Source organism: Corythoichthys intestinalis, chromosome 2 (assembly GCF_030265065.1).
Source record: "Corythoichthys intestinalis isolate RoL2023-P3 chromosome 2, ASM3026506v1, whole genome shotgun sequence".
Classification (NCBI taxonomy): domain Eukaryota; kingdom Metazoa; phylum Chordata; class Actinopteri; order Syngnathiformes; family Syngnathidae; genus Corythoichthys; species Corythoichthys intestinalis.
In genome coordinates, this window is record NC_080396.1 from 24,215,210 (window position 1) to 24,337,068 (window position 121,859).

The 121,859-nt window shown below is 39.0% G+C and overlaps 1 protein-coding gene across 2 annotated transcripts; it reads right to left on the reverse strand.

The window, feature by feature from the left end:
* Window positions 1–742: 742 nt before the first annotated feature.
* LOC130908816 (prickle-like protein 2) lies at window positions 743–92,684 on the reverse strand. 2 transcript variants are annotated; one of them, XM_057824668.1, is made up of 10 exons: window positions 92,323–92,684; window positions 46,549–46,591; window positions 20,788–20,970; window positions 16,380–16,493; window positions 16,117–16,254; window positions 12,349–12,552; window positions 10,936–11,122; window positions 9,404–9,558; window positions 7,936–8,749; window positions 743–6,550 (listed from the first exon to the last, which is right to left on the reverse strand). In XM_057824668.1, exons 2-10 carry the CDS (start codon window positions 46,573–46,575, stop codon window positions 5,607–5,609), a joined length of 2,766 nt encoding a protein of 921 aa, XP_057680651.1. In that variant the 5' UTR covers window positions 46,576–46,591; window positions 92,323–92,684; the 3' UTR covers window positions 743–5,606. The 2 variants fall into 2 exon arrangements, with proteins under 2 accessions (XP_057680651.1, XP_057680659.1); XM_057824676.1 differs by lacking the exon at window positions 46,549–46,591.
* Between the last annotated feature and the right edge of the window lie 29,175 nt (window positions 92,685–121,859).

The window sequence follows — 121,859 nt, forward strand, 5'->3', positions numbered from 1 at the left end:
CTTGCTGGTGCCAGAGGTCAGAGGAGAATGGCCAGACTGGTTCGAGCTGATAGAAAGGCAACAGTAACTCAAATAACCACCTGTTACAACCAAGGTAGGCAGAAGAGCTTCTCTGAACGCACAGTACGTCGAACTTTGATGCAGATGGGCTACAGCAGCAGAAGACCACGCCGGGTGCCACTCCTTTCAGCTAAGAACAGGAAACTGAGGCTACAATTTGCACAAGCTCATCGAAATTGGACAATAGAAGATTGGAAAAACGTTGCCTGGTCTGATGAGTCTCGATTTCTGCTGCGACATTCGGATGGTAGGGTCAGAATTTGGCGTCAACAACATGAAAGCATGGATCCATTCTGCCTTGTATCAACGGTTCAGGCTGGTGGTGGTGGTGTAATGGTGTGGGGAATATTTTCTTGGCACTCTTTGGGCCCCTTGGTACCAATTGAGCATCGTTGGAACGCCACAGCCTACCTGAGTATTGTTGCTGACCATGTCCATCCCTTTATTACCACAATGTACCCAACTTCTGATGGCTACCTTCAGCAGGATAATGCGCCATGTCATATAGCTGGAATCATCTCAGAGTGGTTTCTTGAACATGACAATGAGTTCACTGTACTCAAATGGCCTCCACAGTCACCAGATCTCAATCCAATAGAGCATCTTTGGGATGTGCTGGAGCAGGAGATTCGCATCATGGATGTGCAGCCGACAAATCTGCACCAACTGTGTGGTGCCATCATGTCAATATGGACCAAACTCTCTGAGGAATGCTTCCAGCACCTTGTTGAATCTATGCCACGAAGAATTGAGGCAGTTCTGAAGGCAAAAGGGGTTCCAACCCATTACTAGCATGGTGTACCTAATAAAGTGGCCGGTGAGTGTTTATCCATCTTGTGTCTTATCTTTCCATTCCAACAATAATTTACAGAAAAATATGGCACATTTTATAGATGGTTTGAATTGCGATTAATTAATTTTTAAGCTGTGATTAACTCGATTAAAAATTTAAATCGTTTGACAGCCCTAATTTAAACCTTTATCTGCTGTACTTTTATATCATTGGTTGCCATCAATGGCACTGGTAGTCCAATCCACTTTGACTGAAACGACGTCTAGCACCATCTACGGCACTGAAAGATGAGGATTCAAGTCTGTTGTTGTCAATGACAGGCATTGAGTTTATAGACAGGATAGTAAACATTATGAACATATTAAAAACAATAGTATCGTAATGGTTGTAATATTTTTTATTTGAGGGAATAGCGGCTGAATACCTCTCACGTCGAGTCGACATTTAAGCCTCATGATAGCCATGTGTCTTATTTTCTTTTGACGTGTTTTGAACAAAATGTGCCATCAAACAATCTCAGAATTCACTGGAGCGTTGTTTCAAGTCGACATGTGGTGCCTCACTTCCATCATCTTTGAGTCATTACCAGCTCATCATTATCCCTCTCCAGCCAACTGTCTCATTGAAACGGTCCAACTGTTTTGTACCATTTTCTTTTGCAGGTTCCTCAAAGCAGCCGCAAACCAAAGCCGGGAAGGCGAGATCACAGCGAGAGCGGCAAAACAAAGGCGCCGAATACAGCAGGAGAAACCAAAGACCCCTTCAAATGCAAGCACGAAAGGCGAAGAGAGATGGGTGAGGTTGTGTATAATCTCCAGACACCCTTTTGGGGAACGTTACAGTTATGAACAGATCAACACAAACAGTAAGATTGACAGGCAAGAAATTAGAAAATGCTCTGAGACATAAATCACTTTTTTGGTCACCTTCATCATGTGGATATTTTTATTATTATTATTTTTAATCCTGAGGGGGTTCCCTCTTATTTGGACAAGTAACTTCTTTGACATTGGAAGAAAATCAAGGTTGTATCAAGATAGCCATGCAATGGTAGAAATAAAAACATTTAGAAATGGTTTTCTAGTTTGTAGAGGCACACAGGAAAGCAAGATGAACATATGAGCACAGCCATTAATCCGTTACAGCCTTTCCTAAATCAAAACCTCAGTAATGACAATTAAAAGAAATGTAAAATGTAAAAAATTTAGGACAATTCTGTACAAGCCAGTAGTATTGGTAGTTTATTTATATTACAGAAGATAAAGAATATATGTCTGTGAGTACTGTTTGTATTATCCGTCCCCACGTGTTGCCTCACCTTTGGATTCAACTATCAGTGGCTTAAGGGTTTTAGTTCTGTAAATTTAGTTCATCGCTTCTCACCCTTTTAAACTCATAAGGCACCACAGTGTAGACAACAGTATATTTTTCTACACTAAAATCAGCACAATATGGTTCCTATCTGGTTCTATTCCCCATGCACCATTGTAGACTTGTGTGCAATAATCATATGCAAATTCAGAATCATGCACTCACAACACTGCATTGAGAAGAGTAGAATTCTACTTCACACCATATGGTCATTTGCTCTTGCTTGGTATCCTTTGAAAGACTTTTATTTGGTAACACTTTATAATACCTATCCGTTTTACTAGTTAATAGATCATTTGTAAACTGTTGATAAATGATTTATTGTTGATTTGTGAAATATTTGTTAACAGTTTGTTAAGCATTTACAGAGTGTTCTTAACATGAAACACAGTTTGTGTAGAAACGTTTCAAGTTTTTGTGTGTAACGTTTGGCATCTCTATCTTTTTAGGTTAAGAAATGCCGTTCACTTCAAAAGAAAAGGCATTTTGATAAAGCATTTTGCAGGCAGCGCTCATGTTGCACATTTATGAAAATCTGCCGTACAACCAACAAACATTTGTACTTTTCTTTGTATATTTAACCAGTAAAACTTATGACCTTCAACATAAAGTGTATATAGTTTTATTTAGATCCATCAACTAGCATGGGCATTTAGAATGGGGTCAACCATATTGGAACACCCTGTAAATGCTTAACAAACTGTTAACAAATACTTCACAAATCAACAATAAATCATTTATCAACAGTTTACTAATGATCTATTAACTAGTAAAACGGATAGTTATTATAAAGTGTTACCCTTTATTTTTTGCTGGTGCATTTTGTTAAGATCACACACACATGCTTTAAAACCAACACCATTGCAAGGGATAACATTTCTTGGGCTTGTTATTGTTCGTCTGTGTATATCCACCCACTCAGTACGCAAGATGGCCTCCTTTTCACTTCTTCACAGTTGCAGGGCAACCGAGCCCAAATGGTAACATGCGGAGTAGATAGATCACAACCTGTCCGCAAACAACACCAGCTCAAGCTCGCAATTTAGTTGCCGCTGTAAGTGAATATGCACTCGCTGCATGGATGCCATGGAAACATCTAGAGAGGTAGGCAATGATTCTCACTCTCTGGGAAAAAGATGCTGTCTGTCTTCTTGGATTCCTCTGGGTTCAAGCAAAAAGAATCTTTTTCCAGGTGATCAAGTATGCCGCCTGTCATTTTTGCTGCCTTCATCCATGCATTAAAGCGATGATAATGTTTGCATGTCATATGATTAACAGTACCCAAACACTACCCCGATAGTGCACCCATCCGGATGCCGATTGTGTCAAAAGCCATTAAGCAACCTGACACACCTAAACAGTTGCAAAAAAAAAAAACATTGTTACAAAAATTAAGATGCTCAATTTTGTGTAACACCAGTCTAATAGATATTCTAATCCAGTGGTTCTTAACCTGGGTTCGATCGAACCCCAGGGGTTCGGCGAAGGTAAAGAAACGCAGAGCCCTATTTTCATACGCTGATTAAATCTAGGCAAAGTGGCTTTATAGACCAGATTTTGGACTGTTTTGCTGCCAATTTACAGGCTTAATCCATTTCTTTTAACTGCTAGTTTTCGACCTGATGAGATGAGGAACTGGTTTTCTCAGTGGAAGGTCAACTCGCACTTGGTATGATGTGATACAACAGACCAATGAGCAGCGTAGTCTCAAATTTTGACTTGTTTATAAAACATGCTGTCAAAATGAGAAGAATTTTGATCGGGAATTTGCTAAATTATTAGCTTGCTAGCTTAGATAATTGGTTTTGAATTTGAAAAAAAGAATGCTTTATTAGCTAGTTCCGAAGGGTTTGGTGAATCCACATGTGAAACTTGTGGGGTTCGGTAACTTTAGCAAGGTTAAGAACCACTGTTATAATCATTTTTATTGTTGTGGTTGTAATTTGTTCCCCCTTCTTATATAAAGTACTTAGATCTGAACAAAGTAAACAACACCTGAAAACTTCCTGACAACAACCAATTTCTAAAATGTGTGGCTTCATGGTTGAGTACAGCACTGAGTTTGAGAAGAAAATCTTGAACTCCAGACCTTTAAAACAAAGACCCCTTTTGATTTTGATTGACGACAAGCAATTTGTTACTGGAATTTGTCTTCAACCTTTCAGTAAATATTGTTAAAACGTTGACCGTATTTCAAAATTTGTCGCTGTGGGTCTGAGGGTAGTCACACACACACGCACACAACTTCAGTATGAAAACTGCGTTATTGGTTGTTCATAGAAGCACACTTTATTTTAAATATGCGACAACAACAAAACAACATGCAAGTATCCCTATCAGTACACGATATTGTACAAATAATGATTCTTTAGTTACAAAATATAGAGATATTTAAGACCATATGTACATGACATTTACATTACTATATATCCATTGCGTTAATATTTGTATTACTATATAAACATTTAATAGGTATCCTTCTTAATTTCCATAAGATTATTATTTGCGTTATTTGTTATTATTCCTCTATTGTTAGGGTTATTATCTTTATTCATACTTGTCTATGATTACTCCCCCCAAAAAAAAAAAACAAAAAAAAAAACAAAGCATGTTGCAGAAGAGAAAACAGGACCATACCTGACGTTACTGTGCCTGAATGGTCAAGGAGCAGAGGCCCCCTAGCGCTCTGTCCTTGGAAAGCGTGGAAAGTTGGCTATGTAGAGCACATGGTTCAACAGACTATTTGTACAAGGTGCTAACATGGCTAGCTAGCTAATACTCCATTCCAGCAGTATCTGGATCCCGCTGAGGTAAAACAAAAACACCACTTGGAATCAAGCACGTTGCTTTCACTAGCCCGAGACAACATCTGCGTTGTCCACATTGATACGCTAACGTCAAAGAGAGACTGATCTGCGGTATCATTCTAGTTCCTTTTTGACCTGTGACGGGATTGTCCGATCATCCTAAAACATGGACACACGCACAAACACGCACATTAGTCTTACTTACCGTGACCATTTTCATATTTAGAACTCAAACTGAGCAGTGTTTCTTCTCAGTACAATCAGAAGGTTCGCATCCAAAGGTGTAAACATTCCTTTTGTTTTGTGTTGTGTAAGACAACTGAACTTCCTCTTGTAGTTAGATCATTCTGTGTAGGTGTACACAAACACTACCCGAGTTGTGTAACTTCATAGCATGAAAAATAGGCCTCATGTCTCTTTATGTCCACCCCTACACACACACACTATTATCTGTCACTATCTCACACTTAGCTACCCACTCTTTGTTGCTTTTCTCGTCTCCTCACCTGTCTCTCTCATCTCGTTCACCTCCCTATTTCCCATGCCGATAATGTTTTTTTTTTAAATTTCAGAATTTATGATATAATACAGTTTTTGCTCTTCCTCCTCTGACGGGCATGCAGCTGGGCAGGAATAGGGCCGTGCAGAGGTGCGTGGTGGCCAGCCATTCCAGAGGGGCTGTAGCGATGTCGTAGCTCCTCGTTGTTGATGTAGCACAGCTGAACGGGCCGAGGAATTGGTTCGCCCATGAAATAGCCCTCGTTCTCCACAGATTCAGAGGAAGAGGAGCAGCTGGAGCACCACGGGTCGGCAGCTTCCATGTATGCATCTCCCCAGCATGGTCCGCCCAACCCGGTGGGTTGCCAGCCAGCATTTTGGAGTGTGAGATCAGAAGTGGTGCGGGGACATGGACGGTGGGCTTGCTGTCGGCATCCACCTGGCTCCAGCCCAAACAACTCCCGGGAGGCGTGGCCAGAGGGGAAGCGATCGTAATCCTCCTGGACGCGATGGTACGGCAGCTCCACCATTTGAGTAGGTCGGTCCGCCACCAGGTGCAGGGCGTTGTCAGAGCGAGATCGACGGGAGCGTTTGTGGTGGCGGCCGCTGCGGTGTTGCCCGGTTCCCCGATGGTGTTTGCGACGTCTTGGTTGGGGCTGTTGTTTCTGGGATGCAACTTCCTGCCCGTTAATAAGTCGACGGGGCATTCTGTCACTCATGGGTGCCATCCGTAAGTTACCGCTGCTGCCCATTACACCGACACGACCTTTGCTATCAAAACCAAGTGGCTGCGGTCCATCCCAGTACTGCAGTGGGTATCCCACTCTGTGTGGAGTGTACAAGTTGTTGTTAAAGAGACGAGAGGAGGACAAAGACTCTGTGCTGTGGAACTGGACTGAGGAGCTCAGTGTTCCCATATTACTCTTTTCAGATACATTTACACCTGAATCCTTGCTCAAGTCAGGCATGGAGAACCTGGACAAATTCTCCTGACGCTTGCTGACCCCATCGAGAGAGTTGCCTGTGAAATTGTAAAGAACATTTCTCATTAACATTCCCTTTGGATCATATACAGTGGGGCAAATAGGTATTTAGTCAACCACTAATAGTGCAAGTTCTCCCACTTGAAAAGATTAGAGAGGCCTGTAATTGTCAACATGGGTAAATCTCAACCATGAGAGACAGAATGTGGAAAAAAAGCAGAAAATCACATTGTTTGATTTTTAAAGAATTTATTTCCAAATTAGAGTGGAAAATAAGTATTTGGTCACCTACAAACAAGAAAGATTTCTGGCAGTCAAAGAGGTCTAACTTCTACTAACGAGGTCTAACGAGGCTCCACTCATTACCTGTATTAATGGCACCTGTTTTAACTTATTATCGGTATAAAAGACACCTGTCCACAATCTCAGTCAGTCACACTCCAAACTCCACTATGGCCAAGACCAAAGAGCTGCCGAAGGACATCAGAGACAAAATTGTAGACCTGCACCAGGCTGGGAAGACTGAATCTGCAATAGGTAAAACACTTGGTCTAAAGAAATTAACTGTGGGAGCAATTATTAGAAAATGGAAGACATACAAGACCACTGATAATCTCCCTCGATCTGGGGCTACATGCAAGATCTCACCACGTGGCATCAAAATGAGAACAGGAACGGTGAGCAAAAATCCCAGAACCACACGGGGGAACTAGTGAATGACCTACAGAGAGCTGGGACCACAGTAACAAAGGCTGCTATCAGTAACACAATGCGCCACCACGGGACTCAAATCCTGCACTGCCAGACGTGACCCCTGCTGAAGCCAGTGCACGTCCAGGCCCGTCTGCGGTTCGCTAGAGAGTATTTGGATAATCCAGAAGAGGACTGGGAGAATGTGTTATGGTCAGATGGAACCAAAATAAAACTTTTTGGTAGAAACACAGGTTCTCGTGTTTGGAGGAGAAAGAATACTGAATTGCATCCGAAGAACACTATACCCACTGTGAAGCATGGGGGTAGAAACATAATGCTTTGGGGCTGTTTTTCTGCAAAGGGACCAGGATGAATGATCTGTGTAAAGGAAAGAATGAATGGGGTCATGTATAGAGAGATTTTGTGTGAAAATCTCCTTCCATCAGCAAGGGCATTGGAGATGAGACATGGCTGGGTCTTTCAGCATGACAATGATCCCAAACACACATCCAGGGCAACAAAGGAGTGGCTTCGTAAGAAGCATTTCAAGGTCTTGGAGTCTCCAGATCTCAACCCCATAGAAAATCTGTGGAGGGAGTTGAAAGTCCGTGTTGCCCAACGACAGCCCCAAAACATCACTGCTATTTGTGCTACTTGCACAATTAGTGGTTGACTAAATACTTATTTGCCTCACTGTATGTTGATCACTCTGCATGTGCAAAGTATTTACCTGTAGCATTTGACACAGTCAGGGAGTCCGTGGAGCCACGAGGTGTCTGTTCAAGTGGAGTCAGCGGCTCATTGAAGCTCATGGCGTTGATGGGGTTCCTTCGGGTGAGTGGGGGCCTGCCGTCTCGCTGGAATCCATGCAGGCTAATGCTCCTCTTGTCAGAAAATCCTTGGTTCTGGCTTGACATCTCATTGAAACTCATTTGTGTGCGTAACTTATTGGGCCTAAACTCATCTTGGCCGTGGTGGATCCAGTTATCATTGAAAGAGTGTCCCCTTAGGGCAGCCATGGGCGTCCTCTTTGCATTGCCTTGTTCTTTACCCCAGGAATCAGGCCTTTTTCCTGGGTTTACAGGGCTCTGGGCTGGAGCATGAACATTTGAATTGGGATTGTAGACTTGTCTGGCGTTACAGGGACCCAGAAGATGAAGAGATGGCTGTGTAGGAGAAGATTCTCGCTGGGTGGCATCAAAGGAACCAGGGACATAAGGGTCATCTCGGCTCATCCACACCTGGTTAAGGCTTGGAGCACGACTTGGAGTGCGGCTAGGAGTACGGCTGGGAGTGCGGTTAGGTGTCCTGCTTGGAGTCTGGCTAGCTGATACACTTAAACGGTCCATCTGAACAGTCAGTGGATCAATTTCAGATGACAGTCGGTCAGGCATCGGGGGTGGAGCTGATTGGCGGGCATCTAAGCTCCTCCGCTCCTGCTCAGCATTTCTGCGCTCCTTTTTACCGATCTTGGTGCTGTGTCGAGACTCACGAGATCGGGCGCTCTGGAAAGCAGAGTCTGACGAATCGGACTCATCTGGGTCCTGATTCAGACAATAAAAACAATCAGCACATGCTTATGCATCGGACTCACCAGGGTAGCAAAATTTATTTGCTGTTAAAAGATAATCAGATGTGCTATGAGAAGTTATCCAATTTTACTTTTCAGAGGTGTTTCTTTGGCCATCTTTCTTTACTTGTGATATATAGGGTTCTTTTTTCATGTCTAGCTTTTAAGTAAGCGGGTCTTGGGAAGATTTTAGATTTGTGCTGTGAAGTGGGCACGTGAGACCTCCCACTGAAGTACGCTGTGACACTCTGAAAATTAGTGTTGTTGGAATGTAATGGGACATGTGCACTTTCAGTTGAATTAACTTGTACAGGAAGATATAAGAAGGAGGGTGATGACGGGGGTGCGTATGATACCCGAGTGCAAACTAAACACAGGAAATTATGCTAAATGCCGTTCCCCTTGATTTCACAGGTACAATTAACCTGTGTATCTACTTTTTTCAACTGAATGATAGCTTTGTGTTCAACTAAACAAGCCCAGATTTCACATCTGTTAATATTTCAGTGAACCGTAGAAAACAATTGGGACATAATTGTTTGTTTGTATGCTTTGCTCCATAAAAGTTTAGGAATACTGAAATAGTTATTATAAGTATGAATATTTTAATTGGTTGTACAGTGATTACCTGTCCAGCGCTGCAGGACCGTGAGCAAAAGATCTGTCCCTGCTTTGGCAGAAAGGGACGGCCAAGCAGAGAATGCTTGCAATGAGCACAACAAAAACATTCTTCAGTGGCGTGCCAGTGCTGTCCATCGTAGGTCATCTGGCCTTGGTCAATGCCTGTAGTAACAACACACAATGGTTAGCAGAAGTTTCAAAGACATACTATGGAGGAATGGTAACACTGATGGCTGATTGAATTTGATAATTTTTTGTCTCAACAAGGAAAATTTTGTGATCTCTCAGTTTATGGCGGAAAACACTTGAAGTTCCGCTCTGAGACCCCCAATTTGGCCAAATTTCAAAACTGTCCGATATGCATGTGTAATACATCATTGGAAAGCTTAAAATCTCAATTTTCTGGGGGAAGAAACATTTTGAACAGGAGGAAAAAAAAAAAAAAAAAAAAAAAAATTAAACAGCAAAACCCTATCTGGAGGTGAGATCACGCGAGAGCAGAATTACAGACGACATGACTTTAACGAGATATTATCGCATACTTACCTTTTTTCGATCCAAAAACTCCATGTAGCATGTATCACCGAGTGTCAAGACACAGCTGTGAATGGCCACAGCTGGATTTTGAGGGGATTTTATGGGTGAAACATGGTAATAAAACAAGGGTCGCGATGCAGAAATCGCAGACATCCAGGAGTGTTCGAGATTTTCTTTTTCATATATTTACCCTTTTAAACGTTTTTTTTTTTCCAATTTTTCTTTGTTTGGTTCGATTATTTATTATCTAACATATCGGAGAAAATGCGACATTATGAGGTAGATATCCATGACTTTTTTACAGACACCATTTTTTTTTCATTGTGACGTACTTTGTTTAAAAGTTGAAAATATGTGAGTGAATAATTTTTTAAAGTCGTTTTTTTTTTTTAACGAAATATTAGACATCAATTAATGATTCAAAGCTAAAAAAGACAGACATTTTGAATGGTAAATATAATTAATTACCTTCGTTTTATGGCTGGGTTTAAACAATAGTGGTTGCGCGACGTCTGTAAACAGGGGTTTCAAGGGTAAAACGGACAAATTAAAAATAGTTTGGGGGCTTAATGCGCCATAAATCTGCTATGGCAGCATATAGACATATTGTTCTATCAAACACAACAATTGTTTTGGCTTAAAATGCAGCAGTTTCTTTTAAAGAGGAGTGCAAGAGCAGAAAATTGCTTTTTCAGTCTTGTCTGTGTTTTCCGCCATATATGAAAGGACAAATACTGTATATGTGTCCAGCCTTGTCGTTGATATCGAGAGTATATAATCATCTTTCGCGGAAGCCATTCGAATACAAGATGGTTTCCCACTATGTAACATCTATTACATCGCATTGCATTAACGGCGCCTCACCACACTTGTGGTACACTAGGCCAAAGCAGATGAAATCCATTCTTGAAATTAATGTCTTTTTGTGTGTGTTAAGAAGTTAATGATCATGTCATGTTGCCAGATATATAAATGAAATGAAATGAAATCAACATTGCTTACCTATATGTTCTCCACATGCATCACAGTACTCTGCATAAAGAGATTCGAAGCAGTTGCAGCAGTGTGGCCGTCCATCCTTCATTATGTAGCGTTGGCCACCGAGGGTGGTCTCACATTCGAAGCAGCAGAAGTGCTTCATGTGCCAGTGTCGGCCCTCTGCCTCAGTGCACTCATCAGCAAAGATGATCTGCATGTACAATACATCAATTTAGTTCAAAGATCATTTTGAACCCAGGAAAACATGACTGTTTGCCCTACCTGTCCACATTTTTTCATTAATTTTACCAGTCAACCAAAAACTCATTAAAACCAAAACAAGATAAAGTTTTTTTTTCAGAACTGAGTGTAGAACATGATAATTGGGTGAAATAGTCTGAGAGAGGATGTTGTTAAATTGATTGCTGATGGTGGTCGCAGTCAAGTGGGTTGACAAAATAACAAAAAAGATCATCGAAAGCAGATGTTGGTAAATGTCTCAATCTATTTAAACCTAAAAATCTGCTTTTCTTAAGTCCACAAAAATCTTACAATATATAACGTTAAGGATTTGAATTATTTCTAGTAAACTTTGCCTTTAACTGATCAAAATACATGTCGATAAACCAATTAAATCTTCTGTGTTTACACTTCTAGTTTGAGCTGATCAGACCAGAGGTGCTCAATACGTGTCTTGTGATCGACTGGTATATCGTCAGAAGATGGGTAATGTCAGCTGATCACGTTCTGATTTAGGGGAAAAAAAGACAAACAATCAGCCTTTACTTCCCACTGATTTGTCTTTTGACGGACACAAAGGTAAATCAGTCAAATTTTAGCAGAGGAACCAATGTCAGAGCCCTGTTAGCCTATCACCCACTCTCCCTGGTTTTCTGGCCTTTGATTGAAATAGATAACAGCAAGTAAGATCAGTCAAAACACACATTTAACCCTGCCCATCAGTGCGTAACACCGGCATCTTCCAATTTTGGCTTCGGTAAGAGTAAAATACAAAAGCGGGTGCTGTATTTAGTAAAGCACAACATACATTGTCATATTGGAAGAAAATGGGACAAGATGTCATAGCAAGATAATGACCAAAATTATTCTGCTCATTGTGTGCCATAAGGGTTCAGTATGCCAATATACAGTATATTTTTTGTGTATAAGGAAAACTTTATGTTGTACCTTATTTTCAAATAAGGCCAATGATCATTTCAAGACTTTAGAGAAAAAGTAAAATGGACAATTTGTTGTCGTGACTTGCCTGCTTGCCTTACATACGGCACAGAAAAACACAAGCAGATTTTTTGAACAGAACACGAACACTGAGCCATCTTTTCACACCAGACCAGTTCCAACCATTTCCAAGTATATGTGCTTGCAGGCATTCTGCGGTTCCCAACAATTAAGGGCACCCGGCCCGGAGAGGCGCACCTCATCGCAGGCGCAGCAGCGTGGCTTCAGTCGCTCGGCGTGGTGCCGGCCACAGTAGAGCTTGCCATCCTGGTAGAAGTAGATGAGATCCACCAACATTTCCTCACACATACAGCATACAAAGCAATTTGGGTGCCACCACTTTCCGTGTGTCGCCCTGGCGGCAAACACCACAATGTCGCCTCCTTTTATCTGACCACCGCACTGTTAGAAAGGAAAGAAGAGAAGCAGATGGTAACACAAAAAATGAGTTGTAAAGCTTCCTTAGAAATGGGCCATCGATACCGGTACTCAGATACTACTAATTTCTGATTTCAGGTGAACGGATATTTAGTTTGGGATAACTAAAGCAGATGACTTGGGGCCACGTGGATCACTTTCAAACAATTTAGATGGCTTGGGTGGCAACAATTTTACACAGTGGGAAAATAAGAAATGTTTCAACGAGATTCTACGATAATAGCGCAATAAATAAAGCTGCTACAAAATTTCAGGATATCTTGTGCTGATTATTTAAGATGCATTCTTTTAAGTAATACTGAACTGTTTTTTTTACAAGGCTGGCCATTTGATCTAGTCAAAAATAAGATTCCTAATTCAAATACCCATCTGGAAAAAGAGTCGCTGGTGTAGTGGTACATTTGCCTGACTTCGGCACAGGCAGTGTGGTATCAATTCCCACTCAGGGGGAATGTGATTACTTGATTAGATTTGTGAAGAAAAATGCCATTCTTACTCCGCTACTTTGGCCATACAAAAGTTGTTACATTTTCCTCTTTATTCTAAATATTAGATTTATTATTTTTTTCTACCAGCGATGCCATGAGTAGCTCTACCAATTTCACCAATGAGACGTCACAACAATAATCACACGACTCCATTACACCAATCTGACGGAAGCTTGCCTTCGTATGATCACGCAGGCTTGTTCAATCACGTGGCGTCTTTAAAGCGCCGTAAAAAAGTTTTTGACATAGAGCACCGCCCTCATCAAGATTCGAAAGCGCGGATTTTGACCTCTCTCCCAGTTTTTATTTGGCGCCGACTGCGCACGGAATAGCGCAGATATGATCCTTTAAATTTCTTAATAGTAACTATGAAGGATCTATTCTTTATTCAAACTCGGAGCTATTTTCTCCACTAGAGGGCAATTATGCTCTTTGGACGAATACCGTATTGGCCCGAATATAAGACGGTGTTTTTTGCATTGAAATAACACTGAAAAAGAGGGCTTAGTCTTTTATTCGCGGTCTGGACATTATACCGATTCACGACGCTAGATGGCCCCGGATATCATTGAAGCGATGTTCTGTAATGACAGATCTCAGCTACTCTCCCCATTCACGACACTAGATGGCGCCAGATATCATTGAAGCGATGTCCTGTCATGACAGATCTCAGCTACTCTTTTTAGTTTAACCAGTTTGCATTATTTTATTGCAATGTTTTTCCTTATTCAGATTTGTTTCAAGACTACAGTTACAGTTAGACTTCACTTTGATGGTTAATGCAGTTATTGCAATTTTGTTGCTTTAGCACAATATTTATTTACATTTTAAATTTTATTTTATATTTTAATTTTATTATTTTATATACCCACAAGGTTTATTTACATTTCAAAAACCAGAAGCCATTCATTTACAAAAGTGATTGCACTTTAATTTACATTTTTAAATGTTCAGATATTAAGATTTGAATGAGGCAAAATGACATGCTTTTTCTCTCAAATATATGGTTATAATCATTTGTTTCAGATGTACTGTAATTATTTTCTGGATAAAAATTAATTTGGTGTTCAAAAAGTCTTTTTTCAAACTTGAGTCTTGAAAAAGAGGGGATCGTCTTGTAATCAGGGCCGTCTTATATACGGGCCAATACGGAAATACTGCCTGAATATTTTTCTTAAGTGATGAAGAAAATATTACTTTTTTTTTTTACAAGACTCTCCATTTGATCTAGTCAAAAATAAGATTCCTAATTCAAAGATACATATGGAAAAAGAGTCGCTGGTGTAGTGGTACGTTTGCCTGACTTCGGCACAGGCAGTAGTCTACCTTTCACCCAAAGTTGACTGAGATAGGCTCCTGCACCCCACGACCCTGACATATATGAGGTGTTGAATACAGAGGTAGGTAGTAACGTGTTACATTTACTTAAGTAAGTTTTTGAGAAAAATGTGCTTCTAATAGTAGTTTTACCAAGCCATACTTTTTACTTTTATTGGAGTGGATTTGTGAAGAAAAAAAAACACTACTCTTACTCTGCTACTTTGGGCTGTACAAAAGTCGTTACATTTTTCCTCTTTACTCTGCATATTAGATTTATCATCTTTTTGTCAGTGATGCCAAGAGTAGCTCTACCAATTTCACAAATGAGACGTCGCAACAGTAATCACATGACTCCATTACACCAATCTGACGCATGCCCTCAACATGACTCGAAAGCACGGATTTAAACCTCTCTCCCAGTTTTTATTTGGCACCGACTGCCCACGGAATACTGGAGATATGATCCTTTACATTTCATAATAGTAACTATGAAGGATCTATTCTTTATTCAAACTCGGAGCTATTTTCTCCACTAGACGGCAATCATGCTATTTAGACGAATAATGCTTCATTTCTGTCTTTTCTTCTTTGTCTCGCCAGAATTCAATTTTTTTGAATGACTACTTTTCCTTTTACTTGAATAATATTATTTTGAAGTAACGCTACTCTTACTTGAGTAAAAGTTTTGGCTACTCTACCCACCTCTGGCTGAATATGGATGGATGGTTCTTTGGAAAAAGAGAGACTTTATTTTTATGTATTAAATTGTGTATTGCAATTTGAATATTGTGGGTAAATTTCAAAAAAATTATATGTGATTAGAAAAAAAATAAATGACAATAAAAATATCAACATCGATTTAATTACAAATGGTATTTTAGCAATTCCCAAAAGTGTGGTACAGTGATGCCTCATTTTTCGTGGTTAATAGGGACCAGAACCTGCCGCCATAAGTGCAAAACTGCGAAGTAGCACCCCCCATCCCAATTTCTTTTTCCTTCTTTTTTTTTTTTTTTTTTTTTTTGTGTTCAATATATCTATTCAGATTTACCAATGGAAAGATACAGAGAGACGTGTTTTTAAGACATATATATATATCCCCCCCCCAAAGTATAATTAGAATAAAACATTTATGTATACAGTATATATATTTTTTTAACAAATTGTTTTTAAGCACTTCAAATGTAATAATTTTGATAAGTGTTAAACATGTTACTGTCCCACCAAATCCTTTTAAAACAAGAATAAAGTAGAAAAATACTTGCCTTTATTACATGCTTTATTGAGTGAGTCCACTCAATCCGCTCAAGCTGCTCACTTAGACACAGTGCGTTGCCACAGCAACCGTTTAATAAGTTAAACGATGATTGACACATACGGCGCTTTGAAGTTTTGGCTCTTCCAAGCGTCTCTGGCTAGAGCAAACCTTAATGTTTGTCAATCATTGTTAACTTTAATGAGCTAGTGCACTGCCTGACCAAGAAATGAGATAAAATACTGCATTTATTTATTTATTTATTTTTTAAATTGGGGGGAAAAAAAAAAAAAAAAAATCAACGATGGACTAAGGGCGCGAAGTTTGAGGCACCATGTAGCGAGGGACCACTGTATCACCAATTCATCCTTTTAAAGGATCATAAAGCAGGCCAAAATATAGATTTGAACACACTTATAGAATTTAAACTCCATTTCTTGTCAATGACATTTTGATTCTTCCTACCTTTTCACAAATGGCCCCATTAATGGTCAGTGGGAAAGGACGGACAGTGCCTCTGCCCAGGTTGTCCTTCTTGCGTTGGTTGCTGAACAGTTTAAGTTCTCTTTTTTCTTCCTCATCCAGGGAGTTACAATAGCGCACCTAAACAACAGAGTGTATGAGCAATTCAAAAATATTTTGCTGGCCCAAAAAAAAACTTAACGACATGATATCAACCAGAATAAACAGCTTATGTACAGTTTAGGTTACGTTCGCAAATGCTTTACCTCATTGTCGTGCGGTGGCAATTGATGAAGCAGTTGTTTGATACGGTATTTCTCACCAGGGCTGTTAATGTATGGCACCTTCTCTTCAGGTAAGGAATTGTAATACTGATGCACCTGAGAGACAAGACAGAACAGTAGACATTTTTTGGTATTTTTTCCATTAACAAAGTTGTTATGATAGTATAGCTTAAATGACTCTTATAGCCATACGCCGAGTTTAAGGGGGAACCAGGGGTGGGGGATGCCCTCCCGGTGGCCTAAAAATGTCTTTCCATGTAATTGACTTTCCTATATATCATTTTAAAATTAAGAGTTTTCCGGTAAAATTTTGTCTATAAAAGTTGTAAAGCAATACAACATGAAAAATGAATGAAATGAACCAACAAAAATATATTTATAATGAGTCAAAATTATTTTTCAAACAGATCATGTGACTACCATCTTATGGGGTCATTTGCTTTGCTTAGCCAAAACCACCTGAGGACCTGTTCTGCCAAATTTTGCACGCTTATAATATTTTGCTCCCAAAGCTGTTGGGACAGTGAATAAGCCCTGTTTTACATTCAGTTGGACTCTCCATGTTATCCACAGGTGCTAAATACACAAGTAACATCGTAAAAATACATGTTCAACACCAATATGGCGTACATTAATGCTTAACTACACGGCGAAGACGTAAACAGTGAGAGAGCGGCGTGCATTTGTGTTGTGCGGCTAACATGGCAGGATGTGTCTGAAGAGAACTTTGTTACCTGTCAGTCCATGATCAAACGTAAGTAAATATTCCTTTATTTAAAGAAAGTTTGTAGTGTTTACTTTGTAACAGCTGTATTCGCTGTCACATCTGGGTGAGGTTTGTCATGTCCTGGTGTATTGTCTCTTCCTGCTTTATTTTGAAGCCTCACCCTCCTGTTTCCACCACTCACCCTTCCTGCAGTCTCACCTGTCTCTGATTATGATTACCTATTGTTCCCACCTGTGCCACATTCCTCATGTGGTTAAATTGTTTGTCTCTCCCTAGTCTCGTGCCAAAGTGTCTTCGTCGTCACTACAGCCCGTATTCATAGTCCAAGATATTCTTGTTAGGTTTTGTGTTGGTTTTCTCTTAGTGTGACTTGTCCCTGTGATTGCCCATTGATTTCACCTGCTGTGCCTCCTAGTGTATCCTCCAACATGCATCCTCCTGTGCTCACTAGTGATGGGTCCAGTGACACAAATGCGCCGGCGCGCGCGCCGAGCTCTTGGAGCAAACCCTGCGTCGGTGCGCGAATCGCTACAAGAAAATCACGTGACTGATGCATGAACTCATTGAACTGTGTCGACACAGTCATGACGCGGCAAACTGGTTCAAAAGGAAGCGCGTCTGTCAATGCGATGGAGCTGCTGAAACAATCCACATCTCACGGTTACTTCCTCGTTGTCTACATGCTGTGGAAATGGACGTAACACAGGGAAAACTCATTCCATTCAAAATACAATTAATTTTAAGGTAACTCTTTTAGTTTATTAGTGTGACGGGTAGACGCGGGTCCTTTGTCTGCAGTGCGTGGAAATATCCCGTTTAATGCCTATAAGATATTACATGAGCATTTCACTAGCTGGCTTAGTGGTAAATGCGCTCGCCTTTAACCCGCGGCGTGTCATGCGCATGGGTACGAGTCCTAGTTTGAAGTAAATTGATTGTATTATTAATGTTATTTTTTTTCTCAGGTGAAATGTCTTATTTGTACTTTCAACCTGTCATATACAAACAGTAGCCACTTCCTCAATGTTGAAGCATTATTGGGCCAAGCATGAGAATGAAGTTTTTGATAATCCCAAGATAAACACAGGTATATAGAGCCATTCCTTTACTTAGCCACAGTAGCTTTTTTGGTAATTTATTAGAAATAGGTAATTAAGCTATAATTTATTCATTGTCCACTTCATTTTTTTTTCTGATGGGCTATGGTAGCACTTAGATGACGAAGTGGGGAGTCAAGGAGGCAATGCAACTGTAGATGAAATTGCAAAAGTGCATCGATGCACGGCTGAGCCGAACATGGCACGCAGTGCAGATTTTCTTAAATACTGGAGGAGTCAATGGACACCTTATCCAAACTTCTTTCAACTGGCTGAGGAATTCTTGTGCATGCTGGCATCGTTGGTTCCATGCGAGTGTGTGTTATCAACAACAGGTGAATTGCTTGTTTAAAATAAATAAATAAATAAATAGGTACCAACTAAATTTTAAACATAAAAAAAAACCATGTTTTTGATTGTTGTTTTTTAATCAGAATAAAAAGTCCACAAGCATCCTCATTCACCCATTCATTATTACTTACATTTTTAAATTATTATATATGTTCACATGATTTAAAGATGTGGAATAATGCAATATGAATGCAAAGACAATTGATTTTTTACATGCTATGTCATCAATTCAGTGTCAGTCTGTCAAGTGGGTTGCTTGTAGGGATCTTTTATGTCCAGCAGGTGTCAGTATTCAATGACACGGTATCCACACTGTGTCAACACAGTGTGTCACTGTGTCGACACGCTTCATGAGGTCTCACGGACCCATCACTAGTGCTCACCTGTTCCTCGTTGTGTCGTTACCCCTTGTCTGTGTGTGTGTATATAAGCTCCCAGTTTCTTGTCACTCCTTGTTGCGTCATTGTCTATCTTTGTGTCAAAGTCAAGATCCTGTCCAAGCCCTCGTGTTCTAAACCCTCTGGTAAAGTAAGTTTTGTTTGAACCTTGCCTTTTTTATCCCCAGTACTTTTGGTTGTACTTTGTGTTTTGTTAGTTATTATCAAAACGTTTTTGAGATCACCACCACCTCCCTGGCTGCCTTTTGTTTCCCTGCAATTGGGTCCACACCACCTGCCTGCCCCGCATCCCTGACAATTCTACGTTGTGAGTTTATTCATAGTATTCTACAGTTTGTTCTTTTATGCCTAGTGCCAAGTCCTTTGTTATAGAATTCTACTCCATTGCGTTTTGCCTGGCTCTCCTGTTTCCCATTTGTACTATTTTATTTCATAGCTTATTTCCTCCTTCTGGAGCGCCCTCAGTTTGGTATTGCTTCTGATTATTTATATAGTATAGCTGTCCTAAGCAGCCTGATTTAGAATTCCCCTCAAAAATGATGGGAAACAAAAAAAAATGCTCATTTTCAACTTGTTATTATAAATATTCTTGTAAATTAATTTTATTGCTGACACTGTGTTTTGGGGTCATCAACATGTGTGCACGTCAAACTCTGCCTGCTTGTTCTCCCAACTAAAGAATACGTTTCATGGCCCCCAAGAATACATTTGCAGACAAGAGAAAATAAACAAGAGATAACGTTTCATGTAAACTAAGTAGAGAAGACAGGCAAATGTTGAGAAGACAAAAGCATGACAAGATAAGAAACTACATCTAAATCAATAGAAATGTAAAATATTCATTTTTACATTCCAACCAATTTCATCGCTGAATATGAAAGACTGTCAATTTTCTTTCCCGCTCTCTGCTAACTCATTGGCTTCACTACCGATGGCAGCCAATAATTCAAGGTGGTTGACAGGGAATGTGAGTGAAATGCACAACATGTGATTTTATTTTTTATGGTGTCCCCTACTGTTGAAACAAAACAACATTCACTGAATCTTCTTCTTTTGCTATCAATTAAATGAATCTGGTCATGCATACAATTAAAAGGAATTCAAACTGCAAATGAAGCCGAAACGGATAAACCATTTAACACACCTTTACAATTAAATGTATCCGCACCTTCATTGACTTAAATGACTTTTACTCGTTTTGGATTACTTTTGCAAGGCTGCTTAAAAAGACACCGTCACACTGAGGGTAAGAATCATCAATCCATTTCTCTCTTGGTGTTTCTCTGTCAGTTTCGATACAAATAGTGCAGTTCTTTCTCGGTGGAATTGCTTTTTTCGGCAGAGTGATCCGGGCGGCATTTGTTCACTGCATCACATCCTCTGTTCAAACACTGTAATCAGTCAATCAGTATGGGGTTGCTTTTTAACATTCGGCCACGCTTGTCACTCTGCCTGTATGTGAACTCTGTTCCTACACATTGTCTGTTGAAAAAAAAGTCTTCACAATTATTCCGCGAATAGCCTGGCAGCATAGTTGCAGTGATTTGTCTGACCTCTCCAACCCCAATCACTCCCATCAAATGCAAGCCAAAGACTCTTAAAGCACCGTGAAGGGAATCAGAAAATTAACCATCTTAGTGTTATAGGGAAAATGCCACTGATCGCCCAAATAATTAAATTCCTCTCCCTGATTTAGTTCAATTGGTTACAGTCTGGCTCCAGCACAGAAACACATTAGCTAATGGAGCATGTAGGAGTGTCAAATGTTAAATCTGATCTGAGTTGAAAATGAATAAGGAGAAAATGAGGTTGCTTACTTGTTCCGGACTGAGGCCGGGGGGGACCCATGCGTATTCCTCCAAAGCGCAACCAGAGTCGTCATCAGAGGTCGAGTTCCTCTGGAAGTCGTACAGCAGCTTGGTGATGGTCTTTTCCATCTCCAGAGACATGGCTGTCACAACATGCTCTGTTGCACTCCTTGATTTAGACAATGGGGGCACCTGTTAAAGAGGAAAAAAGAGAAAAAAAAGGCAACCAAAAGTGAGAATAAGAAAAGGGAGCGTATACGGCCAGCGTTATTAATCTTACTTTAAAAAAGTATTTAATTACAGTTACAAATTACTTCTCCCAAAAAGTAATTGCATTATTAACTCACTTACCTGAATGTAAGAGTAATTAGTTACTTGGCAAAGTAACTGGTGATAATTTTCACCCCACCCCTCCAAAAAAAAAAAAAAACAACAGGTCACGCAATGTGAAGTTTAAAGGGTTTTTGGGACAATTGGCCCTAGCCCAATTCTTTATCCTAAACTTAACTAGACACAGAGGTATTGCGGATATCGCGATAACTAGATAGTAACCTCTGCTATGTGTGGAAGTCATTTAATGTTGTGAATCAACTGTTAAAGCTGTTAAAATTGCTCCCGTTATTGCATTAGTTCCCTTCCGTCTATTTTCGACATGTGTAAGTTTTAAAACTGTTTCATCATTTAAAGATAGAGTTAAGTTTTGCCGATTTAGGAATATTTTTTATAAAAAGTTACTTAGGTTCGCTAGGAAGGTTCTCTACAACAGAGCCTTCTTGAGAAGTCTACTGCTTTAAGATGGCGGCTGTTTACTAACGCATCTAGTTCTTTATAATCTGGGCCGGCCCAGCCTATACGCAGACTAAGCAGCTGCTTAGGGCCCCTGACCACTAGGGGGCCCCCAATCTTGCAATTGTTTAATTTATATTCTCTTTTGTTTACTACAGTTTGCTTTATTTGACTTTTGTGAGTTTTGATACTTGATTACAAGCTTAAAAAAATAAAAGTTCTTCCTTAACTTCTTTCTTTCCTCTTTTAGAAAAAGGTCTGGCGCTATATACTGTAAGTACTGACAATCATTTGGGGTGAGAAGTTTGAAGTATGCAGTACAACAAAATCTGATTCATATACAAAATATGGACGTACATGTATGGGTTGGATTGCATGTATGGGTTTCACAGTACACTGTGACGAAATGGTGGGCCAAAAATATTGGCCCCTTTGCATTATTTTCCTTAGGGCCCCCAAATGGCCTGGGCCGGCCCTGTTTATAATACATGTTGCTAATGCCGCTGTGTCTGTCATTTACATCTAGTTCTGTTTATATGTGATATCTACCGAAGCATCATGTGGGCTTAGTTTGTAGGCTATCGGCTACAGTCAGGTATTACTGGAGCCACCTAGCATAGTAGCATCGCATTTGCAACGACGTCACACTCCCTTGCCTCCTCCCCACTCCTGCGCTGCTCTCTCGTCTCCGTGAGTCCGTCTTTTTCAGACTTTTTCGCGTCAGTCAACCAACATCGCAACGCATAGTAACGCACGCCTTTCCCGCCTCAGTAACGCTAACGGCGTTGCCAAGATGAGAAAAGTAATTAATTAGATTAATTTAATTTGGTGGCGAGCACAAACGGGAACCCTGGCATATACTGTAGTTAAAGAGAATGACAGAAGCCACTTTGATTGGCTGTGAAGCACTTGCTTTTAAACGAAGTGCCTTGCTCACAGGCCTACAAATTTACCAACAGCCCAACTACCATGCGTCCTCGCACAATTGATCTTGGCATGAAAATAGAGCCCTAGTGTTTATCTTTTCTATTTATGAGGCAACACGTGGATCATAGAGATTTAGTGGCAAATATTAAATGCACCAAAAATGTTTGGGATCCAGCCAAGTTGCAGTGCCAATTCTACAGATGCCGACTAAGGAGCGTTTTACATTTCTGCATTCAACGGGCAGATTGAGATGAGATGAGCTGGCACCGATGCAGTGGTTGGTCAACAAAGAACTGGCATGGAATTTTATATTAGGAGATATTTAAATTAGGGGGAAAACATGATGTAATTGATACAGAAAAGGGTGTAGGTTTGCATAGGGACTCTCGGGACATAACACTACCAACTTTTCAGGATGCTTAAATTGGCCCCACCAACTTTTAAGCAACATTATTTGCATTATATAATGTGTTCATTTATATCGTTAATTTAAATTATGTTCCTATATGTTGTAAGGATAGAATTGACCCTACCATTATTAAGTGAATTATTTTCATTATGTTCACTGACCCCTTTTCACTTGCTAAATGTGCCGGTCCATTTTTTTCGCTCAAACGCACGTTTGATTGGCTGATGACTTGACCTCCTTAATCCCCCTCCCAACACAAACGCACACACACACGCTGCCATGACAGAAATACATGTCAACATGTCGCCTCCTTGAAGGATATTAATTTTTTCCCCCGCCAGCAGCAGTCATTAGTGCAGTGCTTCTAATTATTGTCTGTTATGCCCCCCCCAGGAAGACGTAGCGCCTCCGCGCCCCTCCAACTCTGCCGCCACTGTAAATATACTGTAGTATCATTTGTATATTAAATTCCTATTATTTAAAGTACACCTCTGCATAACACTGTGTTCTTTTTAAAATTAAAGAAAAAAGTAATTTAGATGAAAAAAAAAACACATCCATACTGTAAAAATACACCCAAGATACATTTTTTGATCTTTCGATACTGAAAAATAAGATTTAATAAAATCAATAAATAATAATTTCAGATTGATTAGCAGCAGTAACTCACGAGGACAATATGCCAAACAATTTGACCGAAAAAACAAAAATTAATAGAACAAAAACGACTATGTCATTGGACAGAGGGACAGTTTTTATTTTTTGCTGCAGGCAGTATCAGCTCCTTTGCAATGGTGTGGGGTTATTTTACACTGAGCAACTTGGTATGCAACCTTATATGACGCTGACAGTGCTTGCTGGAAGCGGGAAGATTGTTGGCAATATTTGGCACGTTTCGCTCAACAAAAAAATAATCCCTGCTGTCCGCTGCAAACATTTTTAGACAAAGTAAACACACTGGCCTTTCCTCGTCTCCCACTGTACTAAACGTCAAAGCCAAATGCGACATACGCTTCGTCATATTTCCTTGTCTTAGCTTTTCATATCTCCAGTGCTCTTTGCTGTGTGCTCTTGTTTGGTTCAAAAATATTGCGCACACGCTAAAAATGAAAGCAGCACTGCCACCCACTGAGTGGATGTGCAATTACACTTTATTCTAGTACGATAAAAAAGTATGTTCCCCAAGGTCACAGGCGCCACCCTCAGCATCGCCCTGCACCCCCATGGGGGGCCCCGCCCCGGTATTTGAGAAGTGCTGCATTAGTGTAAGTAATATAAAAATATATCAATGTAAAAAGACAATGTTATGGAGGTGTGGAACATACCACTAATTTTGCTACTGAAAGTCTGACCTGCATAGAGTTAGCATAACATTAAACTGTGTGAACTTGCTAACCTGCTGGAAGCTGCTTAGACAGAAGTGTACTCCTGTATGTGTTTTGTACTGTTAACGTTAAATAAACTTTGAGAAGTGTAGTGAACTCTGCTGGAAACTATAGAACCGGCAAAATGTGAGCAAGAAGCTGCTTAGAGAGAAAGGTCCTTCTTCATTTTTCACAGGAAAGTGTTGACAGTCAAAAAAAAAAAAACACATGCTACTGCTTTACTTCTTGTAAATGGCCTCGTTTAGAGGGAAAAAAGGGAAAAGCATGTTGTGACTACACTTTTGAAACCAAATACCTCTTAGTGCATTTATTCATTAATTAAGATGTATTTATTTATTTTCTACATAATTATTTCTTTAACCCTTTGATGCACAACATGGGTCAAAATTGACCCAACCAAGTTTTTATGATCTGTATCTTTGTAATAACTTAATGTTATCTTTCAGCATTCCAGGTATTCCTCAATTCACTTGTTTTTGATCAATAAATATTGTTATTCAATTATTTATCTTCATACTTTTTGAATAAAACCATTTTTTTTATCGCTACCCTTCCAATGCACAACATGGGTCAAAAATGACCCACATCTATTTTCTATGGTATCTCATGGAAGCCTGAGTGTTGCTTAGCTATACATTTGAAATAAATGTATTTTATTGTTTACTATCACGTATATTCAGTAAATATCATGTTTTTGTTCAGCACTAACCATCATTTTTATGTTTCCTTTCTTACTCTATGAACAAACACAATTTTTGTATTCGCACATCAACTTCACACACATGGGTCAGAAATGACCCACCTGCCTTCACTGTGGTACTTGGTCGGAACCTTTTGAATTTTAGCATGTTTGTAATTAGGGATGTATTTGGTAAATGTTAAATGGACAGTACATATATAGCGCATTTATCTACATGGTTACCATACCCTTGCTTTACATTAGCACACATTTACCCTTTCATACACACATTCACACACCAATGGTGCTGCTACCAACTTCGAGAGTGGAAAGTTGTAGCTGGGAATCAAACCACTGACCCTTCGGTCCAAGGACAACTCCAGCTACCAACTGCGCCACGGCCGCCCTTTTGAATCCTCCCACTTCCAGCAGAACAAGAAGTTATAACATTCTTAGAAGTTGCTCTGGACCTACAACTGGATCAAGAACAGTTTTACCAAAAGATACATGGGATATGTTCATCACTGAAAACATCATTGAGGAGGTTCTAAAATGCACCAACTTAGAGGGACGCAGAGCAGCGGCAGCTAAAGGGAAAGTGTGGAGAAATATAGAGAAAGAGGAATTCATGGCCTTTATTGGTTTGACCCTCCTTTCAGGGGGGGAGAAGAACTGGGATGTGGCCTTGCGAGAGCTGTTTCTAGATCAGCTGCAAAATCCAATGTATAAGGCCATCACGGGGCTCAGGAGATATGAGGATATCCGCCTCTTCATACGGTTTGACAACAGGAGGACCATGGCGTTGCGCTTGGAAACAGAATACATGGCAGCTTTTAAAAACGTGTGGAACTGTTTCCTTGACAATTGCAGAAGACAGTTCATCCCCAGTGATTGTGTAACTATAGATGAACAGCTGGTGCCATTCCGTGGCAGTTGCAGGTTTTGCAGTACATGCCTAGCAAGCCTGCAAAGTATGGAATAAAAATCTTCTGGAAGTGTGATGCAAGGGTTCCCTATGCAATAGATGGAATTGTATACACAGGGAGACAGCCAGGAGAGGAGGTGCAGAGAAACCTTGGGGAGAACATCTTCCTAAAATTGAGCAGTGGAATCATACAGACAGGCGAATATAGAATATAGAAAAATATATACACTGTTAGAATTGATATAATTTTGAATTCTATGTCGAACATTTTGTTCATTTCCTCTCATAGGTCGAAACATCACAATTGACAACTTCTTCACCAGTGTCCCTCTGGCTGAGAAGAACCTGACTATTCTAGGGACTCTTAGCCTGAACAAGCCAGACATACCACCAATCACAAAGCCATCCAACTCACTGCTGATTCATAGCTCAGAATTCGGGTTCAATGGTAACATGACCATGGTGAGTTATGTGCAGAAGAAAGGAAGGGCTGTTGTCCTTCTGAGCACAATGCACGATGACAAAGCAGTGGATGACACTCCAAAGAAGAAACCCGATGTGATTCACTACTACAATAGAACAAAAGGAGGACTGGACACAACAGATCAGATGGTTGGCACCAACACATGCAAGCGGAGAACACGAAGATGGCCCATGGTTCTGTGGTACAATATGCTGGATATTGCCACTCTCAATGCTTACACCAGCTTCAATGCAGAACAGCCTGGTTACATGGCTGGTGTCACTAATGCACGCCGACTGTTCATCAAGGAGCTGGGCAAAGAGCTGGTCATGCCACATATGAAGAGCCGCTTGGAGGGCACACCCACACTCCAAAAGCATATAATAGAAGCAATGGGAAGATGCGGGATCGAAAAACAAAGCAGCACCGGACCACAAGAGGACAAGGGCACAGCAAAGAGGAAGAGGTGTGCGATCTGCCCATCTGCCAAAGACCAAAAAGCCCGCAGCTGCTGTTCCCGGTGCAAGAAGCCTGTGTGCAAGGAGCACAAATGTACAGTGGTCATTTTTGATACTTGTGAGGAATTGTAAGAACTGTATTTACAGTTTGTGCTTTGATGATGTGATCAGTTGTGTTCGATTTTACGCTGATCAAATTCACGTTTAGTTATATGTCAGATGTTTGGCAAAATGACAAATAAACAAGTTTCTTATAACAAATGTACAGATTGTTTGGCCTGGATAACATCTAAAATAACTATTTGAAGAAAAATATTATAAAATATGCCTTCAATTGTTTTTAAATTGCACTTGGATAAATGGGTCATTTTTGACCCATGTGTGTAAACCTAATGTAGTGTCACAAAAATAACTTTTGTTCATAAAATATGGCAGAAAAAATATAAATAATGATTTGTGGGAATGAAAAACAAGATTTTTAAAGAATACTTGGACTAATAAATTATGAAATACATAGATTTCAAAAGATGCAGCAAAGAAAAACTCAGGCGGCAGGAAATAACATGAGAACTATATGGGGGTCATTTTTGACCCATGTTGTGCATTAACAGGGGTGCGAATATGTTGTGCATCAGAGGGTTAAAAATATTTTTATTTGCAGCCTATGTAGACGTTTTTTTTTTCTTTTTCAGATGATCATATAGTAATTGTAATCGAGGTAAAAAGTTAAATTAATTTTTTCCCATAATTGCTCAACCCACTGATGCACTTTAGAGATGAAAATAAGGGACAAGATGAAAGAGACAACTAATTAAAGCAATGCAATACTCTTGTGGTGAAGGACAATGTTGGCTAACATGTAGTTCCAAATATAGGTTAAGTAGTGTCGTCCCCCTACCCCCCCCAAAAAAACGAACCCACAAAAAGCAACCACTGTAAATTTCCTTTACATGAAAAAAAGGGGAATCCCCCAATTTTGAAAAATGACTTTCTCCCATGAAAATAACAATTTAACTTTTTTTCATTTTTACACAGGAAACACATCAGCATATTTGTTAGAAATGTAGCCCTGACCCCTATTTAGTCTTATTAATGTCTCTTCCCATGCAAAAAGTGTACATGCAGGTTATGCTGTTATAGCGTCTCCTACCAATGTTGAGACCAAACCTCCGTCCTCGGATGCAGACCATTACAAGCATAAAAGCAGGGAAGATGCAGTTTCATATATTAATAATGAATCATAACTATATAGTTGCTCATCTATTATAGTCTTCCAATAGATGGAAAAAGGTATAATAAGCCTGTGCGTCCACTCGTTACAATCCATACAGCAGAATGTCTCAGCTTTTTGTGAGTATGTCAGTCTAAGATCAATTCAACATTTCCAGACTTCAGAAAAAAGATTCCAGTTTGGTAGTGAATTCAGATATCATCATTTCAATATTCATACTTTCGAGGATATTATTTGATTGATGTAAATTGAATGCCTTAGCTCCAAAAAAGTTAGAAAACAGCGATACATAATGAACGAATGGTCATCTTGAAGATGAAATGGGCTGATTGGATTAAGAGACGAGGAATGATATCAAATGAATATTTTTTGGTGCATTTTGTTTTCATTAAACTTAAATGATTCAAGAATGTAGGGATTTCTGCAATGTAGAGCATGCTGCTTTTATGTTCTTATATATACAGGACATATATATTAGTATATATGTCCTGTATATATAATTAGTATATGAAAAAATGTCAAACTGAAACATCACAAATGATATTCCTTCACCAAAGAATTAATGTCCTTTTATTCAATGTATAACAATTTTTGTAGTATTTCTCACTCACCCAAAAAACAAAACAAAACAAAACAAAACAAAACACTGCACCGATTTCTTTAGTCAGTGGAAGGGCCATTAACATTAAAGAGCCAAATTTTGTTTCCACCGGTGTTACCAATTTGTCCCTAGTAGATGTGTGTCACAATATGAGTCCAATAAATTATGAAAATGGAAGTCATTTTCCCCGGCATGCTGGGTAATGAAGGGCAGTTAATAAAAGCATGCCTTCATCACAGACTAAAATAACCCACCCTAAACACACTCTGATCTTGTTTTTGAAAGGAGCCAAAGGCAAGTGACAAATTAAACCACAAAACATCAATTCAAGTCCGAGTATTCACTAGTGTTGCATACTGTACTTATACTAGTATGGGCACCGATATAGCCAGGGGTGAAACTGTTTTGGTCAGTTATTTCTGTAACACATACAAAAACTGATTTTCATTCAAAATTGTATTTTTTCAATGATTTGCTAAATAAAAGTTAACAAAAACAGCTATAACCCCAACCTCCATCTCCTAATTTTTATTTTCCCTCATTTCCTCACATACTAAATGCCAAATCTCAATTTTAGCTACTTAAGAACATAGCATCTAGGATATTAAAATTGAAGATAATGTAAACATTTACTTTTTGTTGTGTTTTTTAATAAAGATAAAAGTAACATACATTCAGAAAAATAAGTACAAATGACTTATATTATACAGAGTGAAATGGAATATATTATGAAGATCGCGCAAACATTGACTTTTTGAAATCATAAGGAAATGGATAAGTAGCCTAATGTAAATGAATAAATATAAGCCCAAAGTGCACATTGACTTCTAGGATGTTCTGAACCTCGTCATCAGAGCAAGTAAAACTAAATATGATAAATAAGCCACCTTAACTCTTTCTTTGGTCTTAAAGATTTGATCCATTTTCTGTTGCATTGCCCCCCCACCTTTATTTATTTATTTATTTGCTGTTTCAGAAAAGATGCACATTTAAACCAATCAGAGCTAACTATCTCTGGTGATCACATGTCAGTACTCAGATAACTGCAGCAGCTGGGGAAACCTCCATGCCGTCCGTGGAATAAAATAAATAATAAATATCGGTGGAAACGGATCACGCTAAACAAGCACTTTATTATGCTTGTTGTTAGCACTTGAGTATGTAGATCTGATGTTGGTAGATTGTTTTCTTCTCTGAGATGAAATGCATGTGTGGCAGCTTTGTACAGGGTGACCCAAAAAAAAAGTTTACACTGCCATAATACAACTTAAATGCCATGTTTATTCATTTTAGAATTAGAATTTAATCACAAATTATACATTATTGTAAAGAACATGTACAGTACACTCTATTTTTCAATGTGTCCTCCATTAAGTGTCACAACAGCCTCCAGGTGCCTGCGGAACGCTTGACAGGTCTTCTTTATGTAGGATGCTGTCATCTTTTCCCAAGATCTAACAATGGACCTCTCCAAGGCTGCCACAGAAGTTTGTGGCTTCTTACAGGCACTGTCCTCCACAGTTGCCCATATGCTATAATCCCGGGGATTGAGATCTGGACTCTGGGGTGGCCACATATCACCTTGTCAATCAACTTTTTGGTCCGCACAGATCGGCACTTCCAGACCCAGGTTTTCGTGAGGCTGTTCCAGTATCTTTCAGCTTCTTTTTAACTTTGTAGACTGCACATCTGGATATTCTCAGATTTGCTGCAATCTCAGTAGGTGTCAGACCGGCACGCAGCAATTCAGGTACAGCTAAAGTTTACTTCATTTTCAGCAGAAGCACAGGAATTGTAGAGACGAGAGATTACCAGCTGCATTGAGTGACCTTAATGAATCACTTAAGCATGACAACCTATTTAGATATGTTTCAATGGCTTTTAAACAAGCAGTCAACTGAGTGTAACCTTTTTTTTGGGTCACCCTGTATATATATATATATATTTTTACATAGCGTTTTGACAGTTGCCGTCATATTTTCGGAATCAAAGCACCGTATACCTGAACAGCATTCCGGCCCTGAAACTTATACCGGAACTGCGTTCCAGCCCTGAATCTTATACCGGAACTGCGTTCCTGACCGATTCCGCCCACTTTCACCCCTGGATATAGTACTAAAACTATATTACTAGTATCGGGGAGTACAAAGAACGATGCTGTCAAATAGTATGTACTATTCGAGATCTAGTTTCCAACTGCTGGTTGTCCTATGCAAGATGGCCGCCAGCCATAACAAAATGAACACTTTTCCTTCCTAAGATGATGATAGACATCGTATCATCCCTTCTGGAGCTGTCCCAATGAGTAGTTGACGTCATCGATGACGTAAATGCGTCGAAGAGCACACCATCCCATCGAAGGTTAATAGAGGGTTAAAAAAATATGTGTGGAAAGTTGAGAGTGGCGGATGCTCGGGATTCAAGTGGGGAAAGCGGCACAAAGCCAAAAAGCGCACCAGAGTGACCAAATCATGGACTTATTTCAACGAAACAAAAGGAGGGTACACTGTCGTGTGCAGTCTCTGCAATGCCAAACTTGCATACCACGGCAGCACGTCGGCCGTGAATGAACCCCTGGAGCACCGTCACCCAGGTATAATTTTGGAATATGACAGGAGACAACAAGCTGGTGGATCGTAAGTCCATATGACGAAATTTTTTATTGAAGTTGCGCTTATGTGGGTCGTTCACAGAGTATTAGGAGCAAATGTCGGGCTAATGTAACTAATTAAGCAGCTTTGTACTTTACGTAGCGTGTTGTCACCTCTGTTAAAATCAACAATATTGAAAGCCTCTTGTGTTTTACAATTGGTTTTACAAATAATGGAATCCTCATTAGTTTCGCTTCATCTACATCAAATAATAATCAATAGAAATTACACTAATGCTTCGTCGTAGCTAACAACGAAGGTACATGAATGTAATGTGGGTAGCGGCTCGCAGCAACATTACCCGACTTCTTTTTTCTCGTCGCAATACAGACTTTAATCTTTTTCTTTTTTAAAAATATATTTACCGTATTGGCCCGAATATAAGACAGTGTTTTTTGCATTTAAATAAGATTGAAAAAGTGGGGGTCGTCTTATATTTGCGGTCTAGACATTATACCCATTCACGACGCTAGATGGCGCCAGATATCATTGAAGCAATGTTCTGTCATGACAGATCTCAGCTACTCTTTTTAGTTTAACCAGTTTGCATTATTTTATTGCAATGTTTTTGCTTATTCAGATTTGTTTCAAGACTACAGTTACAGTTAGACTTCACTTTGATGGTTAATGCAGTTAGGCCTATTGCAATTTTGTTGTTTTATCACAATAGATTGGTTTGTTTACATTTCAAAAACCAGAAGCCATTCATTTACGAATGTGATTGCACTTTAGTTTACATATTTAAATGTTCAGATATTAAGATTTGAATGAGGCAAAATAACATGCTTTTTCTCTCAAATATATTGTTATGTGTCCAAAAAGTCTTTTTTCAAACTTGAGTCTTGAAAAAGAAGGGTTTGTCTTATAATCAGGGCCGTCTTATATTCGGGCCAATACGGTATTTGGCCCTAATACTCCGTCGTAGCGTCATATCAACATGCAAGTTTTTTTCATGTACTTTACTCCAGTGATACGTGACATTTATTTACCTGCTCTGTTGGTGCTTACTCTAATGCTAAGAACAACATAGACATTAGGGGTGTGACAAAAATATCGAAATGGTGATATATCGTGATACATTGTATCCCAAAAGGTTATCGATATGCTCCTACCAAGAATTGAGATATCGTTTTAAAAAGGTGTCAATGTTTAAAAAAACAACAACCAAAAAACAAAAAACGTTCGTTCATTCGACACCAGAGCATTCACAGTCATTCTGTCCAATTTTTGGGGCATTTAGAGGTCACTTGCTTTTCATTTACATGTCATTTCTTGTTGAATTTGAGTCACTGCCTATTCATTTGGTGGATTCCCAGGTCACTTGCTGTTCTGTAACTCAAAATAAACAGGAAGTGACCCATAAAATACCCCAAAATCAACAGGAAGTAACTAAAAATCAACAGGTAAATGACCTCAAATGGCTCAAATTTACCACATTGCCTGGCATTGGCTGCCACTGACGGCCATAGACGTTCAATCCGTTTGAAGTGGGAGGAATGGCAGCGAATGAACGAATGTTCATTCGCTGCCACCCTCCCAGTTCAAATGGATTGGACGTCTACTAGTGATAAACTCATTCCAATTCACAGCAGAAGCTTGTTTTTCTGTTTATTAGTTGTTTGTAGAATATCCTAGAAGGATTTCCTGACTAATGTATCGATAATCGTGCTTCGCCGTATCGCCAGATCATCGTTATCGTGATCTTTGTATCACAAATCGCATCGTATCGTGAGGTAACAAAAGGTTCCCACTCCTAATAGACATACCACAAAAAGAGAAATCAAGAATTGTTTTGAATCCGGTTAGAAAAGTGAAGTCACAGTGTTCTGAATCTGTTTACATTCCATTTTTTTTGCACTAGTTAATGTCATCAGCATTTGACTTCATTGTTATTTGTTATTTATTATTTTTAGTTATGTGTTTATTTGAACATTAATAAAGAATTTAATTGTTCCAAAATGTTTTTGTCAATTAATAATCGTTAATAAAAATTTAATTGCAAAATTAGTTTAAAAAAAAAAAAAAAATCATCAAAAAAATTAGACTAGTCGACTAATCGTTAAAAAAGTCTGCAGACTAATCGGGAGAAAAATAATCGTTAGGGACAGCCCTACATCATTCTGCTGTAAAATTTAACGAGTAGATCACTAGTAGGTGTCCAATCCATTTGAAGTGGGAGGGTGGCAGCAATCCAAATGGATTGGACATCTAGTGCGGTCAATGGCTGACAAATGAGTTAAAAATAAAATTGGTTCTTCCTCTGGCTGTTAGGTTTTGAGTGTGTTCCTGTGATTACCCATTGATTTCACCAGTTGTGACTGCTCCTAGTGTATCCGCCAACCTGCATCCCTCTGTGTCACCCATCTGTTCCTCGTTGTCTCGTTACCCCTTGTCTGCGTGTGTGTATATAAGCTCTCAGTTTCTTTTCATTCCTTGTTGCGTCATTGTCAAAGTCTATGTCAAGTCCTGTCCAAGCCCTCATGTACCAGTCCCTCACGTTAAGTAAGTTTTGTTTGAACATTGCCTTTTTGATCCCCAGTCCTTTTGGTTGTACTTTGTGTTTTTGTTAATAATTATTAAAACGTTTTTTGAGTTCACCGCTACCTGCCTTGCTGCGTTTTTGTTTTCCTGCATTTGGGTTCACACCACCTGCCTGCTCGCGATGCCTGACACTGGCCAAGATGCACCAATTAGTTTGTCTCTATTAGACGTCCAATCCATTTGAAATGGGAAGGCTGACCACCCACCACCTTCAAATGGACTACTGGCGTTAAAATCAGACAATGAGTTAAGCTATGATAGCAATTACAGTACAGTCAAATGAGCATGCATTTTGTATTAAAGAAAAAAACAATTGTATATTTTTTCAAAAAACATGTTATCGGTAAAGTATCGGGATCTGCCGATACCGCACAGATCGGGAGCCCAAAAAAATGGGATACAACACTAGTATTCACCCTCAATCTGTTTCCACAAATGTGACAACAGATATTTCCATGTGAAGAGCAAGTCTGTCAGATTCTGTCCAAGCAGAGGTGAGGAGTGTTTATCCCTCTAAAATGGATGCATCTTTTGCTGGTTTGCAACCTTGAGCCCGAGGCTGTTCTTCTTTAGTGCAGTAAGAGTGGGCCCGCTGGCAAGCGTACAGCCTGTTTGGCAGCTCGACATCAGTTCAAACGTGACTACATTTCATGAAATGAAACGGGGATCAGCTGAGAAACAGAAGCAGACATGAATGTTTTAACATGTTTATTCTCCAATCCTATACGGCACCTTTCACCCCACTTTGTCTGAGCTTGTTTCAACAGTGTGTAAAAAACACTCATTACCTTTCACTTGCGACTGTTTTCCAATGTAATTCTTATCGAAAATGCAGCCTACAAACCACAACTAATTATATTTGGTCGCCACATAATGTCGAACAACAAATCCACAAAGAAGCTGCACATTTCGCAGCTGCTGTTGATTAAAAACACTGAGCAAAGTAACACAGTTTGTCAAGCACCAACAGAATGTTATCAGATGGAATGATTGCTGTCAAGGTTTACATTTAGTGTTGGTATGGAATGACATGGACATGAAAATGACATCATTGACCTGAAATGAAGAGATAACATTTGTTTAAAGCATATCACATCATATAGAAATCAAATTTACATATAGAGACTGTGAGCGTTACCTCAACTAGGTAGACGCTGTAGATTAGCGTGCTCATTACATCGATAGCATTTTACCAGTTGATCGCTAGGCTAGTGTGAGTAGATCGTGGTATTTTAAGCCAAAACAACTATTGTGTTTGATAGAACAATATGTCTATATGCTGCCATAGCAGATTCATGACGCATTAAGCCCCCAAACTATTTTTAATTAGTCCGTTTTACCCTGGAAACCCCGGTTTAGACGTCGCGCAACCACTTTTGTTTCAACCCAGCCATAAAACGAAGGCAATTAATTATATTTCTTATTCAAAATGTCTGTCATTTTTAGCTTAGAATCATTAATTGATGTCAAATATTTCGTTTAAAAAAAACAAAAAAACTTTAAAAAAATTATTCACTCGCATATTTTAAACTTTTTTAAACTAACGCTTAATTATATTTTTTGTCACTGTCGCATTCTCTCCGATATGTTAGATGATAAATAATCAATCCAAACAAAGAAAAATAGAAAAAAAACACATTTATAAGGGTAAATATATGAAAAAGAAAATCTCAGCATTGTGGCAAAGGCATTATGGAAAATGTAGTTTTAAACTGCTGCGTTTGGAAACATGCTGGATGAATCGGTTGTCAGTTTTTTTCGGTTCATGCAATCTACAGTAGAACATTGAATGAGAATAACAAATGAGTGGGAATATACAATTTGTCAACGACAATTGTCGTGATAGTAATTTATGAAAATGTTTAGTTGACACATAGCCTACTGTGTGTGTATTGACTGGACTACATTTCCGTGGATCTGCATTATATTTTTATTTTTTCTTATCAATATTTAATTCCATTTTTTTTTTTTTTGGCGTTTTCATTGTTCGATTATTTTTTTTTTGTAGGACTAATAAAGCCTGTTGGGTGACCTCTGAGAATTTGACTTTGTGTCTTTGGTTATATACTAAATGGCATTTTTTTTTTAATAAAATTGAATTTTTCTATCCAGACGGAGGAGGCACACTTTAAATATACAGTATTGAAGTGATATAGGCATCTTCAAGTATTCAATTCAAGTATTCCCGAGTGTCCTCTTTTTTGGAAATCAACCCTAATTTTGACAGTTGTGTTGCCGAAACATTTCAGTCATTTGAATGAAAATCTTCCTTTGTAACAAAAAAAAAAAAAAACATAATAATAATGGATTTAATTTGTAATGCACTTTACATTCACTAGAATCTCAAAGTGCTACAAAGGCAAGTACAAAAGTAAAAAGTCACAATAATATAAAACAGTGAATAAAAATTCATAATTTTTATGGACAGAATTTCTAGGCGCAGCCGAAGCGTTGAGGGTGTCCGGTTTGGTGGCCTCAGCATTTCATCTCTGCTTTTTGCAGATGATGTAGTGCTGTTGGCTTCATCAAGCCGTGACCTCCAACTCTCATTGGGGCGGTTCGCGGCAGAGTGTGAGGCGGCTGGGATGAGGATCAGCACCTCCAAATCCGAGACCATGGTTCTCAGCCAGAAAAGGGTGGCATGCCCTCTCCGGGTCGGGGAGGAGATCCTGCCCCAAGTGGAGGAGTTCAAGTATCTCGGGGTCTTGTTCACGAGTGAGGGTAGGAGGGAGCGGGAGATCGACAGGCGGATCGGTGCAGCGTCTGCAGTGATGCGTACTCTGCACCGGTCCGTTGTGGTGAAGAAGGAGCTGAGCCAAAAGACGAAGCTCTCGATTTACCGGTCGATCTACGTTCCTACCCTCACCTATGGTCACGAGCTGTGGGTCGTGACCGAAAGAACAAGATCCCGGACACAAGCGGCCGAAATGAGTTTCCTCCGCAGGGTGTCCGGGCTCTCCCTTAGAGATAGGGTGAGAAGCTCGGTCATCCAGGAGGGGCTTGGTGTCGAGCCGCTACTCCTCCGCGTTGAGAGGAGCCAGTTGAGGTGGCTCGGGCATCTGGTTCGAATGCCTCCTGGACGCCTCCCTGGAGAGGTGTTCCGGGCATGTCCCACCGGCGGGAGGCCCCGGGGTCGACCCAGGACACGCTGGAGAGACTATGTCGCTCGGCTGGCCTGGGAACGCCTTGGAATCCTGCCGGAGGAGCTGGCTGAAGTGGCTGGGGAGAGGGAAGTCTGGGCTTCCCTGCTAAAGCTGCTGCCCCCGTGGCCCGACCCCGGACTAAGCGGAAGATGATGGATGGATGGATGGATGAATACATAAAAAACAAAACAAAGCGTTTAAAAGCACAAAGCATTCAAGCATCTGAAGCTACAAGAAAGCTTTACTTAAAAGGTGGGTTTTGAGTCCTCTCTTAAATAAGTCAACTGTCTGTGGTGATCTTAGGTGGGCTGGGAGAGCATTCCAAAGTTTAGGGGCGACGTGGCAGAAAGCCATACAAGTTTTGTCGCATTTTGACTATTTTTCAATGATTGAAAATAAAATATACATATAATTAAAAATAAATAAATAAATAAATAAAAAAGCATTTTGTGTACCATGCGTGTAATGTATATGGCGGAAAACACTCAGGTGACTTGAAGTTCTGCTCTGAGATACCCAATTTGGCCAATATGCATGTTTGATACATCATTGGAAAGCTTAAAATCTCAATGTTCTGGGGGAAGAAACATTTTGAATAGGAGGGCATTTGAAAAAAAAAAAAATTATAAACAGCAAAACCCTATCTGGAAATGACGCGAGAGCAGAATTACAGACGCCATGACTTTAACGAGATATCGCGTATCTATGCTGTTTTGATCCAAAAACTCCATGTAGCATGTATCACCAAGTGTCAAGACACAGCTGTGAATGGCCACAGCTGGATTTTGGGGGGATTTTAGGGGTGAAATATGGTAATATAACATGGATCGCGAAGCAGAAATCGCAGACATCAAGGAGTGGTCGAGATTTTCTTTTTCATATAGTTACCCTTTTAGTTCGTTTTTTTTTTCAATTTTTTGTTTGGATCGATTATTTATCATCTAAAATATTGGGGAATATGCGACAGTAACAAAAAAAAAAAAAAAAAAACAATTAAGTGATAGCTATGAGGTAGATATCCGTGATTCTTTACAGACACCATTTTTTTCATTGTGACGTCATTTGTTTAAAAGTTTAAAATATGCGAGTGAATCATTTTTTAAAGTCTTTTTGTTTTTTTTAAACGAAATATTAGACATCTGAATGGAAAAAAACACCTGTGACCTTTTTTGACCCGCATTGTTTCCACATATATAACTGCACATATATAACCACATATATAACTGCACGTATATATAACAATAACTGCCTTTGAGAGTGCCTTTAAGAGTAACTAACTGCGTATTAAAGTACAACGAGTCCACATATATAACAACAACTGCCTTTGACAATAAAGAGCCTTTGAGAGTGCCTTTAGGCAACGAGTAAACCAATCATATTTGGACACGAGACTCATACAACAAGTGAACCAATAAGATTGCAGGCAGTGTGTCTCCTGAGAGCAAGGGCTGGCCGCCTCTGTTCCTACGTGACATGTGCCAATAAATAGCCGGACATTTCTGGGCCATGCCAGAGTCTGTCATGCATTAATGCAGTACTTCTCAAATAGTGGGGCGCGCCCCCCTGGGGGGGCGCAGAGCGATGCCAGGGGGGGCGCATGTGACCTCGGGGAACATGCTTTCTTTTTTTTTTTTTTTTTTTTTTTTTACTACTGGTACTGGAATAAAGTGTACTTGCACATCCACTCAGTGGGTGGCAGTGGTGCTCTCATTTTCAGAGTGCGCGCAGTATTTTTGAACTAAGGAAGAGCACTCAGAACGCACAGAAAACAGATATGAAGAGCAGTGCGCCGCCGCCGTTTTCGAAAGCCGTTTTCAGACCGGACTCACGCAGCGACCCACTGTCTTGTCCGGCCGGTTCTCACGTCGCCGCCCGAGAAGTGCCATTTTTGGCTTGGGATCGTCACGACGACCGCCCTCACCTACGGTTCTACCTCGGCCGCCGGGAATGCCCTTTTTTCGTGCCGTTTGACTTTTAGCTTTGACTTTTAATACAGTGGGTAATGAGGAAAGACCACTGTTTACTGTGTCTAAAAATAATTATAGCGGACAGCCAGACGCCAAAACAATTAAGACGCCACTTAAAGACATTAGACCCCAATCTCATTGATAAGCTTGATTGTTTTTCAGCGAAAACGGCCGAATATTTCCAACAATCGTCCTGTTTTGTCAGTGTAATATCAGTAAACCAATTAGCATTGTTAGCATGCTCATTGCAAGATAACTCCACACCATTGCAAAGGAGGTACAAAAATAAAAACTCTCCTTCTGTCCAAGGACACTTTTTTTTTTCTTTTATTCAGTTTTGTTTTTCCGATCAAATTTTTTGGCATATTGTCCTCATGAGTGAATGTTTCTAATCAATTTTAATTTGTTATTATTTGCTGATTTTATTACATTTTATTTTTCTTTATCAAATGGTCAAAAATGTAACTTGAGTGTATTTTTTAGTTTGGATGGAACTTTTTTTTTTTAATTCAGGCAAATTGATGCGCGTCGTCTTCTCTGTTACAAACAAAACAATGTTAATAAAGTTCTACTTTATTATAAGTTGATCTGTTACTTTTTTTCGTTATTAGGAAAAAAAGGACACAATGTTAGGCAGATGCGTATTTATAATAGTAATTTTATAGACAAGTGATACTATTTACAGTGGTGGCAGAGAGTTTGGGGGGGCGCGAAACATTTACGTCTTCCTTGGGGGGGCGTAACAGAAAATAATTGAGAAGCACTGCATTAATGTGTGATCGCTCGACTTGGTTCCTTGGATTCTCAGACCTGGAGTGCAGGCTCTCCACTCATTGTCAACAGGTATAAGCTTGATTCATTATCAGGGAACTCGTTGTGCTTTACCTTGGGCGTGGGGGTGTTAGCTTTGACAACTATACATCTAGCGCTATTGTTTCTTGTACTTGTGTGTGTTTTAACTGCATCGTGGGGGTTTTAGACGTTATCAGTGACAATCTAGACCTAGCGCTGTGGTTATTCTTTCTTTTTTCTTGCCTTTGTATCAATAAACTTCCTTCCTTTACAATTTCTAACCAATAAACATTGTCTATTTAGCAAAAGTGTGCCTGTTGCTGACTCACTGCGAACCTGAAACGAAATTTCTTTCGCAAAAGTGTGACCCGGAAATTTCGTAAAAATTTTGTAAAACAACATCAATGAATGATCCTAAGCTAAAAATGACAGGCATTTTGAATGATAAATATAATTAATTACCTTCGTTTTATCGCTGGGTTGAAACAAAAGCGGTTGTGCGACGTTGCGACGTCTGTAAACGGGGGTTTCCAGGGTAAAACGGACAAATTAAAAATAGTTCTAGGGCTTAATGCGCCATGAATCTGCTATGACAGCATATAGACATATTGTTCTATCAAACACAACAGTTGTTTTGGCTTAAAATACAGCAGTTTCTTTTAAAGAGGAGTGCAAGAGCAGAAACTGCTTTTTCAGTCTTGTCTGTGTTTTCCGCCATATACATTAAAAATGCTTAATATTAGGTACAAATTGTCATCACTCTGAGATGTTGAATTGCTTTCAAAAGAGCAATAAATTATACGACATATTGAACTGTAAATGCATGAAAAGTTTTGAAATTTGATGTATAGTACTAATACAAACACTGTGGACTTTAACAATGATATAAAAAAACTATAGCCAGATGTACAGTACAACAAGAAAAAGAATCATTACCACTATTTAAGTTTATACTGCAGTAATCATGAAAGTTTTCTTCAAGTTTTTGCTGCCTCCCAGAAGCCCCACAGTCTCTGCTTTTAGATCATATTTATGCATCTCTGTGTCAGTTTCATTGTGCTTTATTTATTTCCACGCTGCTATTCACTTGCTTGCCGCCTCGGTTTAGCTTCAGTTCAGTGCAAAGGCCTATAATGTATATTGAATAAATTGAATGAAAAGAAATGTGCGTAAAAAACATATTTAAAGTCTAGCTATATGAATTTATACTTAGTCTGAGTGTATTGCCAGTGCTTCATCAACCTTGAATCTCACCGTAGGTGATTGCTTTTTCCACTTGACGTGATGACGTTCCACATCTCCTCACAGCACCACAATTGGCTGCGAATGAGTGTTTAACCTTTCGACATAAAAAGTAACCTGGCCGAGAGGTTTAGGCACAACACCCGTGCGTCATTCTTGTCCAGCAACACAAATAGTAAGCATGCTGGGGCAAGCTGTGAGCGTTCCTTTAAGGAAACTTGTTTTGACTGATTGATTCACCTGAAATAAGCGGTAGCCAATTAAGAATTGAAGCCCTGATTGATAAGTGATTGTGGAGAGTTTCAAAAATGTGTACAGTAGCCATAATTTGTGACTGAGAAAGGGTACTGGCACTATAGATATATATTATATATACATACAGTATACAGGGGTTGGACAAAATAAATGGAAACACCAAACATTTTGGCATCATAATTGAACGTAATTGTAAAGAATGGCATGAGGAACATTCTAATGAACTTGAGCATCTCGTATGCTACAATCCCCAGACATCAACATTATTGAGCATTTATGGTCAGTTTTAGAGATTCATTTGAAACGTCAATTTCTACCGCTATCGTCTCTAAAAGAGTTAGAGGGTATTTTAACTGAAGAATGGCTTAAAATTCCTTTGGAAACAATTCACAAGTTGTATGAATCAATACATTTGAGAATTGAAGCTGTAATTGCCACAAAAGGCAGACCCACATCATATTAAATTAGTTTTGCAGATTTTTAAAGGTGTTTGCATTATTTTGTCCAACCACTATATATGACACTGTATAGTAAAATCAATCCCAAACACAATTTAACCCCTTCAGGAACAGTGGAAAGCTATTCATAAATTGACACCTTTAATCCTTTATAAGGGAAGAGACTATTTTTAGTCATTTAAAGGGATCCACTGATAGAAAGACTCGTAGTTCTTAAATGATAAAAATTATTATGAGTTAAAATAATTTGAAGTTGAAACCCCTCTTGATGTTTTCGTTTTTATACAATTTGTAAAATTCATTTAACTAGTAGGTCGCCATTGTTGTTGCCGTTGCAGGGCGGTGACGTCACATGGTTACGCTGCCGGTCTTCCAGAGAATGACTTTAGCGACATAAACATGTCATCTGTTCAACCCTTTCAATTTCAACCCGAAAGGAACATTAATGAGCATTACAGCACTGTCCATATCTCAAATAATTAGCAGCAAAAGCAAAAATGAACAGGAAAGACGGGATGAGACATGATGAAAGTAGGAAACAAAAACACTGTTTTGCCAAAATGTGCTACACCGGCGAAACGACCTTCAAGAGGCAAATTTGACACCCTAAGTACTACCATGTGTTTTTAGTTTGTTTTGTTTAGATGCAGAAAGACAGAACATACTAAAGATGACTAAAGAAAATACTTAAACATAATAGTATCAAATAAAGGTGGTTTAAAAATGCTACGTGACAATGTGGTCAACAGAACAATCTGCTTTAAAGCTACCACAAGAAAACACTATGCTTGAAAGTATGAGAGAGAAACACATGCAAAAAATATTTTGAGGCAATGGAAAAGTAATAAAAAACTCAATAAAAACAAAACAAAAATAGTAAGTACTCACTGCTTTTAACCGATGAGCGCATGTGTTGGACGTCTCGCCGCATAGAAGGAATTGCAGTAACTCGGTAGTATTTGTCGAGTGACAGTGACAATCTACGTCATCACCCCGAGTGTCCGTAAAATATGGCGCCCTCCGTAGGTCAAAATATATACTAAATAATATAGATTTTCAACATAAGCAATTATTATTACACTATATAGATATGTAGGTACAGTATATTTTCAATTATTAATTATTATTGTATTTTCTGCGTTTAGCTGGCTATCAATTCAGCGTCACTCTGCCTACTGCCCAGAGTTAGCTGGGATAGGCTCCAGCATCCCCGCGACTCTTGTGAGAATAAAGTGGCACAGAGGATGAATGATTCAATTTTTTCACAGATGATTTTTTAAAAAATTATGATGAAAAATACATTCATAAATAACACAGTGTTATAAAAACTAAATTAATGATGTTAAAATGAATGAAAACAGAAATACTCACTCGTTCGTAATTGTCTAAAGTTTATTTTTTGCCCATCGTATTTAACTTATTGCATCCCATTGATGGTAATATATGTTCAATTCATTTAAACCAGTAGGACTGGCTGTAATTGCTCATGTTACAGTGCCATTGATGTCTAGCGCCGTCAGTGGCAGCTAATTAGTTAAATGAGTGCCCTGTAAGGGTTTAAAAAACAAAAGAAGTATATGTAGCACGTTACGTTACTTCTCACCTTTATGTAACAGTATAAGAAATAAGGATCTACAGATTTTTCGCGATATGCTGTATTCGATATGACAAGTGAAACCCATACCTGTTAAGTTGTACGGTTTCGGCGTAATTTGTACAAGTGAGTACAGATTTTTAAATGTCTACGCCGTACGTTCAAAATCTGTACGTTTTCCGAGCATTATGTTTTTTTTTCTCCGTTCGGATTTTGTCACCGTTTCGCCAACAAGACAATGTGTGTTACTACGTTGGTTGAATGATGTGAGAAAAGTCAGAGACACGGAGAGAGAAGAGTGTTTGTTGTGACGTAGCAAATGCGATGTTAGGCTAGGTGGCTCCAATATTTCCTGACTGTAGCCGACAGCCTACAATCTACGCCTAGATATCACATGCATATAGAACTACATGTGAAATGACAGACTCGACCATCTTAAAGCCGTAGACTTCTCAAAAAGGCTCTGCTGTAGTGAACCTTCCTAGCGAACCTGAGTAACTTTTAATCTAAAATACTCCTAAATCGGCAAAATCTTGACGTGAATCTATCTTTAAATGATGAAACAGTTTTAAAACTTTCACACGTTGAAAGTAGACAGAAGGGAACTAATGCAAAAACGGGAGCGATGTTCACAACTTTAACAGTTGATTCACAACATTAAATGACTTCCAAACATAGCAAAGGTTATTGTTTTTTTTTTTGGGAGAAAATGAAAAAAACAAAAACATGAAAGGTATCACTAGTTACTTTGCCAAGTAACTAATTACTCTTACATTCAGGTAACTGAGTTACTAACTCAATTACTTTTTGGGAGAAGTAATCTGTGACTGTAATTAATTACTTTTTAAAAGTAAGATTAACAACACTGGTCATAAAGAGGAAGTCTGCAGAATGAAAAGTGACGAAAGCGGAGATTTTATTCTGCCAATTTGTTGCCGAACACAATTTGCCTGCAACTATTGCTGATCACTTCTCAGAATTAGCAAAAGAAATGTTCCCTGACTCAAAGATTGCATCGGTAAATCAATTTTATCAATTGGCCTTTTTAATTTATAATTGGACACACTAACGAACTACCTTCAAGTCAAACTGAATTGCGAGCTGAAGTGCCATGAAGTGCAGCCATCAAAAGACATGATCGAAATTGCCAAAAGTGCTACATACAATTATAACAAAAGTCACTGTTAAATTTTAGTAATCATGATGTGGCTGAAGATATTGATTGTTCTTTGATTGCACCAGGTTATATGTTACAATATTACCAATAAATTCATATTATTTTAAAAATTGAGTTTTATTTTTGTTTCATATTGCACGCTATATACAACGTAAGATTAGTCACCAATTTGTAAGGGCATATGTCACTATTTGTAAGATTGCCAACGGCCTCAGTTTGACAGGTACGGAAACCTTAAATGCGCACAAACTACATTAATTACCATTGCAAATAAAAGCCCAGAGGCAAAATTTGTTGGGGCTTTGTGCTATATGCTTTTCAAATAACAATAACATTTATTAAAATAATCAGACCATTACTTTGCCTTGAGTCACTTAAAAGCTTGACAATTTGTATTAATGATTCCCATCTTCAGAAGTTCAACATCGGCACACCACAAGTGTTTGATTGCCCGGATGACTTGTCGTGTAAAATGTTTTGAGAGAGACACTCGATGCTTTATTTCTGCAAACTGGGGGCTTGTGACACTTAAATTAAAAATTCATGTTGAATCGAGTTGCTGTGAAATCACAGTGGAGCCCTTGAAAAATGTGTTTAATTTGTTCTTATGCTAAATTATCAGAACTCATTTGCGTCTAAAATGATATTTTCTCATTGAATTGAATAGAAAATTGGTCCCTCCAAAATTGGAGGACATTCGGCTTTAAAATTTCGTAAAATAAAAACTTCAATTTTCAGATTTTTAAAAATGTTTTTAATACATATTCATCCATAATCGGTAATAAACTATCAAAGGTTTGATTAGGTATTCTTAAAGATTAATGGTAAATTGTTGTTTTGTAAATATCGTATACTTGGATTAATAACAGTAAGTAAATTTACTTACAAACAGCACGTTTTAGTATTTTTGTACGTGGATTCTATCAAATCTGAATAGTGGGATGTAAAATGTCTTTCAATTTTCAATTGAGCCAAATTCAGTCATCCGTACCAGCCCCATCAAAAAATAAAGAATATTCATAATGTTTTTTAATTTATAAATTTATAAATATATAAAGAAAATAAAAGTCAACAAAGCTGCATGCGTACATTATAATAATATAAACTGTTATCACATTATTAAAAATAATTTGACGGTCAAAGCCTGTATTTCCATTCTCAGTGAGCCCATACAAAGATACGTTCCTATGTATTATTATACTGTATTTGTGTACACTACACACAGATTATTTGTAATTTTGATGCTGTGTACTGTATTTAGTTCATAAAACGTGTTTGGTTCCTGTGAAGCTCTTTGAGAACTTTGTGTTTAAGAATAAAATTTAATTGAAAGATTAAATTTAGCATTTTGCAATCCTACTCAATAGTAACAGTCATAACATCAGTGTGCTAGGTAATATAATCAAAACAGAATAATATTTTGGGGGCGATCACATGAACATTAAATAGTCTTTAATTAGAGAAGATCATTTCATTTTATGGCTCTCTTTGCCCACTGACTGGTGATCACTGCTCATCTAAACTGGACTTGAGTGAAAAAGTAGACATGGTGGTTCAGTAAGGGAAGAGCCAGAAAAAGATGAGTTGCCGTAGCAACCACTTGGTGTGCATCATCTTGGTATGTGAAGACGTTTACTGATGTAACAAGGTAGTGCGACCTGTAAAACTGGCTCTTGCGTGCTCGTTGCCATGCGTTATTGTCTTTCCATAGTAAAGCGCACACGTGCTGGAGGTGTTCCATCTTGTTCAAATAATAAATCTCCATTTAATCTTTAGATGCATCATGCTTTGCCACGCCTGCAGTTAGATCCAATCAGCACTGTCTTCATTTACACATAAATTAACTGTGATAAATCATCATTTCAAAGCCCCGGAGGAGAATTCTTGGGAAATCAAGTATCAGGAGCTTTGTGCATGAAAATCGTCAAAAGCTTGAATTTGTGTGCGAGGAAAGGCTTCGGTACATTTTACGGGTATACGAGGGAGAAAACAGGAGAGGAAAGTGACGGGAAACAATACAGAGAGGGCTGTAGATGCAGCGTTAAGAGCGATGCTTTTCCCTTTTCACGTGTCATGCTTCACCCACCTCCCTCCTTCCTCCTTCCATCCTCATGTGCCTCTGACAGCCTCTGTGTGGGTGTGCATGAGAGAAAGAGATGGAGAGAAAAAGCTCTTATTTATGTAAAAGCTGACATTAGAGGAGGTGCTCGGCTCAAGCGCGCAACCTGACCGAGGCTCTATTTACCCCCTCACGCTGAGAGCGCTGCTTGTCCAAATGAATGAGTAAAATGTTGATTTGTAATCTTATCGTCTATTACCATCAGAAAGCAGTCTGAATTTCTAGTCTACTTATTGTGGTTTGTTAGGCTTATCTCCTTCCCTGGATTAGGAGAAAATGAGCTTTGTGATGCTGAAGCGAAGGTTTGCTGATACAAGCTCAGTGAACAAAGAGATTTTCATCGACAGATAGAAAGTATCGCAATCAGGCTCTGTACAGATTAAGAGACACTCAGTCAACAGGAATCTGTGACTCGCCCGTGTCCCAACTGGCATATGTTTTCGACAAAATTAAGGCTGTTGGTCAAATAACACCCTCAATACTAGGAGTGTGACAAAATATCAAAATGGTGATATATCGTGATACTTTGTATCCCAAAAGGTTATCGATATGCTCCTGCCAAGAATCGAGATATCGTTTTAAAAAGGTGTCAATGTCTAAAAAAATAAATAAAGATGAAACAACAAGTCGCTACTAGGGCTGTCAAACGATTAAATTTTTTAATCGAGTTAATTACAGCTTAAAAGTTAATTACTCGGAATTAATCGCAATTCAAACCGTCTATAAAATATGCCATATTTTTCTGTAAATTATTGTTGGAATGGAAAGATAAGACACAAGATGGATACATACATTCAACGTACGGTACATAAGTACTGTATTTGTTTATTATAACAATAAATCAACAAGATGGCATTAACATTATTAACATTCTGTTAAAGCGATCCATGGATAGAAAAACTTGTAGGTCTTAAAAGATAAATGTTAGTACAAGTTATAGAAATTTTATATTAAAACCAGGGCTGTCAAACGATTAAAATTTTTAATCGAGTTAATTACAGCTTAAAAATTAATTAATCGTAATTAATCGCAATTCAAACCATCTCTAAAATATGCCATATTTTTCTGTAAATTATTGTTGGAATGAAAAGATAAGACACAAGACGGGTATATACAATCAACATACGGTACATAAGTACTGTATTTGTTTATTCTAACAATAAATCCACAAGATGGCATTAACATTATTAACATTCCCTTAAAGCGATCCATGGATAGAAAAACTTGTAGTTCTTAAAAGATAAATGTTAGTACAAGTTATAGAAATTTTATATTAAAACCCCTATTAATGTTTTCATTTTATTAAAATTTGTAAAATTTTCAATCAAAAAATAAACTAGCTCGCCCGCCATTGTTGATGTCAATAATTACCCCATGCTCACTCCCCAAACCCATAAAATCATTTGGACCCAAGCGCCAGCAGAGGGCGCCAAACAACAAAAAACAAGTAACAAGTAACAAGCAGACATTACATTGCTGTCATTTTAATCTATTTGAGCGGGGCATGTGCGTTAATTGTGTCAAATATTTTAACGGGATTAATTAAAAAAAATAATTACAGCCCATTAACGCGATAATTTTGACAGCCCTAATTAAAACCCCTCTTAATGTTTTCGTTCTAATAAAATTTTTAAAATTTTCAATCAAAAAATAAACTACCGGTAGCAGCCCGCCATTGATGATGTCAGTAATTACACAATGCTCATGGGTGCTGAAGCCCATAAAATCAATTACACCCAAGCGCCAGTAGAGGGCGACAAAACTAAAAAAAAAACACAAGTAACAAGTTGACATTGCACTGTGCTGTCATTTTAATCTGTTTGAGCGGGGCATGTGCGTTAATTGCGTCGATTATTTTAACGTGATTAATTTAAAAAATTAATTACCGCCCGTTAACGCGATCATTTTGACAGCCCTAGTTGCTACCAAAATCCATATCTAAATTCCACCATAATAGTCTCTCAGTTAACTCTAGAGCTGCATTGACGGTGCTAGACGCCCAATCTATTTAGACTGGGAACGTTCGTTCATTTGAAACCAGAGCATTCACAGTCATTCTGTCCGATTTTCAGGGCATTTAAAGGTCACTTGCAGTTCATTTTTGGACATTTACAGGTCATTTCCGGTTGAGTTTGAGTCACTGCCTATATTCTTTTGGGTGATTCCCAGGTCACTTCCTGTTCTGTAACTCAAACTGAACGGGACGAGACCCATAAAATACCCCAAAATCAACAGGAAGTAACTATTAATCAACAGGAAAATGTCCTTAAATTGCCTAAAATTACCTCATTGCCTGGCATTGGCTGCCACTACCGGCCATAGACGTTCAATCCGTTTGAAGTGGGAGGGATGGCAGCGAATGAACGAAAGTTCATTCGCTGCCACCCTCCCAATTCAAATGGATTGGACGTCTATAAGTGCTAAACTCATTCCAATTCACAACAGAAGCTTGTTTTTCTGTTTATTAGTTGTTTGTCGAATACCCTAAAATGTTTTCCTGACCAAATGTATCGATAATCGTTGTATCGCCATATCGTCAGATCATCGTTATCGTGAGTTTTGTATCACAAGTCGAATCGTATCTTGAGGTACCAAGAGGTTCCCACTCCTACTCAATACTCTGACAATAAACCTATCCATTAATTGCAGAGGTAGGTGGAGTAACCAAAAATTTTACTCAAGTTAGAGTAACGTTACTTCAAATTAATAATACTCAAGTCAAAGTAAAAGTAGTCATCCAAAAGTTTACTCAAGTACGTCATCTGTGAAAAGAATACTGAAGTATATAAACAGCGGTATCTCTACATACGAAGTAAAATTCGTTCCAGGACGTTGTTTGTCAGTAAGTTGAAATGGTTGTATGTCAAGCAGGATTTTCACATAAGAATACATTATAATTCCATTAATTTGTTCCACAGCCTGAAAACCTACACTAAATCCTCAATAAATACTGCTGGTACTATTGCAAATAGCAATTACACAGAGCAAAAGAAATAAATTATGAATAAAAATATGAATAATAATAGTAATAATAATAATTATACCTGTAATAATGTAACGAATCGGGTTCTAATGTAGCAAATATGTTTTGTGTGGTGTAAAAAACACGTCGCGTGGCTGACGTGACTTTTCATGTTCAGCTGCGGCGGACAGTAGGCATGTTATGTTGCATAAGTTCTGAAATAAATGATTAAAAACCTGACGAAGCTGGAGATATTTTGGTCAATGTTTACAATCATGATAGCGTATTGGTCCTGATTATCAGATGACCCCCTCTTTTTCAAGACTCAAGTTTAAAAAAAAAGTATTTTTGAACACCAAATTAATTTTTATACAGAAAATAATTACAGTGCATCCGAAACAAATGATTATAACAATATATTTGAGAGAAAAAGCATTTCATTTTGCCTCATTCAAATCTTAATATCTGAACATTTAAATATGTAAACTAAAGTGCAATCACATTCGTATACGAATGGCTTCTGTCTTTTTAAAATGTAAATAAAGCAATCTATTGTGATAAAACAAAATTGCAAAAACTTCATTAACCATCACAGTGAAGTCTAACTGTAACTGTAGTCTTGAAACAAATCTGAATAAGGAAAAACATTGCAATAAAATAATGCAAACTGGTTAAACTAAAAAGAGTAGCTGAGATCTGTCATAACAGAACATCGCTTCAATGATATCTGGCACCATCTAGCGTCGTGAATGGGGAGAGTAGCTGAGATCTGTCATGACAGAACATCGCTTCAATGATATCTGGCGCCATCTAGCGTCGTGAATGGGTATAATGTCTAGACCGCGAATATAAGACGACCCCCTCTTTTTCAGTGTTATTTCAATGCAAAAAACACCGTCTTATATTCGGGCCAATACGTTAATGGTCACCTTAACTTATAAAGACTGGCGACCGGAGGTTGGAGGAGGACGTCGAGATCATAGACATTCTACGGCTGTATTGTCGAGCCAGTTCACGGACGCGCGCACCACGCTGATATTTTTCTATCATTTTAATCTTCACTTCAATGGTAAGCCTCACCTCTTTCCTTTTTTCACCACCTGCACTAACATTTCTTGGAACCCATGTTGATCTCTCTTACAAGAAAATCCGCTGTGCGCCCGCCTTGAGGGAAAACAAAATAATCAAGGCGCTGTCATAAATTGTCGTATTTTGAGCATGTCGTCGGATGTAGAAACAAATGGCGAGTCGAACTTTACGTCAGATGTCGAAAATATTGTGCGTCGAAGCGATCGTACAGTATGTTGAGATACCACTGTGTATGCATATGTATAACATCCCTCTCACCCCTTGTGAGGTGGTATGTATGTCATCCTAAAGCTCAGGGCCTCTACCAGAGGCCTGGGAGTTTGAAGGGTTCTGAGCAGTATCTTAAATGCTCTTAGGAATGCACTCTTCTGGACTGAGGCTTCAGCTCTTGTTCCTGAGATTTGCTGGAGCTATTCTCCCAGCTTGGGGGTTACTGCACCAAATTCTCCCTCTATAAAGGGAACCACGTTACCCTTCACCTTCCACATCTGCTCACCACGATGTCAGGTTGTTTAGTCTGGAGCTGTTTTTCAGTCCGGAAGCTGAAATCTCACAGAACCTTGGCCTTGTTGTTTTCAGCCACCCTCTGTGGCATGGCCCATTGGAATCTGGGCACTTGTATTCCATACTGGTGACAGATGTTCCTGTATCCTATCCCAGCCACTCGGTTATGCCTCTTCATGTACGCTGATCCACCTAGCATCATACACCCTGCTACAATGTGCTGCACTATTCCTGGAGCATCTTTGCATAGCCCTCACTTGACCTGCTCTAGTAGATCTTGGCATCGACAGCCTTCTTCTTAGGTCCTGATCTTGTGCAGTTGTGGTTAGAGCCTCTGTAATGTCTGTCAGTCCAGCGCACTCCAGCCACTGGTAAGATTTCTTCATGTCAACCACTTCTTCAACTTGCCGGTGGTACATTCTACGTAGGGTCTTGTCCCTCCAGGTTGTTTGCTCCTCCTCTTCTGCACGCTCATGGGGTATCTGCTGCCTGAGACATCACTTAGCAGCCCATCTTTCAGGGCCATTTTCTTAATGTCTTTAGGGTTCTCGAGGTTTCATCCCGGACTGCGGACTTGATGGTCAGTAGTCCTTGGCCTCCCTCGTTCCACTTTGTGAATAGTCTCAGGGTGCTGGACTTAAGATGAAACCCTTTGCACATGGTGAGGAACTTCTTCTTGATATCTGTTGCTTCTACCTCTTTGTTTGGCCAGCTTATGATAACAGCTGGGTATCTGATGACTGGTAGATCATACATTTTGATAGTTTGGATCTTGTTCTTACCATTCAGCTGACACTTCAGGACTTGCCTTACTTTCTGGAGGTATTTGTTTGTGGCAGACTTCCTTGTGACATCCTTGTGGTTTCCATTGGACTGTGGGATACCAAGGTACTTGCAGCTATCTTGGATATCACCTATCTTGCACTCTGGTAGTTCAAAGTCTTCAGTTCTGACCATCTTGCCTCTCTTTGAGACCATCTGGACACACTTGTCCAGCCTGAATGACAACCCTATGTCATTGCTGTAGATCCTGGTTGTGTGGATCAGCGAGTCGATTTCTTGCTCATTCCTAGAGTGCAGCTTGATGTCGACCATGTACAGTAGAGTAGGTGGCTGATTGTTGCTCAATTTTGGAACTGATATGCGGAGCTCTTTGTGATGATATGACTGAGAGGGTTCGGGCCTATGCAGAATAGCAGTAGTGATAAAACATCTCCTTTGTATTTACTGCACTTGATGTTGACCTGGGCAAACAACTTTTGAGTTGGCCTCTATGGGTTTTGTTTTCCAAATCCCTGTTGAGTTCTGGATGAAGGTTCTCAGGCACCTGTTGATCTTATACATTTCCAGGCATTTAAGTATACACTGAGTTTTAGGCATTCTTGTAGTCAATCCAGGCAGTGCGCAGGTTGGTCTGCCTATTCTTGCAATCTCTAGTGACTGCTCTATCAACTAGTAGCTGATGTTCGGCTCATCTGGCGTTATTGCCAATTCGTTTTTTAGCCCTGGTCATGTATTGATTCACATCCTTACTCATCTTAGCCGCAATGATGCCTGATAGGGCCTTCCATGTTGTGCAGAGACTGGATTATGGTTGTTCTTCCCTGGGTTAGCCACTCTGGGCGCCTCCCTCAGTAGCTAGTACATATGTGCTACTAGACATTCATGGAGCGCAGCTTCTTCATCCAGTATGCACGAATCATATCGGGGCCGGTGCTGTCCAGCTCTTCATTTTTGAAACTCTTTCGTGGAAGTCTGCCCTTGAGATGGTTACTGGTTCTTGTTCTGGAATTTCCTGTGGTCAAGTCTTGGGTCCATTCGCCATTGGGGTTGTACGCTGCTTTTCTTTGCCACATGGTCTTCTTATACTCCTCCGTGTCAGCTCTTGGTGGGCTTCATTGGTTGTTGTTTCCCTGCTACTAACAGTACACTTTGGCTGGTTCAGTGGAGAACATCTAGTTAATTTTCCTGGCTTTCCTTGGTGTATTTCTTCAACCAGATTGCCAGGGCTTTTAGTCTTTGGTAGTGTCAAGTGCCACAGGTATGGAGAGATTGTCGTATTTCTTGGGTGTGCCTTTTTTCTCCCATGTTTTCTCTGTGCAGTTCTGGATCTATACAGTATGTAGGTGTGTGGGTGTATGCTAAAAGTCTATAAGTAGCATTGCAAAATCACCACGTCTCAGTAATTAACTGACAGAACACCTATGAAAAACAATTACTAACAGATATGACAGGAAAGAGAGGGGTAGTGATAGGGATTGGTGAGCGTGTTAGGAGTGCTTATTGAAGCTAATCACCTGTGAGGATTACTGAATTGTCCTCCTGTATCACTCTTTTTGTCATTACGCATAAAATGAGTAACAAGAGAGTAGAACTCTACACCTGATCTTGGCAATATTCTGTTAAATTATTGATTTCCTTCTTATAATTTCAAAGTATTTGAATTAATGGCCTTTCTGTTTCATGTCCACAGATTTGTTACAGCTGCGGCTGTGCTGCAGTTCTTGATGGGTTATTGGTTGTCAGCTAATCTCAAAGCTGCATGTAGGCAATTATTCCATTGTAAACAACTGCTGTGTGTGATTATCATTCCAACACACAGAAATTAATCATCTCTCTACTGGTGAGAATTCAGCAACATTTAGGATTCATGAATGCTCACAAACCACTGGCTTTGTTCATGAAACAATTCGTCCCAAACTAATCAAATGCAGCAAATTCATGATTTTCAGCCATCTCTGCTGGAAATTGTGACACACTCATTTCTGGACACAGCACATCCATTAAATATGTCTAAGCAGGCTACAAAAGGCGGTTTACACATTTTCTGCTTGCACCAAATATACTTGAATTGTTTGTGCAGTACCAGTGGTTCAGCTGCATCCAGGCTCATGTTGCAAAAGTGTTAAACATCAAACACTTCAACAGTAGTGTGGTCCCAGGAGATTACTTTGCTGCATGGTGGATGATGTGACAAAGTAGACAAAGGTCAATTTGTAAAAAAAAAAAAAAAAAAAAAAAAATCTGATATTTATGCTGAAAATGGATGAATGTTGGCAATGCTGCATTGAATTTAATGTTTTTACAGCCTCATTTTATCTGTTAACTCATGTTACTACTACGACAGCAACCTATGAATCCAGATCCCAATCCAATATGAAAGACTCATGCTCTGCTAAGTGATATTACACAACAGATATAAATCGAAGTTATAACGTTTTTAGTGGTGTTACATGTTGAAGAACAAACCATTTATACAATTATTATTAACCTCGATTTGAAAAAGCATTTGACAAGAAAACAATGGAAATCATATATTTCTGTGGAGAGCAGTGTTCTTCAAGCTTTCCAAAGCAAGAACCACCTTCATGACAAAACTATTGGCCTCATTGTTCAAAAAGTGACTTCATTCCTAAAAATGCAAGGTAAATTATTGTAAGGGAAATAAATAAATTGTTTCATTGTTTTACCGTCATTACAATGTATGACTATATACAGAAAAATGACATCTATCCAAATTTGGGGCCTATCACCCTGTATATGCATTTAAAAGTTGAAAAACAAATGCACTAAAACGAGACCCTTGTTAGGATACATTGCTGGACAAACGTATTGGCACCCCTGCAATTCTGTCAGATAATGCTCAATTTCTCCCAGAAAAAATGATTGCATTTACAAATGCTTCGGTAGTAATATCTTCATTTATTTTGCTTGCAATGAAAAAACAGAAAAGCGAATGGGAAAAAAAAAAAAAATCATCATCATTTCACGCAAAACTCCAAAAACTTGCTGGACAAAAGTATTGGCACCCTTTGAAAAATCATTTGATGCTTCTCTAATTTGTGTAATTATCAGCACCTGTTATTTACCTGTGACACATAACAGGTGGTGGCAATAACTAACTCACACTTGCAGCAAGTTAAAATGGATTAAAGTTGACTCAACCTCTGCCCTGTGTCCTTGTGTGTACCACATTGAGCATGAAGAAAAGAAAGAAGACCAAAGAACTGTATGAGGACTTGAGAAGCAAAATTGTGAGGAAGCTTAAAGCTCAACGCTACAAGTCCATCTCCAAAGACCTGAATGTTCCTGTGTCTACCGTGCGCAGTGTCATCAATAAGTGTAAAGCCCATGGAACTGTGGCTAACCTCCCTAGATGTGGACAGAAAAGAAAAATTGATGAGAGATTTCAACGAAAGATTGTGGGGATTGTGGGGAAAGAACCTCGACTAACATCCAAACAAGTTCAAACTGTCCTGCTGTCCGAGGGTACAACAGTGTCAACCCGTACTATCCGTCGGCCTATGAATGAAATGGGACTCTATGGTAGGATACCTAGGAAGACCCCATTTCTGACCCAGAGACATAAAAAAGCCAGGCTGGAGTTTGCCAAAACTTATCTGAGAAAGCCAAAAATGTTATGGAAGAATGTTCTCTGGTCAGATGAGACAAAAGTAGAGCTTTTTGGGAAAAGGCATCAACATAGCGCTTACAGGGGAAAAAAGGCCTTCAAAGAAAAGAAGACGGTCCCACAGTCAAACATGGTGGATGTTCCCTGATGTTTTGGCGTTGCTTTTCTGCCTCTGGCACTGGACTGCTTAACCGTGTGCATGGTATTATGAAGTCTGAAGACTACCAACAACTTTTGCAGCATATTGTAGGGCCCAGTGTGAGAAAGATGCATCTCCCTCAGAGGTCATGGGTCTTCCAGCAGGACAATGACCCAAAACACACTTCAAAAAGCAGTAGAAAATGGTTTGAGAGAAATCACTGGAGACTTCTAAAGTGGCCAGCAATGAGTCCAGACCTGAATCCCATAGAAGACCTGTGGAGAGATCTGAAAATGGCAGTTTGGAGAAGGCACCCTTCAAATCTCAGAGACTTGGAGCAGTTGGCCAAAGAACAATGGTCTAAAATTCCTGCAGAACAATGTAAGAAACTCATTGATGGACACCGGAAGCAGTTGTTCACAGTTATTTTGTCTAAAAGTTGTGCTACCAAGTATAAGGCTGAGTGTGCCAATACTTTTGTCTGGCCCATTTTTGGAATTTTGTGTAAAATGATACTGTTTTGATCAAGCTGTTAAAAAAATATTCACTCGCATATTTTAAACTTTTAAAAACAATTACGTCACAGTGAAAAAAATGGCGTCCCTAAAAAAGTCACGGATATCTACCTCATAACTATCGAATAATTGTACTTTTTGTTTTTTTACTGTCGCGTTTTCCACAATATGTAGATGATAAATAAATGATTCAAGCAAAGAAAAATTGAAAAAAAAAAAAAAGCGTTTAAAAGGGTAAATATATGAAAACGAACATCTCGACCACTCCTTGATGCCTGCGATTTCTGCATCACGACCCTTGTTATATTACCATGTTCCGCCCATAAAATCCCCCCAAAATCCGGCTGTAGCCATTCACATCTGTGTCTTGACACTCGATGATACATGCAGCATAGAGTTTTTGGATCGAAACAAGGTAACTACGCGATAATATCTCGTTAAAATCATGGCGTCTTTAATTCTGCTCTCGCGTCCTCTTGCCTCCAATTAGGGCTTTGCTGTTTAATTTTTTTTTTTTAAATGTACTCCTGTTCAAAATTTTTCCTCCCCCAGAAAATAAAGATTTTAAGCTTTCCAATGATGCATCACACATGCATATAGGACAATTTTGAAATTTGGTCAAATTGGGGGTCTCAGAACGGAGCTTCAAGTCACCTGAGTGTTTTCCGCCATATATATATGTACAGTATGGTACATCCATTCACAAAAATGATTACAAATGACTTACATTATGCAGTGAACTCGAATATACTTTGATGACACAAACATTGTTTTAAATGATAAGGAAATAAATAAGTAGCCTAACATAAATTAACAAAAATAAGTCCAAAGTGCACATCGACATAGAAAGATGTTCTGAACCTCCCCATCAAACAAATAAAATGAAATGTAAATTAAATAAATAAGCCTCTTCAACTAATTCCTTTCCCTTAAAGATCTGATCAATTTTCTGTTGCCTTGCCCTTTTTTTTTATCACATTAATTGATTCATTTTACTCTTTTGTTTTTGTGTTCCACAAAACATCTGCATTTGAACCTATCTTAGCTAACTATCTATGCCAGACATGTCCAAAGTCCGGCCCGGGGCCAAATGCGGCCCGTGGTCAAATTTCATACGGCCCCCAGCCTCTGTCATAAAATCACTAACGTCCCGCACACAGACTTAATATAATGGTCAGCAGTACTGCTACCAGCATATGAAGTAGCTTACACACTAAATGCTGCTTCTCATTTACCCACTAAAAGGTAGCAGCACTCTGAGCAAAATTACCCTGTGTGACCCTTTACTCCCAATGTTCTAAAATGGCGACAATCAACAAAAAAAAGAAAGTTGTTTGTGACAGCCGACGCTTCAAGGATAGGTGGAAATTGGACTATTTACGCAACAACTGTGTCAGCCTCATTTGCAAAGAGACACTCAGTGTTTTTAAAGAGTTCAGTGTGAGGCGACATTACCAAACCAGACACACTGACATGTACGACAAGATTACAGGGAAGGTACGTAGCGAGAAATTGGAGCAATTTGAAGCTAGTTTAATTTTACAGCATTAGTATTTCGCAATAGGCCGAGAGTCGAAAGAGAACGCCACAAAGGCTAGTTGCAAGATTGTTGAAATTATTAATTAAAAAAAAAAAAAAAAAAAAAAAAATAGAGCAAATGTGACACACAGAATGGCTTGCTAAAATTTGCTTAAATATATTGTTCTACGTAAAGAACGTCAGCCAAGGTCGGCCCCCCACATTTTTACCACACCAAATCTGGCCCCCTTTGCAAAAAGTTTGGACACCCCTGATCTATGCTGATCACATGTTAGTAAGATAGTCAACTGAACAGACAACAGAGTCCACGCGCACTTGGACACAACTCCTGGTACCTGATCTCGTTCGGCTCGATAAATGCTGCAGCTATGGAGAGCTCCGTGCCGTCCGTGGAATAAATTAACCCTTTAAGGTCTGGGCCTATTTTGTCTGATTTTGCATGCCTTTGAAGTTGCCTTTATATTTCAAAGAAAGAATTGTTTACGATGGCCTGGTTTGGTCCCTTTTTTTGTGATACCTTGAACTTCATGTCCAAATTGTTGTTTCCTTCACTGATCAATTATAAATCATCATTTTGGGCCCAAAAAGACCAAAAATTCCAAAATCGTTTTGTCAAAATTTTTAATATTGATGTCCAATTGACAACCAAACATGCGTAACGAACCGTTTTGAAACTTTGTAATATTTATTCAACATGTTAGGATGAACATTCAACCAAAAAAATATAGAGTAAATAGTCTTATATTTGACAATTCAACATAAACAACAGGTATAGCCATAGGCGTTTTTTGCCTTTATACATGCTCCAGTCAAAACAGGTTATATACAGCAGACCTAACAGTGAAGAACAGTGAAAAAATATATACCATCTAACACAAAAAGTGTTTAGAGGCCATCTCTTTATGAGTTTAGGTATTGCGGCCAATCGCCTGATGAAAACTATGTACACACAATCAAGCTTCTTGAACACACATTTATATACACAAATTGAGAAGATTGATGTGGGAAAAAAAATATATATATAACATTGGGGGGAAAAAAGCATTTTCAAAAATATTTACAATAAACATGTTAAATTTTTTTCAGTCATGCCACTCCGAAAAGCAGTTTCGTCCTGGAATTAGACACGGCTACATCACACAGCTCACACTTCCATGGGGTGTCGGTCCTCTTTCCACCCTTCCATTTTCATTTCACTTTGCTTTCATTGTCACTATAAATGTACATGAAAATAAGTCAGTATTTATGAAAATAATAAAGTATAAAATAAAAATATATACAGCAATAAATAATAATGGAAATCTATATGTATGACAATAGAAAGAATACCATAGCTGAATATGTGGTACATCCCTAATCTTCATATAGAAAGAAGAACACCACAAATTATAAATTCCTGCCTGGGATACCCACAGTGCACGTACGACTTTGATCTGATATGCACATTTTATAATTATATACACAAACACACACTTATATTGCATCAAAATTAACTTTGTCTTGCAATATCAAAAGAAACTTTCAAAAGAAACGTTTTCAGCATGAAAAAAAAAGAGTGAGTTGGTTTACCTCTGCTCGTCAATGGCGTCACCCACGTGTTCAAATCCGTCACTATCTTCACTCGAGGACTCTTCCGAAGAAGACGATGATGACGAATTTGGACCATCCTCTTCCTCAAGTTGATCAGAAGCACAATTGCTTGCGCTAAATTTAGTTTTCCGTTCATTGTCAAAGTCACACAAAGTCGCTGCTCGATCCAGCAGTATCCAACTGGCCGTCGCTCGCCACCTTGCTGCTTCAGAACACTCCTCCTCCCTCTCGTTCGGTTGAACCTCGCACCGCAGTTATATTTATAAAAAAAAAAAAAAAAACGCATTTTGTGCTTCCACTGTGACTTCGAAAGGGTTCGTTTGATTTGTGTTTTTTTCATGGAGCTTCCGTTTTGAAAAAGGACTAGAAATGATGGAAATATAGACATAAACAAATGATCCATGCAGCGTTTTAATGTTTTTTTGAGAGGACAATAAAACTATAAAACTTAAATGACAATATCTCACGTTCTAGTTGGTCGATTGACTTCAAATAATAACGAGAGTAAACCGCAACTTCCGCACTTTAAAACGAGACCAACCAACGGCATGTGGGTGACGTAATTAAAACGTGAGGGCGCTTCAAAGACGACGTGCGCTGAGGACGCGCCGGCGCGTCCTTCGACTCTCAAGGGTTAATAATAAATATCGATGAAAATGGATGACGCGACACAAGCACTTTATCATGCTTGTTGTTAACACCTGTGTATCTAAATCTGACGTTATTAGATTGTTTTCCTGTTGGAGATGCCTGTGTGACAGCCAGACAGGTTGTTTTTTAGCATGGGGTTATGACAGTTGCCGTCATATGTTTGGGATCAAAGCACCGTTCCGCCCCGTTCCGGCGCCGAATCTCTTACCGGAACGGCGTTCTGGACCGCTCCGGCCCACTTTCAACGCTGCATTTTAGTTCATTTAAAATATTGTAAAATGAAACAATATAAATGGTGGCTTCAGTTTGCGTTTTTAATTGAAAAAAAAAAAAAGAAAAAACCTTTCTGAGAACATTTTCACAATATGCATTTGTTTAGGAAGTACCCCCCCCCCCCCCCCCCCAACCTTCTGGTAATGAAACACACATTTTCCATCACCTTTTGGCCGGAACCCCTTTTGAAAGGACTTAAAAATATCTTAAAGGAGGCTAAATAATGTTTTTTTTTTTATTTTTTTTTTTATTAAAACAAATATCGTAATGATTTGACATTGGATCTTCTTTCTACAAAAAGAAAAAAAGAAAACAATGCTTATGAAGATGGAGTCAAATTTCTCCACTGGTTTACAGCTCACGGGGCTTTATTGTTATCAGAAGCCATTGTTAGCACCAGAATATAGCATGATTCTTGTCACTTTTTATTATACTTCTCCACCTCTCTAAGCAGCCAGAAGTTTAGCGAAGCTCTTCTGGGTTTTTATTCATCAACTCTACCTCGAGTTTTCTATTCAATGTCTAAGTTTTATATACAATGCATGGCTACTCAGAAGCAAACTTTGAAAACACCTGAGCTGCTTGATCATCTGGCCCACAGGGTGAAAACTAGTATTTTTTGTTTAATATTTTTAAACCTATTTACTGGCATGTGACTGTGGGCACAAAGAACCGAACAAAAATCACAATCCAGAATCATAAAGTAGCCTGAACATTACTGAGACACTGAAATGTATTTGTACTGACAATACATCAAGTATGAACGAAATGACAATCAATAGACTGTACGTGTGAGGGTTTCAGTAGTCAATATGATCAAAGTACAAAATCAGTAGAGTGTGAAACCATTTTAGTAGCGTCTACAAGAGCAATTCCGTAGTGTGTTTGAGAGGTAATCCTGAATTACATCTGGGGTGCTTTTCAGTCTCTCATGACCATTTTCTTGCCAAGAATGTTGGTTGAATTCCAGACTGTGCAACATCAAGGTAAAGCAATGCTACGGTTCTTCATTATTTATTAAACTATCAATAACGTTTTTTTCTCATGTGTTTTTTAAAGGCCAGTCCATGAATGAAACCTAACCACGTCTCTGTGTGATCCTCCCTCCTGACCCAACGGCTTACACAAATGTCAACCTGTGGCCCTTCTGCCTGCCTCCCTGAACTCAGTTATGTTTGATTAATGATAATAACTGTTTCCAGACCCGCCGAGAGCGACTTTCCTCTATTTGCTCATTATTCTAGCCTTTAGCGGCTGCACAGTGATCTGTCATACATGATTATGGCTAGTCACCATGGTGTTTGCCTGTTTGAGGAAATACATACACCTGCAGATACGCTTTAACGGCAAATAGGTGGCAGACTGTCGGTACATTCTGCTATTATATAAGGTAGGCTTTCAAGAATTCATTCCTCCATTTTGATTCTTAATCCTTATGCTCACAGGAGTTGTGCAAGGATGTGTGTGTGTTTCTATCTCAGGTCTCTGTGAAAAATCATGACCAAGGTCACTGTGAGCAACCACAAGTGTCGCATCTCATCTCTTCTTGGAAGTGATCCACCTTTCACCAACTGCAAATGATCAGAAATGAAGTCTCTGATCACCGTAGACTTGCTGCCACCAAACCTGAAATATGCCACTCTTTACTTCAACAACAAACGATTCTCGTGCAGCACCAATCATCGCATAATCCCGTTATGAGGATTAAATTCTTACTGTGGCTTATTTGGATCAGGACTAACAAGAAATTAATTGAAGGGGGTTGACCCAGTATGAATTGAGCTCTGCGGTTCAGCTGGCAGAACAGGCTGAGAAAAGCTCTGAGTGGGTGACAATACTGGTGATATAATTGGGAACATAACACGCTCTAGTCGGTTGCCTGCATTACTCACATCTTGTCATCAGTATCTGGAGAGACAGAAATTTTGGGTCCTGTTTCTAGGAGACTGGACAGGTGAGTCGAGTAAAGCAAGAACACGCGCACCAGTTTAGCACGAGATTAGCTCCCAGACGTGCTAATTGCTAGAGGCGTGTTCCGGAAATCCAAACTAGGGCTCTCTTACCTACAGAGATACAAAATTTCACAAGGAGCCGAAAGCTGTAATTAAAGGGTGACACATTCAGCCCCTCACCCACTGTGTGGGATGGCCTGAAATAGAATTGCAGCCTTTCAACAGGCGAAGCACTCTCAAACACTGCTTGCACACCACGTGAGCTAGTGAGGGGGAAATGGATAGCTCCCAGACTCATAAGCAGCCTGCCTCTGTTTGCGGCGTTTTCATCAGATCACTCGACAAGCGTGATCAGGTGGAATGTCAGGCGTGGCTGAAACGGCCACTCAAGTAAACCAACCTGCATGGTAACAGAGCCTATGACCTATACGGGGTCTGCTAAGCAGCGCATACGCTCCCTTGACTGCTGCTTCACACAAAAACAAATCCTCTTGTGTGAAGCCATTTACATGTTTGCTTGAGGGCGTATCGTGTGTGTGTGTGTCTTCGTGGGAGTGTGCGTTTGTGAGAAAGAAGACAGAAGAAAAAGAGTCTGTTGCTATGCATTTTTCCACATCATCCCACCGGTCACACAAAATACATCACGTTTGAGGAGAAAAATACAGCACAATCCACTGCAAGCGGATTTGGCAGTTAAATATTGAGTTTGATAAACTGGAATTACCTTGGTAGATAGCAGCAATGTCTTTCTGACTATCAAGGGCATTGGCTTGGTCTCAACATTGCTAGGGACAATGTAAGAGCATAACCTGCATGTACACTTCTTGCTGGGGACGGGACATTAATTAGACCGAATTGATATTGAACGATCGATTCAAACCTGGGTTTTCAAAAACTACATAAACATTTTGAAGTGCAAGCAGAGATTTCTCTATCAGTTGACAGGACACGGGGCTCAAAGCCGATCTGTAGTAGGCCTATTTTGAAAAACTTAAAATTCAAATATTTCCAAAACTAGAGCCGCTAGCGACCTAAAACCAAAAGAGGCACCTCCCTTAGGCATATATGAGTCTCCATGAGCAGCGAAATAAAACATTCTAAGTCGTTCCCTAATGAAATCCTGATTATTTTTTATTAAAATGGCTGTTAAATTCTCAAATTTTACACTAGATGCACACAAAAAAAAATAATACAGAGATAATGACCAATATTTTCAGGATAAATAGCAATATTTAACATATACTGTATAACTTTTTGCCCAAAATAGTGACTTAGGTTTTTTTTTTAATTTAGTTTTTTTTTTTAATTTAGTGCAAGTTTTCAACAGCTAAGTTTCACATCAGAAATGTAATACTTGAGGAAAGCATGCAGATTCATCTTAATTTTTCTCAACAAAAGCAAAATTTGCATTTTTCTATTTACTATCAAAATTTATTTAGGTTTAATTCCCACGTTACTATTGCCACGGCACGTCTTGCAAAATAAAACACATAAAATACGATTTTTTTTTGAATGGACGCAGCAATGTCTAAATTACAAATTTTTTTTTTTTGCCAAAAAACAGGCAGTTGGCCGAAAATTACCTGATCATTTCAATGTAAAGTTACGCAATTGTGTATGGATACAAGATGGTGGCCATCACCAAACATAAAGCTTTTTAAGTTAAAATTCTTGAATTCTTGAATCTTGATTCTATGAATATAAAACAGTCTAGATTCTTGGTTAAAAGCAAAACAATGGGCAATTATCATTCATTTCACGTAAATACTTCAAGCTAAAGTTACGCTATTGTGTATGGATACAATATGGCGGCCGTCACAAAACAAAGAGCTTTTTAAGTTGAAAGTTCTTGTAAATAAATGCTTAAATCTCAGAATTTCTATGCATATGAATGTACAACAGGCTAGATTCTTGGTTAAAAGCAAATAACCGGGCAGTTATCTTTCATTTTACGTAAATATTTCAAGCTAAAGTTACGCAAATTTTTTCCCACTCATTTTTTTCAGAACATTTCAAAGTGCATGCATAGTGCTATTTTATATAATAATTACTTTGAATCCTTGACCAAATAACTTCTGAGACACTCCTGCCTGCTTGTATGAGGTAAAACTTGTGTTTGTGTTTATAGCAATGAAAGCTGCACGACGCTCTACCTGGCCCGGTCCCCTACGGGAAGGCATGGTGCAATGTTCGTAGGAGCTGTCGAGTCAACTGATGCTGAAGTCTAAGGTTCAAGTCCCTTTATTTAAAAAAATAAAAATTAAAAAAAATTAAAATAAGGGGAAGCTATGCAAGAATGGGTCCACTTCTGGGGCACACTGGAGCACCCCTCGACTCGAACTTAAGTTTTGTAAGGGTACAGTGATTAGGGGAAAAATAATGATGAATTAAATAATGAACAAAATCTTAGATATCCAAGGACCGATCTACATCTGAGGCATACTAGACTACCCCAGGACTCGAACCAAAGTACTCGAATGAAATTCTGATGTGACTTCATTTCACACATTTTTTTTTTCATGTCAGTTCATATTCATGTTTAAGTCAGTGTCTCCCTCAAATGGACCCATTCTTGGAGAGCTGTTTTTTCCCCCTTCTTTAAAAAAAAAAAAAAAAAAAAAAAAAAGTTTTTTTAATAAAGAGACTTGCACTCTGAAGCCACCGTGTTGCATTATTTTAATGCACATAATGCAAACAATGATCCAAATGAGGGACTGCTAGCTTGACTGCGTTGTTCCTTGTGGAGGCTGGCCTGACTGTAGTAGTTTTGCAGGTTAGCAAGTTCACCCACTTTATTGTTAAGCTAACTCTGATGCAGGTCAGAGTTTCAGTAGCAAAGTTAGTGGTGTTTTACTCACTTAGATATCCTGAAATTAACTTATTTTCAACTAGCTATTTTTCTTAACAGACTTATTTTGAGCAAAAAGTTAGTATATATAATCTTAAAATAAGTTTGTTTGTCAGAAATTCAAGAACAGATATTGTTCAAAACAAGGATGGACTTGTACGGAAAGAGAAAATGTCCTTTGGTGATAAAAGACTGAATTACAAAGGGCAACACACTAGTAAGCCTTCTGTTGTAGAGCGTCCTGTACAAAAGCGGCGCCTTTGGTGTGTGACTGTGTGCGTGAAAAATATGTGCTAATGTAAAGCGCTTTGGGCATGGTAACCATGTAGGTAAATGTGCCATATAAGTACTCGCTCTCCAAAGCTAATTCTTGTGTTGGAATGTTCGAAAGCTTACTGAATTGTGGTTATTTCATTGTTGAAAATTATTCATTTGTTTGTTGTTACTAGTATGCATGATTTTGGTGGGAGTGTAAATAACCAAAGCCTAATTTCTGTCTCCCGAACGTATTTTATTTTGCAATTCACCATAACCTCCTGTTCCGCTTTTATTTTGGTGTATTTCCTGTTCCCTGTGTTTGTAACTTGAAAGCGGGCCAAAATGAGTGACAGCGAACTTTGAGAGTTTTGATCTAGACTAGCGGCCCCTCTGGAAGAGGCAAAGCTCTTACGATGATCCTGGTGATCCTTTTATTTGGTTGGTTTAATTAACTAGATTATATCAGTTCTAAAATTAGATATTAATTAATACTGTAGTGCTTGCAAAAATTGGCAGCGGAATGTTGCTTCATTAAATTAGTAAAGGAGTCTATCTCTCTTTTCACCACCAATGGAAGCGTCGCGCTGCTGTATCGAACGCACCAATAGGAGTATCGCGCTGACACATTACAGTGGCACCGGCTGTTGTCCGAGTCGCGTTGCCGTATCGAACGCACCAATAGGAGTGTCGCATTGCTGTATCGAACACACCAATACTGCGGCGCTGACAGTAGTAGTGACGCTACAAAACGTTTATGTTGAATTTTATTTTGTGCGCTGCATAGATTTTCTTGTGCGCAGAGTATGTTCAAGCAGTGCGAAATTGCGCACGTGCGCAGCTTAGAGGGAGCATTGAATGCAAATAAGGTAGCTAAAAAGTTGGTGGGGACAATGAGAACATCTTTGTTAGGTTTTGTGTTGGTTCCCTCCTAGTGTGTTCCTGTGATTACCCATTGATTTCACCTGTTGTGCCTGCCTGCTCCTAGGGTATCCCCCAATCTGCATCCTTTTGTGTCACCCATTTGTTGGTCGTTGTCTTGTTACCCCTTGTTTCTGTGTGTATATAAGCTCCCAGTTTCTTTTCACTCCTTGTTGCATCATTTTCAATGCCCATGTGTTCGTCAGCGTTTGTTCTCAGCAGTTGCCGTCCAAGCCCTTGTGTTCCTCAGTAAGTTTTTGATACCCAGTCTTTTGTTAGTAACAGTTTTGTTTGCCTCTGTACTTTCTTTGGATCATCACAGCCTTTGTTTTGCACTTTGTTGTTGTTGTTGTAGGTTTTCATTAAAACATTTTTTGCACTGCCGGTCTGCATCACCTCTTTTCCCGCAATTGGGTCCACACACCACCTGCCTGCCCGAATTCCTGACAATCTTGAAAAGTTGGTAGTGTTATTTCCCTACCGTCCCTACGCAAACCTACGCCCTTGCTGACTGTAAACAACCTACTTTTGCTTAAGTGAAATACAATTTAGACTATTTGAAAAATAGTAAAAAATAAAGTAGATCTCTTCAATTGAGGTGAATTTATACCGTATTTTTCGGACTACAAGTCGCACCTGAGTATAAGTCGCACCAGCCATAAAATGCCCACAAAGAGAAAAAAAACCATAAGTCACACTGGAGTAGCTATACGTTGCATTTTTGGGGGAAATCTACTTGATAAAATCCAACACATAGAACATATATGTCCTTTTAAAAGGCAATTCAAAATAAAAATACAATAGAGAACAACATGCTTAATAAGTGTACAGTATGATAATGTTACATGAAGCATGAACAACGAAATGCGAATGTGGCCGGTATGTTAACGTAACATAGCTATTAAGAGTTATTCAGCTAACTATAGCATAAAGAAAATGCTAACAAGTTTACCAAACCATCAGTGTCACTCCAAAACACCAAAATAACGTGTGAAATGATATTATAATAATGTGTTAATAATTTCACACATAAATCGCTACAGAGTATAAGTCGCACCCCCAGCCAAACTATAAAAAAAAATCTGCGACTTACAGTCTGAAAAATATGGTAGATGTCTTAAAGGGATTATCATGACAAGTTGGAATAAAGTTGTACACCACAAGTTCTTGGTCTGAGACTGGACCACCAAAAGACTCAGTCTTGGTCTTCACCTCCAAAAGTCTTGATCTTGATTTGGTCTCTGTAATTTCTTGGTGAGTTGCTGATTTTGTAGTTATGCATTGGCCTGCTTTTGGTGCAAGCAATGTGGGATCAATACCCACTCATTGGTGGTGTGATTATGAATGTGAACGGTTTTCTGTCTCTGTGCGTGCCCTACGACCGACCGGCAACCATTTCAGGATGTAGTCGGCAAAGTCAGCTGGGATGGCTCCAGCACCCCACAACTCTGACAAGAATAAGCGGTGTTCAAAATGGATGGAGGGGCAATTCTAAGTGCATTCTTGGTCATAGTCTTGAGCACAGTACAGGGAATTTCGACAGCAGAATTAATGAGTGTATATTTGCCATCTGCATGAATTGACAAAGTGTCACCAATTGTGGACATACAAAATGTATTTGCGGCTATTTGTCTTGTTCTCTTCAGCTAGATGAGACTGAATAAGGCTAGGTTCATACTACAGGTCTTGATGCACAAATCCGATTTTTTTTCATATCTGTTTTTTTGGCGTGCCCGTTCAGACTGCCTTCGCCCATTGAGACCATTCAAGTATTACGCATGCGCACTAATTCGCAGTCCGACACGTGCTGAGCAAGAAGACCCGCATGCACAGAAGCATCAAAACAAATGACCACACTCATTCCAGGGATATCATATTTTGCTTTTCAAAAAGAGGACACAAATAACCGTCATAAATAATCCCCGTTTAGGCTTATATTCAAAGTTTATATGGATCGATAGCATGCACCCACTGTCCGTGCATGTCACACACACATACGGGCAGTTTGCCCCTACTCTCGGCCGTGTAAGCATTATGCTCATATAGAGCAGAGAGAAAACCGATCATTTTCAGGCTTCTCCTCAACCCATTTTTATTTTTTATGACTGTTTTCAAGCCCGGCCCTTCCCCAAAAGCCGTGTTCAATGCAAGCTAAGCGCTAATAACGCACAGCTGCTACCATAGCGTCTCTCTCGCTCTTTGATGATGTAATTGCTACATGAAGTCCGATTTGGGAGACTTGACAGTATAGACCGCCACGACATTCTGGAAAAATGTGGCCCAGATCGGATTTGAACCACATACGAAAGTGACCCAGATCAGATTTGAATTGGCCCAGTTCTATAAAAGGCAGGTGGACATCCGGGCATTAATGACGTCACCAGCCTCAACAAAGCGTCGCCATATTGAAAACGGGGCAAAAGACGAGTCACAAGCAGTTTCTCTGTCGTGCATTGTAATACAAACGCGTTGAACTTTTGTCTTATTTGCGGGCTTTTTTTCCGTCGGAATGACTAAAAGTTGCTGTGTTGCGGGTCGTCTCACAAGGAAGAATTCGGAGCCGCATTTGAAGTTCTTCATTCTTCCTCGTGAGAAGAAAAGAAGAAACAAATGGCTGAAAGCAATTAATCGCGGAACAGTAAAAGAAGACGATTCCGTGGACTATTCTCGCCTGTGGGAACCTAATTCTAAGCACATTTACGTTTGCAACCGACATCTAATTACTGGTGAGTAAACGATTTTTTTTTTCCCCAATTAGCTGCTAGGATTCAATATACTAGGCGTGGTTATTATTACCGTAACTGGCAACTCGCAAAGCGTTATTTTTCTTTTGCCGTGAACTGCTCTGATCAGTCAATCAGTATATTATTGGCCTGGTGGGAATTGGTTATTTTGCCGTGACGGGTTCACGGCTAAATAACGCTTGGAGGCGAAATACCGGTTACGGCAGAAATAATAACTCCGCATATACTACCAGTTTTCTTAGTTCCACACAGTACATATTCCACGTAATTGATAAAGGTCAATTTACAGGGTGACTTTATGAGGTAGTTGTAGATGTTTCCAAACTCCACTGCTGGCCATTCCTTTGGATTGCTCATCCAGCTATCAGCTGGGACTTTGTATGGGCAGACTTGCAAGCCAATACACGGTAACTTTAAATTGTACCGCCTCCTCGCGTCTGTCGGCAGTGACTCGTGATAATAGTAAGCCATGTTTAAGACGTTTTTATGAAAAAAGACGCAAACACACCTGAAATATATGAATTTCAGACGTTTGTCTACGGAATATTTAGCTGTGCGTGCCCCCTTCGCAAAATGGCGAAACGTTGCTAAGCGAGGTGATGTCATCGTGACATCACGCCGACTTCCTCCATGCTACTTGTCACGTTCAGACCGTCAAGTTAATGCCTCGCTTAAGTCGGAAAAACACGAAAAAATCGAATTCATGCATTAAGACCTGTAGCATGAACCTAGCCTACAGGTCTTAATGCACAAATTTTTGCACATAGTGGTGCCATCATTAGCTAAATACAGGTCTTAATATACAAATTTTCGTCATATCTGTTTTTTTTGGCGTGCCCATTCAGACTGCCTTTGTCCATTGAGACCGTTCAAGTATCACGCATGCGCACTAATTCGCAGTCCGAGATGCGCTCAGCAAAGAGACCCGAATGCGCAGAAGCATCAAAACAAATTACACATGCTAGCTGTATGTCATCCCAGAGTGATCATATTTTGATTTCCAAAAAGAGGACACAAATAACAGACATTAATAATCCCTGTTTAGTCTTATATTCAAAGTTTATCTGGACTGATAGAACGCATACACTCACACACATGAGCCTTGACGTGTGTGCGTGAAATGACGTGGGTGCGTCAGTTTGCCCCGACTCGACCATGTGTGCAATAATGAAATATTGCTCATTCGGCGCATGGAATGAAAATCGAAAATTGTAAGGCTTATCCTTTTCTCTTTATTTTATATTTTTATGACTGTGGTCATGCCGGATTCGTACTTAAAAGCTAGGCGCTAATGTCTACATTGCTGCCGTCCTCCGTGCCTGTTGCTCTTTGCTGACGTAATTGCTACATGAATTCCGATTTGGGAGTCTTGACAGTTCAGACCGCCAGTCACATTCTGAAAAAATGTGGCCCTGATCAGATTTGAACCACATACGAAAGTGACCCAGATCGGATTTGAAATGGTCCACTTCTATGCGACTTGTCCTGTTCAGACCGTCAAGTTAATGCCTCACTCGAGTCGGAAAAACACTAAAAAATCTAATTCATGCATATCTAGCTTTTCTAAAGTAAAAAGCTTTGCCATACGCTTGCTTAAGATTTTGACACGAAAGTTGGAACCCCTTTTTAAAGCAGCCATTGCCCGTTTACAGTAATTGTTTTGGTTCTTTATGTTAAAGAATTCCATAATTAGAAGGACAAATACTTCAGTGCAGTGTTGCTTGGTAAAATCCAAGCACTGGTTAAACTTTGCAATTTTCTCCAATTTGGTGACAGGAATTTAAATACTTCTCTGTGTTGCTTAATAGCCCACTAATTGCAATTTGCTTGACATCATGTTTGCTGTCGTTAATGGGCAGTAACAAAATGGAGAGTTTCTGCAAAATACTACAATATAGGGGAACATAATTGAGGTTAATTTCAAGAAGCAGTTACATAAGTGCACTGAGTGTGTGCTTATGAAACATACGGCTAGCATAATTTAAACAGTTAATAATGTTGAGGAGCATGACCGTTATCTAGGAAGAAGCACAAATTAGGTTTTCCTGTAGCATATACCATTTTGGAAACAATCCTGATCGCAGTACTGCATAGTTTAGTTGATTAATATCAAGACACGAAACTAGCAGCTGAAAGCTGCCGATATATGGGACAGCATGTAAGTGTGCACAAGAAATGGTTTTGTATGGTGTAATGTTGCGCTATAGATCTGTCAATAGCTTCAGAAAGGTTTTGAAGGGTGCATAGAATTGCAGTGAGGAGAATAGGTCCCTGACATTGCCATGGTGACTAGAATAATTGACTCCAGTGAACTATGATGCAGTACAGCGATAAATGTGGAAAATATGGTGTCAACTTGAATTTTTGGCATGTTGTTGAACGCGGTTTAAAGCAGTTTCGTCAAACTGCATAATGTAATAGTGGCTTACAATGAAATATACGTTTTAGATCTTCAACCGCCGTCGTGTTCTTATGTTTAAAATTGTTAGAGTATGTCATAAAGTTTTTTAAATTGGTTCAAAAAAACGTTTTAGAATTACTGATCAAGCATGATGGTCGTGAAGTGACTGCTTGCTCAGACATGCCTAATCAGTAGCTATTGAGTGCTTCTGGGTTAATCTCACACAACTGTTGACAATCAGTCAAGATACAGAGAGGAGCAGAAGTATTTGCACGCCTTGTGATTTTGCAAGTTCATCCACTTAGAAAATAGGTAGAAGTCTGAAATTTCAATCATACATGTATTTCCACTTACATATAGAGCAGGGGTCGCGTTAACCGAATATTTTCCGTCGTTGGCTGGTTTTTTAAAATGGTGACGGAAAAAACTGAAGTCCGTCCGTCATTTTGACAGGTTGCAATTTACACCCCAGACCACAGGGTGGCAAGTGAGCATATTAATTAGCTATTGTCTCTCTTAAAATACCACGACTTCCGTGTCTAATTTTTCGCCGCCAAGCAAGCGTTACAATATTAATTAAAAATGACTAAAACTAAATACTATTGAATATGTCATCATTATCATTTTAAAAATTTAAGTGACGGGTAAAAATAGATTATGACCGGATTTTTATGACCCTGTCAGTCAAAATGACAGACAACGAAAATGTCTAGCGCAACCTCTGATATAGAGACATGATCTAAAAAAAAAAATCCGGAACTATGATTACAAAAAAAAAACAAACAAAAAAAAAACATATATATATATATATATATATATATATATATATATATATATATATATTCTGGAGCCGAACTGAATACTCGAGCAACTCGAGTAACTCGAGTTTAAAAATTGATCCGAGTAATTTTATTCACCTCGAGTAATCGTTTATTTTGACAGCTCTAAGCATCACGTTTTGCTCGGACTACTTTTAATGCGAGACAACGCGCTGATGTCACGTGCGTAGAAGAAGAAGCAAAAAAAACCCCAAAAACTTATTGCAGCCGACAGCCGCTACAAACGACACCGACGTTGCTAAATACTAGCCCGCACGATGCTACGTTGGTAGCAGGGAGCGTCTGATGAGTCTCATTGAGATCACATGTATGTTGAACTAGATGCGAATTGACAGACTCGGCCGCGTCTGGGCAGCGTTAGTAAACAGCCGCCATCTTAAAGCAGTAGAGCGCTAAGCGCTAATAAAGAGCACTAAGCGCTAATAAATAAGATTAACGTTACTGCCAGTCACAATGTCTTGTTTTCTCATGTATGTTTATAATTGCTCTTCACCCAAAAATATATTTGTTTTATCCGATTACTCGATTAATCGATAGAATTTTCAGTCGATTACTCGATTACTAAAATATTCGATAGCTGCAGCCCTATTATAATTTACTGGGCTTTATAAATATTTGTACCCCTGAGAAAATCAGTGGCAGAAGCCTTTGTTTGCAATTACAGAGATCAGATACTTTCTGTAGTTCTTCACCAGGTTTTCACATATGGAAACAGGGATTTTGGCCCATTCCTCCACACAAGGCTTCTCCAGATCTGTCAGGTTTCGGGGTTGTCGTTGAGAAACACGACGTTTCAAGTCGATCCAAATATTTTCTATCGGATTGAGGTTTGGAGTCTGGATAGGCAACTTCCGACTGGATAGGCAACTTCCGAACCTTGATATGCTTTTCACGCAGCCTCTCCTTGATCAGCTTGGTTGTGTGCTTCGGATCATTGTCATGATGGAAGATCCAACCATTACCAATGTTCAAGTCTCTGACTGAGGGAAGGAGGTTGTGGCTCAAAATCGGACGATACATTTTACTATTCATCCTCTGCTTCATACAGTACAGTCGTCCAGTCCCCTTTGTCGAAAAGCAGCCCCAAAGCATGAGGTTTCCACCTCCATTCTTCACAGTGAGGATGGTGTTCTTGGGATTGCACTCATCCTTCATTTTCCTCCACACACGATGAGTAAAGTTTGCACCCAAAAGTTCTACTTTGGTCTTATCTGACAACATGACTCTCTATCATGACCCCTCAGCATCATTCAGATGGTCCCTGGCAAACTTCAGACAGGCCTTCAGATGTACTGGCTTCAACAGGGGAACTTTCTGAGCAATGCATAACTTTAAACCACTGCACGGTAGTGTTTTACAGACAGTAGCCTTTGAAACTGTGCATCCAGCTCTTTTCAGGTCATTGACCAGCTCCTGCTGTGAAGTTCTGGGCTGAGCCCTCACTTTTCTCATCATATGTGATGCCCCACGAGGAGAGATTTTACATGGAGCCCCAGTCCGAAGTAGATTATCAATTATGCTTAGCCTTTTCGATTTTCTACCAATTTTCCCATAGCCTTTTCCAGCTTTGTGGAGCTCAACATTTGTTTCTCCAGTGTTTTTCGAAAGCTCTCTCTGGTCTTGCCCATGGCAGCAGTTGGATTAGGACTAAACGTGGGTTGCACAGGTCACAATAACGAGCTCAAACAGATGGTGGTTGGGTGGTTACTCATTGGGTAAAGGTGGACTTTTTTTAAGGTAGGCTGACAACTCTTTGTCATAACTATTGCTGATTCTCAAGGGTACAAATACTTATGAATACAAATACCCCAGTAAATTATAAATAAATTATTTTGAAAAAAATCATACAGTGTGATTTCTGGATTTGAATTTTTGTTTTAGATTATGTCTCTTTGAGTGGAAAATTAATGCATTGAAATTTCAGACTTCTACCAATTTTCTAAGTGGGTGATCTTGCAAAATCACAAGGGGTGCAAATACTTCTGCTCCTTGTTTATAAGGTTGTTCACATCAGTTCTATGTTTTTCAGTGTGTGCTGCTCACGCTTTCTGCATTTTTTTGTGTAATGAATGCAATGTGCATAAACTTCCATTAATATCACGTCAGGGTTCACTTTTGAGCAAGTTATCAACACAATGGTGTCACCCAAGTTATGTCTTTTCTTTATTCTTTAATCAAATTTTAAAAATCCTTACATGCATAGGTCAACAGTCAATTAGCATTAATGCTATGTGTAGCTAAATTTCTGTTATGATTTATCCTGTCACTTAAATTCATTTGGAAAAAAACAAACCAAAAAAAAAAAGCTTGAGACAGTCTGATACACATTCATGTGAACTTTTAAATTTAGTTGGAAAAAAAGACAAATTTGAAAGCACTTCTCCTAATATGTCATTTGGCTACTTTAAAGATTTTTTTGAAAGGTGAATATGTTCCTAACCTCATTAAAATCTGAGGAACATTACACAAGTCTAATGTAGGCCTACATGAATAAAATGAGACTTCTCACTTGATGTTACTGACCTATCATTGTGCTTTTGTGTATATTTCATTTAGGTAATACTTAATGTATTTTAAGCCCTTTTTCCATGACTTCTAGCACAAAGTTCATATGGCAGAGGGACACCAGCTGCTCATGTGTTTATCAACTCAACATTGCTGTGGATGTGCACCAGATGGCTGATATTTTCACACCTTACAATGTACCGGAAGTCTGTAAATCAAAATTATCGGTACTTCTATAGAGATGACCTACAGAAAAAATAAGTCATCGCTTTATGTTCTCAGAAAAATTGAAACGTTAATAACAATAACTGCATAAAATGAAAATAAGCGGAGAGCCACTCTGCCTATGATTCATTCCACTCCCCCTGTCAATGTTGAATCCTGTTTTTCCCTTCTCTTTAAACCAGCTCTTTTGTGTTTTAGAGTAATTGACAATCAAGTAATGACTCACACAGTTGTTCCAACATGAACAAAGTCAAAAACTTGACTATGACAAGATGAACGCAGACAAAGGATGGAGACAAATATCTGAAGGCAATATTTCTAAAGCGATTCAAAGTTTACGGAGAGGATTGACACACATTGCTCTGTCGATATACCGTATTGGCCCGAATATAAGACGGTGTTTTTTTGCATTGAAATAAGACTGAAAAATAGTCTTAGATGCGCGGTCTAGACATTATACCCATTTACGACGCTAAATGGCACCAGATATCATTGAAGCGATGTTCTGTCATGACAGGTCTCAGCTACTCTCAAGTTTAACCAGTTTGCATTATTTTCCTACATCAGACGAGATCGGGCGTTGTTGGACTGCTTTTCCTTATTCAGATTTGTTTCAAGACTACAGTTACAGTTAGACCTCAATTTGACGGTTGATGCAGCTATAGCAATTTTGTTGTTTCATCACAATAGATTGGTTTGTTTACATTTACAAAAACCAGAAGCCATTCATTTACGAATGTGATTGCACTTTAGTAGAGATGTCCTGCTCAATAGGGATCACGCCATTTTCAAAGTATCGGAATCGGCAAAAAAACATCGGCCATGCCTTTTTTAAATATATATATATTTTAATTAAATCGTTTTCTAATTGTATTTAACGTTACAGACATAATATGTTACACTCATCCAGAGTCTTTAGTTTAGGCTTAAGGTAGGGTTATCAAAAATATCCCGATAACGGCGGTAATTAATTTATTAAAAAAACGTATCACGTCACTCATTGTCGCACTCAATCCGAAATGACGCCATTTTACCTATATATAGAGATAAAAGGCAGCGCAATGTGAGTAGAGTGAAATTTGACAGCCTTTGGAACCTTTTTTTTAATTGGCTAAAGCCTTGCAATCCCTCTCCCTATGAATAGAAAAATCATGGGCAGCAATGTGGGGAAGCAAGGTGGCAACTGAGCTTTGTCTTAACACCTTAAGTTATTTCCCAACGCAGAGAAGATATATCAATTGCTAGCACGACGCACAGTCATGGTTCCACTTCCCATCATGCATTTGGGATGGCCACAGTAACATTTACTGAAAGCTCAGCAAATACACTAGATGGCAATATTTAGTCACAATATACAAAGTCACAAGTCTTTCTATCCGTGGATCCCTCTCACAGAAAGAATGTTAATAATGTAAATGCCATCTTGAGGATTTATTGTCATAATAAACAAATACAGTGCTTATGTACTGTATGTTGAATGTATATATTCGTCCAAGTTTTATTCATTTTTTTCTTAATGCGTTTCCAAAATGTATATGATCGGGAAAAATTATCGGGAATGATTGGAATTGAATCGGGAGCAAAAAAAAGCAATTGGATCGGGAAATATCGGGATCGGCAGATACTCAAATTAAAACGATCGGGATCGGATCGGGAGCAAAAAAAACATGATCGGAACAACCCTACACTTTAGTGTACATATTTAAATGTTCCGATATTAAGATTTGAATGAGGCAAAATAGCATGCTTTTTCTCTCAAATATATTGTTATAATCATTTGTTTCGGATGTACTGTAATAATTTTCTGTACAAAAATAATTTTGGTGTTCAAAAAGTCTTTTTTCAAACTTGAGTCTTGAAAAAGAGGGGGTCATCTTATAATCAGGGCAGTCTTATATTCGGGCCAATACAGTATTAGTGAAATTCTCAAACATTTAAACCACATTGACAGCGACTGCAACAATAAAGGGAACATTGGTCTAATGAAGCTGTCATCTCCGTAGACTGCCATTATCTCTAAAGGAGCTTTTTCACTGACCCGTGACCTGTGTCACATTAAAATGCAATGCCGCAGAGTTCAACCAGACATCAACCTGGGGGAATGAATGAATCAAGAATTAGTGAAGGAGACAATCTAGGTGCAGTGTATGTACATTTACTAATGAGAAAAAGTCTGCATTGCTGAAGGGCAACAAGGAGATATAAAACCGAAATAGGCTGCAGCACAGCATCAGTACGTTTGTGAGAGCTGAGCTCCAAGAAAAAAAAAACAACAATTATGATAGAACCCAATTTCCAGATAAGCTTTACTTTCAGCTAAACGAATTAAAAAAAAAAAATCTAAATTGAAGTTAATAGATGTGGGATTTTGCCAAAAGAGAGGACGTAAAGTGAGTGGCAGATTACGTGTGGTGACATGAAACAGATAAAAGGATAACAATAGAGGTGAAGAGACAAAAGGTTCCAAGGGGAAAGTTTTTGTTCATGACCGAACTGCAGATTTGAAGGCAGTCATCCTTGAAGCTTTTGAATATGAGAGAAACTTCACGACACATCTTCTGTCTAGGGAAAGAAAAAAGCTTCACACTTCGTAATTATACCCCCCCACTCAATTATTCTTGTATAAAAAAAAAATCAATTAAAATGTGCCTTTATGTTATAAATATGCTTTGATTCCTCCCCTCTCTCTACTCTGCCGATGTAGAAAACCTTTTTCAAAATGTTTTTTTTTTTTTTTTTTTTTTTTTACAGAACTTGAATCAGGTACTTTATCAAACAAACATTCTGATCTGTATGCATAGACTAATGTATCTTTCATTAACATCAAGAATAAATAAATAGATGTATCTTATCAGTGAAGCCTCCTCAAATGCGCAATTTAAGCTTTTCTGTACAGAGAGAGCAGTACTTACTATAGCTGCTCCAAAGCCATCAGTGAATGATTGAGGCCCTGTCTTGGTCATTTTCTAGCTAGCCCACAAAGGCACAAAGAATAGGGTGCACTCATCAAAATGGTGGTACGCTATCAAACTGAGTCCGAGTAACACGTAGGGAGCTTGTAGGAGGTTATCAAAGAGCACAAATAGAAATAGAGCCCAAAGTTGTTGTTTTTTTGTAATGTGTGTGTGTGTGTTTTTGGTAAGGTTTCTACTGTAAACTTTTAAAGTATTTTTATGAACTCTAAACAGCAAGTTTATTTGGGGAATTTGGAGTTATGTCCCCTAAAACCCTGAAATGCAAAATTAAAATGTTTCAAATGTTCGAGAAGCCAGTAAAAGTGTTTTGTAGAACGTTGTCGCAGTCAACTGACCTTTTATAAAATATCATCAATTCCACACTTTATCTAATTAGATGCAAAGTTATGGCAGCCTTTGGGAGGTCAGAGTGACTTTGCACATTCTATAAAAAGGAGAGGCGGATGAAAAGGAAAGCTTGAAACACATTTTTCTGTTCTGATCAGGAGTACACTATGACTAATGTGCAGCACAAAGTAAAGTGTTTAACACTGTGTTAGGGTTCTCAACTCTCACGCATCACCCTGCCCCACACTTTCTATTTCTCATGCCCCCAAAATATAGCTCGATTATTGTAATATTATAAAAACAAGTACATACAAAACTACAAAATACAGTACATACAGTATACGTGCAGCTGCCATGTTAAGAACTTGCTCTGTTAGCTTTCAGTCTGCCTGGATGCACAAAAAAATCTGCCATCTTAGATATAGATATCACAGTTATAGGATCGGTGGCGTAAGTAACTGGCGGCCATTTTATGATCTCTATTGTAGCGGACAACAAGTGATTTTTTTTTTTTTTTCATCCACTAAAATATTCTAAAATTCTTGGCAGATTGACAGAACGGTTTAGTTTATAGCAATCCACATTAGGATGGCTATGATTCAGGCTGGGTTTTGAGAAAATGTTATAAAAAAAAAAATAAATAAATAAAAAGCATCAAGTAAAATGACTGCATCTCTGACCAAGCCCTTTGAAAATTGGTTGAAAATTGAGCATTCTATAGCTATGTCAAAGTGCATGTTCTATTGACTATAATGTTAAATTTATTAAATGAAAACAGCCAACGATGCCCATCGAAGCATTAAATCTAACTTAACACACTCAGGCGGGGAGATTGTCGGTGCCAGGTTTAGGAATCAGGTAGCATAGAATAGAATGTCAACACATCCACACTTACATGGGCTAATACTGGGTTCCACACACAACATTGCTGATTTGAGTACGCTACACTCCACCTGATTGACTCACTTCCCATCCTCTTTTTTCTCAGCTATCAGGCCCCCCACATGGTGTCCACGAATATACAGTATATATTTAGCTAATGATGGCACCACTATGTTCATAGGCGTGTAACAATGTTTTTCTTGTTGCTGTTTGTTTTTCTCCTCTTCTGTCTGTTTTTATCCTTTCTGTCCCCCGTAATCATTTACTGCTCGTTGCATTCTCCTAATAAATAAAACAATCATTAAAAAAAAATAAAAAATCATCAACCGTGTTTTTTCGACTACAAGTCGCAGTTTTGTTCATAGTTTGGCTGGGGGTGCGACTTATACTCTGGAGCGACTTATGTGTGAAATTATTGACACATTATTATATCATTTGACATGTTTTTTTGGTGTTTTGGAGATACACTGATGTTTGGTAAACTTGTTAGCATGTTATTTATGCTGTAGTTATCTGAATAACTCTTAAAAGCTATGTTACGTTAACATACCCGCCACGTTCGCATTTCGTAGTTCATGCATCATGTAACATTATCATACTGTACACCTATTCAGCATGTTGTTCTCTATTGTATTTTGATTTTAAATTTTCTTTCAAGATGACATATCTGTTCTATGTGTTGGATTTTATCAAGTAAATTCCCCCCAAAATGCGACTTATACACCGGTGCGACCTATATATGTTTTTTTCTCTCTTCGCTGGGCATTTTATGGCTGGTGCGACTTATACTCTGGTGCGACTTATAGTCCAAAAAATACGGTAATCTAATTTACATTTATTATATTTAAATTTAATTTTGTGTGTGTGTGTGTGTTTTTTCCCTATGGACTCCGAAACGGCTGGGCAGATTCTGATGAAATTTTACATAGTTGCACTTAATGTTTCTGGGAGTGTTCTTAGATGATTGTGATCTCTGCAGGCCTCCATTTAGAGTAGAAAATTAATTCGAAACTTCAAAAATTGGCATAGAAGCTCCCTGATTGTGGAGGCAACGGCACTGTCTTTAGGGTAAAAGACTTGCGATTGCAATGTCGCAGCGGGCTTTCAAACTTAATGGTTTCATGTAAAAATTTAAATGTGCTGTGGTTATATGTTTTGGCTTTGGGTACTCTACAACACGACGCTGGATTAAAATGTTTTTTTTTAAACAATTTTCTGGAATATTAGTAAGGGATACATTTTGGCTGCATATTCATACTTTAGAGACTGTTATTTATTATGTGTTATGCTCGCAATGGTTCATGGGTAGATGTGACAACCATGACTGAGAGGTGGTTGCCGTTGTTATGCTCCAGTGTTTTTTTCTTCAAGTACATTCTCTTGGGGTCGTGCGGTGTATGGGGCAAAAGAGCAGCAAGTGTGAAACATAAAAACTGTGTATCTCATTCTTTGCCACATCGATCGCCACAATACTGTACCCAGTGATGGAAAAGCGATTGCACATAAACTCCATTATGGTGTCGCTTTACTATTATTACATTACAGCTGCATCTCTAAGGAACGTACAGTATGTTTTATCTGCCATTCAGTTGTATTGCGTTCACGTTACACAAACCCGTGCAACGCCAGGCCATTCTGGTAGTATATTGATATTAATGAGCTTAGATAGCAAACTAAGACAAATACAGTTGGAAAAAATACACTAGTTTGCCGACACTGTCATAAATTTTTATATACTGTATAAGGCATCTTTTTATATTATTGGAGACTAAAATATTGAGCCAGATTTGAGCTGGCCTTGAAAATAAACACTTGTTGCGTGATAAATAATCACAGTCTGATCTATGGACTTGAATTAAAAAAAAACAACTACATTTTTTTAAAACAGCAATAATATATTCAAAAATAAAATTGCAAGCATTCATTTTCATTTCGTCAATGTGATAAGTGAAGAGTCCATTTGTGTGTACACACGCTCGCGTTTGTATGTATGCTATGCATATATATATGGCGGAAAACACTCAGGTGACTTGAAGTTCCGCTCTGAGACTCACAATTTGGCCAAATTTCAAAACTGTCCTATATGCATGCGTGATACATCATTGGAAAGCTTAAAATCTCAATTTTCTGGGGGATGAAACATTTTGAACAGGAGGGCATTTAATTTTTTTCTTTTTTTTAAACAGCAAAACCCTAACTGGAGGTGAGAGCACGCGAGAGCAGAATTACAGACGCCATGACTTTAACAAGATATTATCACGTACTTGCCTCTTGTTGATCCAAAAACTCCATGTAGCATGTATAACTGAGTGTCAAGACACAGCTGTGAATGGCCACAGCTGGATTTTTTGGGGAATTTATTGGTGAAACATGGTGATATAACAAGGGTTGCGATGCAGAAATCGCAAACATCATGGAGTGGTCGAGATGTTCTTTTTCATACTTTTTCAAATTTTCCTTGTTTGGATTGATTATTTATCAATTAAAATATTGGGGAAAATGCGACAGTACCAAAAAAATACAATTAAGCGGTAGTTATGAGGTAGATATCCGTGACTTTTTTACAAATGCCATTTTTTTCATTGTGACGTCATTTGTTTAAAAGTAAAATATGCGAGTGAATAATTTTATAAGTTGTATGATTTTTTTAAAAATGAAATATTAGACATCAATTAATGATTTTAAGCTAAAAATGACAGACATTTTGAATAATAAATATAATGAATTACCTTTGTTTTATGGCTTGGTTGAAACAAATGCGGTTGCGAGACGCCTGTAAATGGGGGTTTCCAGGGTAAAACGGACAAATTAAAAATAGGTCGGGGGCTTAATGTGCAATGAATCTGCTATGGCAGCATATAGACATATTGTTCTATCAAACACAACAGTTCTTTTGGCTTAAAATACAGTTTATTTTAAAGAGGGGTGCAACAGCAGAAACTGCTTTTTCAGCCTTGTCTGTGTTTTCCGCCATATACAAACGTGAGCCTGTGTGCATATATATATATATATATATATATATATATATATATATATATATATATATATATATATATCAACCTCATAACTATCGTTTAATTGTATTTTTTTGTTACTAAAGCATTTTCCCCGATATGTTAGATGATAAATAATCGATCCAAACAAAGAAAAATTGAAAAATAACGTTTAAAATGGTAACTATATGAAAAAGAAAATCGCAACCACTCCTTGTTGTCTGCAATTTCTGCATCGCGACCCTTGTTATATCACCATGTTTCACCCATAAAATCCCCCCAAAATCTGGCTGTGGCCATTCACAGCTGTGTCTTGACACTCTCGACATGCTACATGGAGTTTTTGGATCGAAACAAGGTAAGTACGCGATAATATATCAATAAATTCATGGCGTCTTTAATTCTGCTCTCACCTCTAGATGGTTTTTGCTGTTAAAAAAAAAAAAAAAAAATCTTCCCCCAGAAAATAAAGATTTTAAGCTTTCCAATGATGCATCACACATGCATATTGGACAGTTTTGAAATTTGGCCAAATTGGGGGTCTCAGACCGGAACCTCAAGTCACTTGAGTGTTTTCCACCATATGTATGTATTCTGTATTCTATTAACAGCCCTTTTGTTTGGGTAAGATAGTAGATCTAGCATGGCCAAATACATGTGTTGCCTTCTCCCCATATATTTTCATACTAATAAACAAATGTGAAAACATCAGCCACTACAGCTGCAAATCGTAAAGCCACACAACAAGTCATTAATATATAATTTCCAGACAAGGCACATAAACAACATCAGTAAAATGGGTAAAAACAATGCTGATCGCAGCGCTCGCGTAGACTAATAATATTTCACACTCACATTTATAGACATTTTAGGCTGTTCAATTAACTGAAGCAATACGTATTAGAATTTGGGAAAAGTCAAGAGACTTGGGGGGGGGGCGACACGCACATAAACTATACCCATCTAGGGAGGTCTTATGCACTAACCCCTTAACGACCATGCTGCCATCAGTACAAAAGTATTACTAAAATAAATCACCTGACATGAAGGTGGCAATAGGAGGGTGGAAGGTATAAAATAATAGTGACAAGATATTTTGCAGTGGCAGTATGATGCAGCTTTCAGTATGAATCATCAAGGGGATGGAATTCATAAAGGTAGCCACAAGAGGGGGTTAACATTACTCATATCTAAATTACAGTTTTCATAAAGGTTGTGAAAAAAAAAAAAAACTCACATCAAATCTTAGACTGAATGGTTTCATACATTAAAATAAAGATCTGACACGACAGAAGGAAAATGCGACGACCGTCATGTTTTCCCATTTGTCATGCAATTGTACATGCATGTGGGTGGTAGATTTGTTTCATTGTGTGATTACGTGTTCTCCGGCTGTGGGCTCCCTCGAATGGCCTTTAAATGGATGTGCCCACACATCTAAAAGAAAACCAGTAATGATGTCACCGATTCGAAATAGTGAGTCTCCAACCTCGGGGCCAGAGCACAGCGCCACAGAAGATTACCTCAACTCTATTAATCAATGTGACCAAAGGCAGCGGTAATATTTACATCCCCTGCCGAACCGGTTGAGCGTGGCTCAATCCACATCTGTGCAAAGAACGCAGTGTAATTGTGTCACCTACCCCCTGGATGCTAATTGTAATTTTTCTGGGGTAGGAGGGCAGTCTCCCTCTAACCATGCATAAATTGCACACTGATCCAGTCAGCAGTTTGTGGGCTCCAGAGATAGTGTACAAAGTGCTGATACACGCATTGCCACAAAACCACAAACACAGTGGTCAATCAAAGCGCAGGCTTTAGCACTTCTTCTGCCACATGCAGTCATTTCCTGTTCTTCCACTTCTCCGTTTCTTCTGTTAATCTTGAAATGGAGTAAAATGGCCACTTCAGAGAGGTCAGACAATGAGAGGAGAGGAGCAGATGGCTCAACGGGCTCATCCAGATGGGCAGAGTGGAAAGGAACAGTGAGGTTGAATGCGCAAGTGACCTAGGAGAAAAGGACTTTTCAAAGTAACCGAGAGGAACAACTGTCATATGAAGGAGCCAGTTCAAATTCTGAGCAAAGTCAGAGGTGGAAACTGTTTGGAAGCCTGATTTCTTTCCAAATGAAATTCATGCAGCAAAACAATGACAGTAGTTTGTGTTCCATATGCTTGACCACTCATTCCTGTGTATGATGATTAAACATGCAGATATGACGCCCAAACTGGTGAGGACCAATTTAAAGGACCCTAGTGGCTTTTTTTTCATAATCAGAAGCAGTGTTTTGTTAAACACCTTAAAAATAATTACACAACAACAAAAATAGTGTTTCCAGTCAGAGTTTAGGAGATTTTTTGATCTGGATCCTTCGAATCAATTATACCTTAAACAGGGGTCCACAAACCGAAATGTTGAAAGAGCCATATTGGACCAAAGGAAAAAAAACAAAAAAAAACAAATATGTCTGGAGCCACAAAAAAATAAAAACCTTTTATAACACATGCTTTATGTATCTATAGTCCTGACAAAAATCTTGCCGCTTATCCATTTTGTAGAAACAATTGCTAATAACCTGACTTTTAATTATTCAATTGGTTTCAGAAATGGCTCATATATGAAAGCTACGACCCTCCTAAATGATGTTGAATGGACAAAAATATATTTGATTCACTCAAAGAAGATTGATCATTTAATGAAGACATAAAGGTCAAATTTTGGCAAGACAAAAGTTTTGTCGCCTACAGAAAGTAGTGTGAAAATTGAACAAAAAATGTACTTCAAATATAAAAATATGTTACATAACATAAGCGAATTAAGTAGTGGTGCTGTGAGATCCAAATTTAATATTTTGTATGACTTCCATGGGCTTCGCCAAGGATTCATACAATTTATTGATGAAGTCATCAGTGACATCAAAGAAAGCGGTCTTGCATGCCTCCCAGAGTTCATCAACATTCTTGGGTTTTGTCTTCCATGCTTCCTCTTTCATCCTACCCCAGACATGTTCAATGATGTTCATGTCTGGTGACTGGGTTGGCCAGTCCTGGACGATCTTGATTTTCTTTGCCTTGAGGAACTTTGAGGTAGAGATTGAAGTATGCGATGGAGCACCATCCTGCTGCAGAATTGGTCCCTTTTTATGGTTAGGAATGTAAGAGGCAGCTAAGATTTGTTGATATTTCAGACTATTTACCTCTCAGGGTGCAGACAATTAAAAAACCGTGTGGCATTTGCCAAGGCCCACAGCCTGTCAAAAGGATGGAAAAGTGGCAAAAGGTGTATTTTTCAGATGAATCTTCCATTGAATTACACCACAGTCGCCACAAATATTGCAGGAGACGTATTGGGGCCCGCATGGATCCGAGATTCACTCAGAAAACAGTGAAGTTTGGGGGTTACATCATTACCAAAATTATGGTCTTGAGTTACATCCAGTATAGGGGTGTACGAGAGATCTGCAGGGTGGAAGGGAACATAAATAGTCTGAAATATCAACAAATCTTAGCTGCCTCCTACATTCCTAAGCATAAAAAGGGACAAATTCTGCAGCAGGATGGCACTCCATCGCATTCTTCAATCTCTACCTCAATGTTGAAGGCAAAGAAGATCAAGATCATCCAGGACTGGCCAGCCCAGTCACTAGACATGAACATCATTGAGCATGTCTGGGGTAGGATGAAAGAGGAAGCATGGAAGACGAAACCCAAGAATGTTGATGAACTCTGAGAGGCATGCAGGACTGCTTTCTTTGATGGTCCTGATGACTTCATCAATAAATTGTATGAATCCTTGGCGAAGCCCATGGAAGTCATACAAAATATTAAGTTTGGATCTCAAAGCACCACTACTTAATTCACTTATGTTATGTAACATATTTTTTGTTCAATTTTCACACTAATTTCTGTAGGCCACAAAACTTTTGTCTTGCCAAAATTTGACCTTAATGTCTTCATTAAATGATCAATTTTTTTTCAGTGAAACAAGTATATATTTGTACATTCAACATCATTTGGAAGGGTCTTAGCTTTCATATGACCCATTTCTGAAACCAATTGAATACTTAAAAGTCAGTTTATTAGCAATTGTTTCTACAAAATGGATAAGCGACAAGACTTTTGTCAAGGACTGTATATTAGCCCACTACCAAAATATCGAAGCTGGCTACGAATCCATAATGATTCAATGTTTATTTTTCCTGCAGTGCAGCCTATAGAGCAGGGGTTCCCAACCTATTCCACTAAGGCACACTGTGGGTGCAGGATTTCATTCTTACCAAACAAGATGACAACACTTTTTCCCCAATCTGGTGTTTTACAAGTGCAATCAGTTGATTGCAGTCAGGTGTGGCTTGTTTTAGCAGAAGCCTCATTGGTTCAACTGTCTCTGCTGGATCGGCTGGAACAAAAACCAGGACCCACAGTGTGCCTTGAGGACTGGGTTGAAAACCCCTGCTATAGAGAATGACACACCAGGTGACTACTCTGTTGTACAATGTGGCCTCAAGTTGAACTTCATTACAATATTAATGAATTAGAAGGTTTGTGGCATGCGAGAAAGTTTTTATTGTTTGCCTCTTTCTTGTGTCATTTCTTAAAGTTATGGGCCTGTATTCCTAAATAGCTTCAGGGTTTCATCACCCAAATGTCCAAATTCCACACTGTAGTTTTATTCAAGAAGGGGTTTATGCAAATTTCTGAATTTAGCATGCACCTGAGATGAATTGCCATGACTGATTATGCATTTTAAAATAACACATCTGAAAGGCAGGTGCAAAACAGCATGCAAAGTGATGCCATCCTTGCCAATAGAATTGAGAGGTGACGGGGAGAATTTTTCTGCTTGTGTAGACATTTAAAAAACCCGGAAACAAAAGTGTTGCCATATACAGATTTTCAGTAGTCCAATTTAGGAACCTCTGAATGATGACTTGGTTATAAGAAGAAGGGGTCTTGACCTTGCCTATAAGACAGAATTGTTTTCAACTCTGTATTGTTTGCAACTGGCTTATTCAGTGCTATCAAATAACTTGAAATTGCCTCTCGAAGGTCTGCAGCATCAAGTTTTAAACTTAATGTTGCATCCATTCACGTTTACTGAAGTAAAATTTTTGGAAGAATTGCACTTATCAGAGGACGGTGATCCTTCGTTTTTCACAATTAATGGGAACCAGAACCCACCACGATAAGTGAAAAACCGCGAAGTAGCACAAAGCACCCCCCAAAAAACATTTTTTTGTGTGTTATTCAGATTTAGCATTGGAAAGAGATACATATATTCATTTTCCAAAGCCATTTATGATCACAAGGGTCACAGGGTGCTGGAGCCAATCCCAGCTAACTATGGATAGTAAGTGGGCGGAGGACACCCTGAATCAGTTGCCAGCTAATTGAAGGGCACAGGCGATGGACAACCATTCGTGCACACACATACCTAGGGACAATTTAGAGAGTTCAATCGACCTACCATGCATGTTTTGGGGATGTGGAGTACCCGGAGAAAACCCACACAGGCAGGGGGAGAACATGCAAACTCCACACTGGAAGGCCGGAGCCGAACCCTTGAGCTCAGAACTGTGAGGTGGATGTGCTAACCACTCTGCTAGCGCGCCGCCCGGGATACATAAAAGACCTGTTTTTTCCCTACTTTTTTCCCCCAAAGTATAATAAAAAAAAAACAAAAAACAAAAAAAACAACTTTATGTATATATATTTTAATAAATGTTTTTTAAGCACTTGAAATGTAATAATTATAACTTTTAAACATGTTACTGTCCCACCAAATTATTTTTTAAACAATAAAGTAGAAACATGCTCGTCTTTATTAGATGCTTTATTGAGTGAGTCCAATCAAATCCGCTCAAACTGCTCACTTACACACAATAAGTTGCCACAGAAACTATTTAACAAGTTAAACAATGATTGACGCATGCGGCGCTTTGAAGTTTCAGCTTCCAAGCGTCTCTGGCTAGATCAAAACGTAATGTCTATCAATCGTCGTTAACTTTAATAAGCAACTCTAGTGCACTGCCTGACCAAGAAAAGTGGCAGGAATGAGAGTGAGAGACTTTGTGATTGGATTGGGACAGCTCTATAAAATACTGTATTTATTTTTTTAATTAAAAAAAAAAATTGCGATGGACTGAAGGCGCAAAGTTTGAAGCGCGAAGTAGTGAGGGATCACTGCAGTTTTAATAAAACATAACTTGTTACTTTTTTAAGTAATTTTGGTACATTAAGCTAAATTCATTTATTTGTTATTGCTTGTGTACCCCCGGTGGTGGTTCAGTGGTCTGAGCGCCCCACTGCCGTTGTGGAGGTCTGGTTTCGATTCCCGCTTGTGGATTGCGTCAAGATGGGCATCGAGTGTAAAAACTTGTGTGATAAATCTATCAATCCGTGAGTGGAAAACTGAAAGGGATGGATGGATCCATTATTGTTTATGTTTTTGTAATATCAGCATGTGTCTTGATATGCACTGCCTTACATTTCAAGCTACAGGTATGAGAAAAAATACGACACCCTATGGAAGCCTGTGTGTTTTCTAACATATTTGGTCATATGGATATTTAATATCAATTTTAAAAATCTTTAGAGATTCAAGTAAAAGAACTAAACAATTAAAACTGAAAAACAGATTTTGTAATAACTTTCAGTAAAATGAAATTTTAAATAAATGCAATTTCTGTTGAGGAATAAATTAGGACACCCCTGCATTCAATCCCACTTAAAACGGCTAAAATCACACATAGGGTTATCACATCAGGTGCACACGATTTGAACATCATTACCCAGTGTTTTGAAGGAGGCTTGCCTTATTTAAACCTCACATTTAGTTCGATGTGCCTCTGATTGTTGAAGTGAGAGAAAACACCATGGTGAGATCTGAGACCTTCAGAAAGCAGATTGTAGATGGTTATGAGTCTGGTAAGGGATTTCAAAAGATCACAAAAGAACATAAAATCAGCCATTCCAATGTCCGGAAAATGGTCTACAAGTGGAGGACATTCAAAACAACTGCCAACATAGCCAGGTCTGGCCGTCCAAGCAAGTTCATCCTGAGAGCAGACCGCAAGATGTTAAAAGAAGTCTCCAAAAACCTTGAAATGTCATCACAGGACAGCAGGCTCTTGCTACTGTTGTGTCTAAAATCAGAAAGAGACTTCACAAGTTTAACATTCATGGGAGGTGTGCAAAGAGGAAACCTTTGCTTTCCAAGAAGAACATAAAGGCCAGACTGAAGTTTGCCTGGGTGAATGTAGACATAGACAAGGACTTCTGGAATAATGTTCTTTGGACAGATTAATCTAAAATTGAATTATTTGGACAGCATTCCAGGGAAAAAAACCTCATACCAACTGTGAAGCATGGAGGTGGAAGTGTCATGGTTTGGGGATGCTTTACTGCAGCAGGACCTGGACAGCTCAGCATCATAGAATCCATGATGAATTCTATCGTGTATTAGTGGGTGCTTGAGAAAAATGTGAGATTATCTACGAAAAAAATTTATTCTCAAAACTAGAACAGAAGAAGAACAACTGTCAGGAGCTGTCATCTTTGTCTTTCTAAAAACTAACACATTTCAGCCTCCGAAAACTGGTGAGCTTTTCAATGGTAAGCCCATTGTGTAAAAAATCAAATTTAACTTAAGACCATTCCTTGTGGCTTTTATGTATTTGCTGAAAATTAAAATACTTCAAAGATTTATTTAACAGATTAATTTTGAGGCTACTTGAGCCATATTCTTCAAATATGACAACATTATTACTCGTGAGCAATTTTTGCAGGAGCTCAAACAACAAAGTGGCCCCGGGGAAAGATGCACACAGGCCCCCACCAGTATCTGAGAATAAAGCAGCAGGTGCGCCAAGATATCATGTCACACTCTCCCAATCTGAAGCTCTTTGATATGCCGTGAAAAAGCGACATCTTTGTAATCATCTGTAGTGTGGTTGTCTCCAAGAGGACAGTGTGGCCTCTTTGTTCTGGCACTCTTGTGGCGGGTCTGCAGTTTCGGGCTGCGTCACCGCCGAACACTGCAGGGTGGAGAAATCTCTGCAGCATCCTCACATTTAAACTGACACATTCATACAGAGGAGAAAACCAATTATTCAAGTTTTTCCTCAGAGTCTCTAGAAATTGCCCTCTGTTGCTGTAAATCGAATTGCAGTATCATTTTGGTGATAAAAGTTATATTAATAGTTTGACTCGAATCGATAGAAGATTGAAGAAAAGTGCGCTTGTGGAGAACGAGAGGCTTTCCATTACAACTTCCTGGATGAGAACAAATTCCCGTTATAATTCAATGCGGCAGCCGAAAACTTTCATTTGCTGTCCTGAAATCTTAAGGCAAATCATGTGTTTTAAGTGATTGTAGCAGTCATCACCATGGCAACAAAAGCAATCCTAAACATTCTATATTTTGTCGTTCGTGAATGACAAAATAATTGGCAATTACAGCCGCTATTTATCAAACACGGGTATCTGCAATGTCTATTAACTCAATCTTTCCTGTCATTTGTCAGCCTAGTACATTTTCTGATATTTATTGGTTATATAAGAGAAAGGTCACAGCATATCTATTATTAAATGTTCAGGTCACAGGAGAGTGAATTATTAATAACCGCAGTGCGTCTCTAAACACACACACACTGGGTGACTGACCCATGTGTCTTAGAAGAAAATTAACATTAAACTCAAGCAAAATTTGTCAGATTCCTAAATTTGAACAAAAAGGAAGAAGAAAAAAAAACGAAACAGCTCATCTGGGGTATGTCAGAATATGCTAAGTGCTAACAAGGTAATTCAACCAAATACCAAACACGCCCTTTGGGAGAGGTGAATAAATGGCCTTTGTTGTATTGACATAATTGTGTAATATTTGAGTGAGCCTCCTGAGCTGTCAACATATCAGGCACAAAAAAACAGCGCTCAAGCGCGCTGTGAAAGCACCGTATGGGGCACAGCAGCGAGGGCTCTGAGACACCCGCCCACCCTTCCTGAATCAGCCGTTTCTGTGGTGACCAGAGCGCTGATGCGGCGGAGGTGGGAGGGGGTGTAGTGCTATTGAAAGTGAAAAGACAAACATTCCAAATCTGCTGGGAGCAACTTGAAGGAATGGATGGATGGATGGAGCCGTGACTGATTTCCCGACATCACAATCCTTGCTGACACTGAGGTTCAACGTTACCTCTGATTTTCTTGTGACTCTCATCCAGCCGTGTGGACCCTTTGAACACCTCCCACCTTTCTGTCTTCGCTTCCTGTGCACATAATAAGGCCTCGTTCAAGTTCAAAAACAGCCCACTCCAACAAGTTGCGTACTGAAAGCCAATCTTTCTGCACCTGTTTGACTCCACGCTACCATTAGACGCAAATTTAATCCCATGATGCAGCAGCACAAGCGACAAGAACTCTAACATGGAGGAGAGGCATCAGAATTGTAGTCATTCAGTTGTGTGCACAATTGCCAAGAAAGCCAATATTTTGCCCACCTTCTGACATGGATTAGACAATCTTGTACTACACATATTGCTTCCTGTCAATGCAACAACAAACAAAGACAGATGCAATCATTCTCTTGTGCATATCAGACAAAAGGCTCACACTAAGCTAAAGAAAAACAGGCAACAGCTGAAATGTAAACACCTCCAGATTTCCCAGACAGTTGTCGATTTTACTACTGTGTCCATACGCTGTGAGCGGCAATGTGTGCTCACATTGCTTCAAAGATTGTTGTCCGCCTTAAGCGCAACATTAAAAACAGCACAGTCTTTGTTTTTCCCTTCTGGTTTCCAAAGAAGGTTGAGATAATGTGGCAGAGCCACTGCTAAATTTTTTCCCACTCCACCCACTCGCACACATGGATTTACACAGGGGGAAATGGGATATCAGACTGATCCACTCCATCAGAGGCAATGCTTTTTCCCCAAGTCCCAGTAGTCTTTTTCACATGCCGCTCAAGAGATAAACAAGCTTTCACACTGGCAAAAAAAAAACAAAAAAACCTCCTTTCTCCTCGTTCTTTCTCACCTAATAATGGATACACCTGTTTCATTGGGAAAACTTTCAGCAATCCTAACCGAGTGGATGCATCGTAAATAATGACCATATGTGTCAGGGTGTCAAAATGTGCACTTAGTTATTGAACAGGCAAGTGAGGCTGATGTTGATGTGCGTATTAAGATGCTGCTGAGACTCACCTGTTAGTGAGGCAGTTCCCGGCAAAGGAGAGACGCAGTTGCTCACACTGGACTCATACCCGCTGACTGGACTTGCTTTGCACCATAACGCGTGCACAGCTTTCTGCTCGCTCTCTCCCTCCTTCCAATCTAAGACGCGACGGAATGCTCTGCCTTTGCTTCCTCGCACCTAACTGTAGCAACAGCAGAGGGGAAACTGGGGGCTGCAGGCTGTCATCAGTCTTCCTCCATCCCTCCCTCTCTCTTTTCACTGACTCCTTCACGTCTGGGAAAGGTATTTACATGAAGTTGTGCATGGTTGTTGAAACGACAACAATGTACAACTGGACTGTGGGTGAAGTCAAACTCCCACCTCCTGTTCACCCTTCACACCCCCAACCGCCAACCCATCCGCCCTAATCCTGCCAGCCTCTCACAAGCCTGTTCAAATGAGTCATCAGCTTTCAGCCAATAGAGGCAGTGACACGCAGCCTTGGATCAGCAAAACACAAGTATTTATGCTCTTGTGCTGAGGAGCACAAGCAAGAAAATCAAATGGTGTCGGGGTATTTACATAAAACAAGCAAACATGCCCAAAAATTTCAGTAAGCCCCCCCCCCCCCCCCCCCCGACTAGGCGTTTAACGATCTGTCGATTGAAGGCCTTTAGTCGAACCAAATAGTAGTAGACTTTGCAATATTCGCAAGTATTGCACTGTTTTCCAAAGAATCTATCATATTGTGGAATTATAAAGTTGGTGATTTACACCCACCCCTTAATATGTTGATCGGTTAAGCTACAATTCAATGAAATTGATCCGAAAAGAAAACATCTATCAATATCGTCATCTTGTTAATTTCCTGTATTTGTCATTTTTTAAATGGATGGTTTTCTACCCTGGCACGCCAGATTGATTGTTCCATATATCTTCTACAAATATATTCCACATATCAATCTTGGAAAGATCCGATCGAGACCCATTTCATGAGAGAAACCTGAAGAAAATGTACAGCTGCTAATTGGACGAAAGCTCTTCTTGTCACATTTGTGAAAAAAAAAAATCCGTCAAAAAGGCTTTTAGTGAGGTTCTTTGCTCCTCTTTTAATAAGAAAATTAAGTCAAATTTCCAAAGTTTTGTCTGAAATACACTTATCTACAAAATCGCTTTACATTCAGCCATTGTATTCAAGCTGATAGTCGCTTCCTGGTTGCATCTACAGATCCCTCCTCCTTCCCCTGATTGCCTCGACATTAAAAGGCGACCAATCCAGATCAAGCCACAGTATGACGTATTAGTTCGCAGAAGAGCTAAAACATTGTTTCCCATAAAGAAAAGCTGTTCGTGATGTTCTTTCCTCTTCTTTTATTAAGGAAATGAAGAGTACAGGGGGCAAATAAGTATTTATTCATCCACTAATTGTGCAAGTTCTCCGACTTGAAAATATTACAGAGGCCTGTAATTGTCAAAATGGGTAAACCTCAACCATGAGAGACAGAATGTGGAAAAAAAAACAGAAAATCACATTGTTTGATTTTTAAAGGATTTATTTGCAAATCATGGTGAAAAATAAGTATTTGGTCAATACCAAAAGTTCATCTCAATACTTTGTTATGTACCCTTGGTTGGCAATAACGCAGGTCACTTGTTTTCTGTAACTCTTCACAAGCTTTTCACAGACTGTTGCTGGTATTTTGGCCCATTCCTCCATGCAGATCTCCTCTAGAGCAGTGATGTTTTGGGGCTGTCGTTGGGCAACACAGACTTTCAACTCTCGCCACAGATTTTCTATGGGGTTGAGATCTGGAGACTGGCTAGGCCACTCCAGGACCTTGAAATGCTTCTTACGAAGCCACTCCTTTGTTGCCCTGGCTGTGTGTTTGGGATCATTGTCATGCTGAAAGACCTAGTTACGTCTCATCTTCAATGCCCTTGCTGATGGAAGGAGATTTTCATTTAAAATCTCTCAATACATGGCCCCATTCATTCTTTCCTTTACACAGATCACTCGTCCTGGTCCTTTTGCAGAAAAACAGCCTTAAAGCATGATGTTTCCACCCCCATGCTTCACAGTGGGCATGGTGTTCTTCGGATGCAATTCAGTATTCTTTCTCCTCCAAACACGATAACCTGTGTATCTCCCAAAAAGTTCTATTTTGGTTTCATCTGACCATAACACATTCTCCTAGTCCTCTTCTGGATCATCCAAATGCTCTCTAATGAACCGCAGTCGGGCCTGGACGTGTACTTTCTACAGCAGGGGGACACGTCTGGCAGTGCACGATTTGAGTCCCTGGCGGCGCATTGTGTTACTGATAGTAGCCTTTGTTACTGTGGTCCCACCTCTCTGTAGGTCATTCACTAGGTTCCCCCGTGTGGTTCTGGTATTTTTGCTCACCGTTCTTGTTATCATTTTGACGCCACGGGGTGAGATCTTGCATGGAGCCCCAGATCGAGGGAGATTATCAGTGGTCTTGTATGTCTTCCATTTTCTAATAATTGCTCCCACAGTTGATTTCTCTACACCAAGCGTTATACCTATTGCAGATTCAGTCTTCCCAGCCTGGTGCAGGTCTACAATTTTGTCTCTGGTGTCCTTCGACAGCTCTTTGGTCTTGGCCATAGTGAAGTTTGGAGTGTGACTGACTGAAATTGTGGACAGGTGTCTTTTAGACCGATAATGAGTTAAAACAGGTGCCATTAATACAGGTAACGAGTGGAGCCTCGTTAGACCTCGTTAGAAGAAGTTAGACCTCTTTGACAGCCAGAAATCTTACTTGTTTGTAGGTGACCAAATACTTATTTTCCACTCTAATTTGGAAATAAATTCTTTAAAAATCAAACAATGGGATTTTCTGTTTTTTTCCCCCCACATTCTGTCTCTCATGTTTGAGGTTTACCCATGTTGACAATTACAGGCCTCTCTAATCTTTTCAAGTAGGATAACTTGCACAATTGGTGGTTGACTAAATACTTATTTGCCCCACTGTATTTCAGACTTTGTAATATCGATATTTAACATACTGTTGTCTAATGAATTTATTGAATTGTACCATAAGGATTTGAGGTGATTTGCAATCCTAGTAACGCTACATTGATCTTAGATTGATACAACAATACTAACTATTACATAACTATTTGAACTACTAGCGTTGGACTCTACAGTGATGGAGCCTTGTCACTGCCTTGTCTCGAGCTTGGTTGAAGAGTTCAAGTGTGCCAAGGTGAGGCTGGACATATCCCTCACATATTCTCGGGACCCTGTAGTGAGACGTACCCCTCCAACTTTGGCAACCGTGAGGAAGTGGAACCCTGCCACCACTGTCCGTCAGGCCGAATCTGTTCTCCTCCATCGTGATGTAGTGGGCCAGGTCCAGCAAGGCAGAGGAGGTTTCGGCCTTGGAACAAACTCCTCTCTGGCAAAAGGCATAAGCAACTGATCGACGAACTATGATTGCAGTGGAGGTGTGCCAACAGGAGGAAACACCAGACGTTTCAAAGCAGTGATACAGGCCAAACAGGGTAAGAAGCTCTCATGGAGTCAACTCTGGGGTATGTAATCCAATAGGTTGAGTTTCATCGTTCAACGTATGATGTGATACTATCTCCTGTAAACCTGTAATTAACGTTCGGAAAAGACCCAACATCTTTCCTGTGGTACCCCAGCAATGCTCAAGCACATCATGGCGGGCTGCAAAACTAGCCTTACTCAAGGCAGATACACACAACCAGGTCCTCGCATATCTAGCTGATAAACTTGAGCGCAAAAGGGTTTCCATTTACGCCTTAACCTACCATCAACCGCATGTGTCACAACACACACTGTCGTTTGGTCTTGAAGGGTGAAAACCAGAGGTCAAGGCTGTCACACCCTCACTTGGCTCCACTGAATGCAGCCAGGGACTGCCAGGTCAACTTAAATCGGAGGTTCACCTGCCACCCCTCTTACACCCAGACCCCGTCTTATGGTCCAATACATCCAAGCTACATCCTGAGCTAACGGTTCATTGGGAGGAAGCCGTCAAATAAGCGTATGAATGCAAGAAGCTTCGGTGCTCCGAACTAGCAGCAGCAGCAGAGTACAGAGGCCCAGTAGAAGTAGGGTGTAGGGGTTTTGTGGCCAGTTCCACAGACAAGCTCCTTAGAGAGATTGAAGTCAGGGGACAGGTCCACAGAAAGGCCCTTAAAAAGCTGGCAAACACTGCCAAGAGGACAGGCCATTGGCTTTGGCTGAATAGGCGCAACATCATTGGGGCTGCTAAGGCAAATGCTTACCCCTGAGATACAGCCCCAAAAGTGATCAACCTGTGGTGGGCCTGCCTCGGCTGAGGGCATCTTGTGATAATTGGCGGAAACGCCCTGTGATCTTAGAGCACAACTGACAATGTGTCCAAGTGGCTGAGCAAAGCCTTAAACCGGCAGCTCCTATTCCACCCATGTATGCGGTCAAGTGCAAACTTGGCTCAGGGGGAAGCATAACCCTGCCATCCATATTCCATTGTTACATCTAGTCCTTTCATCGAAGCATATATAGATAGCCTAGTAGTATATACAGTATACAAAGTACAGTGGTACCTCGACATACGATCGCTTCGACACACGATCTTTTCGACATCCGATGTAAAATTTGATTCACCATTTGGTTCTACATCCGACAACATGCTCGAAATACGACGATTTATGACTGCGCCGCAGTTTCTCCGTTTTCCCACAGGACTGAAATGAAGATGGAAACGATAGAACAATATGAGTGTAGTGTGCGATTCGGTGAACTGGCCCGACAATACGGGCGTAGAATGTCTACGATCTCGACGTACATTTACGAAACATTTAAAAGGGTAAATATATGAAAATGAAATCACTCCTTGACGTCTGCAATTTCTGCATCGCGACCCTTGTTATATTACCATGTTTCACCCATAAAATCCCCCAAAAATGCAGCTGTGGCCATTCACAGCTGTGTCTTTACACTCAGTGATACATGCTACATGGAGTTTTTGGATCGAAACAAGGTAAGTATGCGATAATATCTCGTTAAAGTCATGGCGTCTGTAATTCTGCTCTCGCGTGCTCTTACCTCCAGATAGGGTTTTGCTGTTTAAAAAACATTTTTTAAAAAAACAATGCCCTCCTGTTCAAAAAATTTCTTCCCCAGAAAATTGAGATTTGAAGCTTTCCAATGATGTATCACACATGCATATCAGACTATTTTGAAAGTTTGCCAAATTGGGGGTCTCAGAGCGGAACTTCAAGTCACCTGAGTGTTTTCCGCCATATAAATGTGTAAAGTATGTTTGTCTTAGCTGTTTGAGATTAAACATCAATGTTTAGTGGTGAAAATATCAAATATGAGGTCTACATGAACACTAAGTTCAGTAAAGGACACTCCATGCAGATCTTAAGAAGTTTATCTCACTGTATAGTGACTGTGCAATCTGGTAAAAGGTGTTTAGCTCATATTAGCTTCAAAAGTGCAAATGTTCAGCCAGTTAAACAACATAGCAGAGATGTTCACAAGACGCTGTTCTTATATTTTGGAATCCAAACTATATCCATTTCCTTATATTTGTCCTATTCAAGGTAATAAGGCAGTCTAGCCCTACTGATTTTAGGTTGAGACCAACAGACTGACTCATCTGCACACGTTCTCTATACTTCGTTGGATGCACATGCACATCCGTCTTGCAAAGCAATTTGGAAGAACTAATAATTTCTGATCGAAATAAAAATGTTGCTTCACTCAAATGACAGCCACTCAGGTTCGGTAGAGATGCAATTATGGTAGGCTGTAATTGAACAACCGACGCATCGTACAGGACAGAGTCGGATACAGATAAGCCTAAAACTGTTATCAAAAAATGTCATGTTAAAAAAAATGAAATACAGTGGTGGCTAGTGCGCAGGCAGTTAAGTAAAACAGCTCAATATATGAGAATGTACCAGGAGCGCAGATAAAGAAATGACGTTGATTCCTTTTAAGACTGTACTGCCGCAGAGTACCTATTAAAGCACATTTCCTCACCATCCACTATATCATTAATTTCAAACCATATTTTTTCCCCATCAGTGGACCGTTTCACGTTATTATTGGTGTTTGAACATCAGTTCACAACATGAGAACAATCATGATGAATATGTCTGGTGTTGAACAGAGAGGCCAGTTTAACTGTGACAATCTGACCTTTTTCTTCTCCGTTGCTGTTTTGTGTCAGTGAATGACAAATCTGTCAGCTGCAAGCCTGGAGGCATCACTTTCAAGTAGCTGTGTGACTGGAAGATGAGGAGGACAGTTTTGCTGAGATAAAACACTTAGTATATGGCAGCACACCTTATTTCGCTCAGTAAGGAGATGATTAGTACTGAGAAGGAAACAAACGTCTCATGAGCCAAAGCATACTGCATCACGTGTCAAACATGGTGGAGGCAGGGATCTAATGATTTGTGACTGCTAATGGTAATGTGGGTTTAATAGAGTAGATGAACAATGAATTCAATCATTTTTTGAGGCAAATATTTATTTGAAATATTCAGTGACCATCTCTCATCATACTGGTAAAGTGTAATGATGCCACAAAAAGAAGTCGAGTACCATGTTTTTTACATAATAATTATCACATTTAAACATAATAGTTATCACATGTTTACAAAAGTTACCCCATTTTAACATGGTATTAATCATGTTTTTAGAAATACAGCGGTACCTTGACATACGATCTACAACCGACGACATGCTCGAAATACGACGACATGACGGCACCGCAAACGAATGCACGGCGGATTTTCTTGTGTGAGAAATTAACACAGGTTTAAAAAAAGTTGGTGAAACACGAAAAAAAGTGATGCTTATCTTTGAAATCAAGATGCAAATTATAGAAAAATATGAGCGTGGGGTGCGCATCCGTGAGCTGGCTCAACAATACAGTCCACGGTCCTCTTCCGACCATCGTTCGCCAGTCTTTACAAGTTAAGGTGACAATTGTTATTGTGGTAACATCGCCAAGGAAATCGCCAGCTTTGTCACCTTTTTATCTTTAAGAACTTATCCAACACAAAACGCCCATTGTCCTCCGCTGTTGACTGTGCTCTCAAGAAAACGAAAGTATAGACCCCACTCACCAACGTCACACAATGACGTGCCGCTGTATTGTGCCGCCATATCGTCCGTCATTGTGTGTCCGTATTCTCAATGGTCTCAATTTATCGTGCAATTTATAGTGCAATTCATGGAAGCCCCGGTGCTTTCAGACGCTGTAAACTCATTGGATGTGTTGCATAAAAGGCGTTATGTGGAAAAGCTTCGGTCGATCCATTCGCCAGATCCATATTTGATGCCTAAATCAATATTTTTCGACCCGCTGTCTTCGCCGTCTCTGCCTGACATCTGCTACCCTGATATCTACAACTATCTTGTCCACAGAAACTCGGCCTACTCTCACGAAACTTTGAAAAACTTTAAGAGCAGCACTCTAAGCAACATTACCCCGTGTGACCCTTTACTTCCAATTTTCTAAAATGGCGACAATCAACAACAACAAAAAAAAGTCGACTGCGATGGCCGACGCTTCAAGGATAGGTGGATATTGGACTATTTCTTCAATAAAATACTCAACAACTGTGTCTGCCTCATTTGCAAAGAGACAGTCGCTGTTTTCAAAGAGTTCGATGTGACGTGATATTACCACACAAGATACGCTGACATGTACGACAACATTACAGGGAAGATAGGCAGCGAGAAATTAAAGCAACTTGAAGCTAGTTTAATTTCACAGCAGCAGTATTTTGCAAGAGCCTGAGTATTGAAAGAGAACGCCACAAAGGCGAGCTTGTTGAAATTATGAATTTAAAAAAATAATAATAAAGCAAATGTGACACACAGAAGGGCTTGCTAAAATTTGTTTAAATATATTGTTCTACGTAAATCAGCCAAGGTAGCCCCCCACATTTTTACCACACCAAATCTGGCCCCCTTTGCAAAAAGTTTGGACACCCCTGTTTAACTGATGATCCATAGACGAGGCCAGCTTCTTTCACTTGTTACCAGCTAAATATTATTCAAAAAATAATGATGGTGGAAGAAATAAGCATCTTGAATTTGAAACTGTATGTTGTCGGCGATTAGCCTCGCAGTGATCTTAATTGTGGTTGTCAGCCCAAAACTCTCTAAATATATATTAAATGCATCTTACCAGATAAAAAATGACTACTACATAATCTGTGGTGATCGTTTGGTGCCCAGTTTTCTCGTCGAATTGCAGCAGTCCATCTCGCTCTCCTGTCCTCAACCAACCGCCACACACGCCTTCACCATTTTGATTATTAATGTTAACGAGCAGAAAAACACGCCATAATAGGAGGAATTTACGTAGCGGTAATGCGTAAACACGACGAGCTGACGGACAATATGGCGCGGAGGCGTGGTTGTGACGTCATGTGAGTGGGGCCTATTATCTCTATCCGCACCGACCTATTTCACTGTGACGTCACCCCCGCGGTGCGTTCAGGTACAGCAAAAAGTGTCCGCCACATTAGAATCCAATTCGTTACATTATTTACGGGAATAATTATGAATTATTCTTAGTATTATTATATTATTCAGATTCTTATTTGTTTTGCTGTGTTTAATTGCCATTTGTAATTTATTAAGGATTTAGTGTAGGTTTTTGGGCTTTGGAATGAATAAATGGAATTATAATGTATTCCTATGGGAAAAGCCTGCTCGACATACGACCATTTCGACTTACAAACAAGGTCCTGGAATGAATTAACTTTGTATGTAGAGGTACGACTGTGCTGGACTTTTTGTGTGTGTGGCAGCAGTATTCTTCTGAATTATAGTGTAATAACAAGGTTTTCATTTACTGACGAACAAGAGGAACATTTTATATTATTGTTTATCTTTGCAAATACAGTATGTCCCATCTCCTGAGTCTTTGTAGCCGCAAGTTTAATCACATTTTTTTTTTTTTTTTTTAAACCTGTCTTGTTCAGCTGCTTGGACATGGAGAATGGGAATCTGAGTGTCCTTATGGTCTGAACAATTATAATGTATCACATGGGAGTTCTATATACTCCCATTGTGGTTTTTCATTATGTTACATATACGTTATATTCATTAGGAGAGAGCAGCGAATAGGAAGCGGTTATGGGTGGACAGAAAGGAAGAAAGCAGACAGAGAAGAGGAAGAACAAACAACAAGAAAGACATTTTTACCTGCCTATTTTACCTGTGAACATAGTGGTGCTATCGTTAGCTAATCATATTTACCCGAGGACACCATGTGATGGGCCTGATAACAGAGGAGAAAGAGGATGGGAGGTGAGTCAAAGATTAGGTGGGGTGGAGCATACACAAATCTTTAAGGGATCCACGGATAGAAAGACTTGTCGTTCTTAGTTATAATGAGTTAAAAATTATTTGATATTGAAACCCTTCTTTGTGTTTTCGTTTTAATACAATTTTTAAGATCAGTTTAACTAGTAGGTCGCGATTGTATGTATGACTCTAGCGACATAAACATATCATCTGTTCAACCCTTTCAATTTGAACCCGAGAGGAACATTAATGAGCACAGCTCTGTCGATATTTCACAAAATGAGCAGAAAAAGCAAAGTGAAGAGGAAAGACGGGATGAGACGAGACCAGAGTGGGAAAAAACAGTATTCTGCCAAAATGTGCTGTACCGGCGAAACGTTCTACAAGAGGTGAATTTGGAACCCAAACCACCACCATGCACTTTCAGCTTGTTTAGATGCATACAGACAGAACATACTAAAGATGCCTTAAAAAAATACTTAAACATAGCAATATCAAATAAGGGGTGGTTTAAATATGCTACGTGACTCTTGTGGTCAACAGATCAACAATCCTCTTTAAAGCTATCACAAGAAAACACAATGCTTAAAAGTATGAGAGGCAAACACATGCAAAAAGTATTTTGAGGCAGTGAAAATGTTATAAAAGACTCAATAAAAACAGTAAGTAACAGTAAGTACTCGCTGCTTTTAACCGATGTGCGCATGTGTTGGACGTCTGGCCACGTAGAAGGAATTGGAATAATCCGGTAGTGTTCATCTAGTGACAGTGACAATCTACGTCAGGGGTCCCCAACCTTTTTTGCACCACGGACCGGTGTGATTTGGGTCTTTTTTTCACCGACCGGTGTTCTGTCAAATTTTGCACCCCTACAAAATTTTGCTCCCAAAGCTTTTGTGGCGGTGAAAAAAAAAACTTTTATATTCAGTTGGACTCTCAATGTTCAACGGTGCTAAAAAACTATTTACATCATAAACATACATGTGCAACACGAAAATGGCGTAAATTAATGCTTAACGACATGGCGAAGTCGTTAAGTGAGAGAGCTACGTGCAGTTGTTGTGTGCAGCTAACATGGCAAACGTAAATTAATAGTCCTTTCTTTAAAAGAAGTTTGTAGTGTGTACTTTGGAATCGCTGCATTGGCGGTCATTTTTAACGTTACGTGCATGCCAAATTTGTCAGAACACCGGCAATGTGAAGCAGAAAAATACAGCAAATATAAAATTTATTTTTAGCCGCGTCGCGTTAAGTGCAGGGAAAATACAACTAACCCACTTAATCAGTGGGAGGCCTGAGCTTGTTTCGCTGAGACGAGATGGTCCCGAGATTGGAGAGTGAGAGAAGCCCGCTTCACAAAGATACGATGTTGGAACTTGTAGCACAGTTTTCAGTGCTCTCCCAGCGATGTCAGGATATTCTGAAATGACTTTAATCCAGAACCTCGGTAGAGTTGTTGTCTCAAATGTACGTTTAAGGTTTCCGTCATTTGCGATCTCTACAAGCTGATATTCTTGTTGTACAGACATGCTCAAATCACTCAGTTTATTCACATACAGGTCATGAATCCACTCCTTCGCAGTTCGTGGGTCTTTAGTGATTAGGAAGTAGCATAGATTTAGTTTTCTTCGAGTTTGTAGGCTCATCATCTGGCTCGTCAGGTTCCCTGATCCCCGTAAAAAATGTGTCCAAAGAAATCTGTTTTTCATTCATTCTAATTATTTCTGGGAACAAATGTGATGAGCGACGACCTACTTCATGCGTTGTTATTGAGGCCAAGCACACATACATATACAAAACAAGATGTACTGCTAACAGTCCAATCAATGCATTTCTATGACGACCTCCTATCCTGTAGTTGTATATTTAGAGTAGACAGGGATATTGGTGTATTAAGCGGCACAGGCCAAAGTCAATCGGCCAGAATGCAGTCGTTAATAAATTATTTATTATTTCTGCGTGGCCTGGTACCAAATGCGCCACGGACCAGTACCAGTCCGCGGCCCAGTCGTTGGGGACCCCTGATCTACATTATGACACTGAGCTTCCATTGCCCTTATAAAACATGGCTCCCTCCGTGGGTCAAAACATGTATTAAATATTATAGATTTTTCAATCAATTACATTATTTTATGTGTTTCTAATAACATGTTTTAGTAAAAGAGAACAATTGCGGCTTATTAGTCTTTAAGTCAGAGGTTCCCTTTAAAGATGTTGTTGTATTTTGCTAATCAGTCCTTGGTTAAAGAACAACAATTTTGAAAAAAAGATATAGTGAAACATTTTCTAGGTGGACATTAAAAAGTGTAGAGGTCAAGTTGAATTCACTTAAAGATGAAGATGCATTTTAAGTTCTTCCATTTTCCTCGAAAGCGTAATACCTTACACTTTGCGAGTGAAAATCTAACCTCAGCAATGATTCATCTTGGTGCAATGTCTAAGGAGGCTAATGAGCCATTGTGCCGTTTGAGCAATGCAATATGAGGTCAATGGAGAGGGAAGATAATGAGGGTGGCAGTGATGTGTGGTCTTGATTAGAGTCTGTGCCATGCTGGATGACCTTTGATTTCACCTGGCGACCACTTCGACATCGCTGTATGCTGTTATTTTACTCCGCAATGTGAGAGAGAGGCCGTAGGTTCTCCATTAATGGCAACACATAAAACACAATAAGCATGTCAAGATCCATGTTATGTTTTGGGTTAAACATTATAATACAAATCATTTTACTTTTCTGTTGTAATATAGTTTTATCTTGAGTTAGTATAAATAAATATGAATTGTCTTAAAAGCATAGAAATCTGCTGAAGATAAAATGAATCTTGGTGTGTATTGTATCTCAAGATTCTTAAGGGCTGCCAACTCCGTCTCAGAAAATACACATAACACAATAACAAAGGTGTACAGTACAATAGTTATTTCCTCTGGGCCAGAACACATTTTGCTGTTGAAGTGTGAGATTTTCTGGGTCATACTTTTTATAGATGACCCTCTACATGGAAGCAAACAGCCATTTCCAGCTAGTGCTATTTTGTGACACAAAAGTGTGAATGCTTAGGACCCAATCCACTATGCTGATAGAGAGATAAGTCCCAATGTCCCTTTTCCAATTTCCAGTCCTTTTTGGCATGTCTTACCTGGAATTGTCACCCTCATTGAACTCTAAGAGGAATAAAAACAAAACTCTGGACTTAAAACTGAGAATGATAGATGAATTATGTATGGACGTATGATTTGCTGATGGTACCTAGGATTCTAATAACGCTGATGTCTAGAGGTGGGACGATATGGGTAAGGGGCAAAAGTTACTAGAGATAATATGTTACACTCATCCAGAGTCTTTAGTTTAGGCTGAAAGTAGGGTTATCAAATGTATCCCGATAACAGCGGTAATTAATTTAAAAAAAAAATGTATCACGTTAAAATATTTAACGCAATTAATGCATGCACTGCACGACCCACTCAGGCATTGTCGCGCTCAATCTGTAATGGCTCCGTTTTACCTATACAGAGAGATAAACGGCAGCGTAAAATGAGTAGAGTGAACTTTGGCAGCCTTTGGAGCCTTTTTTTAATTGGCTAAAGCCTCACAATCCCTCTCCCTACGATTAGCAAGGGAAGCAATGTGGGGAAGCAAGGTAGCAATGATCTTTTTCTTGAAACCTTATGTTATTTCCCAACGCAGAGAAGATATATCAATTGGTAGCACTACGCACAGTCATGGTTCCACTTCCCATCATGCATTTGGGCATGGCTACAGTATCATTTACTGAAAGCTCAAGAAATACACTAGATGGCAATATTTAGTCACAATATACAAAGTCACAAGTCTTTCTATCCGTGGATCCCTCTGACAGAAAGAATGTTAATAATGTAAATGCCATCTTGAGGATTTATTGTCATAATAAACAAATACAGTACTTGTGTATTGTATGTTGAATGTATATATTCGTCCGAGTTTTATTCATTTTTTTCTTAATGCATTGCCAAAATGTATATGATCGGGAAAAATTATCGGGAATGATTGGAATTGAATCGGGAGCAAAAAAAAAGCAATTGGATCGGGAAATATCGGGATCGGCAGATACTCAAACTAAAACGATCGGATCAGGAGCAAAAAAACATGATCGGAACAACCCGTGGCAAAACTCACGGTGTTACGCCTTAAGTGCTGTTAGGTTTGTGCCCTAGTGTGTCTTGTCATATGATTACCCATTGATTTCACCTGTTGAAGCCTGCTCCTTGTGTGTTGACCAATCCGCTGCCTCTTGTGTCACCCACCTGTGCCTCATTGTCTCATTACCCCATGTCTGTAAATAAGTTCCCCTTGTACTTTTTGTTCTTGTTGGGTGCAGATGGGGTCAAACGTCCTGATTAGGACTTTTCTGAAAGCGGTGAATGAGTAGGCCCGGGCTCTTTCAGTCATATGAGTGACCATGTACACGATCTTGGCTCGGTCCAAGCTGAACTTGCCCGGAGAACAGCCTTATTGGCCAAAGTGTATGCAACTCAGTGGAATTCGCCAAGCTTTGTGCTTCGCCCCAGGGCCAGGAGAACCGATTTGCCCGTGAGGAGGAGTTCCAGGCGGCCATGGCCACACAGTTGATCCAGCTCAGACCTCAACTGACCGACCTGGTGGGTAGACTTCAGCCTGTCACTTTGCCTTCGTCTGGCACTACAACCAATCAGCAGCGGATTTGTTGATCGACAAATTACCTGCAAAGACACTGGCCAACCCAGAAATTCACATCCACATGCCACACTTTGTCCCTCATGCTAGATGCATGTAAATAGTGTACGAACGAGATGTTTACTGAGCTAAACCTACCGATTGTGTCTGAAAATGATGTCCCTGGTGCCAAATTCACTGGTAAAGATGTTGAACAACAGACAAATGTTCAATTCAGATGGCTTGAGTGTCAAGGACTGAAAAAGACAGGAAAAAGAGCCGACCAGATCCAGGGGTAGCTTTTTAATCGACACCTTTTTCTTGTGTGCATTGCCTTAAACCAATGACAATGACGTTGTCCTGTTTCAACAAGCTATCCTTTACCACCCTATGTCCTGTCTTTCTTATATATTATATCCTCTGGTTGTCTTGTGTCTCTGACTGTTCTTGGGGGTAATTTGTATTGCTATTTTTGTGTAGTGATCCCAAATTCTACTCACTGACAGCCAACGAACACTTTTAATTTTTTCATTAATAACAAATCTCAATTCTATTAATTAATTTTGATTAATGTACACTTCCCCCTTTCTAAAGTTGTTTCTTTACAATAGAAAAGGTAACAACAATGGCAGTCTGATACCATTTAAAAAATTTTCTTGTTGTATCTTGTTGATCCATTGTTCACATTTTTCCCTCTGAGTTTTTGGCTTCGGGAAATGTATGAAGAAAACATCCTTCATATGTCGTAATGTCTACAGTCGTTTCTACAACTTCCAAAGCAGCAGTGTTTACTCGGCACGTTCTTTTTTGAAAGATTACCAGCAGAAAACAAGCAGTACTAGCGGTCTAAAAATAGCATTCGTGCGGTACGCTATTGCAGGGGTCCCCAATGACCGGGCCGCGGACCGGTACTGATCCGTGGCGCATTTGGTACCGGGCCGCGCAGAAATAATAATTTATTAACTGCATTCTGGCCGATTGACTTTGGCCTGTGCCGCTTAACACATCAATATCACTGTCTACTCTAGATATACAACTACAGGATAGGAGGTCATTATAGAAATGCATTAATTGGACTGTTAGCAGTACATCTTGTTTTGTATATCTATGTGTGCTTGGCCTTGATAATAACATAGGATGTAGGTCCTCGCCCATCACATTTATTCCCGGAAATAATTAGCCCCACACTAGAATAACTGAAAAATGGATGTCTTTCGACAGATTTTCTACGGGGAAAAGGGAACCTGACGAGCCAGAAGATGAGCCTACAACTTCGAAGAAATCGAAATCTATTCTACTTCCCAATCACTGAAGACCCACGAACTGCGAAGGAGTGGATTCGTGACCCTTATGTGAATAAACCGAGTGGTTCGAGCATGTCTGTGCAACAGGAATATCAGCTTGTAGAGATCGCAAATCCCGGCGACCTTAAACGTACATTTGAGATAACAACTCTACCGAGGTTCTGGATTAAAGTCATTTCGGAATATCCTGACATCGCTAGGAGAGCACTGGAAACTGTGCTACAATTTCCAACATTGTATCTTTGTGAAGCGGGCTTCTCTCACTCTCCCATCTCGGGACCATTTCTTCTCAACGAAACAAGCTCAGGCCTCCCACTGATTCACCGGGTGAGTTGTATTTTCCCTGCACTTAAAACGACGGGGCTAAAAACAAGTGTTATTTTATATTTGCTGTATTTTTCTGCCACACATTGCCAGTGTTCTGACAAATTTGGCATGCGCGTAACGTTAAAAATGACTGCGAATGCAGCGATTCCAAAGTACACACTACAAACTTTCTTTAAAGAAAGGAATATTAACTTAAGTTTGACACGTTAGCTGCACACAACAATTGCACGCAGCTCTCTCACTTAACTACTTCGCCGTGTCGTTAAGCATTGGGGACCCCTGGTATTGCCACTCACACTACCACATGTGTTTAAGCTCAATAATGCATTAAGCACTCCCAGGCTTCTCTGGCAACATCAAAGCCTCAACAGCTGTCACTCATCTTTAACTTTAACAAACAATCTAGAGCTCACTGCGGACCAAGAAAAGGATCAGGATGGAGAGTGATCGGATCGGGACATCAGCACGTTAGAAGTATCAAAAGTATCGATACTCATAAAAAAGTATCAATACTCGGATTGTGACATGAAGAATCGCGATATATCGCCAGATGATATTTTTTCCCAGCTCTAATTAATAGTCAACGTCGCCTTTGTTTTTGTGCCAGAGTGCCATTGTCTGCTGATGCGTCACCCGAGCCAACAATCTTCCTCAGACATTTTGTTCGAGTAAAACTGTTCCTGTAAGAGAGACTGAGCATTTTTGTAAACTACCTCAGTTTGATTGCTACTTTGTTTTATTGGCATTGTTTTTGTCCTCCTTGGTGGGAGTTTTTGTTTTGTGTCTTCTTCCTCCTTTGGAGTGATTTTGAGTTTAAGAATCCAGCATTGTTTGTTTCTCCCCTCTGTGCGAGGGTTTGGAAAATAAAGGCATTTTGCTTAAGCTTTCTACCTGAGTCTTGCTTTGAGTCCAAGCCTGACAATACCCAGCCAAACTATGAAAAAAAAGTGTGACTTAAATACGGTACACTGCAAAAACACACCTCCTTAAAACTAGTTGAATTCCCTTGTTCTCAGTATAAATATACCAGAAATAAGTGTCTATCTATCCGCCAGTGCTTCAAGTAAATTTTACTTGGCATGGAAAATGAATGAATGAATGAATGTTTTAAAAAAGAAAAATGGTTTGCTGAAAATAATCTTAACAGATTTATTTTAAGCATTAGCATTAGTTTTTCTAATAAAAAAAGAAAAAAAAAAGAAATGTTCTTAATTCAAGAATATTGTTCAAAAATGATTTGAAAGAAAATTTTCTTGATTTAGGTTAAAAATGACCAACTTTTAGATGCAAGGGTTTAATAAGAACAAATAGTACTATTTAAAGTAAGTGGAATAATCTGATGCATTAATCTGTTAACTAGTCTTTAACACTCAAAACAAGATGGAGAAAATGATTTGACTAGAGTTAAGAAAAATAATATGAGTAAGATGTTATAAATTTGCAGTGTAATTGAATTGCATTGTTTCCTAGGCAATATATTGCTTTGTTTTCCATCCATTTTAATTTTCGACGGACTATTAGAGCAGATTAATGATGACCAAAACGTTAATTTACCTATTAATGTATTGTATGTAGTATATTCACTTGCTCATAGGTGCTCATGATTGAGCCAGAACACATCAGGAGAGTGAATTCCCCTATGGATGACTCAATCTGCCTCATTCCCTTTGTGTAAAAATAATAATGTGAACTATAGGAATATCTTCTCATCACTTCAGGCATGTGAAGGAATTATTTATATGTTAGCTTGATGTGTTGACATCAACGCACAGGAGTGGATCCCTTTAGGGTATGGCTCTAATGGAAATTAATTTTAAACTCATTAAGCTGTGTTTACTCCTGACCTTGGTTATGCCGTGAGAGAGAACAAAGCTGGAAGATTAATCGGACATTCTTATGTTTTTATGTATAAATCACTGTAGTAATGGAAAATGGACATTTACGAACAAAGGAAAACATTTACATGTGATAAAAGGGCATAAGTTTGCATAGGGACGGTAGGGACATAACACTACCAACTTTTCAGGATGCTCAAATTATCCCCACAAACTTTTAAGCAACCTTATTTGCATTATATAATGACCTATATGTTGTAAGGATAGAATTGATGCTACCATTATTAAGTGAATTACTGTACTTTCATTATGTTCAGATTTACACTGGCCCCTTGAATGTGCCAGTCCATTTTTTCCCCTCAAACGCATGTTTGATTGGCTGATGACTTGAGCCCCCACCCCTTTCAAAGACGAGGGATATTAGAAGTTATTTTCTGCCAGCAGCAGCCACTGTAAGTAATGTAAAAAGACATCAATGTTGTGGAGGTGGGGAACACTCCACTAATCTTGCTATCGATACAGTGCTTCTAGTCGGTTTTACTCACTGAGATTGCTTGAAATAAGAAAAACGGCTACCTGAAAATAAGTTTAAGATTTATTTTAAGCAAAACGTTTGTATATTTAATATTAAAAACTAGTTTGTCAGAAATGTTTTTAATTCAAGGATATTTTTCAAAACATTATTTGAAAGAATTTTTTTCTTGATTTAGGTAAAAAAATAATACTGCTTGTATTGCTCAATACGAACAAACAGTAATATTTACTTAAAGTGGAAGAATCTGACGCATTAATCTGTTAACTAGCCTTTAACACTCAAAAAAAAAAAAAGATGGATGAAGACTTATAAATTTACAGTGTGAAAGTTAGTATAGGTCAATACAGATTTATTTTGCATGAATCATTTCGCCTATCAATTAATTAGGTTCATATTGGTGAGAAATTTAGCCCTGACCCCATTCACCAAATATGTTTGGTCTTATTAATGTCCCGTCCCCAGCAAAAAGTGTACATGAAGGTTATGCTGTTATATCGTCCCTACCAATATTAAGACCAAACCTACGCCCTTGGATGAAAGGGAATTGCAAATGGCGTTTTAGTCCATGATTATTACAAGTAATGTATTATTTTTCATTAGGAAAAATCAAATTATGTATTGAACATTTGATCACACGCTAACCAGCAGAATTATCTGAGGTGAAATGCCTTGACCATCATACCCATGTGAGTCGTAAGATATGCGCAAGTAGTGTATGATGTTTATTTTAGCTTTTGGGTTATTCAGATGCGTACCCAGATATTGTCCAGAGGCCCGCAAATATTTTTGGCCGCATAATTAAATGAACTAATATGGGGACTCATTAAGTGGGTGAGTAGGATGACCCCAAAACAGCACAAATATGTGATTACATTTAAGGGAGGACAAAATAGTATTATTACTTTTCCACCACATACAAAGCAGACACTACATCATCAAATAATATTCTGTTAATGTATCCATGTTTTCTGGAACATGTTAGGAATATTCATGACACAAGTGTATCTACTAATTGGTGGATGAACCAAATTTACCACCCATAACATTTACTGTTGAAAAACATTCAGTATCTTTAAGACGAAGGAGAATATGATCAGAAACTTCAAATCTGATCATTCCTTCTTTGTTATTGTGGGAATACGTTGAAAAAGGTCAAGGGTTTCAAACTAAGGTTGGGGATTCAAAATGGGGTTTGGGGTTGAAATTGGGATTCAAAGCATAGGGTTTCAAATGAGGGCTTAAAACTAGGGTTATGGTTCCAAAGGAGAGGTTTAAAACCAAGGTTAATGTTTAAAATAATGGTTTCAATTTAGTGCTCGTTTTCCAAATTAATGTTACTACACCCAGAGGAGTAGAGTAGCCAAATATTTTACTCAAGTAAGAGTAGTGTTACTTCAAAATAGCATTACTCAAGTAAAAGTAAAAGTAGTCATCCAAAAAATGTACTCAAGTACAAGTAAAAAAGTATCGGTCAAAAGAATACTCAAGTAATGAGTAACATTGTGAGTAGATATTTATTTTCGTTTGATTTTTTTTTTTCTAAACAATGGTATTTTTTTCTCTCAACTAGTGCTGTCAAATTTATCACGTTAACAGGCGGTAATTAATTTTTTAAAGTATCTCACGTTAAAATATTTGACGCATTTAATGCATGCGCGCAATGACCCGCTCATGCGTTGCCTCAAACAGATTACAATGATGCCGTTTTTTGCACAATGAGAGCTAAGAGGCAGAGAAAGGCGAGTGGACACAGGCGTTCATTGGACCGTGCCGTTTATTGGCATAAGCTTCTTCACAACAAACATAAGTATCATTAAGTGAAAGCCCAACAAAAATAATATTTGCTCAACAAATACACTGGAAACATGGAACTACGGTGTCAGTCGAGGGACAAAACACTCATTGGCTTGATTTCTAAGTAATTTAAAACTCGCCATTGACACTTTGTTGTGTATTTCAATGACTACCCTATGTAGTTAAGACACTGTGGAAGAATGGCAGGGAGCCCATGTGACGTCACTGCTCGGCGACGTCAACAATGGCGAGGTACTAATTTATTTTTTGATTAAAAATTTTACAAATTTTATTAAAACGAAAACATTAAGAGGGGTTTTAATATAAAATTACCATAACTTGTACGAACATTTATCTTTTAAGAAGAAGAAGTTTTTCTATCTGTGGATCCCTTTTAACAGAAAGAATGTTAATAATGATAAGTCCATCTTGTGGATTTATTGTTATAACGAACAAATACAGTACTTATGTACAGTATGTTGAATGTACATATCCGTCTTGTGTCATATCTTTGCATTCAAACAATAATTTACAGAAAAATATGGCATATTTTAGAGCTGGTTTAAATTGCAATTAATTATGATTAATTTTTAAGCTGTGATTAACTTGATTAAAAAATTAATCATTTGACAGCCCTACTCTCAACAAAAACTTATCAAAATGAACTGTTGTTATGATGATTCTGTACAATAACCAATTACATAACCACATTAAGCCAAAGAAATAGAAAAAAATGAATAAATAAAGCTAACTGAATTCCGGCAAGAGAAGAAAAAAAGACGCAAATGAAGCATTATTCGTCCAAAGAGCATGAGTACCCACTAGTGGAGAAAAATAGTTCCTAGTTTGGATAGTTAATACTAGAGATGTCCCGATCCAATACCGGACGCCGATATGGGCAGAAAAATGCACATCGGTATCGAATTGGCCGATACGGAAAAATTCCGATCTAGACATCCAATCCAGTTTTTTTGAAAGTCCGGTCAGGGTTTTCCAGCGCACTGATTTACATAATCCATTCCAGTTTTTGCTTCGGTTTCCCTAAAATCCGGTCCGCATTTTACAGCACACCTTCAACACACTAAATACCGTCTCCTAATTTACCGAGAGACTTTATCAGTAAAAATGTCAGCTGTGTGGGATCATTTCACCTTAAAGGACGACGAAGACGAAGAGTGCAACATATGCCACAATAAAGTCAAGCTTGGTGGTAAGGCTGTAAGAAGTTTTAATACAACCAACCTAATCAAGCATTTAGCGAAATACCACCACAAACAATATGAGGAGTATGTTAAGAAAACCGAAGACGAAAAGAAAGGTCCTATGCAACTAACACTGGCAGAAACTTTTGCTATGCGTGACAAACTGGCACTCGACAGTCCCAAAGCCCAGGGAATAACAAGAGTCATTGCCGAAGAATTCATTTTGGATGACGAGCCATTATCTCTCGTGAGTAAAGACGCACCATTCATCACTTAGAACCACGGTACAACATGCCCAGCCGTCATTACATCCTTGAGCGATTCGGCCGTGGAAGATTCGAGAACGATTCACATCCAAATTCCGATTATTGAAATATGTCAAGTAAAGCGGAACTAATACACAGCGCTGTCTTCGGGACGCAATGAGAAACGGACCGCATTGCGTCCCGAAAGTAAACATCATGCTTGTCACCGGGTAATCCCAATGCTCGACTCACGGCTTTAGCTCAACTCATGCCGCTGGATAAAAAACACAAGAATACCTGACTGCTGCTGACAGCCGCTACAAACTACGTCAACAACGTTTTACTGTAAATAATAGATATGATATGTATATAGAACTAGATGCAAGATGACATATTCGACGGCGTTAGCAACATTGAAGTATGGAAAACTAGATGCGTTTAGTAAACAGCCGCCATCTTAAAGCAGGAGACTTCCCTAGTAGGTTGTTGTGAACCTTCCAAGCGAACCTCATCAACTTTTTATCCAAAATACTCCTAAATCGGCAAAATCTTGACTTGAGTCTATCTTCAAAACAGTTTTAAAACTTTCACATGTCGAAAGTAGACAGAAAGGAAATTATGGAATAATGGGAGCAATTTTAACAACTTGCGAAGAGTTGATTCGCAAAATTAAATGAACTGAATGTAATTTAAAGCTGCTGATACAGAATGGGGATTTGAGTGTTTTATTTACTGTTTTAAAATGTTAACTTGATACTGAAATACTCGTTTATTTAAACCTGAGAGGCTTTTTATACAATTATTGTAACTAATGCACGAAACATTAAAAGCATCGAATAGCTTGGGTGGTTTGTGAGATTTTCCACTGAGGTTGTTTGTGTGTTTTGCTTTTTTATGACAGTTTACAATATTATTTGCACGTTTTACTGACTGACTATACCATTTCTGTTTGTTATTCATAATGTTTTGTGTTTGTCACTGAATAAACAGGTCAGTTTTTTGTTACCAACCGTTGTGTGTTATTCAAACTCACCTAATTCAGCTGGCTAGTTGTTATCAAGAGTACTAAAACCCTTTTCAACATGAGTCTGACAACTAAGTAAGGAGGCTAAATAACTTTAAACTTTAACACATGCTCAGATAGGCCGGTATCGGTATCGGATCGGAAGTGCAAAACAATATCGGATCGGAACGGAAGTGCAAAAACCTGGATCGGGACATCCCTAGTTGATACTGTAGTGAATAGAGTTGTTCCTTCATAGTTACTATTATGAAATTAAAAGGCTTCCCCTGGTTAATCGGTGCAAAATAAAAAAATAGGAGAATTGTTTAAATCCATGCTTTCGAGTCATGTTGAGGGCAGCGGTCTATGTCAAATACTTCATTTTTTACGGTGCTTTAAAGACGCCACGTGATTGAACAGGCTGGCGTGATAATAGAATGGCAAGCTTGCGTCTGATTGGTTTAATGGAGTCATGCAATTTTTGTTGCGACGTTTCATTGGTGAAATTAGTGGAGCTACTGTAGGCATCACTGGCAAAAAAATGAATAAATAAATGAATCTTAATATGTAGAATAAAGAGAAAAAAATGTAACGGCTCTTGTGTAGCCCAAAGTAATGGAGTAAGAGTAGTGTTTTTTCTTCAGAAATCTACTCAAATAAAAGTAAAAAGTATAGCTTAGTAAAACTACTCTGCACACTTCTCCCAAAATTGCGTTTTGTATTTCACGAAAGTTATTTTCATCCTGTAGAAAAAAAGAGGTCATTACGATATCAACAAAATTAATATAAGAACATTTTGGCTTATGAAATTACAATTCCTCCATAAGATTATAGTACATTTTTCATCTAATACGCATATCAGAAGCTCTTAAGACTTATTTGGCTGTTTCTACCCAGAGCCTGAATCAATAATTCAAGAACACTTTCAATCAAAGGACAGATGGCCATTTCCAGGTACAAATAGCTCCACATGTTTGTGTTTGGGGTAAAACAAGAAAGCTTCCATTAGCATTCATGCAAAAGGATATGGACACAACTGGGCTCAGCAGGCACCGTGAAATTGTATATACATAATGCACGAAGAAAGAAATGCCAGTGAATGTTTAATTAATTACAAACCAAAACACCGCACAGAATAGGATGTAACAATCCCTAACTATGATCTAGCTGTGTGCAGTTTGGAATGGAATATAACAGCAAAATCTGTCACCTCATCTCAACCCAAACATTTTTCCATTACTAAGAAAAAAATTGTAAGCCTGGCAAAATGTCTCGAGGGAGGGAACTCAGAACTTCCACTCCACACGTCAAAGCATGATTGACTGCAGAAAGACAACCATTCACTCTCAAATTCACTCAGCCACTGAACCTTCTACCAAAGTGAGGAAAATGTTGAAAGCATTACATCATTTGTGACTGACTGGCTGTAAATCATGAACGGTAAATGCCATTTTTCTGTGAAATCTTTTGCAAAAAAAAAACTCGAAATGTCTTTTTTCTGTGTGAATAATGAAAGGATACACACAAAATATTGGTATTATTGCACAACTTACAGTACACTTGTGTCTGGACTAGAGCCGGGTGGTTACCGAAAACTTACCGTTCCCGTGATCACGATGACCGACGTAATTTGACTGTGTCGGTAAATTCGATTTTTTTCATAAAGCGTAAAAAAAATGTCTTTTCACCCCGTTTTCACTGTGTTGTTCAGCTATGCTCATTCCCCTTTAAGAAAGCAGCCAGTGTGCTTATGTGTGAAGTCACGTGATTAGAAAATCAAACAAACAGAAGCATGTTGCTATCAGCCGGTAAGCTAACACTACAAGTGACTGTGATGGAGTCGGATAATAGGGAAACGGCTACCGGTAGCCAGGCCACAGGCATTTTGATTATAGCATTAGTCGATATTGATGCTGGAGCAGTGCTTTGTAACCGGTCTGCATGCCCCCTAGTCCAGGTCAGGACTTACACCTGCGCCGCACGGCGCGTCCAGCACGACAGGTGAGCGCGCTAAGCTTTAGCTGCCAGCGCACCCTCTTGAAGGGCGGTTTCTATGCACCACACACAACGGACCCGCATGCACCCGTTACACACGGACTGCACCTAGCAATCAGTATATCGCGTTATTTTGTATCTCTTCGTGTGTGAGACTTCTCTGATAGTTTTTTATGATGGTACAATTTACAGTGGATCAGCTGAGCATTCAGCATAAAGTACTGTGTAATCCAAGAGTGTAGCTGATAATATGAACATTTAATGGCCACAGCTGTTTTTCTGTATGTGCATGCTTTAATCTGTGTCATTACTGCCATCATAAAACCTTAAATGTTTCATTGACGTAAGATTTTCGCAGTAGGAACTTGAATTAAACACTTGTGGTGAGGTATCATGTCACAACAGCCATTAACAATAAGTTGTCTGACACTTTGTCCTCTGAAGTGCACTGTTCAAGCCTTTCTTGCTATAAGTCATTTGTGTTGCAATGACATTGTTGCACAGTGGCCATAGCAATTGTGTTCAAGTCATACAAGCCGTTTTAAATGTTTATACTTGAATGTTTATTGTTGACAAGATATACTTAACGTTTACACTGAATGCACAATTGTTAAATATGTTAAATTGAAAGCTGGTAAATAAATCAATGAAAAATGGTTAATCTGTATTTCATGCATTAATTCAGATTTTCAAATTGTATCAGTCAGCTTAGGTTAATTTATCGCTATCGAGGTAAATCTGCTCAATTTACCATGTTAAATACATAAAGCCATATTGCCCAGCCCTAGTCTGGACCACGACTTGGTGGAACCGAGTTACCAAGCAGATTGAAGCATCGTAGCCTGTTCTCTCCACTCAGGAGCCCAATCCATCATCTGCTGATACCTCCTTCTCATTAAGGAAATGGAAGCCTTAATTGGAAATTGTGTTAATTCTGTGGCATGTTAGAAACTTAATCCTGTGTCCATGTCTACTGAATTTCAAAAATGTTTGATGATTAGGTGAGGCACCTCCCGGGAATTACATTCTGATCTTAAACTTCACCCACTCCCTACCAGTTGTGCTACATATGATAAGACACATGATTAATGTTCTCCAAAGTTACTGGTCCACTTAAGCAAATCAAAACAAATGCATTAAAAGAATAAAGTGGAAAACATTTCGGGTGATGCAATTTTTGTTTGTTTGTTTGTTTATGACTGGTATTGTATTGTTATTCAAATACATTTACAATGAATACTTAATTATAAATGTCCATTTAATGAAAATACGTTTTGTACCTTAACTGAATTAAGTACCTCGAACACCACATCGACAATATAGTGCCCCCCATCCCCAAATCTCAGGAATGTTTGAAAGAAAAAAAAAGTTTCAATAAAATGATTTTTTTTTCTTCACTTTAATCCATGTTGGTATCCCAATAGGTTATCAATATGCTCCAGCCAAGAAATCTATCCTTCCATTGAAAAGTTTTAGAAAGATTAATCATTGTTTCAAATATGGAACCAACGGGTTGCTACCAATTTTTCCCACATGAATAGTGTCTATATTAAGTCAGTGAATGCCATTGACGCCAATAGACGACCAATTAATTTTGACTGGGAACATTTGTTCATTCACCCCTCCAAAATGAATTGAACATCCATAGTTTTAAAAAAATGGATGTCTATCGTTGCCACTGGCAGGTAATGAGTTAAGGAAGACACTTTTGTTTAAAACAGGAGTGTCCAAAACTATCCATTCTGTTGCCCAGTTTTTATTGGTCCACAATAAATGATAAAAATATCATGAATATGACCTGTGCAAGAAGCTTGAGTTTTGCCTTAAACTCTATTGCACTTTTCAGCTCAACACTAGACGGAGCTGGTCACTTAAACAGTGTCTCTCCATCAGCTCAAAATTTTACATGTTGCAACAGGGAGAAGAGACCAAGAAGGTGGAAGAGTTTAAGTATTTAGGCTCAGCAGTCCAGAGCAATGGAGAGTGTGGAAAAGAAGTGAAGAAGCGTGTGCAGGCAGGCTGAAACGGGTGGAGAAATGTGTCAGGTGTGATGTCTGATAGATAGCAGGTTTTCGGCAAAAATGAAAGGAAAGGTTTATTAAACTGTGGTACGACCAGCAATGTTGTTTGGTCTTGAGACAGCGCCACTGAGGAAACGTCAGGAGGCAGAGCTAGAGGTGGCAGAGATGAAGACGCTGAGGTTCTCTTTGGGAGTTACCAGGATAGATAGGATCAGAATTGAGCATGTCAGAGGGACAGCGCATGTTAGAGGATTTGGAGATAAAGTCAGTGAGGCCAGACTGAGATTGTTTGGGCATGTTGGGCAAGGATGCTGGATTTCCATATGCCAGGCAGAAGGTCTAGAAGACAAGCAAAGAGGAGATTTATGGATGTAGTTAAAGAGGACATGAAGGTAGATGGTGTGAGAGCAGAGGATGCAGAGGACAGGGTAAGATGGACACAACTGATTCGCCTCTGAAGGGAAAAGCTGAATGGAAAAGAAGAAGAGGAATCAATATAAGAAACTGTGTAGAATTTCAGTTGATGTCCACCAGTGTAGTCCCCATATGGTCGTCATTTTCATCTAATAATTAAGAAAGTTATTATACAGTATTACAAAATAATGAAAATGTACCAATTTCTACCCACAATTATAATACAAATACAACAATGCTTGATATTTCAGGTGAGCTATACTTTCTAATCTTTAATCAATTTTCAAAAAGCCATTTTAAAGAAACATGGCATGCAAAGAAAAAACAAAGTTGAGAACTCCATGTTTAAAACACACACAGAAAGAAACAAAGGACAATAAAGGGGTATTTTAGCTGAAGAAAATAAAGAAATTGGCCTTGGTGACAGTTACAAAAAATATGGGCCATTATTATGGCTCAGAGTAACATTTAAAGATTTAGCCAACTGTATGTATGTATATATGCATGCACAGTGGTCCCTCGTTTTTCTCAGTTAATGGTGACCACAACCTACCGCGATAAGCTAAAAACCGTGATGTAGCGCCTACCCTCAAAAGTATTCAAATGTATTTATTCAGATTTAGCGTTAAAAAGAAAGCAGAAAAATGCTTGTCTTTATTAAATGCTTAATTAAGTGGTGTCCACTCAAATCCACTCAAGCTGCTCACATACACACAATGAGTTGCCACGACAACTGTTTTAACAAGTTAAACGAGTATTGATGCATTGATGCTCTGGCAAGTTCAAACATTAAACGTCTGTCAATCATTGTTAACTTTATCCAGTGCACTCACTCAAAATACTTTTTAATCATGCAACAGTGCAAAAAAAAAAAACAATCTTTATTTTTCCGTTTGGAAATAGATTTTTTCCTCCTTTCTAATAGTTGTATCCTAGAATTGCATAGTTTGATTTCCTGACCAGTATATTGATAACTGTTGTATCCCCATATCATGAGCCTTGTATTGCAAATCGTATAAGGAGGTACCCAGAGATTCCCATTCCTACTAGGAATTGTATCGGTTAAGACATTTGCACTGTTGATTAATTGTTTTTCTCATGTTGGGCAAACACTATGAATCCTAATGTGATTGAAATGAACTGTGCACACTGAATAATGAACACCCCTATTGCCACACCAGTGCCAATTTCTTTTGATCAGTATTATCTGAAGGCATATTGAGAATAAGAAAAAAAACAAAACGATCACACATTCTAATGTTATGGGGTTGTTCTGTTGAGTCTTAACTCCAGATGTTGTTAATTCAATGCCCACATTAATGCAGTTAGCCTCCTAAATGTGGCCAATAGCTAATAACTTAAGACAATAGAAGCGTCACACAAACACCACAGTTGTTTGTCATGTTACGGACATAGTTTACTTAGCTGAGCTGAAGCTCAGTCTGTGCTGTGAAAAAGTGGCATAAGATTTTGGTGTTCACCAGTAATTACAAAGATCCCCTTCTGATGCCAATTATACCAACTGTCAACAGATTTAGACTGCATGCCAACCTTATATTTGTCCGTGGTTTTATTTTCGTACTCATTTAGATGAAAATGTCTTTGTTTCTGTACCACAGCAAACACTTCTAACAAAGACACTAATCACAATGTAGTACCCATATTTTTCAGACTATAAGTCACACCTGAGTATAAGTCGCACCAGCACAAAATTGCGCAATGAAAAGGGAAAAAAAACCCATATAGGTCGCACTGGAGTATAATATAATCCAGCACATAGAACAGATATGTCATCTTGAAAGGCAATTTAAAATGAAAATACAATAGAGAACAACATGCCGAATAAGTGTACAGTATGATAATGTTACATGATGCATGAACAACGAAATGCAAACGTGGCCGGTATGTTAACGTAACATAGCTATTAAGAGTTATTCAGGTAAGTATAGCATCAAGAAGATGCTAACAAGTTTACCAAACCATCAGTGTCACTCCAAAACACCAAAATAACATGTAAAATGATATAAGAATGTGTTAATAATTTCACACATAAGTCACTCCAGAGTATAAGTCGCACCCCTAGCCAAACTATGAAAAAAACTGTGACTTATAGTCCGAAAAATACGGTAATCAGATTTGGAGGCATGGTGTTCGTTCAGATGGTTTTTGGGCATGACCTTCATGAGAGTTGGCACTCAGCCGTTTTGGTTGACTTTGCCTTTTACAGAAACTCCTATAATTAGTTATAAAGTAATCATTTAACAAAGGAATAATAATAAAATATTCCATCCAAAACAAACAAAACCATGGAGTACAAGAACCTATCATAGCTGACTTTGGACAAAAGGCATTGCATTTTGACCTGTTTCCCTAGTTTATCCCTTTTCATGCAAAAATTATGACTTTTTTGTTTGTTTGTTTGTTTGTTTGTTTGTAGACATGTGCCTATTACTGGTTTCAAGGTATACCGTGGTATGAAAACGTCAAGGTTTCAAAACCTCGAAAATTTTCCGTCATACCATCCCTAAGCTATCAGCTATTTTTCATGTCCCAGAAATGCATGGAGAAATCCCTCGTTTGCTCAAGGCTTAACCCTCCCCCGCCCGTTGTTGCTCAGTGTCAGTGAGTCAGCTGTGCTACATGATGGCTGGATGAGGTGAAACTCCTGAACTTTTTCCTCCATTGAAAAAAATGAAATCGCGGGTATGGGAATACTTCAGCTACAGAAAAGCTTGACGGCCGCGGCTTAGAGGAGGGCCAACCGACAAGTAAAACATGTTTGCGGAAGGTGGCTGCTGAGGAGGCAATACCTCCAACATGATTTAGCATTTATACTTGGGCTGTCAAAAGATTAAAAATTTTAATCGAGTTAATCACAGCTTAAAAATTAATTAATCATAATT

Coding starts and splice junctions, on each gene's coding strand:
- LOC130908816 (XM_057824668.1), bottom strand. CDS start 46,575: ATGAGGATGGAAGGAGGAAGGAGGGAG. Junction 12,553..16,116: donor ATGGGGCCATTTGTGAAAAG/GTAGGAAGAATC, acceptor CCTTTCTAACAG/TGCGGTGGTCAGATAAAAGG. Junction 8,750..9,403: donor GGTCCTGCAGCGCTGGACAG/GTAATCACTGTA, acceptor TGTCTGAATCAG/GACCCAGATGAGTCCGATTC.